At 38.3% G+C, this 123,659-nt stretch overlaps 4 protein-coding genes across 10 annotated transcripts; 3 read left to right on the top strand and 1 right to left on the bottom strand.

The window, feature by feature from the left end:
- Nucleotides 1-5,006: 5,006 nt before the first annotated feature.
- IFT74 (intraflagellar transport 74) lies at nt 5,007-46,772 on the bottom strand. Of its 2 annotated transcripts, none has more exons than XM_049794894.1 (20): nt 46,665-46,772; nt 45,756-45,896; nt 45,180-45,315; nt 44,611-44,659; nt 43,665-43,763; nt 43,439-43,499; nt 42,907-42,966; nt 41,773-41,834; nt 28,740-28,878; nt 27,642-27,704; nt 26,541-26,684; nt 25,846-25,886; nt 24,543-24,622; nt 20,801-20,854; nt 15,979-16,076; nt 14,864-14,990; nt 10,954-11,117; nt 10,159-10,284; nt 7,641-7,701; nt 5,007-5,847 (listed from the first exon to the last, which is right to left on the bottom strand). In XM_049794894.1, exons 2-20 carry the CDS (start codon nt 45,870-45,872, stop codon nt 5,732-5,734), a joined length of 1,797 nt encoding a protein of 598 aa, XP_049650851.1. In that variant the 5' UTR covers nt 45,873-45,896; nt 46,665-46,772; the 3' UTR covers nt 5,007-5,731. The 2 variants fall into 2 exon arrangements, with proteins under 2 accessions (XP_049650851.1, XP_049650850.1); XM_049794893.1 differs by lacking the exon at nt 46,665-46,772 and adding an exon at nt 46,071-46,647.
- On the top strand, nt 35,930-40,225 carry LRRC19 (leucine rich repeat containing 19). Its single transcript, XM_049794916.1, has 4 exons — nt 35,930-36,162; nt 37,619-38,129; nt 38,323-38,532; nt 39,900-40,225. The coding sequence occupies exons 1-4, from the start codon at nt 36,079-36,081 to the stop codon at nt 40,223-40,225; spliced, it is 1,131 nt and encodes a 376-aa protein (XP_049650873.1). The 5' UTR covers nt 35,930-36,078.
- A 192-nt stretch (nt 46,773-46,964) lies between the features above and the next one.
- On the top strand, nt 46,965-69,378 carry PLAA (phospholipase A2 activating protein). 4 transcript variants are annotated; one of them, XM_049794890.1, is made up of 14 exons: nt 46,965-47,180; nt 49,194-49,378; nt 51,713-51,813; nt 51,895-52,015; nt 52,345-52,512; nt 54,134-54,269; nt 54,750-54,919; nt 56,388-56,545; nt 57,508-57,727; nt 58,793-58,861; nt 60,436-60,507; nt 61,348-61,449; nt 66,931-67,095; nt 68,661-69,378. In XM_049794890.1, the coding sequence occupies exons 1-14, from the start codon at nt 47,032-47,034 to the stop codon at nt 69,224-69,226; spliced, it is 2,382 nt and encodes a 793-aa protein (XP_049650847.1). In that variant the 5' UTR covers nt 46,965-47,031; the 3' UTR covers nt 69,227-69,378. The 4 variants fall into 4 exon arrangements, with proteins under 4 accessions (XP_049650847.1, XP_049650846.1, XP_049650848.1 ...); XM_049794889.1 differs by having other exon boundaries at nt 49,185-49,378; XM_049794891.1 differs by lacking the exon at nt 66,931-67,095 and having other exon boundaries at nt 49,185-49,378.
- A 5,073-nt stretch (nt 69,379-74,451) lies between these two features.
- On the top strand, nt 74,452-107,676 carry CAAP1 (caspase activity and apoptosis inhibitor 1). 3 transcript variants are annotated; one of them, XR_007505061.1, is made up of 8 exons: nt 74,452-74,620; nt 75,551-75,751; nt 77,283-77,367; nt 78,963-79,038; nt 87,216-87,289; nt 93,289-96,086; nt 100,060-100,155; nt 107,567-107,676. XR_007505061.1 is itself a non-coding variant. In XM_049794918.1 (6 exons), exons 1-6 carry the CDS (start codon nt 74,489-74,491, stop codon nt 93,630-93,632), a joined length of 912 nt encoding a protein of 303 aa, XP_049650875.1. In that variant the 5' UTR covers nt 74,452-74,488; the 3' UTR covers nt 93,633-96,577. The 3 variants fall into 3 exon arrangements, 1 of the variants encoding a protein (XP_049650875.1); XR_007505062.1 differs by having other exon boundaries at nt 107,564-107,676; XM_049794918.1 differs by lacking the exons at nt 100,060-100,155; nt 107,567-107,676 and having other exon boundaries at nt 93,289-96,577.
- Nucleotides 107,677-123,659: the final 15,983 nt, after the last annotated feature.

Genomic DNA, 123,659 nt, shown 5'->3' with positions numbered 1-123,659 from the left:
ATGGTAACGACTGTATATCCAAATGTCTTTAAGATATTAACATTGAATCACGCCAAATGATGCACAGCAATAAAAATATGACTGCCTAAAGTAGCCCAGCATTAACAAGACAAATTTCATATCTGTGCAATTTGGGGAGTTAAAGACTAATTGCATAAGCCACTTAATGCACGTGAAATTTGCAGATCTGACTTTTGCTTCCAAGGACCAGGAAACAAGTCATGCCAATTAGATCGCAGGGTTAGTGTTTTCATCCATTAAAGTTACAAAAATTCCTTCTTAAAATCCTGTTTGCAGGACCCACTATCTTCCACTGAATTAATCTCACATTGTTAATATGATTCTAATGGTAATTTTTATTTGATGACTGCATCATTTAACTTTAATCAGCATTCAATAAGTTCAACTTAGTGATAAATTTGCTATCATCTACCTGGCTGTGCTTCCAAATTTATATCACACTGGGATTGGCTAAAATCTTATACTGATATAGGACAGCCACATGCACACTGTTGGTGAGCTGCAGTGTAAAACAGTTCCTTCTCTTGAACACCCCAGCTTTAACTTCAGTCTTCTCTCTGTGTGAAAGATTTCTAAATGGCATTTTTTTGTGTATGTGTTTGAACAATATAATTTCAGCAATTCTTGAAATATGGAAGTGTGAAAGACATGCACATCTCATCTTGAGGTGAGAAGTTAAAATGTAGATTTGCATACAGTTAAAGAACTTCAGTAACTTTCAGCTCAATAATCCTAAAAAATTATTAAATACAGCAAACTTGAACACAAAACCAAGCCATTAAACACCCTCTCTTCCTTTAATTCAGAAGATGAAGAAGGAAGAGGAAGGATACTGAAAATTTGAAGGCTTTATTTGGAATTTTTTTTCTTATGCGTAACTGTTGGAGTGACTGATACTACTGATAATTTCTGCTATAATAATTAACTTTTTTTTCTTTTTCTTTCTAATTTTCAGAGGTGCTGAGTACCTCTCACCCCACTTGAGATAGTATTTGTGGGTAAACACATGTTGTATGTTGGAGACAGAGGTCTTGCACCTTACTCATCCTTTGCTGCACAGCAGAAATCTTGAGCCTGATCCAAAGATACCAGTGGTCAGTGAATCAAGCTCAGTCACTTTAAATGAATGTAGCTTTCAAGGAATTAGCTCTACAAGAGGAAACAAGAGAAGATCATTTTACATTTCTGGCGCCTTTTTTTTTTTTTTTTTTTTTTTTTCCCAAATGTGGGAGGCTTCCTCCATTTCACACATTTGGCATATTGTCCAGTTAGTGCTCCTTCCTGAAGAGAGAACCTGCAAGTGTAGACTGCATGTCAGGGCAAGGAACATTTCTTTCTCTGCTCCAAACTTCTGCCAATTCCAATGAATGACTGATCAAAGATGGGGGTTGAATTCGGATAATCTCTGCAGTTAAGAAATGCTTAGAGGCTTCCTTCCTCTTTGTCAAAGAAGAAAAAGTTGACAACTATTTTTTTTGGGAGTAATTCAGTTCCCCCTCCCAGTGATGAACCCGGCAAGCATTGCTCTGGCTGGAGTTGTCACCTACAAAATATATATAGCGTTCAGCATTCAGCTAGTATTCACCGTTGTGCTTGTGTTCAAGTGAACTCCCACTTTATGATCTCTTTCAGAATCCAAGCGTTTTTTTCACTCCAGACAATTGCTACATCCAACCCACCCAGATGCCTTATGAGCCATGTTTCCGAGGAGTTCACTCAAAGCAGATACTTTGCAGAATAGTTATAAAGTAAGCTTTTTAATACCTTTCTCTTCAAAGATAAGATAATCCAACGGCTAGTGCCTCATCATAAGGTCTGCCTTATGCCTTGTAATTTTGTTTTACACTTGCAGCAGAAAAATAGAACTCTACTGAAAGACTTTACAACCACTTCACTTTGGAAAAGTATCCCTCTGATTCTGAAACAGCACATACCAGCATGAAGAAGCATTAACATTAACTACTGTCTTCATGCAGAAAGAACTGTAAAAGAATCTCAGTGATCTGCCTGTCTGGAATTGCTCACAGGAATGCTGCACATTGTCTTTTAAGCTCACTAATACAAGGATAAATATCAACTCATTTTGAAAGAAAAGTAAGGTTTTTTTGGTCACAATGAAAAGCAGTGAAGGTAAAGATGAGGCAGGAAGACCAACAAGAGGATTAAACTCTTGCCTGCAGCAAAAATAGTTTGGCTGGAGATATGATGATATCCCTGAATACAGGAACAAGGCTGGTGCAGTGTCATCCCATCAAGATCTGGGAATAGTGACAGTCATTCCTATGCTCATCTTCATGCAAAGGACAAACATAACATAGAATAACAGACCCTTTGATTGAAGAATTTGAACCGAAAGGCTTATTCTCATGCAGTGTGCTGTGTTATTTGGAGTTACAGACACTGCCAAACCTGGTATCCTAATGCCTCAGTGGCATTTTCCTGGAGGACGACCAGGTTAGGGGACTTTTAAACAAAGTGGACATACCCAAGTCCCTGGGGCTTGTTGGGATGCACCCACATGTGCAGACGGAGCTGGCTGATGGCATTGCAAGGCTATTCTCAATTATCTTTTGTTCATGGTGATAGGGAGAGGTTTCTTAAGACTGAAAGAAAGCAAGTATCTCTCCTATCTTTAGGAAGAACAAGAAGATCAAGCCAGGGAACTACAGGCCGGTCAGCTTCACCTCGATCCCTGAGAAACTGATGGAGCAACTTACACTGGAAACCATTTCCAGACACACGAAGGATGGGGAGTGATCATGAGCAGAGAGCATGGATTTATGAAGGGGAAATTATGCTTAACCAACCTGATAGCCTTCCACAATGAGGTAGCTAACTTGGTGAGCAAGGAGAAAGGCGTGGATGTTGTTTACCTCAACATTAGCAAGGCATTTGACATGGTTTCCCATAAAATCCTCATAGATAAGATGACAAAGTATGGGTCAGTTAAGCGGACAGAAAACTGGCTTGAGGGTCACTGTGTGATCAGTGGGCCAAAGTCCACCTGGAGGCCTGTCAGTAGCAGTGTACCCCAGGAGTGGCTACTTGTGCCAATAATGTTTAACCTTTTCACTAAAGACCTGGATGATGGGTCAGAGCGCACCGTCAACAAGTTTGCAATGATACAAAGCTGGGAGGGGAGTGGCTGATAACACCAGACCGGTGTGCTGCTGTTCAGAAGAATCTCAGGCTGAAGAATTGGGCAGACACAAATCCCATGAAGTTCCACAAAGACAAATGCAGGGTCCTGCCCCTGGGGAGAACAACCCAGGCATCCATACACCCTGAGGGCCAAGTGGTGGGAAAGCAGCTTTGCTGAGAAGGACCTTGGGGTCCTTCCTGGTGGACACCAAGCTGACCAAGAGCCAAGAGCAAACAATGCAGAGCAAAAAAGGCAGGCTGAGGGAGGTGATCCTTACCTCCACTCAGCCCTGGTGAGACAGGTGAACAGAAAAGGTTTTAAATTTCTCCACCCCGTAGATGCTGCCACTTAATGTCCTTTCAGTTTTAAGTCATAGCAGAAAATGGATAAAAGATTGCCTGGGTAGAAAGACCTGTGTTAATGAATTAGTGTCTTGATATGCACAGGAGCTTTGGTGAAAAAATGCTGTGTGGCTGGTACTTAAACTTGTTTTTTAAAAAAAAAATAAATAAGAAGATGTAAAGAGTTAAAGAAAAGGTTATCTTCACTGACACTTAGGAGCTAGGTATGGATACAATTTACTTAGCTCACTACTGGGAATGAGTTATTAATCTCCTGGAGGGAGATTAAACGCCTGCTGCATAGCTCAACATTTAGAATCCATAGTTCTTTTCAGCTACAGGTACTATGACCATGACAGGACCATAAGGATGAACTTATGGAACGATTGACAAGATTCTCAGACAGAAACAGGTAATCTGGAGATCCTTCAACAGAATAAGGAAAAGAACAGCATGCTGGAGAGAGGGCTTTTATGATAGGCATCTCCTGGGGAACACAACAAAAACCTGTAAACTTTACCATGCTGTCTTACAGAGTCACTGCCAAGGAATAAAACCATACCCTGCTCTGAGTGAAAGAGAATTTAAAGCAGTCTGTTTATTCAGTCTGCAGCTTTTTTCCACTGTTCATTAAAATCTGTTATTGTAGCACAAGTGAACTCAGGAGGCATTTCTCTGGCTGATGATTTGATTGGTGAGAATATTAGACTTCAACTTTATCTCCACAAATAATGGGCTCTCTCTGGAATAGCTGAAACTTTGACAGGAAGGAAGAGACATTAGTGGGAATTTCCCCTAGATAACAGTCCTTGGTTTATAGAAATCCTGTTCCATTATCTGTAAATATTATATGGACATAAATATACAGAGCAACAGCATTTACTGTGCTGAATTGGAAACACAGTGCTCTCTGCAAGAATCTTCAGTATTTTTCTTTTACATACCTCTTTATACTCCAAATGACAATCATAGACTTGGAGAAATTTAGTGACAAAAAATAAGAACATCTATTTTAACAGACTCAGCACATTTTCTAATTCTTTGTCTACTGCAGTTCTATGAAGTGGAGCATATAGTCTACTCTTTCAGAAAACTTTTCTAGGAGAGCAGAACAACTATAAATGCACGCCCAACCATTTTTTATTATTTTTTTGTAAAAGGCTAGATTACTGTCTGGCTAAGTTTCCTACCTATATTCAACTGTGCTTTTTTCTCTTTGGTCAGGACTAGCTTGCAACATACCAGGTGGAGGAAATTATCAATAGGTTGTTTATAATTACATTACCTGTAGAATGTGAGGGGAAAATATACACGGAACTTTTGTTTTATGTAAACGTTTTCTGAAATTTTTGTATCATAAAGCACATTGTTATTTCTGTACCAGTCCTGTTTTTGTTCTCTGTTGAATCTCTTTCTATATATTTTTGTTGAAGTAGAGGTTGCATATGACACTGCAGCTTGAAATCTGAGGAAAAAAATACATTGCAGAAAATACAAAAAAATTTCCCTGTTATTTCCTTTATTGGTGAATACTACACAAGTAAAATGCTCTGCACAAAGTCAGTATTAGCTATGTTTCACCAATTTTTTATCACAGTTCTTTCCTTGTAATTACATTAAAAATATAGAAAATAAGGAAGTTTATCAGTTCTCCACTGGGAAATGAAAATTTGCTGACAGATCCAAAGTACACTTGCTTTTATTATAAGACTTTATACTATGATGCAATTCGGATTTAAAAGGATACTTGTTATAAATTGCTATTTAAATAGGAATGGTATGCTGATACTACCATCTCTCTTATTATGCACTTCATTTAAGATAATGCCTGTCAGACAGTCCTTATTCAGGCAAAACTCCTGTTCTGTTTGGCAGGGATAGGACTACAAGTCAATTAAGAGATTCATTGTGTAAAGCAGACTGAAGTTTCACATTTGAGATGCAATGGGCCTCAGTAAAATGTTCTGATGATTTTACACTCATTGTGCAGTATTTCCTTTTTATTTCTACAAGTTTCTAAAATTCAGAAATTTATTTCTAAAATTTTTAAATGTTGCAAAAGGAGGCATACTATTAAAACCCATGACTTCTGAAGACCTGGAGAAATACTTTTAAGAATATCTCTTGCTGAAGTGGTGAGCGAATGAGCTCAGTAGTTCAGCTTTCCATGCTGCCTGTGCACATCTCTCATTGTTGGTCCATTGGGGCAGGAAGGAAGTGCCTGCGTTCAGTTCTTGGTGTTCTGTAAAGCTTCTATGAGAGCTTTGTTGTATTCTGTGACCAGCTTTCTCACGTTCTTCATTATTGGCTGGTAGTCACTCTCCTGACTTTTTGTTGCTATGACTGATTAAAAGAATTAAGGAAACAAACTGCCAGTATAAATATTAGCATAATTAGAGATCATAAGGGAACCATAATACAGTAAGTTTCCTTCTGTGAAAACTGTCAAGGCTTGCAAATAATGGAAAAAACTCAAATTGGTTCTAAGAGATTTACACCAATTTACTAGCTACCATCTCATGCCAAGCATGGTCAAAAAAAAGAGATTACATACCTGAGTCAGTTTTGTTTTCATATATACAGGCAATAGGTCCCTTGTGGAAGATGCTGCCCATTGTTACATCGCAAACAAAACCAATTCAAAGCACTCAGCTATTTACAGCCATACAGTTTGGCACTTTGGAACCCTGGCTACAAAAGTCCCAGCCCAAGACAGCAGGGCCTTTCTTTCCACTAGCCCAAGTAGACATAAAACTCTGAATAAGGGCCTGCACTTGGATAGGTAATACGTTGTAGCAAGTTAGGAGATGCTTTCAATATCCTGATCAACTTTTTCTCTTGGTTTGTTTTAGAGTTTTTCCTGTTAGAAAAAATAGAATCTAAGATTCTTGCCTTAATAAAATATTCCTGTAGAGCCTTCTTCATAGAGGAGGTGGCTCCAATTATATTACACTGACCAAGACTTTTTTTCAGATTTTTCCAAGAATTAGAGCACTTATCAGATACAAGAAACGGGATATTTGATATACGAAAAAGATAACGCTATATGCAGTTCCCTTTTTCTCCACCCCTCCTCCCCGCCCCCGATGGCTAGGCTATTACAGATTTGCCTGAAATACATTCTTGTCCCATCTTCTGAGACATGTAGCGATGTCCACTGTCCAACACACAGCACTGGATGATACAGTCTAGTTTTGCTGTTACTTTTACCAATTACATTAGTACTATAACTATATAATGGTGATTCTATGCATCTTTGATATTTCAGATGTTTTGTTTCCTAAATAATTTTAAAGAAGAGAATTTATTGCAGTGAAATCAATGTCCCTAGAATATAAAATAAAAGTGCAACTGTGCCCTACTCAGATCTCTACAGTAACTATGGAGAACAGTACAAGATAAGAAGAATCATCAATTCTAATTAAAAAAAACTTCAGTACTTTTGCTAATTTCAAAAACTATCTTATGAAAGTCACTTGAAGCAAAAAAGATTTTGCTGATGTTTTGGAAGGTCTTATATGATTAGTGGAATGTAACTCTTTAATTAGCATCACATATTGAGACAGCTACAATGCAGTTCCCCCATCCCCGCCCATTTTGCGGCTAAAGCATCTCATTGTCATATCTTACCATATTTATCTATTTTTTTTCCCTCTAATATGCAGTTCCTCTTTTATTTGATAAGACAGACATTCAATGCATACAATTTGTTGTTTACTTTTTCATCATTGATATTTATGGTGTTTTAAAACTGCAAAATACCATGCAAAGTCACCACGCTGTACAGATTTTCAAACAATGCTACACTTGCTGGATAATTTCAGATAAGACTGGAAAGATGTGAAGATGATCTTCCTATGAAACCTAATGGCAAAACTACCCAACAGGAAAAACTCCAGACTGCAAGACATATCTCATGCTTTAGGACCCTGTAAAATTGTTTCAGACAACACATGCAAGTTTTGCTATATATAATATCTATCAGCTAACCAGACATTTGCAAAGCATTGCCTTTCCCCTCCTCCCCTGTCTCCTGCTTCCCATTCTGTCCTGTCTTATTCTGCTGGAGGAAACAGACTTCTTCCTCAATTAATACAGTGCATGAATTTTACTGTATTTCTTAAAGAAAAGGATACATTCCTTCATCATAAAGTTATTTTGCTCATGGTGCTGCCACTTCCTCTCCAAATTTGTAAGCTGAAAACACAAAAAGAGCCAAAAGTGAAAACAATAATTATTACACACATACTTAATACAAAGAATCTCCCCAAACTGTTGTATCAGTATCTTGTACTTTATCACCTGGTAAGATCAAAGTTACTTCACAAAAACCCACAGAAATGAGAAACAATGGCAAAATGATTTTCGAAAGCTGCCAATGGTTAACCTATATATAATTAAGTGCTTCATACACCTGTTTATATAAAAGCACTGCATGCAGCTGCAATGATAGATGGAACAAATCAGATGAGAATTTGAGACTTGTCATATAGGGAAAGGTGTAAGCAAGTCAGAAGTAAAAAGGTGAACACTGCAGGGATATACTAATTCTCATTATACTTCATATCATTTTAAATGATCTCTTCTCAAAATCAGTAAGATCTAAAATCACCAAAGATACAATATTTCCTGACGCTGTCTTGGACTTTGAGCTATACAGAAGAAACTTCCTTACTTCCATAGTTAAGTTTCCTGTCTGATGCCAGAAGCTGTGATAAGAACAGAGCTGCAGCAAGAAGATTGTAGGAGTGTGGGTTAAGTGCTGGCACTTCTTCAATACTTTCAGCATCAACAGGAAACTAATGTGGACATTATATTGATGGCTGCTTCCTTACAATAGAATTTTATATTTGTTTTTCTGATGCTACTGTTCAAGGTTCTGCATTTCAAGATATGCAGATGTTATTTTTAAATGCAAAACCTGAAAATCATTCTGAGACTAAACTTTCAGTGAAAACGAAGGTAATAAATTTGGAAAATATCGCACCATTTTACTTAAAAGCTTATTCTTAAGCTAGGAGATATGAAAATAGTTGCCATATTACTCAAAATAAATCTTACAGTGAAGAATCAGTTACCCAGTGTACTGGTTCACAGCAAACATGGTAGTCATTTATTTCCAAGATACGATATTTTGACCAATTATAATTTTTATTGCCCCTTTGTAAATGTTGCTACATGCAATACAGCTGGTAAAGGAGCCTAGGTTTAAAACACTGTCTGATATATATCTAAGGAACTATTCGGTGTATTTTTATAGCAACTCCTTGAACTCATACTCCTGTGAACGCCACAACTCATACAGTTGACTGCTTGCAAAATCGCCAAACCTTCAAGATGTGTAAATGTTATTTGTACTTCAAAATGCTTTGATGTGTGTCAACTAATCAGTTTTTTTAAGATATACCTTTATTTACCCTCATGACATTTACACTCGTGACATAAAAAGCAAAGAAACAAATGCTTCTCACACACATTGAAGTAGAACTGCCACAGCTTAATGAACTGAAGAAATGCTGTACAACTACTATTTTATATAAACTTTTTAACATCATTATACAAGTATCTTAACACTGGCTGGGTATCAATTTCTGATTTACATAATCTCTAGGAATAAGAATCTGATCTTGGCATAAAAAATATACAATATCTGAAGTCTTGCAGACTCTGGCATGGAGCTTTGGGGATTTATATCATCACCCTAGAGTTAGTCCATAATAATCATATGCTATGAATGTATACGTATACCTTCTCATTTAGAGCTACACCCTCTCATCTGCTCCATACAGTTCACTCCAGAAGAAAGTTAACTCAAACTTGTACAAATATCACCTTCAGCTTTTAATTGAATTAGAAAAAAGTAACAGTTCTAAAGGACAAAGATCTCCACAACCTGGAACAATAAAAATCGGTGAAATAAAAAAAAAAAAAAAATTTCCATTTTTTGTCTTATTTTGAGGTTATCCTCTTTCCTTCTGTACATTCAAACCTATATGCCAGTTCTGTTGCCAAAATGACATCAATTTATGGGTGTTTATAATGGAAGAATCAAAGCTGTTCAAGAGCTTATAAACATCTTTCCTGATTCACTTTTGAAATGTAAATGTAAATATATTCATATACCAAAGTTCCTTGGGTTTAAAGAAGTCTGAACAAACCCTAAAACTTCAGTGGTCTGCAAGGAGCAGAAGGATTGGAAAAAGGAGATGAAATTAATAGTACAGGTTGCAAGAAAAAAAAATTACCACCATAACTTTAAAAGCAAAAGTCATCTTATCTAATTAGTAGTGACTTTTTCTTCCTGTTGTTTCTTTCTAAGTCAGTCCTCAAAACTCCTCAAGCAAAGGAAGGGCAAAAGGGGGAGAGTTCTGAGCAAGATTAATACAAACACTTAAACAAAGTATTCATACAATTTTTAAGCTCAGAAAGACCTCTGCCTAGTAACTCTGAAATACAAAGCTTACAAGAAATTTATTGGCACAATATTAACTTTGTTTGAAAACAGAAAATATGGCTATACAATTACAACACATAATTTTGAAAACTCCCTGAGAACGAAAAAACTGATTCCATTCATACAATGTTTCATGTGTATGAGAAAACCGAAACTGTGATAGAAACAACTGAAGAGATAATATATAGCTTGAGCTATACCTGAGAATGTGTCTCATTCTCTTGCAGCTCTCTCTTTAGTGTCTCATACTCTGTGTTCAAGTATTCCATTATTTTCTTGAAAGCATGGCTACGTTTTGTTAATTTTTCTTTGTCATCCTGGAGTCTCTAGGTGGAAAAAACCCAACACAAACCGTTTAATGGATGAGTTCATTTGCTGTGGGCTACAGACAAATTATTTTAATTCAGCTTTCAAGATGCTACTTTTTCTTCCTTTCAGAACAATATCATATACATAGAGAACTCATAAGGCTTTTCTCTAGCAATGCATGCTCTATCCCAAAGATAATAATCAACGCTTACAACCAAGTTGTAAGCTTAGACCATATTATATCAGCACAAGTGGGGATGCTGATGTTAAGAATTTGTAGGAAATTTATCACATGTGAAATGGGAAATGCTCTAGATGGAGTTTGTCTTAGAGCAAATACATGCAGGATAGTTTTTTCTTTTTTGTTTGGGTTCTGTGGTTAGTTTCCTAAGTGCAAACTTATGGGTAGTCATAAGTTACAGCAGAAAGGTTCAGATGAATCACTAAAATAAATGGGAAATTTTGTGGAAGGAAGATATCAAAAGGCATCCAGCTGACAGCCTGCTGTACCCAGTTATTTAGTCACATGTATAAGCAGAGAAGCATTTGGATTCATTTGCACTGGTGTGCAAGCCCAGTTTTCAGCTATCAGTCAGGATCCCCAGTCTTGGACCAGGATTCCCCTCCACTAGGTGCTCAAAACCACACAAATTCTGTATAATCCAAGGTTTCATTCCTTTCATTACCTTTTTCTTCTCTTCTCCTGATGCTTTCAGAGCTGGCAAATTATTGTAGACCTCCAGCTCCGTTTTTGTTTGTTCAATTTTGTCTTTAAGAGAAGCCAGTTCATCAACCATCTTGCCCTCCAAGAGTTCCATCTTCTGTAAGTCCATCTGCAGTTTTTGACTCTCTAGATCACCAGAAACACAATCTCTAATTGACAGTACTTTTTATTTCATAATACATTGCCCAGTATATCAACGTTTATGCTATACTTAAGCAATACAAACAGCTTCTGCGTATCTTTCTGATTCTGATATTCATGGGAATGTTAATGTGAATGAAAGAAAAAAATTGATTTTCACAATCACCCTGTAAGTCAGACTCCTATATTACTATTACTGTATTATACTCCGAAAGTGAAGAGTAATGAAAACATGGTGATTTTCTACCTCACAGTGTGGTATTTCTATAGTTAAAGTTGTTTATAGCATCAGTCAATTTCAGGTCTTAAAGCAGTGGTGATACCTTACAAAGAGCTGACTGCAATAATGCAGACAATTTTAAAAAATTATTTTTGTTAATTTTTTTAGCATTATGTTATTTTTATTTATGCTGCTTGTATATGATAAGACTTAGTTTTATGAGAGTAAATAGCCAAATTTGCTTTAAACATTCACTCTGTACAGGAAAACACTTCTGTTATCTCCACAGAATAAGAACTGTCATAGCTGACAAAATGAGCATGTGGTACAATATACAGCATTTCCTTGTAAAAATCCATTAAAAAGAAACAACAAAGATACAGGTAATTAAAGGAGTTAGAAGTATGGATGGATTCTTATATGAAGAGAGATGTAAAGACTGAAACTGTTCAAAAGATACACAAAATAAAAAATATACTTTGATCCAGTTTTGGGAATAAGTCATCCACCCTGAGTGTGGAAGCACTAGATGTAGCTAGCCTTGTTTTGGGTAGTTTTCTGACCTGCAGCCTTGTTATTGTATTTTCTTCATGTTCCTGAACATTTTAACACATGGCTAGATAATCTTATGTTTCAGAGCTTTGTCTAACTCAGAAGAATGATACAAATAATGCAGGTTTTTTTTCTACATTCTAAAATATCAGGCAAAGTGGGCTACTGGGCAGGATGAGACAGCACAAAGAAACTTCTCTCAGCATAGACCGTATATTTTGCTCACACACTCAGATTTGTGCTGAACACCTGGAAAACAGGTAGGAAATTTTCCCTCAATCTTAACCAAGGCAGTATAGATCTTTATGGCAGAAGGGAGTGGATGTGCACATGTGACAGAAGGAGAGTTCACCTTTCCAAAAACTGTGGGTATGGTTTCCTTAGTGGAATTATTTGGGGAAATCTCACCTGATCAAAACCCTGTCATAGCAAGACTTTGGTACTCATCTCTCCTCTTGTATATTTATGCCATATACTTATTTTTTAGAGTGAAATACTGGGTTTAATCAACGTTTCTGTCTTATTACAGAGTCCTTTGGTGATTTCTTTAGGAACCTCAAAATAAAAAAAAGACAAGATAAGATTTTTGTGTACAATATGCAGTTATCCTGAGGAACACACTGCTGTAAGTTAAGATTGAAAGGATCCTGTATGTGCAAAGAGCATTTATATAAATACAAAAGAATTTCCATATTGGCAAAAAGAAGGGTTTAAAAATAAAAGGTTTGGAACTGCATTGGATGTCTGTGATTCAATGTTATGCTGCCTTCTACCCTAAATGGCTTAAGAAGACACTTTCACTGTGCCCAGGATATTTCATAACTGCTCATAGTTTCACTTTGAAGTTCCTGGTGTTGGTCAATGTCAGATCCTAAAACACCACTGAATAGACCACAGCTGTACCTCTTGTGTTCCTACAGCACTGTGGCTTAAAGACAGACAAATGCTTAAGGACCTCAATAAATCAGGGCTTTAACACTAAAACCAGTAAAAAATTGAATTATAAAATAAAAATAATTCAAATTGGAGAGAAATAGCAGCAAACAACCTTAGATTTTCTTAAAGATTTGTTTAGGCCTAATCATGGCATCTTCACTTTTTATCTTGTTGTTCTAATATTTGTATTTTGTTATTTTAAAATGATACATAGTTGACTAATTGGGATTTATTTTACATGTAAAGAGTAATAACAACATAAATGCCATAAAGCCAGAAACGATTCTTAGGCTGTTCTATCTATATACTGATAAAAACTATGGTGAGAAAGCAATGGGCTAATCCTATCAATTAATACTTTCTGGAGAAAAGGGAAGAAACTGGAATGGGTGAATTTTATCCTTATCCAGCAACAGCCTCAATGAAAAAAACTCAAAACTGAAAAACCTCAAAACTTCTCTAGGTGAAGAGACAGGAAGAGGATGCAGCCCAGTTCCTTCTGATACGCCATGAAGTTGCAGCGTCTAGCAGGCAGTGTGTACACAGGAGCAAACTCTCAGACCAAACTACAGTGACCCAGGGAAATGTTTTTGGGAAACTATGCCATCAGCACTTTTGTTTACTCTTCATGGTTTCCTTTCCTTTTTTTCCTCTCCCCCCCCCCCCCCCTTTTTTTTTTAAAGGGTTTTGCTGGTGGACTTTTTATATCTTTGTTATAATCACAACAAAAAAATCCTGAAGATAAGAACTTCAACTGTGCAAACTGACCATTCACTGTATTTTTGAAAGAATCTTAAGTTTTTTATTACAGTATCTGTGACTCCTTGCTTTCAGAAGTTTACTTATGAATTATTTAAATGATCTGCTGTAAATTGTGTACTGTAACTTCCTTCTCTCCCATTGCAAAGAATGTAATACAACACTCAATAATGTCTCTGTAGTGCTATGTGCATCCAGAACATCCTTATATTGTAGAGTAGTAAGAATTGATGCTTACACGAAAGAACAAAAAGTTGTATTTGAACTTGTAATGTATGGCACAGCTTTTTAAACTTTGCTAGAACTGCAAAATGAGTATTTGCAGACAAGCAAAGACTAAATGTTCAAACACACAACAGAACAATCAATTTCTGTAATATTTTGTGCATAACAACTTCTTATTTGCACATAACTACTTTGAAGTTACAACACAAGCTCCTATTTTGAAAATTACTACCAAGTACAGCACGTAATAGCTTTCTAACAAAATGATTTATAGTTCTTAATTCCTGCTCCTTCCTTTCAGCCAAACAAACAGGGAAAGACTTGCTGAACCAATAATGATATTGGCAAAGGCTTAGAATTACGAGAACAATTCTACTATAAACAGTGCGAATAAAGAACTAAACAGATACTTGTTATGGAAATGAAAGAAAAATACTGTCTGCTTTTTGAAATTACAAGCAAGATCCTGCAGATTCTTACACTTAATTTTAAGTATTTGAGTATTTCCAAAATTAAGTCAAAATGAATATTCACTTTGCAGAATCAAAGCCTGAGAATTTGAGAGCTATTCACTGTTGTTGCCCATTATTGTCCCATGGTACGTACCCCTTTAAGAAAAGCACAAACCATAAGTAAGTGATACTAAGAACTACATTTACAAATAATACATAATATTTAGATAACTGTGGAAGTCTCTAATTCAATTTATTAAACACTATTTTAAGATTGCGAAAAACATTTATTTTGAGGTGAATATTAGTAAAGTCAAACTTCTACCTCAAACAACTTTGTATGCCTGTATTAAAATACATCTGTTTAACGTGTATCTGTGCAAGGAAGCAGATCATTTACTGATAGTAAGTGAAATACTCCTGAGGAATATAAATAACTTGTTACCCACAAGAGTTTCCATTATTCAACTTGCCACTGTGTTTCTATATTTGGAGATCACTGATCTTATACTTGTTATTAGTGTAACAACCCAGGTAATTTTAATTTTTATAAGGAATGAATTTGAAAAATTCATTGCTGATCTCACCTGTAATCAGATTCTTAGCAGTGCTCTGTGATTTCTGCATTTCATTTGATTTGAAAGTGAGGTCTTCCTGCATAATCTTCAGCTCTTGATTGGTAACAGATGAAATTTGTTTCATATGATTCACATTCTGTGTGTGACAGAATATATATAACAATAATGAGAACACGCTGTATCTTTGAAACAAAAAATGGTTAACTGGACAAGTAAAAAACTCTCCTGTCCTAGTACATTGTCTATTATTTGGCTTTTCTACTACAAAGACTGTAAATACTGGAAGTAGTCTGAAGTGTTTTAAATGTGAATGATTTTCATTCTGCCAACTTTTGATAAAAGATGTACTGACAGGCCAGTGAAGATGAAACAAAAATGCAACAAGTATAAACTGTGTTGCCATATCGATCTTTTCTAAAGTATGTGTCATTGCCTAAAAAATACCCTATGGTAGGTATACCATACTGAAAAAATTTGAAGACAATTAAAGTGATGATATAATCAAAGTATTATTCAGCTGAAAGATTTCTACAAGATAAAAAAATCCATAGGAACCAAATCTGTTAAAAGAAAAAATGTTTTTAAAGTGCCAAAAAAATGGTGGACTGCAAATGGGAACAATTTCTAAAGTGTTTACTTTAAATATTACACAGCAGGGTATTACAGACATAATTTTAGTAGATCAGAGAGACAACTGGAATATTGTCAGTTACTTAACAGTAGTGACAGAATACCTATGAACTGAGATTTGCAGACTTTAGGTAAACAAAATATTGCAGTAGTTTTATCTGCAGTATTCTGCAATGTTTATCATGAATGGAATAATGTTCATTATAGCAGTGATCATGAGTTACAGCAATTACGCAAACATTTCTTTTATTCTGGTCACAAGTATTATCTAATATTCAAAACTCTTTCCCAGAAATAAAGAGAAATCAAACAAATTTGCTTATTTTTTTTAAACTACAGCTGTACATGGCTTAATGTTTAACCCTCTTAAGAGATTGTTATGCAGATACTGACTGGATAATATATAAAAGCCAGCATCCTTCTTTATCCATTCATTCTCCTGTTCAGTGCTTCTAAATTCCTAGCTTGCCACAGGAGGAGGTAAATGCACTTACCCTGCTTGAGTGCTCCAGGAGTGCAACAATGTTGGCTTCTATTTGGGCCTTTCGTTCCAATTCTTGATTCTTCACCTCTTCAAAAGTCTCAAGAAAACCTAGAGATCAAAAAACATAATAAAGATGACTTCTATTTGCATGGGTACAGCACAAGCTCTTGTAATTTCCAGTCAAAACTTTGTATTAAATTGGTAAGCTGTACAATTTCAGATGGGTTCTTTATGATTAATAGTTTATTTAAGAGACAGGTGGTAGAGTCCTTGAAACTTGTCAATTTAAGGGTTGGAATGAAAAAAAGGACAATTCTTCCAGACATGTATTTGACTGATTAATGACATGAGGTCACCACCTTCTGGATACTGTTTAGATGAGGGTTGCCACCCAATCGGAAAGGAGTTTCATCACCATCATTTCTGACACCTTTCTGAATTCTTGTCCCAGCACCTGATGGTCTTCATTTTTCTGAAAGCTATCAAAATGGGCTACTAAATAAAGGAAACATGTGACTTTGCTATCTCTAGTGGCCTGGGCTAAATGCCAAACACTGCTAAGGACCTGAGACCACTATTCATCTGGTATCATCTCTTTCTTTCTGTATGATGTCCCTTTGCTACACCTCCAATTTATGTTCATTCCAATAAGTATTCAATTAAATCTGACAAGACATTTGTAATGGTGGTAGTAGTAGTAATAGGCTTACTACATTGTATTTCTGGTGACAGACATACTGAAAAAAAGGTGCTGGACGCATCACATGAAAGCCAGAAGTCCACCAAGAGCCACCCAGGGCTACAAGTTATGATTATTCCTCTCCTGCTGGGTCTCCTCCTGAAACATGGCTTACATACACAGGAGCACTCAGGAAACTGAGTTTGCAAACTTTCTAGCTGGATGAAAAAGCAGAGAAGTGCTTGTTTGAGCAAGAAGGATTATGTAATAGTAAATTCAAGATGGATTATTTGGGAAGCGAGAAAGAAGACGGGAGGAACTACTTAATGGAAATACTGACAAATCCTGAAGGGATGAAGAATGATTAGAGAATTGTGGATTCCAGAGCATTTTTTTTTTTTAATACCTAATTTTAAAATTATTTACTAATAAAATATTTATGGATAACAAAACTATTGCAATATCTGACATGATCTGCAATGCTGTCCATGAGAGTTAACAGAGATGCTTTACAGAGTACAGCTTCTAAAACTTTTAGAGTGGAAAATGTGCATTATTGGAGCCAGGGGACAATACTAAGATACTACAAAGACTACCTCTGAGACAGAGATATCAGGATGAAAGACGCTTGGAATTCTTAGAGGTCAGTGAATGGCATTAGACAACACATTTGTAATGTGCACAGCTAATTGCTAAAAATAATGACCAGTTCTGATGCAGATTCAGTTGGCTCAAAAAGTTGAAATAAAGTTTCCATCCACCCGATGCTGACTAGTAACTGTAGAGTACAGTATTTGGCAAGAATGTAAGACGGTTTACCTTTTGCCAACACTGCTGTGAACTAGTAACCAGAAACATAGTTAAAACCAAGCTTAAACAACCTGCACTCGAAAAAGCTAGTCAAGTCCTAAGTGCTGAATAAGACCATTACCAGGCCTGTTTTTCTCCAGTACCCAGGCTGCAGATTAAGCTATCCTTAGAAAGCGAAGTTTTATTTTCTCTCTGTGATGTTCTTTTCCTTCAGAATAAACTTGTCTTGTTTTATTTTAAAATATCACAATTATATTTTAATAGGAGGAGCAACAACAACAACTCCAGAAAGAGCTCTTTCCTCAAAGGGCACTCACTGGGTATTTCATACCATCTGTTGCTGTGAAATACAGACAGGAATTTTCTCCACTAAGAAAATATCTGAGCACAACAAAACTAACAGAAAGGCAGTAAGGAAAGTAATAGTATTGAAATTCTCACATAATGTTTTGTGTTTGAAACATCTGCGCTGTTGTTTTCTCTTGTGTTTAAAAAACTAGGTGGGTAATTTTTACAAAAAGAATCACTCAGATAACCTAACACAAAACTTTCAATCACATTAACTGTTTAGTGCTGTAGTGGTAAGCAAAAGCTTCATTAAAATCTGTCTCTTGTGAGCATCTGAGCCACTTCTTTTCAACATAACAGATGATGCCATGGACTTTGATGCATGTTAGCCAGAGGTCTTAAACAAGTTGATTGCAGTATCTTGATAAACCTATTTATTTGCTTCCAAGAAAGCTGTAGGCAATGAGGATATTGAATCTTCCAAAGCATGTATGTAGGGAAGGCAGAGAAGTGAAATGAAAGCACCTTCATGAAAGAAAAGCATTCTCACACGTTCATAATTGTATAAAACTGAGCCCAATACAGTGGAATTAGGACCCAAGAATTGTACCTATATGATTTTACTAGTATTCTTCCCCTTTGGCATTCCGTATGTTTTTAGGTGGTTTTTTTCCAAACCTTCTTTAAATTTATTTAGAAACATTAGGCAAGATCTGTATTTACATCTCATTTCATTGTCTTTCTGCAAGCAAATCCCCTTTTCATCACATCTGTCTGATTGACCTTGTTCCATGTGAGTGCTATGTGTTTCACGGATTCATAAAAAATTGAAAGGAAGAGACTGCAAGAGGTCATCTAATTAATTCACTTGATCCAGGACAAAAACAACTGTATGTCAGCAATTCAGATGTTTGCCTATACTCTTCTTACACACAGCTCATGACAGATACTCTACAATCCTCCTGCGCAATCTATTCCAATGCTCGGTGAGTATTAAAATTAGGATTTTTTTTCTAATGTCCAGCCTGAAATCTTTCTGCAACTATTGGTGTATTACACCTTTTCTATCCTCCATGTTCCTACAGAGATATAGATAATTCACTTACTATTTGAAACAGCCTTTCTACACACTTGGCAACTGTTATAAGTTCTCTAAAATAAAAGACTTGTGCTTTAATATTTCCTTGCGGGTCATGCTTTCCACATCCCTCACCAGTGTCTCCTCAGGACTGCCAACCTCTTTCTTTATGCACAGAACTAGAGACAATACTCCAACTGAAGCCTTCCTCAATGCTCAGGGAAGAAGATTACTTCATGTGTCTGGCAAATCACACTCCTATATATATACCTACTGCTGTGGTATTTTCTCTTTGACATTAGTGTGATACTACTGAGCTATATTCACTTTGTCTTTCACTGTAACTCTGATCCATACCACAGAGCTGTGCATAATGAACTGCTCCCTGTTCTGCATTTTTGCTGTTGATTGGTCTGCCCAAGTGTACAAACTTAGAATTAATCCCTTTTGAACTTTTTGCACTTCATTTATAATCTGCTGTACATATTTTAAATTCTGACCCTGTCCTCCAACATGATTTCAGCTTTTCCAACATAGCATTTTCTGTGAACTATGTATTTACTCTCTCTCCTGTCATCCAACTGATTCATAAAAATATTGGCTAACCTGAACATCCAGCACACTGCAAAACTCTACTCAATACATCCTTTCATCTTGGCAATGAATTTGTCATAATTAATAATTTTTTAATCAAATGCACAGTATAGGTTAATAATGGACAATATTTCCCTAGCTTGCTTCTAAGAACACCATGAGACAGCAGCAGCAGATGTACTGAAGTCAAAGTACACATCATCTGCTGCTCCTCCCTTATTCTGCAATATTTTTCTGTCAAAGAAGGTAATTATTTTTTGTTCTTGACAAATCAATACTAGTGTTATTCATATTCCTGTTTCTATAATGTTTACAATTTGTTTGCTTGCTTATTTTTCCTATAAACTTTCTGGAAATTGATACTAACCTGAGTGGTCTGTACTTTCCCAGCTTGTATTCTTCAAGACATGTACCATACTTCCTCTTTTCCCATTTTTAAGACACCTGAATGTTCCCCCAAATCTCTCAGTTAATCTCAAACAGCTCTGGAACTGCATCAATATCCTCTGATGAAGCACAGAAGCAAAACCCAAAAAGTCAGAAGGATCATGAGGCCCTTCTTTCACGGTCTGTATTCATACTGAACATCAAGATCAAGCAAGCTTTTGCCCTTCTGCTTCTCAGGAAATCAGGTAATTTCAAAACACAAAAATTCTCTAAGTACATTCTTAACCATCTTTCCTCATTGTCAGCTGAGACCTCTCTTTCAGTATCCTGCTAGCCATAAGTTATACTGAACATTTTTACAGAACACTGTTACAAAAAGGTATTATATACTTTGGCCTTCATGGCATATTTATTGATCATTTTCCCCTTTGGCTGAGTAACAGACCAACTTTTTTTGTAAGCTGCTTACTACAGTATATTAGCAATAGCGTACATTTTAAAAACAGTTCCATTTTCATCCTCTGTTAGTTGCTGTCGAGGTCTCTACAACATCGGAACCTTTTAATATGGAAGAAATCTTTAGTAGCATTCATCTTGAACAAACAGATATGAGAAGCTTTAATTTTAAAGAACTACGTGATGTCTATGGTTGTCCATTTTGAAGTTCTGCTTTTAATCAACCTGAACAGCTGGTTTTATATATCTTTTATTTAAATTAATTTTAAAATTAATTTCAGCCTTGCTTTGATAAAATAAAGTTGTGTTCCTAAGACCTTTAATGTTTGATGAAAAACCTTGAAAGATGCTCCAAATATTTGTGACTGTCCTATAAGTCCTAAGATATCAATTATCCTGTCCTGAGGTAGATCACAGAAACTTTATGCAAAGATCAGGACATCATTTATTTTCAGCTCTAAATTAACTGAGTGTTAACAATATAAGAAAAGCTGTATTTTAGTGGAATTAGGCCTAATTAAAGTTTATTAGACAACTTACTGTCCATGCTTTCTTCCCTCTTCTTCAGCTCCTTGTATTTCCAATTTTCCTCTCCTGCAAGAGATGTAATATTGATTTAACTTTATATTATTTCAGTGCTAGATTCCTTTAGGTAGGCAAAATGTCAGTTTTAAAAATAAAAACTCCAGGACCCATCCCATCTCATTTAATATAGTCACTTCAACTGACTATTTCATACACACTTTGATATTTAAAAAAAAAGATAATTAGCTTAATAAATCAGCCTCAATGCAATTTTTAGAACCTTTAAGAGGTTAGAATTTTTGATAAATAAGAGTGGGACAAATACTTCATTTGAACAAAGGAAGTCAGGTGAAGTCAGGTGAATTTCAGTAATAGAGAACAGATGCTTTTGTGTATTTGGGCACCACGTTAAAACTTTCAGCAGCTCTGTTTAACCATTACCATTTCAATGGTACTTGCATGTATAAGAATGGACTTTCATAAGGTTACAAAGCTTGTAAGCAACAATGTGACAATCTCAGGAAAATAAAAAGGGAAAGTGTACAATCGATGGTATTGGAAATTAAAATGCACAGAAAGCTTTTTACACTTAAGTTTAAAAGAACATTTCCATACACATTCTTTATAGTGGTATTAGGAGTAATGAATAACATACAATACATAATTTACTCCATCTTTAAACCAACTACTGACTATAAGTAGCTCAATTAAAATGTACTAGTAAAGTGGGAGACCTGATATATTTGTCACAAGAAGATGAGACAGTTCAGGTCCTAAGAATAATTTTAAGTTTCAGACATCTACATTTTTAGTTGCTTGAGTCTTCATCATTGATTAATTTTCAGCATAACCTTGTAACTTTAAAGAATACAAAGAAAAAGAATGAAATAGATATAGATATAACTAAGCAAGCAAATTTCTCCAGGTCTTTTTACTTGTACACCCCCATGCTTTCTTTTTTATCTAGTATATCCAAACAGTAAGAACACCTGTGGGCCCCTAAGGGACTGTGATTCTGCTTCAGCTTCCTTGCAGCTGTGGTTTTGTACCTTGCTGGATTCTCTCTTTCATTTTGCAAGGCAAGTCTTCAATCCTTAATAACTCAGTCTGTTCTACTCTTAAAAACTCTTAGTTACAGTGAGCCATGAAAGAGAGAGCTACATGATCTGCCAAGTGTTTAGAGAAAAAAAAAACTTGAAATAAAGACCACAACCTTTAAAATGTCTTTACAGATAATTTTTTTTTTAAATATGGCATTATTAAATCTGTATCTTAGACTTTCATGCAATTTATGAAGTGTCAAGTCTATTCCATTAAGAGTTAATGTTGATTTTGACTAATCTGTTAGTAATAACAGTAACTGCTAATATATGGAACATATAATAAGTGTGTGAATTTTTTACTGATTTAGATTTTCTTAAGTGAAAACTAAAACCAGTTATTTCTATTTATGGTCAGTTTATTTTGCTCAAAAAATATTCCTGAAATATTTATCCTGAAGCATTCAAAAAATCCTTAGTTGTCATTTTTCTTTTAGTGGCTGTTTTACCTTAAATGTAACTAAAAAAACTTTAGGAGCTGAAGTTTTGGGAATGCTTTGTAATAAACAGTTTAAATACTGAGCCAGAAGTAAGCTGACCAGGGAGGGAATGAGGACAGGAATCTCAAGGACACACCAAGATGCTGATTTAGAGCAGAAGTATGAATGCCCCTCAGGGATTTTCTCTCCATTCACTAAAGAGAGTGTTGGGAGTGTAGATTTCTGTGTCTTAAAGCTACTCCTTATGAATAGCTTCTTTATTCCCTCTATGTTATACCAACAGGTGTAACTCCCTATATATTATGCCACAAGGTGACTTTATTCTGAATATCCTGAGTGATCTTGATATGTTGACAGAGAGTATGTGCTTTCTTCTACACATGCTTTAAACCCTCTTCTTCAACAGAGGTCTTTTTCTAAAACAGTGAAAGATATACAGTCCAGCAATGAATGATTGTGTCTGTAAACCTAACTAAAAAATTGTCACTGGTTTCAGCTGGGATAGAATTAATTGTCTTCCTAGTAGCTGGTATAGTGTTATGTTTTGGATTCAGTATGGGAATAATGTTGATAACACACTGATGTTTTCAGTTGTTGCTAAGTAATGTTTATATGCAGTCAAGGATTTTTCAGCTCTCATGGCCAGCCAGCAAGAAGGCTGGAAGAACACAAGAATTTGGGAGGGGACACAGCCAGGGCAGCTGACCCAAACTGGCCAAAGGGGTATTCCCTCATCATCCCAGTATATAAACTAGGCAGAGTTGGCTGGGGGGGTATCGCTGCTCAGGAATTAACTGGGCATCAGTCAGCGAGTGGTGAGCAATTGCATTGTGCATCACTTGCTTTGTATATTCCAATCCTTTTATTACTATTATTGTAATTTTATTACTGTTATTATCATTATTAGTTTCATACTTTGTTTTCTATTAAACTGTTCTTATCTCAACCCATGAGCTTTATCTTTTTTTCCCAGACTTTCTCTCCCACTGGTTGGGGGGGAAGAGAGCAAGCAGCTGTGTGGTGCTTAGTTGCTGGCTGAGGTTAAACCACGACAAAGATTTGAAAAGCAACTCATTTCTTACCTTCTGCATTTCTCCAAAGATACAAAAAAAAGAGTTGCAAGCCAAACAAAAAGGAGAAATTAAAGCAGAATAGTAAAGTTGGCAATGATGTTATCTGGAAACAAGAAAGCTAAGAAAACAGTCTTAATAAATTATTTGCACAAAAATAATGAGATATCTGAGGACCTATGAAATATTTTGTAATGCAAAAGATGAGAAACAGCTGTATCAAAAATTTAATTAGGGCCAATTTTAGAAATACTTGTTCACCTTGAAGAAATTTACAGTTAAATTTTACACTGATCACCTGAGAAAAGGTATAAACTAAAAAGGACACAAACACATTACTTTATCAGTCCTACAGAATTTAAATAACTTGTTACAAAATTTTCCAGAATGTACGCACATATTTATGTAACTCCTATCTAAACAAGACTCCTTATAATCAGAAGAAGGTTTTCTGTGGGATGAATTTCCATTTTAAGGATGATCTTCCACAGCTGTTGAGGGCCTATGCTCAGACTAAGTTACTTCTTCTAGAACCATAATTTCCAGTGCTAGAACAAATCCTAACCTAACCTAGCCTACTGTACTACAGCAGGTGTTTGCTGGAGGTAAGCTTCTAAGCTAATGCCATTTCTAGGCAGCTCCTAAACTCTTCTTGCAAAGATCAACCCAAGAAGTTTCAAAGACAGATAAAAATGGTACTGAATTCTCTCTTTAGACATTATTATTAAACATTCTCAATTCCACAATCACTGACAGTGTATCAGATTGTGTAAAAGGTAAAATAAATAAAAGCTTTTCTGAAGCTGAATTGGTTCTGCTATGCTGCCAGTAAGAGAAATTTCTATTCCTCAAGTAGTCCTAAAAATAAAATTGGGACAGAAAACCAGACAACTGTACTATTATTTTATCTGGTAGTTTTACTACTCAGTATGAACTTGATGACCATGCCACTAAAGGTAGGTACTCCCCATTTCTCACATCTGAAAAGAGAAGCCTGTACCCCTAGACACAAAACCTTCTTCTGATGGTGAATAATGGACATTTGCATAAGCATAAAGGTTTCAAGCAACTAATGTCCATAACCATATGTGTTGTAATATGAACAGATACCGCTCTGCATAGTCTGCTACAACTCTAGTCATATTACCTTGATGATTCTCCAGATCCATATCAAGTCGTTGAATGATCTTTTTAAAATGGTTTGTTTTTTCTCTTACTTCTGTCAGCCTGACAAATAGATAATGAAATCCAAGGTTAAAAATGTATTGTAAAATACTTATTTTTTTTTACACAAAAACGGAGAGAAAAATCAAGAATAAAAATAGCAAACCCAAATTTATCAAAACCAAAAGAATATCAGGAGGATTGCTTTTATTATAAAAGTTATATGTAAAGCACGTGCCACTTTAGTCCCTATATATATGAAATATAAGTAGTGGTGCTCTTTTTTATTAAAAACATTTTTTGTTGAGTCATCAGTAGCTCTTAACTTACTCAACTGGTCCCTCTGCTGGTTGCTATACAGCTTGCAAAGGTGCAACATAATTGGTGAACTGCAACAAGAAACTGTATTCCTTAAAAACAACCTCTGTGTTTTCTAAAATCCATTAAGAAATTGCCAAGTAAAGCACTGTGTTACATAATCAATCGAAGTGGGGAAGGAAATTACCTTCAAAACATTTCTATATAAATTCTCAAATATAATTCTCCTTTATTGTTTCTTTCACAAAATTCTGTTAAGCAACTTATTATCCAATCAAAGGTGTCAATACATTAAAAATTAACCAATGATTACAGTTGGCAATACTGCTTAAAAGAATTTAAAATTGTTTCTAGGAGATCTCAGGAATTATCTCAATTTTTCTGTAAAGACAGAGAAGTCAAAGGGCTCAAAATCACAAAAATACTGTATTGTTTTATCTCCCCACCTCAGTACATTACTATTTATTAGAACATTTACCAGAATTTCTGGCAAATCTTCAGAAAGGTCCAGTACGCAAGAATGAAGAAGCAATACCCTGTTACTCTTTAGAATTGAGCTTTCTGTAAGCAACTTTGTAACTCTCAGATTTTAAGAACACCTAACAAATTCCTCAAATGTGACTGCAGTGTAAGGTAGGCTAAACTCCATACATGTCCCAGATAAGTAGCTCTTACAGATGTCTTCTTCAGTCTTAGAGAAGTTTACGTCAGTGCTATTAACAATTTATATTCTCAAACCATGTTAATAAGGATAGGAAGTATCTTATTACACAGACCTAAATGCCCTATCACTATAAAAATTGTTTAGCTGAAACAGAAGGATATATTCTGTTCTCTGTGGAAGGTAAACCCAAGCAGAGGCTCAAAAATGTGGTGATGTTCTAAAAGTCCATAGAAATGTGTGATGGAATTCACTGTCTTTAGGGTCTAAATGCAACATGTAGCAACAGTATAATGGGATTACTCACTGTCTTTCCATGCTTGCTATTTCTTGACTATCATCCTTAACCTATAAAAAAGTATAACAATTTTAACATATGAAATAAAATCTACAAATGAGAAAAGGAAAATCAAAAAAGATTTCTTAATTCGGTATACAGGGAACAGAAACTCAGCATATGAAATCACAAACTTGCTGTCACATTGTCAAACAACAGCTCTTCATTGAAAAGAAGTGGTATGACTTGCATTATGTCTTCCAAATATTCTCCTGCCTTCTTAATACACATTTAAAAATCAGACACACTTATCAGTGTTGTTCAGTCCAATAATCATAGAGTATATATGAATAAGTACATAACGCAGTCTACATAGAGCCTTGTAAACGAAATTGTCCCTGGATTAGTACATCTGCTGAGTACCCCACAAAGATACTGTCTGGAGTTAGGTTATAGAACTGTTCAATATGATCAGTTTTCCCATAACATGGCTGATGTACTAGAACAAGTCAACCAGCTGAAAAGTTGATTGTGCCAATTTTGTTTTGCCTGAATCTGAAACATCCCATTCAGCCAATGCAATAATTGTTCTTAATTTCAGACTATTTGTGCTGCTTAAAGAGCAAATGAAGGCAAGATTCAAACCCAAGTCTTCTCAAATATTATCTTCCCTTAAAATACTGACTGAGAGAGTCTTTCACATGATTAACATTTTACGTTCTTGCCTGCTTTAGTAATCTCTCTCTTTCCTCCTGTGGAGATTCCATGTTCTTATCCTCAGCAATCATTTGATTTCGACGTTCCTCCAGGTCATGGAGCTTTCCATACAGCTGCGCAGCCTCCTGTTTCACCTGGGAGTGTGCTATTTCCTGTTGGGAAAAGCAAACACCTACTAGCTATTTTCAGCTGGCAAGAGAGCATTGCAGAAATTATGCTTTAGTTAAGCAACACTTATCTATACATTGAAAGTGAAGCTTATTTGTTACAAACAGTGCAGAGACAGTATAAGCAATAAACTTTATAATCCATATTCTCAATATTGCATTTTCTGGAATGGAATTTCCCAGTCAGCTATTTCTTGATTTATGTGTTCATCCTCAGGCCAATTTTCTGAGTAGATTTACTCTTTCATCATTTCTAGGGGATCACAAACCATATACAGTATTCAAAAGGACTGGAAAAATGTCAGTAGTATTGAAAATTATACTTTCTCAATATATATATGACTGTACGTTTCAGCTCATAAATTCTTTTGTCCACGAAAGACCCAATACAAAAAAATTCTCCTCAATCTACCAACATGACAGTGTATTAGAAGTGTGTGTTTATGTATGTATGTGAGATAAAAAATATCTTAGCAGGTATCTCTTTGACCTTCAAATGCCAGTTGCTTCTGAAATGGAATAGGGAACCAGAAAATCATTCTCACACATCCTGAAAGTGGAAAGCATATTGAAAAATTAGGTCTCACAAATCCTTGAGAAGGATGTGAATGGTAATTTCACATTTATCTTCAGAGAGTAACTCCAAATCAAACAAATCTCACACAAAACATTTGAACCCACATGAATAACTGAAGCCAGAAAACCTTACTATTGCTATCAAAATTTTGTACTTGGCATCTAGCAGAAATAATTTTTACCCAAAACTTGTAAGAAATTATTGGTGGAAAACAGAGAGGCAGCTTTGCCTTCCCATTCTAGGGCATGATCCTACAGGTATCTGAAAATTTAAGGAGAAAGATTATAGGTATTTTTCTACTGTATTACTTTTTACACTAGAGCTCAATGAAGATCAGTACAGAGATCACTTATTGTCATACATACAGCTCTTAGAGCCTCTTCCTTTACATTTAGTGCATCCAATTCTTGCTGCTGAACAACCAATTCCTAAAGAGGAAAAAAATGCAAAATTCAGATAAAAATTACTACTTGGTGAGATTATTTTTTTTGTTCTGCAACTTAGTATTTATAAAATGCTATAAAACATCTCACTGCTGCTCTTAAAAATTTAAAAGACAAGACCGTGTCCAGCTTCTCCAAGTAACTCAGATGCAATACCTACTTACTTTCAGCATCCAACTTTTCCAATAAACTCTTATCATTGTTATTTGCAGTTGGGCTATAACAAAAATATGTTTCTTTTTTTCCACTATTTTCCTTAAAATCAGTACTGATGGTGAAATTTATCATTTCTACTTCAGAAGTTTAAAGTCAGATTTTAAAATCTGAACTAGCCACCACAGTTTCTTCATAGTCCAGAAAGAGACAGGTAGGCCCTGACTACTGATTCAGCTCATCCTAAAACAGCTGGGAAGCACTGGCCTCCAAAGAGGCCTGTATCTCTGGACATACTATACAGAAAAACTTTCTAAGACTGTATGCTGGAAGCTACATGATCCCAGAGAACCTAGAAATCTCACTGTTTTTCTTAACATTAGAATTAGTGAAGTCACAAAAATTTTACAAAGCTTGGTTAGTTTTTTCTGATACATTCAGACATACAACAAGAGCAACAAGAAACCCCAGTCAGATTTGCTTTTGTGCACAGGAAGAAAACTTTCTACTCAAGTGAACTACAAAAATTGCTGGTTTTTTTTTTCCCCGCTTTTGCTTGCTTTTCACACAAGATGAAACATCTAAGCACTACAGTAGCTTTTAAAATCTGCAAGCCAGTTCCCAAATTTAAAAGGAAAATTATGAACATCATTTGTCCTTAAAATAAGAAATACAAAAAGAGAGAGTATTTGGGTTTAGTCAATTGCTCTATTTATTTTTCAGGCACTTCCACAAGTGATTAAGATAACCAGAAAGCTTTTTGATTGTACTGCTCTGTTCTCAAGCTCTTTAATACTTAAACTGTATCTGGAACCAATGGAGCCAGACTGAGAAACATTTTAGGTAGGTACAATGAAACAAACCAACCTGGGAGAGTTTTTCATTTGCAGTCTTCATCTCCATATATTTAGCTTGATTTTCCTGTGACATGTCTTTTATTATGTCATCTGCTACAACCTTTTCATGTTCAATATCTTCTTCTACAGCTTGAATTAACTTTTCTGTGCTGTAAAAATAGAACATTTTTGTAGCTTCTACTAGTTGATTTTTATTTTAAGCACCCATTTCAAACTCTGGTATTCCTTCAGCCTCACTGAAATGATCCTTTAACACAAAAACTGCACAGACTCTAAAAAAAAGGAGTTACCTACTTGTATCTAAGCTTCTTGGAGTTGGATTAGCTACATAAACATTCACACCGTGGTATGCACATGAAAGATTCTTTGCCCTTCCAGTACCCACATCATACTGTCCAACACTCCAACCCTGTCTACCTGTATAGTCCCCAACACTGGTAAATGCAGAGTACTCCCTCTCAGTTGCTCTCAATCATTAAATTTGTGGAGTGAGAACAGGCGGTTTGAAATAAAGAAGCTGGTATGTGATTTGTAAATGCATAGGAAGAATACATATTATATGGATACCAGGACTTGATGGTACTGGATAATGATGATAAGATGACCTTCCTTTAGCAATGAATTGATTGATTCCTTAAGAATAGAGAGTGGCTTCAGAGTCTTGGGCAGTGTGGAGCTTCTTCACCATGCAAGAACTAAGAAATTAGCCATTCCTGATGTTCTTGATTCATTACTTTAATCTTGTTAGGAAATCAATGGGATGCAACCATAAAAACTTCTCTTCCACTGCAGCTACAGCGAGCTACAAGCAAATGTATTAGCAGATACAAGGAAGGCATAAAGAGTGGTTCTCACTGTTTCATGTAGTATCTAGTAATTTCTATGAAATTGCTGAATCCTAGAGAGTCAATTTGAAAACATAGCTAAAGGAAACCAACAAAAACTCCTGAGACCATGAGGAGTATACCTTCCTTCCCTTCACAGTTCATGAAAGATATTTTAAACTGTTTGCTTGTTTCCAGAGTGACTTCTGCTATTAAGAATGACAAAATCAGCTGGATACCTTCCTTCAGGATTTATTTTTCTTCTATTTTTCAATAACTCTTCCTGAGTTGCAAGATGCCAAAAATTTTAAATTGTGTAACTGACACCATCAGATCAATGATTGCAGCCAAGAATGCCCTCAGGCTTGAACGATGATGCAAAATACTGGAACTACCCAAGGATAATCTCAGGGTAAGGCAATAATGAAAATTTCGTAGAAACAGAGTAGATCTGAGAGTGGAATGGACTTTTGAAGGTCATCTAGTCCAGCTGCACTCTCAAAGCATGGTCACCTACAGCGGATTGTCAGCGCCTTGTTTAGGCAGGTTTTGAGTATCTTCAAGGATGGAGACCCCACAACCTGTCTGAGGAATGTTTTGACATTTGGCCACTCTTGCAGTAAAAAGAATTTTCTCTTACGTGTAATTGGAATTTCCTGTTCTCCATTTTGTGGCCACTGTCTCTTGTTCTGCCCTTGGGCATCACTGAGAAGAGAGCACCTCCATTTTCTTTACTCCTGCCCATCAGGTATTTACTTTGATAAGATACCCACTAAGCCTTCTCTCCTAGAGATGAGACAATTCCAGGTCCCTCAGCCTTTCCTCATAGTTTTCACCACTTCCAAAGAATTCTCAAAAGAAATTCAAAAGTGTAACCAGTCTTCCAACTGGCTTTGTCCTAGTTTCCACTGGGATAGGGTTAATTTTCTTTCTAGTAGCTGGTATAATGTTATGTCTTGGATTCAGTATGAGGACAGTGTTGATAACACAATGATGTTTTCAGTTGTTTCTAAGTAGCTTTTATACTAAGTCAAGGATTTTTCAGCTTCTGATGCCCAGACAGCAAGAAGGCTAGAGGGGCACAAGAATTTAGGAGGGGACACAGCCAGGGCAGCTGACCCAAACTGGCCAACGGGGTATTCCATACCATGTAATGTCACATCTAGTATATAAACTGAGCGGAGTTGGGCAGGGAGGGAGCGCTGCTCAGGGACTAACTGGGCATCGGCCAGCGAGTGGTAATCAATTGCATTGTGCATCACTTGTTTTGTATATTCCAATCCTTTTATTATTATTGTCATTTTATTCCTGGTATTATTATTATAATTATAAGTTTCTTCCTTTCTGTTCTATTAAACTGTTCATATCTCAACCCACGAGTTTTTGTGTTTTTTTTTTCTCTGAGTCTCTCCCCCATCCCACTGAGCAGCTGTGTGGTGCTTAATTGCTGGCTGGGGTTAAACCATAACAGGCTTCAAGAAAGATCTATAATCTCCAGGAATCTGAGGATGTTAAGAAGAAATTCTGTCAGGTTAGCAACCCATGCTGCAAAGATGCTTTGGAGCCTGATGATGAAGAAACAGATCAAAGTGATGATCTCCCATTTTCTGTGGCAAATTTGGAGTTGTAACGTGACATTAAATGGAACAACCTCTTGAGAGTAGAAATGGTTTGTTCGGACCCAGTCCAAAGAATGAGGCCCTCACTTTAAGTACACCAGTTTATGAATGGATAATTATGTTACACTTGGTAGTGGAAAGGACTAATTTTTTAAGTGAAGCATGTTCTTCTTAAGCTATGAGAGTAGTTTAATTCAAGACCCTCTGGAACGCATGGAACTGGGAGCTAGCAGGAAGCTTTCATGTTAGTTCTTTATTGGAGGCTCCTCAACTCTCAGTCTGGGCCTATGAAAGCTCAAATTAAGCCCAACTGAAGACATCACAGAATTAAAATGGAGAAATTGCAATGAAGAATTCAAGAAAACGTTAAGGTTGCTGATTTCCAGAATAAATCTCCACACTAGATGTAATTCACCTGGAGAGACTGTCAGTACTGATCATAGGGAGCTTGTCTTTAAGTACAAACAGGGTGCATTTTTCCGGAGACCACTGGGACATTTAGGGAGGGAGAGAAGAATACCCCTTGCTACACTTCTCCTGTGTTCCAAAACACAATGTGGAAGCAGCTGCCACTGTTGAGGGCAGTGGTGTCTCCAAGCTCTACTGAATTTTTCTCATCTATGCCTGAGACTGCAAGTATGCATGGCAGAGTAAGGACAGAAAGCCTATTTTTCCAGCCCCACCAATGTAAAGTGTGTGTGGATACTATAGAGTACCCTCTTTACCTGAGGCAAGACTCTTTTTCTTATGCGATATGGACTCCTGGCTAAATAAATATTTCAAGGTGATCCAGTTATGTCCTAGAGACTAAAAATGTCCAACTTTGCCATCATGTGTCTTCTGTGGTAGAAGCATTTTGACAGAAGGTTAAAACTCAGTGATTTTCTAAGAGACAATAAAAATATCAGCAATGGCTATCACAGAGGACAATTCATTATCACAAGTAATTTGAAGGCTATTGATGGAGCTGAATCAGGGATGAGGCTTGGAAAAGTTGCAGAACATTCTAAGATACTAAGCAAAAAGTCAAAGTGGCAATAACATCAAAGAGGATAGTGAAGTAAAATGGCTTCTACAGCTACATATTTGAGAGGACTGGAGAATGAAAGGAGTCTGAACTGTTTTGTAGTTTGATGCTGTGCATTGGATAGAATGAGCATCAATGCAAGAAAAAAAATTATTGGATGTAGTGTTTGTGTGTTAATATGATCCCTTTTTCAACACCCATACAGACATGCTCTCAAACCAGAGCAAGTATAATTTGTTTTTAGAATTTCTTCCTGAAATATAGCCCATATCACAGATGTGTTTAAATGCTTGTAATTCTTTGTAAATAATGAGTTTTATGTATCCCACTCCGCAGCTCCTCTGATAATGATGTTTCCAAAACACAATTAACACAGATTTAACTGAGATCTTTACTTCAGTACGCAAATACCTTGAAATTTTCTTCATTTGATGACTGATTACATAAAAAAAATTCAAGTCTTTTTCTGTCTCCAGCATTTCTTTAACTGATTATAACTCAACTTGCTTGTAATTCCCTGTGGCATTTTAACTCGGTGCTCCCTATATGATCTGGAACTTGACACTTGAGCATACTATTATTAGACTTCCCTATTGGCTGCAGATCCAATTAAATCCAAGATGATTATAAGAAGTTGCTCAACTTAGTCAATCTTTTGCTAAGGATTTTCTAGGTTTTGTTCTCTCTCTCTCTCTTTTTTTTTTTTTTTTAAACACTGGCTGCTTATTCATCAGGTACAAAGGTTGAAAAAAACCAAAGTGCTGTTGCACCATATTATTTCTTGTCAGTGCATTGAAAAATCTGCATGTGTACATATGCTGCCTCTAGGAAGCAACAGAAAGGTAAGACACTTGGCACATCTTTTTCAAAAAGTAGGGAAAGATTTATTAGTATAACTTTGTTGCTAGACTGGAAACAAATAGACCTTGAGATACATTAAAAGTTCAGGAATTACTATGAACCTTGGACATGCCAAGTTGTTAAGTAAATTGTAGTTCAGTAGAAAGACAGGAACAGTCTGTTTCTTTTCTCTGAAAACGACACTACCTGATAATATAAACTCCACTACCTCCCCAAATCTGCCTTTTTGTTTACAGATTTAAGAAAAACAATAGGAATTACATTACTATTAAATGATAAAATCTTTAGAAGTTTTCCAAGGGAAATGTTTTAAGAAAACGCTTCTAATTACAAGGAAATGTCAAAGTATTACCAATGTGTTCAGTTTTGGGCCCGTCTCTACAGGAAAGACATTGAGGTGCTGGAGAGTGTCCAGAGAAGGGCAACCAAGCTGGTGAGGGGCCTGGAGCACAAGTCTTATGAGGAGCGGCTGAGGGCATTGGGGTCGTTTAGCCTGGAGAAAAGGAGGCTGAGGGGAGACCTTATCGCTCTCTACAACTACCTGAAAGGGGGTTGTAGTGAGGTGGGTGCTGGTCTCTTCTGTCAGGTAACTAGTGACAGGATGAGAGGAAATGGCCTCAAGTTGTGGCAGGGGCAGTTTAGATTGGATATTAGGAAAAATTTCTTTACTGAAAAGGTTGTCAGACATTGGAACAGGCTGCCCAGGGAAGTGGCTGAGTCACCATCCCTGGAGGTATCCAAAAAGCACGTAGACGGAGTACTCCAGAACATGGTTTAGTAGGCATGGATGATGGTTGGACTCGATCTTGAAGGTCTTTTGCAACCTAAATGATTCTATGACTCTATGATTCTATGTTTTGCCAGGCTCAATTTCTTCCAAAGCAATTACTTTAAACACCAATTCTTAAAGTCTGGTTCTAGTAAAAAGCTAAACTGCAATTTAAATTAAAGATGCTTTCCTGTTCTTCTACTGATGATACAGGTGCCCCCACACACAATGGCAGGAATCAAATTTGTAAGAAACCCCCTAATTTTTCAGTAGAAACCAAAGTAAAAAATAGGAACTATGTTTTTGACTTAGACATATGTAGAATGAATTTTTAGACAGGAAAACAATTTTTCAAGTTAATGTCATCTCCTTCATTCAGACACCTTAACTTTTTGCTTGAAGTTCTGAAAAACTTTTAAATTAACTTTCATTTTCAAATTGATTGTTACTAACTTACAGACTAACTTAAAATAATATTTTAATACATTTTCCCCACTCTGTTAAAGACAGTATTTTTCTTGAAACTTGCAAACTTCAATAAAACTGTTAATCTGTATTTCTTGATTGCCTGGTTAAGGCCTGCTCTGTTTCTGAACATCCTGAAAGCACTATCTTCAAGGTCCAAGCATGCCACAAGATACAACTGTTAACATAGCCTATATTGGGAGTTCTCAAACTGCATCAAGTTTTCCACTAGCAATATACAAATTGGCTCCAAAAAGTATGCAGACCACCAGTACTATCACTGACAAGAATAATACCTAATACAGAACATAATACCACAGTGGCTGCTGCTGCTAGTACCCCTTGTCCCCACCACAGATAATGTCTAACAAAAAGGTTTATGAACTCTTTTTGTACTTAATGTAGATTTCCAACAGCAGTAGAAATATACAGTGGATCAGAGCTGTATAAGTGGCATTTATCATGATCTTCTTTTCAAGAAGTTAGTAAGTTTCCAGGACAATTCAGTTAGGTGAATGAGGTCAGTCCTTAGATACACAAATGTACAGAAGCAATCAATTAGACTTGACCAATTTGTTCTGTGACCTCATCTACTCCATACTAACCAGCAAAGGCATCCTGGCACTCTTTTAAATGATTGGTGGAATCTTTTAAAATCTGACTGGCTGCCTATATTTAGCATTGTTCATGCAATTGAGCTTCCTAATGTAACCTCCCTCACTCTCTGTTAAATTCAGTGAATATTCACTACAGCTCAAGATAAAATAGGCACTTTAAACAAGTATCTTACACCTTATCTTTTGGGTCTTTTTTAATCAGGAAGATAGCAATCTGGGAAAGAGATACTGAGATTCACTTAGCCCACTGTCTTTTCAGATGCTTAAGAAAAAGTGTAAAAATGAAGGGATAAGCTACCTTTTACATAACATTTTAATTCAAGTCTGGCATAAACAGGGACTGATTTAACATCTGACAGAGATGTTTTAACACTTCTGTTCAAAATTAGTAGATCTTGCAAATAATGCCTCATTCAAAGGGGATGGATGAGTGACACTTTCTCTGAGAAACATTAATGTCACAGTGAATAACATTTATCAGAACAGCTTTCCTGACTCAAGAAATAAGGTTCAAATCTTTACAAAAACTCCAGCACAAAAGACTGAACCACATTTACTTAGTTCCAAAGATCAGAGCAACAATTACACCTTCATAATACAGAGGTCCAGGTTTATGTCATATGATATATGTTATATTATGGATAAGAAAGAGATTAGAAGATCAATCTACTAATTAAAAATTCACAAAAAATGCTTAATAACTTACGGAAGAAACATACTAGTACAGTATTCTGCCACTGTCCGCGGCAAAAAGAGAAATTACTTGGGGAGAGCATGCAAGCCTGAATACTTTCTGCAGTTTACCCCTATTGTAGTCTTCCAGTACCCATAATTGCTTTAACAGGGATATTAATGAGTACATCCTTGCCTATTCATTTCATTCATTTATGAAACTTGTCTATTAACTTGTCTAATCAATCCCTTTTCTATTTACTGATACAGTCTGCTCACTGGATTTTAGGTTTAGCTCAATTAAGTGAATGCATTAATTCTGATAACCTATGTTTTTCCTCTTAATTTTACATTTTGTAGTATTTATGTAGAACAAAATTTATTAAATTATCATTGAAATAACTGTATCTATTCATTTGTTATACTACCACTACAGAAGACACTGGTATTCTGGTCTTGGTGTACAAAAGTGTTGTTTTTTACTAGGCTCTAAACATGAAACTCTCTTGGCTTGTGATCTGGGCTGGAACACTGTTTTTAAATCCAGTCACTGCTGACTGCAACATTACTTCCCAAACTGTAAGTTTTATATGTTTGTAAATTACCCTTATTTTTGAAAGATAGAGTAGAAGCTAAAGGCATTTTAAAAACTACCTTGTAAACATAAAATTCCTGAAGAAAAAAGCACATAGAAACAAAGAAGAAGACATGGTTTTCCGTGAAATGGACAATTAGCTGCTGGCAGTCATTGTAAGTGGGTGAATAACACTGAAAAATATTTGAGATGTTTTTTTATCTCAGTCAAATCTCTCTGCAGACAACAGGAGTGCCTCCTTTATCTTCACATCATTTTGGAATAGGCCTAAAAAGCAGCAGTTATTTGGACAAGGCTAACTACTGCTCAAGTTAGAGACTTTTATTGAGATAGCACTTGCCCAAGTCAGGTCCAAATATATGTGAGACACTTTAAAGTTTTTTTCAGAGATTAATTTAATGGATTTTCTATTTATTGGAGAATGGGATTAACAGTCAAGTGATAAAACTGGTATTGCACTGTTTGCTTTGACTCACTGCCTACAGGTCCAGTACTGTATCTACTGCTTGTTCATCTTTGGGACACACATAAAGAACAAAACCCCCACACACACAATGGGGTATATCCAGTGTAGAAAAGGCACTCCACCTACATTTATTTTTAAATAAACTATCTAGACTCAGTCTAGTCACAGGAGTAACAAGCTGAACATAGGCTACTTATTTAGGAAGAGGGATAACCCAACCAATCTGTTTCCAGTACTTAGAATCTCCTTTAAAGCCAGTTCATATACCTTGACACTAAACTGTAATCTGCAGTGATGCATACATATAAATAACTGTTTTCGGAAATCAAAAATGTCTCAAGGTATTGAGAGTAAACATTCCCAAACCTGAAAAGCCTGCAGCTATGCTAAACGTCAACCCAGAAAACCAAAATGAATTTAAGTGCTATATTTATAAAATATATACTCACTGTTTTGTTAAAAGTCTGCTCCAAAGATGTTCTAAAGAATAAACATTGCTGGTTTTGAAACAAAGGAATACATTTGAAAAGGCATATTTGAATTAATTTTCAGCCTTGAATCCACTTCCTCTATGACATCTTCTTTCCCAATTATGTGGGAAAGAAATCCTTTTTCTACCCAGCCAACCTTCACATAGAACTCTAACACAGCCCTGCTAATTCCAAAATAGCAGGCCAAACTGGTTATATTTTGGATGATTATCACATAAAAAGCCTTGCATCTCAGAGTTTAAGCACTAAGTGGTATGGAACTTCAGGTCTCTATACACTAGGAGGATTCATTCCCCTGTACCACCAGAACATGAGTATATTAAGAAATACATAAATAAAATTGCATGAAGAGCAGTAGCACTTTTCTTCTAAAGCGCTGGCATTAAAAAATACAAGAAAGATTTTTCATGCCCTTAATAGTCATCACTGAGACACCTTCATCACCTACAGTATTTAATTGTTGTCATTCTCTTTTTTCAACAGGTCACTTGTGAGGAGTCTGGAAAGAACCTCTCTAATATCCCCACTAACCTTTTCCGAAATGTTAATAAAATAACCTTCAAAAATAATAAAATCACTTTGAAAGATAGTGACAAAGAAATTCTTCAAAGTTTTGTTAACCTCACTGAACTTTATCTGAATGAAAACATGATTACTGTACTGTATAACAACAGCTTCTGCAATCTGACAAAACTCATAATTCTGGATATCAGCAACAATCACATTAGCACAGTTCATAAAGCAGCATTTGCAGAATTAAGTCAACTGTCAGTGTTGAATCTATCCTATAACACAATTACTCAACTAGATTCAGATGTATTTACTTCTCTAAAAAGTCTGACAGTTTTAAGTCTAGAGTGTAACTTTCTGAAAACTTTTCATATGAAATCATCTTTCAAATTGATTAAAATTGTTTTAGCTGGAAACCCATGGACCTGCTCCTGTGACCTCCTTGATTTACAGATATGGCTAACTGCCTCCAATGTGACAATGGGTAAGTTTTGCAAAGAGCAGCATTGCATACTTGTTTACATCAGACAGTCTTATCTTGTTTTTTCCTGATCTGTATAATATTTTCCATCAACTTATTGGTATTTTGCAGTAATACATTAGTTATCCATGAAAAATTTTTAGAGTGCCAATTAATTAACAATACCTCATAGTCTTTCCACTGCTCACATTCACAGAAAATGAAGACAACACTACATGTACATTCCCAAACAACAAGGAAAAATTCTCCATCAGGACAGCAGCTATCCAATCAGCTGACTGCAAAACTGAAAAAGCTTCTTTAGAAAACACTGTAACTTCCACTTCTGCCACTAAGCTTAAAAGTATTGCCTTACTAACAGCTCTGACTCCAAACAACATCACTGGAAACAATGGAACCCATGCAGGTAATATACTGATGTTTTGCTTTACTGCTTACAAGCTGTTTGATTTGCTGTTCCATGATTTCATACCATTTTGTATTCCTAGTACACTGTAATAAAAGCCAGGGCCATGGAACAAGTGTATTTCCAGGTTATGGTAGACTGTACACACATTATGGTGAATGTTAAGCTCTACTGAATAAGCGTTCAAAATGGATAAACCACACCTGAATTCTCAAATTATATAAACTGATGAAGAAATTTCAAAGGCTTGAAACTGAGGTAATTGCCCAGATCTCTGTCGAACAGAACTAGAGAAGCACCTTTAAAAAAATTCAGTTACTTCCTCCACACTAACTGCTTTCTAGACATAGCTGTCTTCTTAAAATGTAAAAGAGTGACCCTATTAATTTTACTCCTGCTCTCAACTGTGTTCAGTGTAAAGGACACAGATGTGCCCATCCCATGTTCTCTGAAAATTTTGTTGATAAGTCTCCTTAATTTTCTTCACCTTTTGATGTTAATTCGATCATCACTCTGTAATAGTCTAGCTTTTATTTTGGTAAAGTCAATTTTTCTTTTTCTTACATGCAAATTAACGTTCTTCTCCACTGTTCCATACTGAAATGCTTTACTTCTTGCTTCTGGCTAAAGCAGAAGAAATACCAGTCTCCAGATACATACACAAATTGTAAGCCACCACTGCCACACGCTGGGGTTTCTTTTTGTTTGTTTGGTTTTTGTGTGTTTTTTATTTTTGTTTGTTTGTTGTTTTTTTTTTTTTTGTTTTGTGTTTTTTGTTGTTGTTGTTTTTGTTTGTTTTTCCTGTAGTAGCTATCATCTATTTTAGGACTCTGGCCAGCATGAAAAAACAGCTTCTAAGTAAAAATTACTGGCAACTACAGTCTATCGAAATTTTCATTATAACAGAAACACAATTGAAAGGATATGCCAAAAAAATGATGTAATATTTTAGGGTGCAGACAACATCACTATACAGAAATTAAAGCCTGGGAAATAGAATTTGAAGTCAATTACTGATTTTTTTTCCAAATCCCAACCTTGGAATTTAAATTTTGAAAAAATGATTTTATCTTTTATATATCCCCAGAACTTTATCTGACTTTGAAACTATTATTTTTGATAAATATGCATACTTCATTTATATTGCTAGGAAATATAAAATGTACATACATTTTTGGTCTGAGTGATGTTACTGACTCCCTAATAACATAGCAATAACATTCTACTAAAGCTTTGGAGACACAGTAATTTATCTACCATTGTTTATTTTGTGAGTTCTCAGTTTAACTATGAAAAAATTTATACTAGACTTCTTGCTGGTATTCCTCATGAAGATGACTCTTCTTTTTTCCCTGTCTGTTTTAAAGAGTTACCACTTCTTGGCAAAAGTTGGACCTTCCTAGCGGGTGTTCTAGGGTTTGTCCTAAGCTCTACACTCCTGATTTTTACTGCTATAAAATGCCCGACATGGTATCGCTATTTGATCAGCTACAGTCACCGTCGTCTGGAAGAAAATGACTCAGAGATGTTTGAACAGGAGTTCTCAGCTGACATGAATTCTTCTCCTACAGTATCGGGTACAAACAATGAAGATCCCATAGTAATATTTGAGAAAATTCATGCCTTTGTGCCTGGGGAAGATGGATTTATTGAGGATAAATACATAGATTCTTATGTAACTGAGGGGAGTTAATGTCTTAAACAATGGATGATGAACTGACTTTTCAAAACTGTAGTACATTTGTACTTCCATATTATGCTACTTATGTACAATACAAAATGAAGCTAAGCAGTCCATCTCCTCTCATCTCATCAAATCCATAATGAGGTATTGCTGCATGAATCATGCAGCTAAAAAATATGGTGAAGTGCATGCATTAGTGTCACAACAAGTATTTCAAAACATGCAAAAAATACTCATAATCCACCTTTTATAAAAACCTACTTGGTTACTTATGGCGGGTGTAGGGAAGAGCTTACTGTACATTGCTTAACATGAACAAGTCTTTACAAAGTAGCTTGCGAAGCTGGCAGGATCACTAATGCTTTAATTGTGAAGAAGTCCTGAAAGGAAAAATAATTTCTCTAAAATGTCAAAGCAGACCACAGCCAGACTGGGGACTGAATCCGAATCAATGGTGTCACAGCTCAGTAGTCTATCAGGCAAAACTAACACAATCGGAGAACAGAGCATTTGGGGTTATTTTACCCAAATTAGCAGAGCAAGAAAGACAAACTGCTCCATTCTCTTAAATGTGTCTACATACAGTACAATGATAAATTATCATTACTGCAAATCTAATGCCTTTGTTTGCTGCTGAACCAAGCTTTTTCTTTTCTTGTTTTCTTAACACGTAAGAATGCATTCAGGGGTAGAATAGACACATTTGCGAGCTGTTGAAAACCACAGTATTATTGGAAAGTGATTTATTATTAAATGGTAAATTCTTTCTTAAAAGTGCTTATTTATACATAAAACCTCATTGTTGAGATTACTCTTACTGGCAACAAGCAGGATCGTATTTCTTTCTCCTGCATATCTCCTGTCCCTAAATTAAACACCTCAGAAACTCACCCTCTCAGCCTATCACTACACAAGCCATTCTCATGGCTTACAAATTCTTACTACATCTTGATGTCCTCATCTTCCCCTCCACACACCCTTACCCTACCAGACAGGAATCTCAGTTCTAGTTCCCACTTTCGCTTGCTCTCCTCACTCTGTTACCCCACAACATCACCTCCAAAATTCAGGACCTTGACAGCAGGTTGCCAAACGACAGGAGTCTCCACTGCCACCTAACTCCTTCTTGATGACATGGTAATTTATCTCCACAGCAGTTACTCAGAAGAGTTTAAAGCTAGGAACTCCAGCTGCAGCTTGGCACTGATGTATTGTATGATAGTATGATAGAATGGTTTTGGGTGGAAAGGACCTTAAAAATCATCTAGGTCTAACCTCCCTGCCATGGGCAGGGACATCTTTCACTGGACCAGGTTGCTCAAAGGCCCATCCAACCACGCCTTGAACACTTCCAGGGATGGGGCACCCACAACATTCACAACATCTCTGGGCAACCTGTTCCAGTACTTCACCACCCTCATCTTGAAATTGCTCAGGTATCACTTGTGCCACATATCACACTGTTAAGGAACTTCTGAATCAGATAACACCTCAATTTCGCCATGTTCAGTTATGATTTTAACAGCTTTGGAGAAGCATACACTTCATGTACTTACGCTTGTCTTTCTGTGAAAATTTTATCCACACTCTGAGCGTCTCGGTCATTCTGAACCTTTAACTTAAAAAAAAAAAAAAGATATTTTGATATAATACATAATAATAAAGATAGAGATTTTATACATAAGTCCAAAGTTTCATTTAAATGATCGAGAAGCTGCTCAGAGTGCAGTAGAGAAAGGAGCAGCAGAGGCCACATGCTCCAGAGGCTTTTCGCAGCTGATACTTAAGGAAGACCTTCTGAAATTGCAGTCTTCCACCGGAAACCAAAAGGAAGTAAGAAGGCATCTCTACATTTGAAAAAGAAAAACAATCAAGATTGTAACAAATCAACTCACTATTACTGTGGGATCTACTCCTGAAAGACTTAGTAAAATACTGTTTAAGCCTACAGACAGAATGAAAATGTAACGCTTGCAAAGCATTCTTCTCTTTATGACACAGATGTTGTGACTTTATTTTTGAATCAAATGCAGGGAAAAAAAATAATTGTTTTGACCAAGAAATACTCAGCTGGTTTTTCATGTTACCAAAACAACCTTTTCTAAAACTAGTTTCTTTTGCTTATGGACAAAGTAATCATAAGAAACGGAATATGCTTAATGCCACTCACACCTTAATACTTACAGGAACACTCTATCTGTGCTAGAAAATAAAGAAAGAAAGTAAAGGAAGACCAAAGCTCATTGATTTTGTGGTTGGCCATGTCAGAGTGCTATTTAATATATATTTCACTGGAGTCATTTAAAAGGTAGAAGACAAAAGAGAACTAAATTTCCAGATGACCAAGCAGCTTTACAAGGCAGTGCAGTCTGGTGAATTTGCCTTTCATAAGACGAGCGCTCTATGCTCCCAAGTCAAATAGAGAATATATTTAATGCTCATAATTTGGGTTGGGACAACAGCCGCCTCAAATCTAAACCACAGAAAACTATTGTGGACTGTTAATGCAACACTTCAGACAGATGTCTCACTACAAAAATGTTGCCAATATTATGGTAAATTTAACTGGAAAAAATGGGTAAGTTTTAAATTAGTGCTATGGTTTTTTAGATTTGTCATATGTTCAAAGCACCAAGAAAGTAACACACACCATGTCATTGTTCAAACATAGCAAATATCCCAATTCTTACCATATTGTAATCTCGAATCACTTCTGCTATATCTGTATTGGTGTTAAGTATATCCACAACCTGAAATGAGACAGAATTCCATCCTGTTATTTCTCTCCTTTTTTTTAATTACGCAAAAAAATCAGACAAATAGGTAGCAACTCACAAAGCGCTCAGGAAAACACAGCAATTTTCTATTATTGCAAATGGAAAACCCCAAGATTTCGGAATCTCAATAGACTACATGCAGTTTTCTGAAGTAATCATCATTATATGTGGCTGTACAAAACCCACAAATAATACACAGCAGTAATTTCTTAAATCCGTATGCAACCGCTTCTCCTAATGTATAGTATACTTGGTTATTTTTCTTTGATGTTTTCCTGAGTTTCCACCTTTTTCCTTTCCAATAACTGAATAAAAGGCAGTATTAACCACCAGCACATTTTTACAGACAAATGTCAATAACAAAGATGCTGAAGTAAAGCAAAAGCAGCATAAAGTAAATGAGAGAAGGGAGAACATTCAGTACCAAAAGTTGACAGCAGCATACCATGTTGTAGTCTGCTAGTTGACCTTGAAATTCTTTGATTTCACCAGCTAAAGCCTCTGCCCTAAACACAAAATGAAAAGTCAAACTTAAATGGGAAGATTTGTACATGCAAAAAGAAATTAATGAAAAAAAGAATTATTTAATGGTTCTTTGAATCCTGCACAATACCTGAGAATAGTCTTGTGACTGAGAAAGTTAGCACCACATTAGCTGCCATACACCTCACCTTTTTTCATATGACAAATAGACAGACTTCTCTTGCTTGTACATTTCTACTTCTTCCTGCAGCTTGTTAATTTCTGTTGTGAGTTCATTTGTTTTGCTTCTGCAAAAAAATAAACAAAAAAGAATCATTAACATTTGAACTTACAACTAAACAACAGATACAACAGAAACTACATTTTACTACAGTAGATGTGCAATCAGTATCTCTTTCTCAGGCTGCACCGTGTTTCAAATCAGTATTTCAAAGAAGAGCTGGATAAGTGGGGGAAAAAGCAGAGTGGTTCTATCAGACAAAATCATAAGTAGTTGTTAGAAAACCTGTATATGAAATAAAATGTTTTAATTAGCTTTCTGTCCCTGCTGGTGAAACAGATGTGAATTATTCTCAAACGGACAGGAAAAAAAAATCATAGCATCATTTCACAGAATGTGGATATCATCCATAGTTAAAATAACATCTTTTAGGGCTGATTACTCAATACTGCAGTATGATCAACTGACAAAGTAGCGTATGCAATACAGTTTCCACAAGGCCTTGCCTTTGTCATTGTTAGCTTAATGCGTAATCCAAGTAAACCACCTGAAATGTACACTATAAAGTGCTTAGTATGTGATGCTATTTCTTACAAATGGAACTATCAGACCTATCAAGCGTTACAGGTGGAAGCTCAGAATTGCTGACCCTCCTTTTACTAATGCTGTAGGAATGCATTTAACTTAGCAAGCCTAATAACAAAATGTCAAAGGAATCTACCTGTGCTTGGACATAAGCATAAAATTCCTTTCCTCCTACAAACTATATGCAAAATAACCTTAACTCTTAGAACAGATGTCATTGTAAATGAACATCACTTATCCCACACTATTGCTAAGCACAACAAACTTCATGTCAGAAAGGGAATAGAGCATTAAACCTTCTGCAGTTTGAATGTGTTGTTAAGACATACCTCAGCAGTCCAAGGTAGTATGTTTTATCCATTATCTGTCTCTGAGGACCTGGCAAAGGAGAGTGAGATAACATTTTGTTAGAAAACAAACAACTAATTTTGATGAACTGTAAATTATGAAAACAATCTGCAGAATTTGCAGGCAGAGAACTGCCATCTTCTCAGTGTTCTTAATTAGATTTTACCTCATTAAAAGAAATGAAGGCAGAAATTCATTTTAGGCTGTTGTGGAGATAAACATTACTTTTTCAGCTATATGAATAGTTACTATATAACATAGTATTTTAATTATTCTGCAGTGATGGAAGAAGACACAATTTATCTTGTTCTATTCTTTTGAATTGTTTTTAAAGACAGCTCAGGCACAGAAAAGCCTTTGTCTTCCCTGACTGCCAAGAGCAAAGAAAATAAGAGGGATGCTTTAATCTTCCTTTCTTTTCTTCTACTCCTACTAATGATAGCTATTCACTCTGCAATTTATACAGCAATGAAAAGTTTTCCTTCAAAATCCTAAAAATTCCTTTAAAATGTTTGCAGACACCTTGACAGCTAATTTCACTAAAAAGTACCTTTCATTGCAGTTTTCATTCCACTTAATCCCTGCTGAGTCACTGGACGGTCTGCAACTTTAATCTGAGATGACAGGACTCCTCCAGTAGTCGAAGAACCACCACGAGAACCAGGTCTTGATGTACTAGGAGGCATCTATTAAAAAAACCCCAAACACAAACCTCCCAACTCTGAATTATGAATTTATTATCCAAACGCAATTGCCAAAGCAATTAAAAAATTAAGTTAGCCTCTATACTGTTCCTATAAGAATCTCTTAGCATTTATATCTCTTCAGGGAAACAAAGCTTCGGTCAAATGCCTGCTGCATAAGGGTAAGAGATTACCTTTGAGCAGCTGCTCATTGTTCCCTCTGTCTGCAACATTAATGCTATTAAGGTCTCCCAGCTGAACTTGATGCAAGACCTCCTTGACCCCTTTCAGTCAAAATTAGAAAATAAAACTCTACAAAATCAAAATCTTAATATTCTTCCTAAGAAACTATCACTCCAGTCATGGTACTAAAAATATTACAAAAAAAACCCCGGATAAAACCCTAAATATATCAAAGTTAATGCTAATTTTTTTTAACATACCCCTGTTCCTATTCTGGTTGCTGATGGAGTCCTTGATGAAGAGGCAGGCCTTGCAGTCAGCCCTACTCCTGCTCTTGAAGAGGGACGAGCTATTGGAGGTCTGTGACTGCTGGCCATGTTTACTGCTTTTTGAACTTCTCTCTGGAAAGAAGGATAGAAATAGTCCTTTAATTTGCACAAGTTCTTTAAAACTACCAGAGATCAACTCTTTACAGCTTAATTCTTCCCCCTACTAAAAGTTTAGTTTTATTTAGAAATCTGCAAAGCACTTCCTTACTGGAAAAGGATGGTACGAGACAGAGACAGTGCTCACACAGGACCACAGAAGGTCCACGAGGAAGGCGAGACAGCAGTCCCTTTTCAGTGCTTAGTCAGCCCTCAGTTTATGTTGTTAAAACAGGTAACTCCTGCTAATTCTTGTGGCATTTGTTGTTTCAGCATCTGCCCACCGAATTCAAGCCTCTCATGAGACAAACTGGAAGCGAGCAGCTTCCAGTAACTATCCATTGTAAATACCCATGTGGCTTATACGGAGACAGGCGTTCAGGCATCGCCAGGCACCAACTCAAACCCAGGCCACGGCTACCCCTGATAACCCGCGGTAGCTTTCACCAGCCCCGTGAGGAGCTCCTCCCCAGCCGCAGCACACAGACAGCGCTTTTCCAGCGCTGAAGCCGCCAGGCAGTCGCCCGGAGGGCCCTGTCAGGCGGGGGTACGGCTGGCCGTCACCTAAACAGGCGGGAAGCACCCCTGCTGCCCCGGGGCGATAAAAAACCCGCCCCTAGAAGGGCTGAGAGCGCCCGGAGCCGGGGAGGCCGCAGCGCCAGCGGTTCTCTGCTACAGAGCCGGGCGGCCCCGCAGACAGGCGCGGACCCCGTTTGCCGGGCCCCCGCCGCCGCCTCCTCTCACCGGACTCCCGAGCAGCCATTAAGCCCCCGCAGGCGATGGAGCCGGTATCGCAGCAACCGCCCCGCCACACAGCGCCGGCGCCCGGCTATCGCGAGATTTAGAAATCTCGTCCCGGCCGCTCGGGTGGGGGGGGGGGGTGCAGCCGGCAGCTTCCCGCGGAGACTACAACTCCCAGAGCGCCTCGCGAAGGAAACGCGGCGGCTCTGCCCGGCTCTGGGGGCGCGGTGCCTGCCGGGACGCGGAGTCTCCCCGCCCCCCGCCGGCGTGCCCCGTGATACGCCTTCCGGCGGGGCGCTGGGCAGTTTCCGGTAGCGTCGGCGACGGCGGGGATAGTTGCTGTGTCAGGACAGCTCGGCGGCCTCCCGCCATGGTGGGCGAGGGCGGCGCCTACCGGCTCCGCTGCTCCCTCGTGGGGCACGGGCAGGACGTGCGGGGCCTGACCCGCGGCCTGTTCCCCCAGGGCAGTTTCGTGTCCGTCTCCCGGGACCGAACTGCGCGGCTCTGGGCTCCTGACGGGTGAGTGCCGGGCCGCGGCCCTCGTCGGCAGAGGCGCTGGCGCTGGGCAGGCCCCGGCGGCCGCTCCGGATTGCGCTTCTGCGGGGAGGAAGGGCGCGGAGGTGCGGGCGCTGGGGTCCCGCCCGTGTCCCGTCGGGCTGGTCCCCGCGGCCGCGTCCCCGTCCCCGTCTCTCGGGACTCCCGGCGGGGCCCGGGGAGGCGGCGGGCTTGAGCGTGGCGGCGGGAGTCTGTTCGCTGGGGGCTAAGGCACTGCCGCTTGCGTGCCTGCTTTTGGGGAAGGGGGTGTTTGCCTAGACAGTTAGCTGTGCGTCGGCATTTTTAGCGTGCTTTGCAGATGCTGATACTGTCTGTAAATCCGGGCGTCTTCTCTCCGGGTGGTGTTCACGTCGTTTCCTTCTCTTGGTATTCGGTACCAAAGTAATCCTGCTAAGTAACGATGCTGCATTTGTGACAGTAATGCGGTATGCTTTGAATATTTTTAAAAAACCTCTTTTCTCGCTCTGGCTGACTAGACTTCTTTGAACGTAAAATGGAACATGAACCAAAAACTACACACAAAAATTTAAATACACAGAGACAATGGAAAAGGCAAAAAAAGCCCCACATTATTTTCTCTGATATTCGTGTTGTACAGGGTTTTCTCCTACTGGATTTTTCGTGTTGAATTCCCTCAGTGAGTTTTTCAGCATACCATTATGACCAGAAGAGGTACTGCTAAGCAGTGTGAATAGGAGATGGTGGAGATGTGGGAAGCCACAGGACATATCTCCTCACTTGTCTATAGTTTCAAATTGTGAACTGCATTCTGAAGTTGTTAGGCATAGGTTTTCTTTCCACTGCCTTCCAGTGAAACAGAGATAATTGGCAAATTTGCCTGAATGCTCACATGTGTGTTTCAATTGATCTTTGTAGCTCTACAATTGAGGGGGAGGAAGACTAATCTCACTAAGTGTGTCATCTTAAATCTGTCATCACAAGGGGAAGAATTTGTTAAATTGCTGAGAAATTTGTTGTAGGAAAGGAAGTCATCTTCAAACCCACAATTTTTGAGGGCCCTGGGAGGAAGACACAAGTAACTTAAGCAGAGTCATAGCATCAGTAACGATTATCTCTGCTTTGAAGATTCTGGGATTACAGTAGGCAGGGTTCAGTGGGTAAGCAAACTACTGTATGTTAATTGTGTTATTTAAATTTGACAGAAAGATATGTTACCTTCATTTGTTCTCAGTACCTTCAGTAGAGAAGACATTTTAGAAGAGTATCATGACTTCCCTACATATTCCAAACTTCCCAAACATTAAAGTATGAAGGAGGACAGTGTGATATGATACATTATGGGTTGTTTGGTTGGCTTTTTGGGGGGGGGGGGGGGGGGCGGGGGAGGGATAAACACAGAAGGGGGGGGGGGGGAACCTAAACCAAACAAACACCACCACAACCCAGACATTTATTGTGTGGGGATAAGTAGCTTTTTCCAGTTAGTGCTGTTACTATTGAGGCTGGATTGTGATGAAGATATAAGGGTGCTGCTTGAATGTAATAATTAAACCTCTACAGTGCTCCTAATTAAGAGTCAGTGAATAGATTTGGTAGGCAGTAAACTTTCTTCATTTACATGCTGTGTTATTTTAGGGTGTAATGGGATACATATTTGAGTCTTGAGATAGCAAAAGACTTCATAAAGGTAAACCGTAACTACTTCTGATCAAATTGGGCATAGTGTTTACCAATGAGGAGGGAAAACCAAAACTAAGTCCTTCCAGGCCTACCATTACTGAAAAACAAGTGGAAAGCTTTAAATATTGCTTACTGGGTTGGAATGCTGGGATATAGTTTTTCTTTTAAGTTTTTCATTCTTTCTAGGTCATCCACAGTATTTACATAGCACAACGTAAGCATAGTTATTAATTCAAGAGTTGGAGTATAAAACATCTGTTGTAATTCAGTGCCTCAGATAAGTACTGTTTCTGTCATGACTTTGAACTGATTATCATGTATGTTTAGTCTTAACAGGGGTTTTACTGAAATGCACTGTATGAGTGGCCACTCAAATTTTGTATCTTGTGTGTGCATCATACCTCCAAGTGACCTCTATCCTCGTGGGCTGATTGCAACTGGTGGCAATGATCATAATATTTGCATTTTCACAGTTGACAACCCAGCTCCTCTTTATGTCCTTAAGGGTCATAAGAACACAGGTATGTAGTATATTTATTTTGGAGTTTGTTTCATAAAAGTTAATGTGATTTGTTAGAGGGGAAATTAAGTTGAAGTGACAAAACTTAATTTTGATTTCTTTGGCATTTAATGTAGAAAACTATTTAATTATGGCCTCTGCAAATAGGTTTTTATAATCTCAATTCATGCAGTGACAGTTCATTGCAAGAACTTCCAATTTACACTGATGAATGCTTGAGCTTTTACTGTATATGTGAACACATGGCAATTTACAGAATGATTATAATTTTGCCAAGAGTTGCATTTTTAAGAAGCAGTTAATTTAGTTCCCCATGTATTAAGCGTAGTTTTTATGTCAAAGCTGATAGAAGTAGAAAGAGTCAGCTTCCTAAATAAAAAAACCCTTCACTGCCCATTTTGTTACCTAGATGGGGATCTAATATTAATTGGTACTTTAAATACATAGTAAAGGCTAAAAGCTCATGGCAGAAAATTCATCTCTCTTTAGTCAGGTCACTGCAACGTGACATTAAACCAACTTTGTATACCTTTTCTTGAGCTATATGATGAATGGTTCAGCAATTTTCATATTAGCATACTAAGTTTTTCTTTTCATGAGCTGATATAGTATTTAGTAGACCTTTGAACAGTCTAATCATGTAATTTTAGGGTGTCAAAAATAAACATTTCAAGTCTTGGAGGTTTTGGGACTTTTTTAAACTGTATTAAAGAATGGTTGTGGAGATGTCATGTTTTAACCCCAGCCAGCAACTAAGCACCACACAGCCGCTCATTCACTCCACTCCACCCCACCCAGTGGGATGGGGGAGACAATTGGAAGGAAAGAGGTAAAACTCATGGGTTAAATTAGGAACAGTTTAATAGAACAGAAAGGAAGGAACTAATAATTATTATAATAGTAATAAAATGACAATAATAATAATAAAAAAAGGATTGGAATATACAAAGCAAGTGATGCACAATGCAATTGCTCGCTGCTTGCCAACTGATGCCCAGTTAGTTCCTGAGAAGCGATCCCCCCCAGGTTATATACTGGGCATGATGTCGCATGGTATGGAATACCCTTTTGGGCAGTTTGGGTCAGCTGCCCTGGCTGTGTCTCCTCCCAGCTTTTCGTGCCCCTGCAGCCTTCTTGCTGGCTGAGCATGAGAAGCTGAAAAAATCCTTGACTTAGTCTAAACACTACTTAGCAACAACTGAAAAGGTCAGTATGTTGCCAACATTCTTCTCATACTGAATCTAAGATGTAACACTATACCAGCTACTAGAAAGAAAATTAACTCTATCCCAGCTGAATCCAGGACAGGAGACCAGTTTGAAAATACCCTGGACTGCTAAACAGCACCTAAAATTTATTTTTATATTATAAACCTCTTGGCTTTCTCTGAGAAAGAAAATAATGTCACTGTGTAAGGAGGCATGGAATATTTATGTACTTAATCAGAAACCTGGGATGGATGAGTAGTTAAAATAACATGTGACATGCTCCCTCCAGAGGTGTAAAAAGGGATAAGGTATTCTAGACAAGTTATAGATTCTCCTACAAAGAAGTATTTGTAGCAATTTTTACAGTCATGTTTTACAGTTAAATGTTAAAAAATGTAAAATTACATTAACTGTAAAATCTGTTTTAAAGTGCAGAAAAAGTAGGGCTTGACAAGTGACAGGGTAGAATACTGTCCAGTTCTCACTGTGGAGCCACAGAAGCAAGAAATGTAAGGCCATACTTTCCTTTTATGAATGACTACATGGACAGGGTACTCTCTGTTTTTGACTTAGCTCTTTTTGTAAACTGATTAGTAAACCATATTAGCACCGTGTGTCTTCAGTTTTATGCCTGACTGTTACTGGAGCATTTGCAAATTATCTTTTTGCTAAATCTTTAAATGTCACCACGGTTTCTTGGTAGTAGTATTTTTTGTATGAAATCTTGCTTCTTGAGGACATAAATCAATACATGTTGATGAAATCTTGGCTTTCTCTGTAATCTTAAAACTAAACCTTTGCATTAATTCTGTGTCTTGACTAGTTATCTAACCTGCTTGTCAACATATTCTAGTCTGAGGAGAAGAGATCTGGTACTAAGGGAAACTTAAAAATATGAATGGCAAAAACATGTGAAATTTTGTAATCTAAAGTAAAGAGATTTTTAAGCAGCTCATTTCTAGGTTGCAGTGCAACTATAGTGCCACTTAATTCTTCCCCAACTCCTCAACACTAAATATGCTACTAATACCAAGGAAATCTCCTTAAATAAATCTCTTTAAATTGCTGGCATAAGATTCGTAGCAATGCAGGAAACTTGTCAGTGCTGATTTGAACGTTCATTGCAGTTTGCAGCCTTTCATCTGGGAAGTTTGGCACATTATTAAGTGGATCATGGGATACAACAGCCAAGGTCTGGTTGAATGACAGATGTATGATGACATTACAGGTATGAAGTACCTCTACGTGAATATAAAATAGGGAGTCTGAATTTGATTCTGACAAGTCTAACAATGTTGTTTTTTTGCAGGGTCACACAGCTGCAATATGGGCAGTGAAAATACTTCCTGAACAGGGATTAATGCTGACTGGTTCAGCTGACAAAACTATTAAACTGTGGAAGGCAGGCAGATGTGAAAGAACATTCACTGGTAAATGTTGCTGCAGTTGGTTATTCCATCAGGGTCATGTGCTCTTTTAAAAAGAAAAAAATTAAACCCCCACAAAACCGTAGATAAATTGAACCATATTCAGGCCATATTTTGAAAGTTTCTCAAGTTGAATGCCCAGAAGTCGCATCACTTTTAAAAGAATTAGATTTTTTTCACAGAATAATGAGCAATTCACTGCTTTTTATTTTTTTTAAACTGCTTCCATAATGAAGATTGGTTGCCAGGATTTAGATGTGAGCTAAGTAGAACTGCTATACTGCTGCTAGTGGAACGAAAAGCCACATTAAGTTTTCCTTTCTTTTGTAAAGGACATGAAGATTGTGTGAGAGGTTTAGCTATTCTCAGTGAAATGGAATTCCTTTCCTGTGCTAATGATGCTAGTGTTCGAAGATGGCAGATCTCTGGCGAGTGTCTGCAGGTGTATTATGGACATACAAATTATATATACAGCATCTCTGTCTTCCCTCATTGTAAAGGTAAGATTACTTTTGTGACTATTACCCAACGTTCTTCCAAAATGAAATTACAAGGTAGGCATTCTGTTTTTCTGTGGAGCTACCACAACTAAAGAACTCGGGTATCATTTAATTTACTACTTCCCTTTAGTGTAAATAGTTAAAAAAAATATTGTGATTGACTGTAAATCACACCTCCAGCAGAATTGCTCTGACTAGGTAAGATGAAGGTCCTGGGTTAGGCCTAATTATAAGGCTTAACTGTGAAACTTTGGTGAAGCGATAGGCAAAACTATCACCTAGGTTGCCAGCTGTATTTTAGCACAGTTGCAGAATACTGAAATGGTAATGCATGGCTTATCAGTTTGAGATAATGTAAATTTAGGTACTTCCACAGGAAATTTTCAAAGTACATTATAAATAGTTTAGGTTAAAAATCTTATGTGTGTGGCTTAATTGCATTTGTTTTCAGAGTTAGAGGTTTAAAGATTCAGAACTAGCTATTGCAGAGAGTTGCAGAAGAAATTCCAAGTCAGTGACCTTTGTGTGGTGTATGGGACACTTGCGTGTTTGTTCAACAGGTAAAGTGCATGTATATTAGTGTTGTGGTTTAACCCCAGTCAGCAACTAAGCACCACACAGCTGCTTGCTCACTACCTGCCCCCAGTGGGATGGGGGAGAGAATCGGAAGGGTAAAAGTGACAAAACTTGTGCTTTGAGATGAAGGCAGTTGAATAGTTAAAGCAAAAGCTGCACATGCAAGCAAAGTGAAACAAGGAATTTATTCACCACTTCCCATCATCAGGCAGGGATGGGCTCCATCACACGTAACAGTTACTTGGGAAGACAAATGCCCAGACAAACTCCAAACATCCCCCTCTTCCTTCTTCCCCCCAGCCTTTTATATGCTGAGTGTGACATAATACCGTGTGGAATATCCCTTTGGTCAGCTGTCCCGGCTGTGTCCCCTCCCAACTTCTTGTGCACCCCCAGCCTACTCGCTGGTGGGGTGGGGTGAGAAGCAGAAAAGGCCTTGACTCTGTGTAAGCACTGCTCAGCAGTAACAAAAACATCCCTGTGTTATCAAGACTGTTTTCAGCACAAATCCAAAACATAGCTCCATGCTAGCCACTATGAAGAAAATTAACTCTATCCCAGCCAAACCCAGCACAATTAGTGTATGTGTATGTCATAAATCTCTTATGCCTTAAAATTCTCATTGAGGAGTTCACAGGCTTTTGAGAGTGCTTAATGCATGTTTCCTGAAAAAGCAAGCCTACCTTGCAAAAATCTGAATTTAAAACAAATGTGAAACTGTGCAAGTACAGTGTAAGCTAAACCAGTGGTGGTTACAAAATTGTTCAAAGTTCTTTTTTTAAACTCTTGAAAGGAGGAAGGAATCTTTTGTTTGTCTTGAGCATAATTTCATTCCCTATCTGGCTGTTTAGTCTGCAATTTATGCACTTTATTTTTTTTTTGGAGAAGACAACTATGCGGTAGCTTTCTTTTAGCTCTCTTCTTGCAATTGAGAGACATATTAAATTGTAGAAAGGTTCTTTCACTGTTCTAATTTTTAGGTACCCAGTATTACAGTACACTAAAAATATACATTAGAAGTTTTAATTTTTTTTTGTCTTTTCAGATTTTGTAACTACTGGAGAGGATAGATCTCTCAGAATCTGGAAACAAGGGGAATGTGCTCAAACAATCAGACTCCCAGCTCAGTCTGTATGGTGCTGCTGTGTGTTAGACAATGGTGACATTGTAGTTGGTGCAAGGTATCCAGGTTTTACTCTTAGCATATTTTTGGATCTAAATCTGCAAACCTTTGATGAAATTGGAAGGGTATCTATAACTTTGGGTATCAGTTTCATCTATATTTAAAAATACAGCCATCAAAGTGTGTGTGTGATTAAATTTAAACGTCATTGTTATGTGAATCACAGAGGTAGAGCGAGTTCTTTGTGAATGTGGTAAACCATGAATAGACTGAGAATGGGCTTTTAACTACTGTATAAAGAACTCTTTTGATAGGCGTATCCTACCTTGATTTTAAAATTATACTACAGGTGGGGTTACCTGCTTAAGTCCTTCTCTGGGTGTTTTTAGCATGAGAGCTAATTCCTTTCATAAAAGTAATTGAGATGGGTTGTTAGAAATAAAGATGTTTTCTCATGACATAGAAGTCACCATTGGAATGTATGTAATCATTTTGACATTTAAAATAGTATTTGTTTGGATTTTTTCTCTCCATTCAGTGATGGAATTATAAGAGTGTTTACAGAGTCTTTAGAACGTACAGCAAGTGCTGAGGAGATTCAGGCTTTTGAAAATGAGCTTTCCCAAGCATCCATTGACCCTAAAACTGGTGACTTAGGAGATATTAATGCTGATGACCTTCCTGGAAGAGAACATCTTAAGGATCCAGGTAAGTTACTGTACTTTTGTCATGTTAGAGAAGCCTCCAAATCTTGATTCGGAGGTACTGAAACTTTCCATAGTTTCGAAAATTAAGGCTTTGATCATGTTCAGTAGAATTGCTGAAGAAAACAGCTTGATTTTGCTCTACTATCCTCTCATTGATTCTTTTGGAGGCAAGACTCAACAAGTTTAAAAAAAAAAATATATTTGTAGACTAAAATGGTAAAAAATATTTCTCTTACGAGATAATTTAGAAGGTGGAATTCAAGCTGTGTTCAAGATGTTTTGGATCTGTTACAGTAGCTGTGCCAATAGTATACAAGACAGTTACATAATCTGCAAAAGGGCTACTGAATGTGGAATTTTTTTCCTAGAAGAAAAGTAGATGCAAAATTTCTGCTTTAGCTTTCAGCTTGAAAAATAGTTTGTTTCGACGGACTCAGTTCACGCTTTCCAAGTACTTGGGAGATTACTGAGAATACAGCGGAAGCAGTGGTAGTTAAGATTACTCTTAAATAGACAAATAGTTTTTCCCAAGGCAAAGTAACCAGTGACCTCAGCACTTGGCTCTGATCAGCAAGTGGCATAAATCTTACAATCATATGAAGCTTTCCATCTTGTTAGACCGTGGGAGAATATCACCCTTCTTGGTTGTCATCTCCCTGGGAAAATGGTAAATTTTTGCAATACTTAAGGATGCATTTGCAACTTAGTCTGGTGGCAGATACTATTACCGTAACCATAAAATGCTATTGTCAAGATTTCTGCTATTCTTGTTGCAACATGTAGTAGCTAGTTACTTCCTGTGCTGTTGTCCTGGTTTCAGCTGGGTTAGAGTTAATTTTTTTCCTAGTAGCTGGTATAGAGTTATGTTTTGGATATAGTATAGAAAGAATGTTGATAACACACTGATGTATTCAGTTGTTGCTGAGTAGTGTTTATACTAAGTCAAGGAGTTCTCAGCTTCTCATGCCCAGCCAGCAAGAAGGCCGAAGGGGTATTCCCTTAGGCATGGGATGTCATGCCTAGTATATAAACTGGGGAGAGTTGGCTGGCAGGGATCACTGCTTGGGAACTAACTGGGCATCGGTTGGCAAGTGGTGAGCAATTACATTGTGCATCACTTGCTTTGTATGTTCCAATCTTTTTATTATTGTTGTATTTTTGTTGTTATTATTATCATTATAATAATTTTCTTCCTTTCTGTCCTATTAAACTGTTCTTATCCCAACCCATGAGCTTTACTTTTTTTCCCCAATTTTCTCCCTATCCCACTGGATGGCAGGCGGGGAGTGAGTGAGTGGCTGTGTAGTGCTTAGTTACCAGCTGGGGTTAAGCCGTGACAGCTGTGACTTTAAATGTTGGTGAACTATCTTTTCATCTTTAAATTTGAGGGCTATTTAAAGACTTTTTTCTCTTCTAAAGCAAATCGTATTCTTGAATTTGTTCAAACTCTTAAACACTTCCATCTACAGGAACAAGGGATGGACAGACACGGCTTATTAAAGATAAAGGGAAAATAGAAGCATATCAGTGGAGTGTTAGTGAAGGAAGATGGATCAAGATTGGTGATGTTGTTGGTTCTTCTGGAGCCACACAACAAACATCTGGAAAGGTTTTATTTGAAGGAAAGGTATATGCAAACTTTAACTGGTTTTATTCCTTCCTAAGTAAAATGCTTAATTTCCCATTAAAAATTTGTTCCAGTCTTTGCTTAGATAAAATATAATTTAGAAAGTAGGTATTTGTTGGTACTTTTTTGTCATCTTTGATCTATTAAAACTTGGGGTAGAAGTACAGATGAGTACTACTTGCTTTATTACTTTTGAAACACATTTTGTAAATTGAGCAAGCCAACGGAGACAAATTATTTTGGAGACAGGTAAACTATTAGTAGAGAAACAATCAAGTTCTGTAGTATTTATTGCTAATACCTTGAAAAGTTACTTTTAACTTCCTTTCCAAAGGAAGTGAACTGTACATTTTATAATGCAAGGCTTACCTAAAGTATTGGGTACCAGGCTTTCTGTACTCGTTTTCTGTAGTAACTTTTGAGCCTAAAGACAGATAAGGTGAAAAAACCACTTCCTTTACTGACATATACATAGAAAAGTCTCTGTCTAGTGCCACCACAGAATGCATGCCTTTGAGATACTGATTAACTCTCATGTGTTTAAAGAAACCCAGAAATTTGTTGTTTTCTAGTATTGGAGGTGTGCTTTTAAGACTGAAGTTTTTTTCAGGTATCTGACTGCCCTATAGCTTTGCAGGCAGCCAGAGCTGTCCATGAGTGTTACCTGATGCATTTGTGTATCTGCACATGTGCTATCATGGTATGTTGTTCTACCCTGCTCTTCTTGAGGCAGAGATTCTGGAAAACACAGGGTATGGTTTAAGTATGTTGGTGGGGGGGGTTTGTGGTTTTTTTTTTTTCTTGCAGCCTGTGTAGGAGAGTATTATTGATACAATCTGCCAGTAGCAGTTTCATATTTTTTAAGCTTAGCCCTGGGCCATTATTATTCTGCATTTGGTACATCCTTATGTAAAAAGTGCTGACAAACTTCCAATTTGTTTTTATTTTTATTCTGCTTAAAGGAGTATGACTATGTTTTCACTATTGATGTAAATGAAAGTGGGCCTTCCTACAAACTGCCATATAACATCACTGATGATCCTTGGCTGACTGCATACAACTTCCTGCAAAAGAATGACCTAAATCCTATGTTTCTGGATCAGGTGGCCAAGTTTATTATGGACAACACTAAGGGGCAAACACTTTTGAGTACAAGTGCTCAATTTTCAGATCCATTTACAGGTAAAAATTTTAAACTTAAATGATGACATCAGTCACTCCTCCCAGTTTTGTGTCATCAGCAAACTCGCTGAAGGTGCACTCTGACCCATCTTCCAGATCATGAAGATGTTGAACAGGACTGGACGCTGTACTGACCCCTGGGCTACACCACCAATGACTGGCCTCCAGCTAGATGTTGTGCCACTGATCACCACCCTCTGGGCCTGGCTGTTCAGTCAGTTTTCAGTCCACCTCACTCTCTGCTCAGGCAGATTTCAATGTTGTAGCTCCTGCACTTCTTGTACAGGGTTTTCGTGTCCTCAGGTGATTGAGGGCCAGGCACAGATAGATCTGACAAGAAAAACAAGAAAACTTGACAAATTTCTGAAGTATTTGTCAGAACAAATCTGCAACAAAATTTTAATCAAGACAGTTGTATTTTTCAGTCTAGTCTTTTTTTTCCAGTGGAAAAATATTACTCTAAGAGGTGGCCAGGTGCTGTTAAGGCACTTAATGAAATACAAAAATTTAGCTAGAGAATGAACTCCAACTGAGTGAAATACATAAAGAACCCTTTTTCAGGCAGGAAATGGAACTAGAACAAGTTAATTACTCATAAGCTGAACCATGTTAATCAATTACATCCTGCTTATCACATTTACAAAATAAACCAGTCTTACTTCAACTAGTTTCACAAACTTGAAGTTAGGAATAAAATGTCATTAAAACAATTGAGCTAAATCTTTTTCTTGCAATGAACTAGAAATGAGAATAGAGGCTAATCAGGTTCAGATGCAACTCATAGAGCTGCAGTAATGTGAATTGACGCACATACTTTTGATTTGGCTGTGTCTGCATATGTAATGTGTATGGCCCAGAAAACAAATTTCTGACCTCAGATAATTAGGAAGAATTTGTTCAGCATCAGGGGACTTTTGTGTGGATAGGATCAGATTTCTTACAACACCACAATAAGATGTATTTGTTGTTTGGCTTTATTTTTGAGCTGCTTCTGTCTGAAAAGTTGACATTTTAATAACATCAAGCTGTGTATAGTAGTCATTGCTTTTCTTACTGTTTCACTAGGTGCTGGACGTTATGTTCCAGGCTCTTCATCTGGATCAAGTATGATGCCTGCAGCAGATCCATTTACAGGTAATGTAAAATCCATAATCTGTCTGCTAGTATTTAAGATGCATTCAGTGTTCAGTTACATTCAGTGTTCGGCTCTAGACTACCGTTTCTTGCAGTTCTCTATGTGGGACAGACTGGTAAGGTGGACTCTGCTACTGTCAAAGCATGCCCAGGTCTGTTCAGTAGAGGGTACTATGCTGTCTGGTCTGCCTCATGTCACCCTGTCTTCTACAGCAGAGGGTTAAGGTCTTAAACCTTAAGTTCTGTCAAACTCTCATACACATGGCCAACACAGGAATGGGTATATTCATAAAGTAGTTTTCTTCCTTATTCCTTTTTTCTTATTATGTGCCCTTTATTGGTACCTTCCACCCTGAATTTTAGAGTCTAACAATCCCTGGCATAGCTAGTTTAAAATCCTTATCAGTAGTTTAGCAAGCGTGTTTGCAAAGATATTACAGCCCTGCTTTTGTCAGACTTATCCCATCCCTGAACAGTAGCTCTTGCTCCTCAAAGAGGGTGCTGTAGTCATTGATGCAAAAGTCCTGCCTGCAAAACCTTCCATGCAGCAAATTGCTGACCCTGTTGATGAGTCTGTTTCTACTGAAGTGTTTTTGCTTTGCTGACAACATCAAAGAAACTCCACCTGGGCCCTTCACCCTTGCCCCCAGAGCTCTCTAATCATTCTTGATATTGCCAAGGACGTCCTGGAGAGTATAATTGATGCCCATGTGCAATAGTAGTGGAGTATTAGTCTGAAGGCCAGGCAAGCCTTGGCAGTCTCTCTGCAGTATCCTGGTCCCCAGCAGACACCAACCTCCCAAGATACCGGGTCATGTTAGTAGATGGATGCCTCCGTACACTGCAGGAGGAAGCCTCCCACCACTGCTGCTCGCCTTTCCCCTTTTTGGAGAAGTGAGGTGCAGTCTCAGCTGGCTCTGATGCATCTCCTGTTGGATGTTTGTCCTTACCAGTGCCAGGGCACTGTGCCTGTTCTGCAGTTGCAGATCTACAGGTGGAGCAGAAGCCTTTGTGCTGCTGCCAAAAGCTGCAGCCTTCAGCCTTCCCCATCTTGGCATTCTTTCTCCATTCCTATTCTACTGTGGTCTCCAGCTGTCTCTCCTCCCTTGCTTCATATGGCTATGGCTGTGGTCTCTGCAAATGCAAAGATCCTGCAGTTCCTTCATGTGAGTTGTCATGCCACAAACAGAGTCCACTTCCCACAGGAGAGGCCACTGCTGGCCTCAGTCACAGAGAGAGGCCAGGCCTGGGCAGTGCTGTCCTCCCCGATGCTTGTCATGGATAAAGCATCTGCTGGCTGAGGGCCTTTGCACCAGTGGGTGCCAGAGACCATGCCAGAATGCCTCCCAGCTGTGGGTCACTTTGCTTGTGAGTGCCATCATTGCCACCAGTACTGCCCTCACACATAGGCATAGATGTAATCCTTAAATTTCAGGAAGTGTTGAAGACTTTTCAATTCCTTTAGTGCAAAATAACACCTTTAATAGTGGTGTTTGAAAACTAGTAACTAAATACAGATATATATTACTTCTTTACCAGTGGTGGTGTTTAAAAAGCCTGATATCTCTGTTCAGGTGCTGGTCGCTATGTTCCTGGTTCAGCATCAAATGCAGTAGCTCCAGTGGGTGGAGTTGATCCATATACAGGTAAGAGATGATGCCTGCCAATGAAAAGCGTCCCTGATTTTTTTTGCTTCATTTTTTCCTTTGAGATGGATTCTATATTGATGCAAATTTACACTTAATTAAAAATAATGAGCAGACTGAAGCTTCTTATACTCAAAACTATTCAGAAAATAGGGATAATGGAGACTTCTTTTACATGCAGGAATCATGCACAGAAGCTTTAAAATATATGATAGTAATCTGGTTTTGATCAACAACATAACTAGTAGGAAACCAAAAATCCTCTCAAATGGATATATGTAGTTAACAGAAATCACACAATATCAGCCACTAACTCACCTGTGATTCTAGGAAATCATTATAGGTTGTGATTAAAGCGTCTCATTACTCTTTCTGAAGAGATTTCAGGCTACTATTGCATGTGACATAACTTGGTCATATCTGCAAATCTTCCAATATATAAAAACTTTGCCTATTCATTATGAAAATAATCAAAAGATAAGATTTCAGGGGCAGGAGGGATCTTTGTCCTAAAATGACCCATGTCATTTTCATGTCTTAACTGCAATACCCATTCCTATGAATGACTGTATTTGGTTCATGTAATTCAGAAATCACTGTTAATAATGTACACTTGTAAATTTTTACATTGGGGAGAACAGTTTGTGAAGGTATTGCTTTAAGCTTTAACCCTTGATTGCAAAAATAATGTAAGGAATGACAGCTATTTGCATAAGCATTCAATTTTTTTTAAAGATCCTTTTCTAAGTAATGTACAGCAGGAGAGACTTACTGGTGGGATATTGTTCTATGTCAGACACTTTGGTACACTGTTGAACTTTTCGTATTTCCTTTATGTAGGAATGGGTGCCTACCAATCAGCTGCAGCTAAAGTTGAAAATATTTATTTTCCAAAGAAGGATGCTGTCACCTTTGACCAGGCCAATCCTATGCAGATACTGGGTCAGTGTTTTAATTTCAAGGATGGTTTTATTTTTCATCTGTTTGAAGTACCTTCGCTTTTGATCTTTTCAGAAAGCTAAGTGATTCCCATAGCTTTCCTACTGTTTCTTAGTTTTGACCTTTTAAAATTCCATTCATCTTTTTAATGGTGCATGTATTTGAAGGCTTAGGAGTATGAGTAAATTTCACAAGAACTTTAATACAGGATATCAATTCTTTTTTTTCCCCTCAGCTTCTGTCTGCTGTTGTTTGGCATCTTTTTTATCAAGCTGGTACATTTGAATACCGTACTTTTTTTTTTCAAGCAGCTGCTGGGTATGCCAGTCATGTGTAATCTGTTTTTGATTTTGCTCATGAAAGTTTTAGTTCACCAGATAGCCATACAATGTAATCTATGAAGTTTTAAGGTAAGGCATTGTGGTGGGTTGACCCTGGCTGGATGCCAGGTGCCCACCAAAGCTGCTCTATCACTCCCTTCCTCACCTGCACAGGGGAGAGACATAACAAAAGCCTTGTGCGTTGAGATAAAGACAGGGAGAGATCACTCAACCAGTTACTGTCATGGGCAAAACAGACTCTACTTAGGGAAAATTAACTTAATTTATTGCCAATCAAACTAGAGTATGGTAATAAGAAATAAAAACAAATCTTAAAAAACCTTCCCCCCACCCCTCCCTTCTTCCTGGGCATAGCTTCACTCCCAAATTCTCTACCTACGCCCCCTCTACCTGCCTCCCCCCCCCCCAGCAGCACAGGCAGATGGGGAATGGACGTTGTGGTCAGTTCATCACATGTTATTTCTGCTGTTCCTTCCTTCTCAGGGGCAGGACTCCTCACACTCTTCCCCTGCTCCAGTGTGGGGGCCTTCCCATGGGAGACAGTCCTCCACAAACTTCTCCAACATGGGTCATTCCCATGGGCTGCAGTCCTTCAGGCACAGACTGCTCCAGCGTGTGTCCTCCGTGGGGTCACAAATCCTGCCAGCAAACCTGCTCCAACATGGGCTCCTCTCTCCATGGGTCCACAGGTTCTGCCAGGAGCCTGCTCCAGTGCCTTTCTTCCACAGGGTCACAGCCTCCTTTGGCCATCCACCTGCTTTGGTGTGGGATCCTCCATGGCCTGCAGGGGGACAGCCTGCCTCACCATGGTCTTCACCAGGGGCGGCAGGGGAGTCCGCTCCAGCGCCTGGAGCACCTCCTCCCCCCCCATCCTTCTTCACTGACCTTGGTGTCTGCAGGATTGTTTCTCTTGCATGTTCTCACTCTTCTGCAGTTTCTGTGCACCAGCAACTTTTTTTTCCTTCTTAAATAGGTTATCCCACAGGTGCTAATCACCATTGCTGATGGGCTCAGCCTTGGCCAGTGGCTGGTCCATCTTGGAGCCAGCTGGCATTGGCTCCATTGGACACAGGGGAAGCTTCTAACAGCCTCTCACAGAAGCCACCCCTGTAGCCCCACCCACTACCAAAATCTGGCCACACAAACCCAATATATTCCACCGCTAATTGCATACTGCAGTTTCACAGGTTGCAATGGTCACTTCTATATTTAGAAAGAACATTCTGCATAATAGAAAAAGAAAAGTGTACAATATTTAGTAATTATACACATCTTTAGTAATGTTATTATTGGCTTGTTTTTCCTCTCTTTTCCTGTGCTTTATTCCTATTCTACTATCTCTTCCTCTGTATTTTCTGTTCCACAGAATCTCTACTCTATTTGTCACCAGTTTATTTCAGTGTGTTTCTGTAGAGTGCCTTAGTACATTTAAGGGTTTTGTAAAACTAGTTTATATTCACAATGTACCTGCCTTGAAGATCTCAAAATTAAAATTCTCTTGCTTCCTTCCCTCCCCTTTCTATACAGAGCCTGGAGATGTATTTGTCTAGATAGTCTGATAAGGAAACTTAAAACAAGAGATTCTGCCTTTTAGAAAAAGTCTACATTCACCTTTATCCTATTTCTTGAAGAAAGCAAGCTCTTGGCCTTAGTCATGGAATTGTTGTCCTTCAAACAGGGTTCATTTACCTGGTGTGCAAGCCAATAACACACAGAGTGGAGATATTTTCAAATTTAATTTCATTGATGCACATGAATGGGTGCCTGTTGCAAGACAGCACACCTTTGTCTCAAAAATTCCCACATTTATATACTTAAGTAATACATATTCATTATTATTTCCCTTAATGATTGTTTTTTTCTTCTTAACCTCTCATGTAAATTAGTGTGCAGACTCTGTCTTCTTCCTTTATTGTCATCTTTTGAGTAGCTGGTCTCATTTGAGTAGGTGGTCACTGAGTCGGTGGTCACAACGTCTCCCTGGTAAAAGGAATTACCTTTTACCTACTTCTTCCTTAATCTTGGCAGTTCCAAGTGGTTATTTGAGGTTTATTGACCAGACCACAATCCATTACCTTTTCTGACATAAACATAAAGCTCCATTTTCTAGTAGTTAGTTCCTAAATGCTAAATCATGTCTAGGTATTGTTTACCTATTTAAAATATTAACTGATGGGTGCTGTATACAGGACTTCAGCAGTTCCCTGGTTATTTCTGTCATATTTTACATATTAATTGATAATAGAATCATAGAATGGTCTAGGTTGGAAGGGACCTTCAAAGGTCACCTAGTCCAACGGACCTCCTTCACTAGGTGAGCTGCTGAAAGCCTTATCCAACCTGACCTCAAACACTTCAGGGAGGGGGCATCCACAGCTTCTCTGGGCAACCTGTTCCTGTGTCTCTTTTGGTTTAAAACCATTACTCCTTGTCCTGTCACTACAGGCCCTGGTAAAAAGTTACCCTCCCATCTTTCTTGTAAGCCCCCTTTATTATATTGAAAGGCTGCAATGTGGTCTCCCTGAAGCCTTCCCTTCTCTGGGCTGAATAACCCCAACTCACTCAGGCTTTCCTTATAGGAGGGTTGTTCCAGTTCTCTGATCAGTTCTGTGGCTCTCCTCTGGACCCACTCCAACAGGTCCATGTCTGTGTTGTGCTGGGGACCCCAGATGGAGGATGAGGTACTCCAGGTGGGGTCTCGCAAGAGCGGAGCATCACCTCCCTCAACCCGCTGGCCACACTTCTTTTTATGCAGCCCAGGATACAGTTGGCTTTCTGGGCTGCAAGTGCACATTGCTGGCTCATGTCCAATTTTTAGCCCACCAGTATCACATCCCAATTTCTGAGGGTGATAACTCAGGTTTGCTGATTCCCAGGTCAGGATTAAGGTGAAATGACACCAGGGATCCTTTAACTCACAAAACTCAACTTTTATTCACTCACAACAAGAATTGGCATGCTCACCACCAAAATTGGTATGCTCACAACAAAATTTGGCATGAAACCATGTGAGTAAACTGTGTAACATATGCTAACCGTACATCACCAAACATATACTACAGGCCTTGCTTATTTGGGGATCAGTTCAGGGAAGACAAGGAGATCCCTCCCATTGAGTCACAAGGTTCAGAGTGGATCCCCTTGCTTTCTAGGCTGCCTCTCAGAGAGGAGCCCAGGGGTGGCTGGATTTACTCTTAGTCCCAGACTTGGTCAAAGGTTTTATGTCTAAAGGGATAAGGTGTAGGGATTATGGAGACAAAGAGAAAGAGAAAGATTTCACCAGTCCTGGGTCCAGTGTTAGTTCAGTCAGCCAAGGGGTCCAGTCAGCTGAGGGGTCCGGTTCCAGTGGGTGCATGCATATGGAGCTTCAGTCTCTGCCCTTTTATCATCCTTGCCTCTCCTTCAGGCAGGCACTCGAACTCATTCGGCTAATTAGGTGTCATGTGCGATTTGTGCTTCCAGAACCTTCGGGAAATGGATCCGTGGGCTTGGGGGTTGTTTAGGGAGTAACTTCTTCCCTGCAGGATTGTGACCATTGTTTGATCTTTGGCCATGCATGGTGAGCTGCCCTGCTCAGCGTTATCAGAACAGAGAGCTAGCCTCTGGTCCACCCTCCCCATGCTGTGCTGATCTGTGCTGATGCTTTCTTTTCACCTGGGGTTCCTTGCTATGCAGCGTTCATTGTTACGCAGAGTTCGTAGTTGGGCATAACTTGCCCCACCACAATGTTTGAGACATTAACTCTTTCAGTCTCTCATAACCAGTATCCCCAAGTCCTTCTCTTCAGGGCTGCTCTCAATCCATTCATTGTCCAGTTGGTACTGATACTGGGTGTTGCCCAAACCCAGGTGCAGGACCCTTGCACGTGGCCTTGTTGAACTTCATGAGTTTCACACAAGTCTACTTCTCAAGCCTGTTAGGGTCTCTCTGGGGCCTTCTCTCTGCAGTATTGCACTTCTGTGTATTGCTTAGGTTTCATTTTTTGTTGAAAAACATCAATCTTCAGTTAGCCTCATCATGTTTCCCTGAATTTTCTTGTGCTCTGGTGTTTGTTCAGGAAGAAAATAAGGGATTCACAAACTAGAATTATGTTTTTTCAGGAGGTTGTCACTAGTAAATAGATTTAGCCTCCTCTTAGTTTTGCACAGATTTTACAGTAAAATTTTGTCCAGAACTTCCTAGGAGGGAGAATGGCAAGACTGGCTTTCTTTTTGCTATGTTATAGCAAAACAGAGACTTTTAGTCTTAAAAACATACTGCATCAGTTTGTAGTTGTCCAGTATTCTTGAAGGATGACCGTATTAACCGCAGGCTTAGTGGGTTGTTTGGTTTTTTGAAGCTTAGAATCTGAAAACTAGGTCTACTGAGCTTTCTGCAGTTTTGTAACAGTACATGGTTAAATACACTTGTAAATATTATGGCTGGACTGGGTTTTAATAGCTGTTTGGGGGTTTTTTTTTTGGTTTGTTTTTTTTTTCATAAGAGGCCCACAGTTGATTTTTGAGTGTACTATAAAACTCATAAGGGTGTACTAATGTAATTCTGCCTGCTTGTGTGTTAATTGCCATGGCCCTCATCAATTCTGGAAGAATCATGATTGGCAGGTGCTTAATGCTAGCTCCATTTTAAGCAAATTTGGTAAATTAAAATAATTTTTCCAATACTTTGATTTTTTAAATTACATTGATATTTGAATATAGGATGTGGTGCAATCATATTTTGCTTATGGCACTTAAATAAGTAAAAATACAAAACCTGTGATCACACTAAGAACATACAGTTTCTTCATTGTTTCTATTACCTGATAATAGAAAAGAGCAAAAAAGGAATCATATTTCAATTATGAAAACTAATGGTCTTGTGATTATTTTCTGCATTTTTGCCTGTATGTAGACTAACATGATGTGAATTCTGAATCTTTGTGTTGTAGTATTAGAGGGGGCTTAATAGCAGCAGTCATTGCGATGATTTAAATAATCAGAAAATGATGAATCTGGGAAAAGTAATGTTTAAAAATCTAACCCCCCCAACAATTACAGTAGTTGTAACTTGTGTGTAAAGTGCTTTTGTAGTATTACATTCAAGATACGGATTTGTGAAGCTCTAATGTGAGAAAGCCATGCCTCTTCCATTGGTTTTACAGGCAAATTAAAGGAACTTAATGGCAGTGCAACTGAAGAACATAAGCTTACAGAAGATGACTTGATAACCCTAGAAAAGTTATTGTCTGCAACATGTAACACCTCTGCAGAAACACCTACAGCACAGCAGCTTCAGACTTTATGGAGAGCAGTTAACTGGCCAGAAGGTAGATGCTTGCAATTATTTTTCATACTGTCATCATCAATACTTCACCATGCACCAAAAGTCTTGTTGTGCTGGCTGTTACACAGTGTCTGTCGCAAAGAGTTTATAACACAAGTAAGAAACCAGAAGATGATGAACAGATGCTAATAGCACCGATCAGTAGCAGGGGCAGTGGCATGAATTGCCAAACTGGTAATTGGTTGTCAGGTTTTGTTGTTGGCACAACAGTAAATGTAAAGGAGAAACCTGATATAAACATCAGTCATGGTTATTTCATTAGCAGAAGCATCCTCAAGAAAGAAGTGTGAGGCTTGTTTGGAAATAGAGCAGACTAATGTGAGGTTGGAGTCCTAAGCTGTTACTAAATCAGAGATGAAATTATGGAGATGAATTATTACAAAAATCTCAAAAGTAGCTCTTGTTTAATGTGGTAGAAGTTGTTACTGAAGCTAGGTTATGTGGTCAGAACTGCATCAGTGAAATGACATTCTGAATGAATGCAAGTGGAGGTGATACAATTTCATCTGATAATGTACCATTGTCAGCACTAATGGATTGGAAAGGCTATTTTGGTTGTTACTGCACATTCTGGAAAAAAATGGATACATTGCATATACAAATATCTAAACATGCAGTTAAACTGCTTTCTTGAAATTGCAGTTGAAGATTTATTAATGGGAAGAATATTTTAGTATTAAAAATTCATGTTCATTATATAACATCACTTGAACTATGTTTTGCACAGCTGGGAGCAGTTGATGGCTAATGTCTTCATACCTTTCAGGCTCTTTGTACTGGACAAAGCATTAATTCTCAAGATTCTGCATATGTACAGGAAAAACTTCTCAATAAATAGCTAAGCAGGTTCAGCTTTGATTTGGTTATAAGTATGGGATACTGACAGTACACCCAAGGAGCTAGATATATTTGAAATTTGGGAAAGTGGAGGGGAATTACTGAATGAACTCTCAGTTCAGTTTCCTTACAGTGATTTCCAGCTGATCAGTTGAGGACATCTTTTTTTTTTCTTTTTTTTTTTGCCAATTTGCAGATCATGTCTGAGAGTGGAAGGTAGTCTAAATTTTTTTTTTCTAATTTTTCTTTCTGTAAGCAATTTTGTAGCTATACTAAACTGTAAGATATGGAATTCGGACAAAGGGAGATGCTGCCTGTGTAGGGGAATTCAGCCACTGAGAAGCTTTCAGAGACCTTTTTGGATTAGTTACCATGGTTTGTGTTGCCTTCAGTGTTATCAGTTAGAGCTTTTAGGAAAGATTGTAAGAGGTTTTTTTAATATTTTTTTTTTGCAAAGCACTGTGTTTATCCTAAATTCAGGAGTATGGTTTTTGTGATTAACTGCAGTTTTACTAGAATGGGTTTGTCAATACTTGTCTTTAGGGATTTCAAACAACTTGTGCTTTACCTGAATCTCTTTCTGCAGGATACTGTTACTGTCTGTTCCCAAAGCTAGGGGTTCAAGAAGGTCTATATCTGAAAGAAACTCACCAGCACATTTGCACATAATGCAATATTAATACTAAAATATTGTTTTGTTTTGTTTCTTAGATATTGTCTTTCCAGCCCTAGACATTCTTAGACTGTCTATCAGGCATCCCACTGTGAATGAGAACTTCTGCAGTGAAAAGGATCATGTACAATTTATCATCCTTCTCCTTAAATTTCTGAACCCCAAAGGAAAGCAAGCAAACCAGCTGTTGGCACTTAGAGCTCTTTGCAATTGTTTTGTCAGCCCAGCAGGCCAGAAGCTTATGATGGAACAAAGGGATGAAATAATGACACAAGCAATAGAAATGAAATCGGGCAATAATAAGAACATCCACATTGCGCTTGCCACACTGACATTGAACTATGCTGTGTGTTTACTTAAAGTCAACAACATTGAGGGCAAAGCTCAATGTTTGTCAGTAATCAGCACGATTATGGAAGTTGTTCAAGATCTTGAAGCCATTTTTAGACTGCTTGTGGCTCTTGGGACGCTAATCAGTGACGATACAAATGCTGTGCAATTAGCTAAGTCTCTTGGAGTTGACTCTCAAATAAAGAAGTATGCCTCTGTATCAGAACCAGCTAAAGTAAAGGAATGCTGTAGGTTTGTTCTTAATCTGCTGTAATTGTTTTTTTAGCACTTGGGAGACAGTGTATGCAGAAAAAAAAATATGCCTTTATTCATATGTTATGACAGACTATAATTGAGAAAATACTGTGGATTAATTACACTTGATTTGTTGCAAGATACAGATCAAATAAAACTTTTTACATTGTTTGTCATTTGACTGCTTTTCTGAAGTCTGTAGTGCACAGGATCTTTGCAAGAAGTCCTTCTGACATAGCTCAGATCAAAATAGATCAGCAAGAAGTCAAACAATCTCAGTACTTAAAAGGTCATCTAGATGGAAATGTAGGAAGCACTTGATTCCGTGACTGTCAACTCTGACACCCACACCAGCCACATTTCTACGTTTCAGCAAAATGAGTCTTTATTGACTGTGCTTTTTGTCAGTAGAGAAGGGGCCCTGAGAACTGTTAAGTTCAATGGTGCTTTTCACGAGCTTGTTAGTTAACATAGCTTAATATTAACTCTTGTCAAATATCCTGGTAGGGAAACAGCATTTACTTAAATTTTTCCGTCAGCTTTTTTCCCACTTCCTTTTTGAAACCTAGCTGGTTTATGGCTCTTACTGTTTTTAACCTAGAACTTAGGTGACTTTCTGAGGGGTAGAATCTTTAACTGCCATATAGATGTCGTGCTTCACTGATAAGCGAGTATCTTGTAGCTTGTAAAATGGCTTGAACTTCTACAAAAGCTTTTACATGACTTTTAACTTTTAATGACAGGAAGAACACTCCACCAGTTGATAGAAAGTGTCTTACTCTGAAGTATGTTGTAAAATATTAGATGATTTTAAAAACAAGTCATTTTGAAGAGTGGGAGAGAAATTTACGTGCAGAGAACAGACTGAGCAGCTGAAACTGGAAGAGGCTTCCTAGGGAGATGATCCCCTTAATAATGTGCTTTAACTTTTGGTCAACCCTGAAGTGGTCAGGCAGTTGGACTAGATGATCCCTATAGGTCCCATACAACTGAGATATTCTATTTTAAACTGTCTAAATGTAAAGTCAAGTTTTATGAAGTAGCTTTAACATAACAACTGTGGTGACTGCAAAAAGGGAAAATAATATTTTACAGCTAATACAGTAGATCCAAGATGTTCAGCTCAAAAGGGGAATATTGTTTCCTATGACTCCTGCAATTGTTACACTTTGATTTAGACTTAAGATTAAGTCAAGATGATCAATGTTCAAGTTACATTTTTCATTAGACTAACAGAAAAGAAAATATGAAAAAAAATGGGCAAGCTTTTCTGGCATGCGAGTTCATCATCACATACCCATCTGCCTCATCTGTGTCAGATGTGAAGGATTTTGTGATCAAGACCCCTTAACTTTTTTTGCTCTAACTGAACTGTCTGAATTACTACATTACTTCCAGCAAACCCTGTTTCTCCGATCCTTAGTTGCACACTTGTGCTGTTACACTTCAGATGAACTTTGAGATGCATATCCTCACAGTCTTGATTATGGCCTTAGTCACAGGTTTTCTCATTTGATCCATTGCAGGTTCATGTATAAGGCAATCCAACAGGTTATTCAGGATTTACAGTGCTTAACAACAGATCAACCCCCTCCTGAGAAAACATCAAAGAAGCTACCTTTAGGAAACATGTCTGTGAAATAATGTGCCTGTCTGTTGAATTTTGGTTGCCTACTATACAATTGTTCTTGAAGCTTTAGCTTTTTAATGTTGTGCTCTTTAACTGTGTTTGTACATGTGCTATTTTAAGACATTTATACTCGCCTAACATTTTGGTTTTGTTATTGTGGGATTGCTTTGTTACAGATTACCTCTTTACGTGAAAATTGTCATGAATTTCCCAGACCAAAAATTAATGTTTAAATTAATAAACATACTCTGGTAACTCCAAGAAATGGTATATTAAGAGATTACAAAATGTACTTACATTTGCAGGGAAATGATGGCACACAGCAAAAAATGCTTCGTTTGGGGACTGCAGCACTACATGTTAGGCAAGATACACAAAGCAAGCCAGGAATATTTGGGTAGAAAGACAGCTGCTGCTACAGGGTACTGTGATATCTGACCATTTCATGATATAGTGTTGTCTGAGCGAACAGAGGGCATGGGGGACATTGGATTCCATCCCCACAGGAATTGTCCTTGGAAGGTGTCTCCCCATAGAGACATGCAGTGGCAGCACAGGCAATGGAGGTAATGTGTAAAGGAGGTAAAGAAAAAAAAGTACAACACATAGCAAGATCTTAAAACAAGTTTTTTGTTTTTTTTTTTAATTGACACAAGCATCTTGGCATTCTTAGGCCGTCATGCATTTGTGCAGTAGCTTTCAGTAAGGATTTTCTCAAGCTAGCAAAACTGTATGTTGCTATCACAGGTTGAGTGTGAAAAAGGGAGAAACATCTTTTACAATACAGTGGACGATTTTTTTCTGTCTTCTGACATAAACCAACTAAATATCCTCTTTTTGTCAGTATTATCTTGAAAATGAGTAATTGCTGTTGATCATTTTAAATGACACTGTTCTAAAACTCTGTTGTGGTACACGTTGAGCATGTGTGTACATAAACACACAGATATATTTGTGTACTATAAAATCTGCTGCTGGGATCACCAACAACTAGAAAACCTTAAGGATGTCACCAGGATGAAGTTTCTGTTTCAGTGAAAGGATGTTAAATCTATGCCTGGGAAACATGCCAGACGGGTCCATGGGGTACAATCTTTTGAGACCAGAGATGTAGAAAACAAGTATGTGCCTAGCACAGAACTCAGAGCTGACTTGCTATCTACAGCAATAAACCTCAACTACATTGGTCTGAGTGCTAAGTGCTCCCGATTCATCAGGGAAATAGTAAAAGCATGTTAGAGATTTCAAGACCCCTTGAAGAGAAATTGTGTCTTCTGCTAAGAATTCAAAGCTGCTCAGTAGATGATACAATTCTTTTGGCATCTTTTTCTAAGCTAGAATGGAAGCCCTTAGAAAGAATAGCAAACGGAAAGAACAGCATGTAGTAGCACTTCACATTAAACCTTTGTTAAGCCTGCCTTGGGTTTTATGAAGTGCAAGTACTTGGGATCTACTTACACCAGAACTCGGCATACAATATAAAATGCCCTACTAGGGAACTGAATGAGGGATCGCAACTGACTTAAGTCAGCACCAACTGCTGTACTTGCCAAGACAAATGGAGACTATAGCCACATAACCTGGGTCACATGAATCACAAGATTTCTGTAATGTTTATTATTATGATGTACCTTGGTCTCATCAGGCCCTGACCTTAAGCACACTTTAAAAACTACCGAGTCATGTTCAGGTTGCAGACAGAAAAAGACTAATTTCAGTCTGCAAACCTGTTTCATTAAAAGCACTGTACATTGAGCTATACATTAATGAATCGTTGGATGCAGTCACTTCTCTGTAACATACTATGCTAAAGTAATTACTATGGAAGAGTAGCCACATAGATCAGTACTAAAAAGGTAAGTGTTAATGCTTTAGGAAATGTTATAACCTTCTGGTTCCAAGTGCGTGAAGTTTTTTTGTTTAAAGAACAGATGGTACTTAGGTAGAAGGGATACTTCTAACCCTTTTGAAAACACAATGTCAGCCACCGTGTTACCTATCTGGCCACTGCGCTTTTGATCACCGCTAGCTTTCTACAACTTGCATTCGGTGGACCTCTACCTAAATGGGATAGTACCACCAATGTTGTTTGAAGACACAGCACAACGTGGAATTTATCAGACTGGAAGGCAACACGTTTGAATCTGGAAAAAAAAAAAAACAGACCCAGAAGAAAGATAAATGGACACTGTGGTGCATTAAATAAAGAAGAAAATTGTTGCATATCTCTGCACAGAAAATGAGGTTCTTCATACAGATTCTTTCTGTGTAATGATGGGCACTTGTTTACCCTGGTATTTTCGGCTAACTCTCCTCTTTAATTGGCATTTCCCTAATCTTGGAGTTGCTGGCTGAAGGCTGATCAGGGTCTTACTGAATTGTACAGTGCCTTTAATGGGCTCCTCTGCTGTGATTCCTACTTGTTTGCATCGCATCCCATGAAAAATAGTGAGTGTCACACTTATGCAATACTCATGAAATAACACAGGAAAGCTGTGATCTCCTGTTGACATTAGCAGTCACTGGGATATGGATGTTTGATTTTTTATTATGGATATTTTCATGCTTGCACCATTCCTAATGGAGCATGTCTCTAGAAGATAGCAATACATCCACCAAATCATTAAGGACGAATTTCTGGGGCAAAACGTTGCTCCAGAACCACGTTAAGGTGTTTACTGTGATGTGTAACCTGTTGCTTAAAGCTTCATTCATACCAGGGGCTAAGAACAGCAGCTGTAACGATTTTTAAGCATGTCTGAGAGGAGACTCTCCGGGACAAGAGAGAATTAAGCCGAATGTCTCTCTGCTGGGCCGACTATGTGGACTAGAGCAAAGACTAGAACGAGACTAGTCAAATCAGCATTAAAGATTCCCCGCACCTCACCCCCGCTCCGGCAGAGCATCTTACAGATCTATTCCGATGTTTTGCAGGTGCCGCTGAGCACAAAGGCAGTGTTACCTGGATGATGTAGTTTGCTGGGACTTCATGTCATCTACTTCGGACAGGCTCTCTGGTTCCGAAGAGCGGCCAAGGGCAGAGAATGGAGGCCCTCACGTTGTCGAAGCCGGCTGAGAGCCAGGGAAAGCCGGTCAGGATTAAGCAGTAATTGCGGAGGATCAAAGGCACTTGTATAAACGGGTGGATTGCCTACGTCTGGCAAGAGTCTCATTCCCACCTCGCTACCCGAGGAGAAACCCGCAGCAGAAGCACGGCAGCGTCCCGAGACCACTCCAAACGCAGCAGGCGGGACGCCCAGCTGCGGAGCGGCTGCCGCCGACAGCCGCAGCCGGAGCCCGAGGCGAGGGAGCCGGTCAGCCGGTCAGCGGCGCCTCGCAAGACTCCCGGGGGGCGAACCCGGAGGCTGGGGACCACCCGCTGCGGCCGGCGGGGGCGGTGGCGGGGCGCGCAGTCCCGCGGGGTGGGGCGGGGCGGGGCGGGGGCCGGGGGCGGGGCCGGGGCCGGGGCCGGGGCCGGGGCCGGGCCGGGCCGGGCCCGGCCCGCCTCACCGCCAAGGGACGGCCTGCGGCGGCTCCCCGCCGGAAGGGGCGGTGCCCCGTCGCCAGGCGGCCTATCAGGGCTCAGCCGGAAGCACGCCTCGCCCTGGGCGCGGGCCTGGCCGGCGGGCAGCGGCCGGCGCCGGCGGGGCGATGCCGGGCAGGAAGTCCTCGAAGGAGAAGAAGCGGCGCCGCTCACGTTCGTGCTGTCCGGAGGGAGCCTCGGGGCCGGGTGGCAGCGAGAGGAAGCGACGGAGCACGGAGTCCAGCCACGGTGCCCTGGAGGTAGCGTGGGAAGCAAGGAAGGAAGGAAGGAAGAGGGGCGGCCGGCCGGCTGGCCTCTGCTTCCCCCCGCCCCCGCCTCCCGTGGAGCTCCGGCGGGCGAGGCCTGGCCCTGGCCGCTGTCACGGCCGTGGGGCGGCTGCGGGGAGGGCCGGGGCCGGGGGCGGGGGGCAGGCGGCCGTGGCTGGCTCCGGTCCGGAGCTGCGGCGCGGAGGGAGGGAAGGAGGGAGGGAGGGCCGGTCACGCTGGGGCGAAGCTTGTCAGCGTGCGGCTGTGCGGGGGTGGGGGGGGGTGGGGCGAGGGGGTCGTGGCGCTCCTGCTTGCGGGCCTGTGGGTCTGTCCTAGAAGGTGCTGGGGCGCGAGTGCACAATTCCGCGTGACACGCGCTCCTGAGTGAACGGTGGGCCTGTCAAGGTGTGTTTCCAGCCGGCTGCCTTTTTTAACCCATCCGTGGAAGATGGGTCTTCTGATACGAAGCCCGCTTTTATTCTCGGAAGACTGTGCCGCGCAGGGAAGTGTATTGCCCATTTCCTTACTAGGGAGGGTAGCTGCAGACTGTGAGATTAGTGATTTAACTGCACAGCAAATCAGAGACACGGATTTCTTCAGCCTTAAAGCATGCTTTCATGTATAGGCAGCAGCTAGCTATTTGCAGATAATGTTTTCTGGCTAGTATTTAAAAGTACTTTTTGCCTCTTGAGGCTTTTAAAATTTCCCCTAGCATAAGAATGGCTTCAGTAACCAAAAATATAGCTTCTGTAATGCAGCTGCCTTTCAAACTAATACAATATTTAGAAGCCCAGAAGTCTGCCTTAAGATATACTGTGTGATTATGAAGGGAAAACTGTTGCAAGTGCAGATGAAGCTGTAAGTTTCCTTCTTCTCTAGTTCACTAGAAAATGTGAAAATTGTACTTGCCTGCCTTGATTTTAGGAAGCAAAATGCAATGTACTATCTGGAGAAAAAGTGGAAGAAGCTGAACAACCCAGTGATATAGAAGAAGGAGGATTAGATCTCAGTGTGTCACTCAAACCTGTCAGTTTCTACATCGCGGACAAAAAAGAAATGCTTCAACAGTGTTTCTGTGTCATAGGGGAGAAAAAACTACAGAAGATGCTGCCTGATATTTTAAAGGTACTGAAATACACTTACCATTTATATACTTTTTACGAGCTTGAATGCTTGTGTAACAAAGCACATTTATCTCTCAAGTGTAGTGGACTTCCAGCTTAAAACCTGCCTGTTATTTCTTAAGGAAAGATTATATCAAGTCTCTGAAAGTGAGACTTTTTTGAGATTTGATATAGTTATTCCAGTTTAGTCCTTTTTGCGCTCCTCAGCCATTGCTGAACTGCAGGCTGCTTATTTTTACACCGTCTGTCCGTACTGATTCGTTAAATGCAAAAGAAGTTTCATAACTGCATGGAGTAAATTCAGTGCTGTTGTTCGCCAATGACTATGCTGATTTGTTAATAAAAGTTTTGTTTCTGTTTGTGTCAGCTGAATTTCTTTGTATGGTATTAAGTTAATGTCTGAGATAAGGCAGTAAACCCCCTTCTTAATAAACAACTTCTGAAGCTGTAACTTCTGTGGACTTTAGTGGTAGTATAGCTGGAGCTTAACTGGCTTAGGACATATGCTTTTTGGGTCTTGTGAACTGCAGGACTTGGTAAAAATAAATTAGGCTAGCAGCCTGTACAGAAGAAGAAATGCTATTTGTGTGATGTTTGTTAATAGTTTAAAAACCTTTGTCTTTAATTTTTATCTTTGAGTTATACTATTAAAGTAAGTGAGGCAGGAATTCTTAATTTTATACATGTAGTGAATGGCGTACAGTCTCATCTGTTTCTCACCTCTGGGAGAAGAAAAGAGGTCTGGAGTAGCTGGAGGCAAAGGCATTACTGAGTTTGAAAGGAAGCTGCCTGGTCATGTAGAACCAAACCTACAGTACAGTCGTGAATGTTACAATAAGTTCAGCACTTCCTGATTTTGGTACTTCTATGGGGTATCATAGTTCATTTGAAAGTGTGAAATTATCACTTATTTCACCAAGAGGACACCAAGTAGTATGAAAGATGTGAAGGTAACTGGAATACCCATAAAATCTGTGGCAGTGTGTGGTATGTATCAAGCATAGAAATGGATCACAATTTACATATTTTTTGTTTTCTTTATTATGATATGCATCTGTTGGTGTGTTGTCAATAGCAGTGTTTGCTTCAGTTGGTGAACTTGGATTCAACAGTTGGCTCTAGTCTTTGCAGGCTTAATTATGTAATCCACCTGCTCCCAAGTGATGGAGAATTAGGAGTAATCAGGGCTACAGTTGTTTGCTGTTCCATGCTTCACATGTATGGCCAAGTATTTCTGCTGCTCAGTGTTGCAGCTGCAGTGAAAACTCCAAGCCATGGGTCACGTAACTGATAGTGTGTATTGCTTAATTTTTCAGAAAAAACCCACACACGCTGTTTCTGGTACTTGTCAAAACTGAAACACCTACTTGCTGTTCTTCAGCATGTGCATCACTGCAGGTTAAAATAGGGAAGGGACTTGCAATCTGAATTAACCCTTTATTCAGTACAGTTGGAGTGCTACTTACTGTTCATAATTACTCTGTCCTCACAAATTTTTAGTAGCTTGTGGTCTGTCTTATTTGTCTTCTTAGAACTGTTCCATGGATGAAATCAAAAGGCTTTGCTTGGAGCAGTTGGAGCTGTTATCTGAAAAAAAACTGTTGAAGATACTTGAAGGTATGAAAGAAACTTAAGCACCACTGTATTCCAGAGAATAGTCTGCCTCTAAACTGGATTTTCACTCCATTTCTAGCTACTAATACATATATTGTCGTGGTTTAACCCCAGCCAGCAACTAAGCACCACGCAGCTGCTCACTCACTGCCCCCCGCCCTGCCATCCAGTGGGATGGGGGAGAAAATCAGGAAGAAGTAAAACTCATGGGATGAGATAAGAACAGTTTAATATAACAGAAAAGAAGAAACTGATAATGATAAAACTAATAAAATGACAACAGTAGTAATAAAAGGGTTGGAATGTACAAATGATGCGCAGGGCAATTGCTCACCACCGGCTGACCAACACCTAGCTAGTCCCCAAGCGGCGATTTTCTGCCTCCACTCCTCAGTTCCTATACTAGATGTGGCATCCCATGGTATGGAATACACTGTTGACCAGTTTGAGTCAGCTGCCCTGGCTGTGTCCTGTGCCAACTTCTTGTGCCCCTCCAGCTTTCTTGCTGGCTGGGCATAAGAAGCTGAAAAATCCTTGACTATAGTCTAAATGCTGCTTAGCAACAACTGAAAACATCAGTGTTATCAACTTTCTTCTCACACTGAACTCAAAACACAGCACCATACCAGCTACTAGGAAGACAGTTAACTCTATCCCAGCTGAAACCAGGACATATATATACACACACTAGTAAGTATATGTTTAGTGTGTATATATGTTGGCATACATTTGTATTAGTATTACATATGTACACATGCTGACAGTATATATAGTGTGTGTATATACATATATATACACACACACACACATATGCTGGTTTTGATCTTTTAAGCTTGGATGAAAACATCTGTTGATTTAGAAGCTATTAAGGACACATTCAGAAAATGGTAGTATAAGCTCCTTTTCCTTAGTACCCAAACTAAGAACAAAGCTTTTGACTTGGTGGGAAAAACAAAGATAGGAGTGTAGAAGTATTGTTTGAATCTGTTACTTTAGGTAAACTGACGTTAAGTTGCCTCCTGGTTCTCTGCAGGGAAGGTCTGACATGCTGCAATACCAGTTTAATTGTATGAGCAATTGCACTGGAGTATTTGGTGTAGTTAAAGGATTCTTGGTGGATCCCTCTGCTCTGCTGAGGCACATAGTTCATGAACTTTGATTAAGGATACAACATTCTAGCTTTTCAGTATCTTACTGAACTTCCACTTGATATTTAAGGGCTGTAGAATTTATTTGTAAACTTATTGCTGTCTTCTCAATTAAGTGGAACTCTTCAGATCTTCAACACTGCAGAGTACCTTCTATTAATTCTGTCTCCTGTGCTTTATTTTAGTGCCCATAGTATTATACTAGCCATAGTTATTCTGTTTTTTTATAGTACAGTGGAACTGAAAAATGCCAACCACGTGGCTAGCAGGAAGCTCAAAAATGAAGGTTTTGGGTTTTGACTAAGTCTAATGTTTAGAACATCTGCTTTAACTGGGAAAAACCCCCTCTCCTGCTGATTGCAATAGAGTTAATCATTAAGAGTAAGCCTAACTGTGTAGTATTAATTATATAACCTGCCTAAATTTTCATGTTTGAAACTGTATATCTAGGCAAGGTTGGAGCTGATTCTGATACTGACGAGGAGGCAGATGAAGGAGACAAGACTGGAGGTGAATCTGTCAGTCAGTGAGTAAAAGACAAAACATTTAAAACTTAAGAATACTGAACAATACAGGGATTTTTCATGAGAAATTATCAAATGTAATGTTGACAGACCCAATTGCTATATCCTTAATTATGTGCTTACTTTAGTGGAATGACAATAAGCTGTGACTGCCAGCAAGTACTGAACTTACAAACGTGGCTTTGTCACTTTATAACATTAAATGTGTCTCGAGCACATAACTGGGTTTCATAATGGTGTTGCCACTCATCAGTTGAGTTGTGGTAATTGAACATGTGCACACTCCTAGCCTGCAGCAGAAGTGAAGTAATATGATTTAGGTTAACCCTCTTTGAGTGAGCTAAAGCAGATTGAGTAACCCATTCCCACTTGGGTCCGTGAATTGTGTAAGTGTATTTTCAATTCATCTGAGATGTGTCTCTTCTCGTCCTCTCTTCTTTCTGGTCCTTCATTCCTGCCTCGGTTGAGGCAGTACTGACACTCACCTGTTCCTATGTTTTCTGTTAGGGATGCTGTAGAATGTCTAGAGTTTCAAGAACAGAGACTTCTGGTTTCTTATTTTTAGGGTGGTGTCTGTCAGTTTTGTAAAGGCCAACACTTTTTAACCTTTTCTTAAAATACTTGTCTGTTTTTTAAAGAAAGTCTTATGTAGTATATTACTAAGTCACTTCTATATTGAATGGGTGAACTTTTTCTGACAGTTTCCCATGGAACTAATGAAGGGGAAAAGAAAGTTGCTAGTTATCACCCATAATGTATTGAATTTTATGAGTAACTTGCTTGTAGAAGACAAAATAAAAAGCTTTCCTATTTTCATTGCAAACCTGATACAGCTGGTCTACAGATTCCGTACACAAACTTAATAAACTTCTGATACAATACAGGACAATACACCAGTGTTGGGCAGATTAAAGTACCTCTTAGTCGCTGGTTTGGTTAGTTCATCTAGACCTGCTAAATGGGAACAAATGGATGGGAAAAGTAGTGATAGTATTCAAAATTGCACATTCTCATCGGTATTTTTGATTTCAGAGACCTGGTTTCTGATCCTGTCTTTGATTCAGAACAAGTTATGAAGTTACTGAATGAAGTAATTTTCTTTGATCACATCTCATCATACATCATACAAATATACTAGAAAATGGAGTGATACTAAGTTAAGTGATGTTTCAGTTGTTCTCATGTGATACAGTTTTAATATCCTCTGGCACTATTTCTTCTAGAGTTCCATGTAGAGCTGGTCTGTGACGGTATCCTCCCCTTTGCTATTTGTTGCCTACATGATCTGTGAATGGTGTCAGTGCACCCATTTATGTGGATTAATTTTCTTACTTTGGATATTGCCCTCTGGCTATTTAAAAAAGCAAAATAAAAAAATTAAAAAAACCTACAAAATACACTAAATATGAGGTCTTTTTACATAAAGGAGTCTGTTAAGTGATTGATGTTTTGCCAGGAAACTTCTAAATAGAATGAGAAGACAAAATTGTTGGCTAAGGAAACCATGAAAAATGCCCCAGGATTTTGATGTCTGGAGAAATTACGTGATTTTTTTAAAGACCTAATTCACAAGCTTTTTACTGTTGCAAAATACATGAAATGCTCCTCATCTAAAAGAGGTATGGCAGAATTAGTGCTGCTAGATTTCAGGAAGGTAGTTCTGTAGCTGCAAGGTGTTTCAGAGCTACTGTTGAGACATGTATTTATGACCGTCAGCTACAGTAGATTGAGTAAAGTTTTGCTTATATGGAAATAAAGTAATGAATTGAACTGGTAAAAACCTAAGCAGAGGAAATTGTTATTGTCAGTTAATGAATAAAACAACAAAATAAGGAAGGCAAGCAGGATTTACCATTTTTTAACTAGCGAGTATCTGAAGACACTTAACCCATTTGCCCATGGCAAGTAGGAAAGTTTCGGGAAAACAACATCTATAGGATCTAAATTGCAATTTCAAAATCTACTGTTTTTACACTGTACAGATAATATTCCAGGCATAAGCAGTGAGTAAACCAAAGTGAGTTGGTGTTGTGTACCCTTTCTTATAGCTGTGTTGAAGTACAGCAGAATTAAAACTGACCAAGTTCCTTAACCATTGCTGCAGTTACTAAAAGTTGACAAAGCTAGGTCACCTGATGAGAAAGACGTGAGCAGGAACTAAAAGCAAAATCAAGAAAAAATTGTGTTTTTAAAAAAAAGTAGAAGGAACTGAGAGATGTTGATCAGAGTTACAGAGCAGATTGCTGCCTTTGACGAACAAAATGGTTGAGGTGCCCCTGGTTCTTGTTATCTCTATCTCCATCCTGGTACTTTATTATTTCAGACTCCTCCAGACTGGCCAGGTAAGACATGTTGTTGTAGGAATCGTGGCTTTTATTCTCCTTTTAATGCAGTGGATTAAAAAATGGTATGCTACACACGAGGGTGCTACCTTAGAACCTTGGCTCGTAGGTTCAGCTGGGCGTTAGCTTTAACAAAAACCAAAAATCGAAAGCTGTTTGGATGATAGAGAAATAAAGGGTTAGGAAGAGGTGAAATGAGGAATATTAAGGGTTTATCTTTATCATTAAGCCCTTTGCTTAGTGAGTAGAGCAATATTATGCTTTTAAAACTGTAAAATGTCACAAGTCCTTTTTACCAAATAGGTCTAATCTTTGGGCATTTAGGTTAATGTTTTTGCAACCTGTTTGTAAATAAGTATAAAAGCAAGTTTGCAAAACTTCAGAAAACTTATGTTTCAGCCAGAACAGCAACAAGTCAGTGGGCAGGGAGGCTAAAGATGCAGCAGTGGAGAAATGGTGAAAGCTGCATTGCTCAGCTAAGCTTTGGTTGTTTATAATTTTTAATGTTTTTAATTATCTCAGTTTAAATGGATGAATTTGTTTGCCCTGAGAAAAGGTTTCTCAGAAAGAAAAAAGCAGTTTGTTTATATTCTCGCTGTTGGTTCTTCCTAGTTTGTCTTCATTACTTGTAGTTTTCTTATAGATGACTACTTTTTTCTGCGTTTTGTTAGTGATGCAACATTAAAGCTTCTTTGGTTTAGATCTGACTTGTCTTAGTTGTTTTCATGGACACATAAACATGGCAAGGGAAAATGTGAATAGCAAGTCTTACTGTAGTCAAAAATTTACTGATTGGAAGCATCATGTTTTTTCTTTCATCCTTGTTCGTTTAAAAAAAAATTGACAAACTTATACCTTCAGCAATGTCCATATATCAATAGAAAAGAAAGCTTAAATCAATACATCTGAAGAAATTACAAGTGTATCAAAATACACAGGCTTTCTTAGAAGGGTATAGTTTGTACTGTGTCCTTTTTTCCCCCCCAAATAGGCAAATACTTAGATGTCTCTAAAGACCTGTTTCCTGTCTGTACTGTTTAAAAGTATCAGGGATTTAGAGAAGTTTCTCCAGGTACAGGGAAGATTGCAAAGTTCAGATCTTTATCTGAAGCTTTTGGATGGTATTGTACCCTTAATTTTAAACTGAACCTTCGTTTTTCTGATATACATATCCTCATTCTGTCACCAGAACAGGAAGTCCTGAGGCTTTTCCTAAATTTCAGCTCTGTAAAAACTTCACATGCTTCCGTTAGCATGTCAAACACTTGCTCTTATTTTGCCACCAGCTGCTTCTGATTTAAACACTAGAAATCCTAGAATAAGCATGCAGAAGAACTGAAGAAGCAGGGCCTGTGTTTGCAAACAACTGGAAGTTGCTATTACAATAGATACACTTCATTACTTGTGAGCTCTGTGTAGATTTTTTGACTATGCAATTCTCAGATTTTTGTTACTGTTTCTATGTTACTGTCTGCAGTGGAATACCGTTAAACCAAGAGAATTGCTGTATGCCAAGCTTCCAACTAAATGACATACTTAATTGAAAGGAGTTAGCCAATTAATGTCCTGCAAAACCAAGCAGGCTTTCTTCCCATCTCACTCAAAAGATATTAGCATGTTCTTGAGCTATTTCTTTCCTGTTCCCTGAATTGGCTCTTTAAATACACTCCAACAGAAGAACTGAAAGTAAGTTATTTGCCATAGTAATAAAACATATTAAAAAACCAAGCATGCTAATATCATTATAGTGATCATATGTTCATGTGTATAATGTAAATAAATGATCTTTGCTTTGAAAATCAAATGTGCTTATTTTTCACTGTGTGAAAAGTTGTGGTTTAGTATTTGTCCTTTTAAGAGTTTTATAGGCTTTTTACAGCTTGGCAGTCATGAGTGCAGTTTTCGCTTGTTTTGTTTTAGGAAGGCTAGCAGTTTAAAGGCTTGCCTTGTTTCAACATGTTTTGCTCCTGGGTACTGGGCTGTTCACAAGCATGCAATTGCCATCTGATATTTACCCCTCTAGGACAATTTGGTTACCTTCACCATTTGGAATCACTGGAAGAACAGGCTATGTGAGTCACTGAACAGATACATTAGCATTTTGCATCTGTTCACTATCTTCTGTTCTTGTGGTGTCCTCAAACTTCATCTGTAATTGGACTGATGGACCTTTTGTAGCTCATTAAACTATTTGATTAGCATCTGTCACTTGGGATACCTTTCCTGAGGAGTGCTACTTCATAAGGACTTTTTTCCTTTTTTAAAAAAGAAAAAAAAAAATGCTTACTGTTAATTATTTTAGTTCTTATTTGTCATGGAAAACTACCCTTGGAACAAAAATTTTCTGGAAGCTTACAGGGACTTGGGACTTAGAGAAATATTTTTTTTAGGCTTGGAACTGCAAAGGCAAATTTTAATTTAGGAAGGTACATCATCTTTATGTCAAGAGTAGCAGATGTACTGATCTCAAGCCTCACTCCAGAGATTTAGGTAAATGTTTCTTAACAATTAAAAACCCTGTAAGGAAAGTATCAGCATGACTGTATCTCATGTTGTCAGACTGTCTTCTAGTCCAGTACATGAAGATATTTTTCTGTCACAAAACTTTTCCTCCTGGTCTCCAACCCCAGTTACTACTGAAGCTTGGAATCCGAGCCACCAGTAGTGCAGTGCTATTGTCTTAATCCTTAGCCATCCACTCTGACTGTAATCCTTTTCCTAACTTGTGCTGCTGTTTTACCTCACTCTTCATAATCTGCTGGAGTTGTGGTACCAAATCGCCCTCAAACCCAGATTTCTTTGACAGCTATGCAGATTCCTGAAAGTAATAGGTTCTATACAGAAGCCATGTGCATAAGCTGAGGTAAGCATTGTACTAATGTGGAGCATGCCAACATGAAAAGCTAGCATAGGGTAAATTGAAATTTACAGCATTTGTCACCAACAAAACGCAATGGTTAGCTTCTTTTTGCTGAAAAGAACATACTGTGCAAATGTTGTTCTATTAAAAAAAACCACAACTGACTTTATCTCTTGGAAGACTGACTTTGACCTTAACTGTCATCCTGAGGGAGAAGTGTCTTTAAAGACTGATAAAAAGAGGGAGCTTCAAATTACTGTGGCCATGTACTAGCATGGCCTGAAGGAAGAGGGTATTAAATTTGTATACTGTGCCCTAATTTTAGATTAGCATATCTCTGCTCCTGTTGTTTGGAGACATGATGATGTGCTACCCTTTCTTAAATCTATACTGCAGTATAGATAATTAGAAGAAAAAATATTTCTTATTAACAAAGAAATTAAAGAAGGTTGACAAGTTGAGAGGGAAACTGCACTGTGAACTGAAATGCTTCTGTTTGGCCACAAGATGGTGCGAAGTGCCCACCTACGAAACGAAGTAGTGCAGGTTCACCAGCAATACAGTCCAATCCAATCAATTCTGGAAGAGTAGAACGTGCTGTGTAAGTGCTTTTGCATTCTAAAAACTTTTTTGCTGACAGTAGGTAGTCTTTAAAGGAATGTGGTTTTGCTGTAGTCAGTGATAGTGTCAAGGCAACAGGAGGAAACTTTACAACAAGTTTTGATGTGTAATTTTTTTCAGTTGATAATTTTTATGTAGAATAATGTAGTGGACAGGACAATACAAAGGACACCTGAGTGTGATAAGCCTTGGCAAGTGGCAGGAGAGCAAAACCTGAAATTTCTGATGTTTGCTGTGACAGCATCGTGGACAGATTTAGCTGGTGGTCTGTGCTGGCATCTGGCCTAACCCCACTCAGTAATAGAGGTGGGTGGGGAAATGTTGCTACCCAGGAGTCTGGCATTGTCGCAAAGCAGAGGACCAGTTAGGCTTTGGTCCTGAGTGCCAGCCTGGAGCCTGGTGCTGAGAGGCTGTTTCCCCTGGGCTAGGCTGCACAGGTGCGCTGGAGTGGTAATTGGGGTGGGTTTCAGTTAACTCTGACCATATGGGTGTGTGTATGAGAGCAAAACTTTAACTCACAGCCTGTCCTCTGCTCAGTCCACTTAAATTGAATGTGGTAATGTCATGTTGTCTGGTGTTCCTTTTCTCCCATGACAGCAGGAAGTTTGAGACTCTGGTTAACATGTCTAAACCATCACATACAGCAGACCTAATGCTATTTGTTGAATTCCTGGGCTTATTTTACATCTAGCAGGTGAGGGCTGTAATCCATCTTTCAACAGCTCTGGCCAACACCAGCCACAAGACTGATGACTGGAATAGAAAATAAATGAGCAAACTCTCTTTGTTTGTGAAGGGGCACAGTTTAAATAATTTTCTGAAGGGATTAGCCATGTATACAGAACTTCCCACTTAGCATAGCTATTTGAACTTCTAGTTTGTATCCATTTCTTCTTTATCAGCCCTGCCTGGGAGTGGAAAGTCCAACAGGAATTAAAAGGTTGGGAGAATGCTTCTTGAGTTGACCAAGTAGGAAAGCAAACTGAAAGGATAAATACCACTGAGTTCTGAGAAAAATGCATCAGAGCAAATAGTCTATTCCTGTTTTATTATAATGGCATCGAACAGTACATTTCTCTTTCCTTACTTAAGGGGCACAACACTTAAATCTTTTTTCAGGTGCTGTGTGCATATGAAAACAGCTACACATTCTTAATTATTGCATGCTACCATACACATCTATGTTGCAATGGGTACAAAAAGTGGGAGTAACAGAAGATTCTATTATTTGTAACCTTTGCTACTACAGAAAAGGAAATAGCAGTCAAAATAACTGTCTCTCAGACCAAGGTGGCTAGAAGTATAACAGTATTCTTCTTCCTGCAATAACCATTGGACACCTGAAAAAACCCCGTATCTTTGAGAGCATGGGGAAAATAGATCTGTATTCAATTTTAGGAAAAGCCTTCAGGCCATTACTGAAAAACAAGTTGTTAAAGTCATTATAGTTACATCTGTGATACCAGAATACTTCTATCCTTTTTATAGTGCTGTTTAGCTCCCACAGGCAGGATAGTTACATTGATTCCATATTAATATGTATGAAACCAATGGCACACTGACATTCAGGCTAGGAAATTGGCAATTCTACTGTCAAAATGCTCACTAAACATGGCAATTGAACTCTTCCTGTGATTCTGGGTCCTGCTGCCTTCCTTTTTCCTGTATATTTCACAGTATTTTTACAGTTTGTATAACTAGTATATGCGAAATGTGTGAAGGACATGAACATTACACAAAAGTATCTCTTCCTCATCCCTTCTATAAAGCAGTTGAAACCTTACAGGTCAAGGGTAGAAATTTTTAAATGGAAGAAACAAAGAAATGCAGATACTGAATACAATTTAATGGTTGAGTTGCATTTCATTTTGAAAAATGTCTCCTTATGAAACTGAGATTGTGATGTAGGAGAGGTGGATGGTGGTGAGGTGATGGCAACTTCATGAAAATACCTGTTAATTTAAAAAGAAAACAGTAAATAGTATTTGAATGCAACTGAAACTGTATTTTTTTTCAAATTGTTTAACTGTGTGACAATTTATTCTGAATTTTAGAGGAAAACTCCCAATATTAGGGAGGAGCTACCAGTGAGGATTGTTATTTGGAAAGGTGTAGTGGAAATATTTTATCCTTGTGTATTGCTAGGCAAAGAAAAAAACCCTCATACTCAAGTGCTTAGATTAGCACTCTGTATGTTCCTGTATGTTCCTTTATGTTCCTTTTGCCTTTATTCATACTGTAGCTGGCCTATTGGCCTACCAGCACATAATTTCTGTAGTTAAAGTAAATGTTTCTTAGAAAAGCTCTCTTGAATTGTAAAAGATGTAGATTAATATGTCATCATCTTTGTTTCCAGACAGGACAACAGTATAGACTCTACTTCTTCTCTCAGAGAAGACAGCAAGCTGGAAGGTCAGGAATCAAAACAAGGTATGTAGTGGAGAAAGCTGAAATTTTGTTTTCTTGATGTTGGGCAGTGACTAATTCTAGATAACTGATAACTCTCTTTTGAATGGTAGCTGCAATCACAGAGAAGCATCCTCTTAGAAATCAGCTGTGTAGGGTTATAACCTCTCCCTTGAGCCCCATTCCAGAAAAGGAGAGGAGAGCATTGAAGAAGACAATGTGGGAACTTTGGCCTCTTAATTCTGTGAGATTGGAGAGTTTTTCTGTGGCTAGAAGAAAACTGCAGCTCTTCAGAGTTTGCTAGTTTAGGTTCTGGAACATGACTGAAGCTCTTGCAAGGCTCATTTGGCTCTCATGTAGTTTTTCAGCTGAAGAGGATCTTCAGTCATTTCAATTTCTTGGTATATATGTGATTGCTAATACTGCTATTACCATTTGCTGAATTATTTGAGAGCCAGTTTTACTTTCTGTTGAAATGATCATAAGAGGCTACAGTACTCTGTTATGACATTCATTGAAATCCATTGTGATGATTGTTTGCCAAAGGACTGTTTGTAATTTAAACATTTTGTTCAGTCTTGGTATATGATACCTTGCTTGCTTTGATTGTGCAGAGCTGAGGTCCAATGGAATGGCGCTTAACACCCACCACTCCTGATAACTACCATATTTTACTTGAAGTCAGTGCCAGTGGAAGTACACACTCAAATCTTTGAATTTCTGAGGATGAATGTTTTGTCTTGTATATTTTCTCTTTTTAAATGCAAAAATATAGTGGGTGAGACATTCAGGTACTACAGTGATTGGCAGAATAGAAAATGCAAAACTAGGTAAGTTAGTGATGCACATTTGAGTACCTGCTGCATAAGGAAACAGTTTTCTTAACCTGCAGCAGTATTTATTTTATTCCAATCATTAAATCAGCACCATATAACTACTGCCAGTATTTTTGTGTGTGAAGCACTAGAATTGTAGGTGTTTCTGTCTGTCTGTCGGACTATCCGTATGCAGTAAAATCAGAAATAGCTTTTCCAATCAAAGAACATTGCAAATTCTTAGAAGCTATATTTCTCTTCTGCAAAGATCTAACATTATCTGCTTCCTGTAACTCCTATTTCCCAATTGAGAATGTTGTCTAAAAGATGTCTCTTGGAATAACTTTTTGAAACATGTTTTTTTCTGAAGTTACTAGTGAGGGGAATTAGATGGAGGAGGAAAGACTCATAATAAAATCATCAAAACTTTTAGGAGCAGGTTGCTATGGCTTTGTGAGGAATGCTTTAAATGTTGCTTGTTGTACTATACGAAGTGACCTTAGAACAGACAAATTTCCTGCAGATCTCTTTCACTTTTGTGTTATCAAAGGGACTTGATGACTATTGCATGTGATTACTTCATTGTTGTTTTTTATGACTTAATCAACCAGAATATCATGTTAGCTTGGGCTCCACTTAAGATGTTAGCTTTAAAGAGCTTTTGAGAATATCAATATAAATTTAAAAATATAACTCTAATCAATCTGCTGAGCTGCAGTCTGTGATGCTATGGGAAGAAAAAAGAGAATGAGAGGATAAGCAGAAGTAGATAAAATAAAATTAAAAAAACATAATTGAGTATGCTAAAATGAATTTCACAACTGTAGCTGAAGGAAAAAGTAGAAGTTAACAAAATGAAAAAAATAATGAGAAATGCCAACCATGATCTTTACTACTGGGTAAAATCACAACTGCAAAAGGGGGAAGTAAAGCCATCAGCTAATTAAACATCTGTAGGCCAATGAGCTTATATGAACCCTGCATTACACAGTTTTAGAGGCTCCAAATTCTGAATGGGAACCCAAGGCAGCTTTGCCCCGCTTCCTGGTCCATACTAGTTCTGGGACAGACATGAATGACTTCTAACATTTTGTTTCTGCTTAATATGTGACCAATACTAAAAGGAATCCTGTGGTGGGTTGACACCAGCCAGCAATAGCACCCACCAGCCACTCAGTTACTCCTCCTGCAGTGGGGTGGTGGAGAAGATCAGAAGAGCAAAAGTGAGAAAAACTTACGGGTCAAGATAAAGACAGTTTGAACTATGATCCATTGATGCACCTATTTTTTTGATCCATGGAATGCTGCTTGGTTGACCAGAATGTTAAGTAAATACTGACTGATGCCATGCAGCAAGACAGAAGAATTTCCACTTCTTAATCCTGTTGATTCCCATTTCTTTTGATCTTTCACATACTTTGTGTCTTGTAAGGTAAAGTTGAAAAGACAGTGTTCAAAGTTAATTTGATAGTATGAGAAGCAGGTAAAATTGCATCTGAAACTGAAACACTAATCTTGAAGTTACTGTCACAGTAGGAACAGGGCAAAACTACTTAGGATTGAAGAAGGCCCTGGTATGTTCTTCTCTTATGAATACTTTTTATACACACTGCTGTGAGGATGATTTTTTTATAGCTTCAGAATCATTTATGTTTTAGACTTTCAGTTTTTATTGCTTGCAAATTGTGATTTATCTTACAAAAAACAAGGATCAAAAGTTCTCTCTAAACTTCATCTATATGGCTTATCATACACTTAGGAGAGTTGAATTTGCTTTCTTGTCAGCTTTGATTAGAATGTTGGAGGTGCCACATACATTAGCTATATATGTTCCCATGTATTTACCAGTAGGAAGGCCTGTGTTTACAGTACAGTAAACCAGTGTTGTTAGGTACTTCATCGATACCTGTGTAAGATCCTAAATCAGGAGTGCATGTCAGGGTAACATGCAATATTCCTAAATTGGGACTTAAATGCTGTGACAAATCATAGCCTGTGATCAGGAGTGAATATCTGAATATCTTTTTTTTTAAGTGTATATAGCAAGAAAATCTTTAATCCTGAATCAATAAAACCCCTGGAGTTAGTTTTAAAATGTTACTGTTGTTTATAAAACCTATTTGAGATTTTTTTTTTACCAGAAAATAAAGAATTTCCCCCCTGTTCCCCACCTTGTTTCCCCCTTTCTCCCCCCCCCCTTTTATTTTTTTTTTAAGCACAGAAAGCATATTTATAGCTTTCTTAGTAGTCAGTATTGATTTCCCCCCACACACACACACACTGTCAGGATAGCGGGAATGTCATAACCCCCACGAAAAATAGATCTTTCCTAAGGTTCTTCTGCACTGCTCATGAATTAAAACCAAACACATGCATGTACCAACAGGTGTTTAAAAATGTTTTAAAAAAGAATAATATTTTTCTAAAACCTTATTTGTTTTTCCTGTAAAAGTGGTCTCTTTAATCAACAAACCTTAAAACTGATTTTGAACAAGGAACAATTTAATTTTTCTAATCCATACTCTACTGCTAAGCTTTGTACAGAACTTCCAACTAGCATGAGGGGGTTGCACGAAAACTCAAGAAGAAAATAAATCACTATGTGGATGGGGAGTTTTTTACACTTCACACTTGTGTTTTCAAGAAAAGTCTTACATTCTTTTGTTGCATTTTTAAATCTTTCCTGTATAATAAGAGACACTGAAACATTAATACTGTAAAACAAAGACTTCTAAAAATGTCGTTTCAAAGATGCTTTATTCTTTTTTGAAAGGGGAGAAAATTGTTTGTATTGGATCTGAAACCTATGTCAAAGGAACATTCTGATTGAGAAGAATTATTAAAAAAATATTTTCAGAAGTTTTCCAACAGTAAAGCATTAAATGTGAGCATCTTGATCAAAAAAGCCAGTGATAGGAAGATGTTGTGGTTTAACCACAGCTGGCAAATAGGCACCACGCAGCTGCTCACTCACTCTGCTCCTGCTCCAGTGGGATTGGGGGAGAGAATTGGGGGGGGCGGGGAATAGCACTCATGGATTGAGATAAGAACAGTTTAATGGAACAGAAAGGAAGAAACTAATAATTATAATGATAATAAAAGAACAATAATAATAAAAGTCTCGGAATATACAAAACAAGCGATAACAATGCAATTTGCTCACAACTTGCCAATGGACACCCAGTTAGTTCCCAAGCAGTGATCCACACCTCCAGGCTAGCTCCCCCAGTTTATATACTGGGCATGAGGTCACATGGTATGGAATACCCTTTTGGTGCGTTTTGGTCAGCTGCCCTGGCTGTGTCCCCTCCCAACTTCTTGTGCCCCTCCAGCCTTCTTGCTGGCTGGGCATGAGAAGCTGAAAACTCCTTAACTTAGTCTAAATGCTACTTAGCAACAACTGAAAACATCAGTGAATCCAAAACACAACACCATACCAGCAACTAGAAAGAAAATTAACTCTATTGTGACTGAAACTAGGACAGAAGATAATTACTTCAGGGTATTAAAATCATAGGTCCCTGCTGTGTTAGACTGCATTATCAATGTGGAGAGTTTTTTTTGTAGTTTGAATGTCAGTAAGATGTTGATTACCTAATATTAAAAAAGAGCAGTTCACAGAGGAAGTACTTGCTTGGGTTTCCAGTATATTGGTTGTTTTGTTGTTGATGAGCAATCCTTGCAAATCAGTACTTTTAGCCCTGTGGATTTGAGGTTCAGGAACCAAAAGTATGGATGCATGAAACTAGCGATTAAAAAAATAAAATTAACAGTTTGGTGAAAGGGAGCCTTTTAAAGCCAGATGTCAGCATACTAAATTTAAGAGTCACAGAGTCACAGAATTGTTTAGGTTAGAAGTACTGTTTTGAGATCATCAAACACAATGCCCCTGCTCAAGCAGGTCAGTCAGAGCAGGTTGCTCAGGGCCACATGCTGTTGAGTTTTGACTATGTGTGAGGATGGAGACTCCACAGCCTTTCTGGGAAACCTCCTCCGGTGTTTGACCACCCTCACAGTACAGAAGTTTTTACATGTGTTCAGGTGGAATTTCCTGTGTTTTAATTTTTGCCCATTGCCACTTGTCCTGTCAGTGTACAGTACTGAGAAGAGTTTGGCTCCCTTGTCTTCATGCTCTCCCATATTTTTAAAGGAGAATTAACGTTAAAAAAACCCAGGTTTGCAATACTGTCTGAATATGTATTAAATAAAGAATATTTTTGGTATATAGAAGATCATTATAGACTAAAGTAGCTTACATATGAATGTAAACTTTCTTTGAATCTTCATGGTAAGAAATTACATGTATTTCAAACCCACAGATCTTGAACACAGCCCTACCTTTGGATAGTGATACTACCAAAAGGAATTATAAAGGCTTTAGAATCAGTAACTTTACCATCATCTGACTATAAATTGTTCATTTTAGGCAGGAACCAATCCTGCTGTAAGTTTCCACAGATACAGAGGTTGGAGAAGGACTAATAATTTCTGAGGCCAATGTGTCAAAAGCAATAGTCTCTCTGTAGACAAATTGTAAGAACAGTTACTCGGGTTCTGTTAGAGTTTTATTTTGTTGCACTGCCTTTTCCAATTTTTATTTTTTTTAAATAAACTCCAACTTTCAGCCAGCATTAAAAGCCACTGCCATAACTTTCTCCATGTTTTTAATGAGTTAAATATGTCTGAAATACTTGTGATAGATTCTAAATAGTTGCACTAGTAAGTGGAGTTTCTATTAATTTTTAGTACTGTGCCTGGCTATAGTGTCCCACTCCTTTTAAAATACATAAAATAGTTTTAAAGGGTCATTTTAAAAACTGTATTTTGAAAACAAAGTTTACTTTGAAGATAATAAACAATAATTAATTTTGCACTGCAGAGGCTTCCTTGTGATATAAAACCTCATGATATTTTAATTAGGAAAATAGATCATGTAACTTCATAGGATGGAATAAATTTTCCTGGTAGTGCTGCTTTGCTATACTGCATGTTCTTCTAAATTGGCATAATAATGCATTAACACTTGTCTAAATTAGATCAGCCTTAAAAGTTGGAGGAGAGAAGGAACAGGAATTAGTTGTCTTAAATTCACAGATCTTTTTGTCACTCTTAATCTATAGAGAAACAATTTAAGAAGAAGCAATTTTGTAAGTTGAAAGAAAAATGGTTCTGATAGGCAACTATATGATTGTTACATTTGTGTTACAGGCAAGGGAGAAGATAGTGATGTCCTCAGCATAAATGCAGATGCATATGATAGTGACATAGAAGGCCCATGCAATGAAGAAGATGGCCCAGATGGGCAAGAAAACACTGTCAGAAGTGGAGCCAGTCAGATAGATGACCTCGAGAAGGATATTGAGAAAAGCGTGAATGAGATTCTGGGGTTGGCAGAGTCCAGCCCAAAGGAGCCCAAAGCAGCAACCTTAGCCGTTCCTCCGTCAGAAGATGTTCAGCCATCAGCACAGCAGCTGGAGCTTCTGGAGCTTGAGATGAGGGCCAGAGCTATTAAGGCTCTGATGAAAGCTGGTGATATAAAAAAACAGATCTGAGATTGTTTAGATTTAATTTTCAGTATTTGTTTTGAAGGATGTGATGTCTGTTCTCTTCAGTGCTAAAGTATGTTTGGGTTGGGTATGACGTTCCTCATTCAAACCCTATTGTGTATCCTGACCCGTGGCTTAAGCCATTGATAGTTGATTTCATTGCCTTTAGTGTGCTGCTTCCATGACGTGCACAAACAGTGGTTTGATGCTTCACTGAGATCAAGTCTCTCTGTGCCGAGTTATCTTCTCAAGGCGTCACACAACATATAGAGCTATGCCAGGAACCTGGTGCCTTCCAGAAGGGTTAGAAGAATCAAGTTGTTTATAAACCCATGGTTAGAAATTACCAGCTGTTTTATTTATTAGGAACTTATTAAACTACTTGAGAAACTTGATTTATATGTACTTCATTAAAAATACCATTTTGAAGAGGTCTTCCGTCGTGTGACTGCCTTCAGCAGTCTGTGATGGGATTTGAGATTGCTTATTTCTCCTTGGGGCTCTCATAATGTAGCTATTCTAGTTAAAATGAATGATGATTCACTTAAAAGCATACTTAATTTTTAGAAAGTTGAATTCCTGAAGGGAAGGTTTTTTTCCTTTCAAATAAACAGTCAAACCATGTTATTTTCAGGGTTATGAAAGTGCCTGAAAGTGACAAATACCAGAGTTTTTATACTGTTGGTCACGTGTTTTTGTCACTCTTCTCCACTGATAATCTTCTGTGTCATAACTGAAATAAAGAAAACAGAATTTTTTCCTGACTGTAAAGCTTTTTCGTTGAATGTTTGGCATAATATTTAGGGCAATGCAGTAAATCAGACTATTTAGAAGACCTTGAGTTTTTAACATTTAACAGATGTAGTCATTTCATGTTCCTTATAAATGGGAAAATCCACCTAATTTCAGTAGAAATGTTTTTTCATAAAAGGCTTTTAATTTATTTATTATATAAGATTTTAAAATAATAATTATACTTTAATCCATTTGAAGTGTATTTCTTTGTAAGTAAATTGTATTATAGGATTAGTTTTCCTGCTATGATTTCTTACAACAATTAAAATAATTCTGATTTTGTTTAGAATTAGTGCTGGGTTTATAGATGGCTCCTAATCAAATGCATATTTAAATATTTCTGTGTATATTTACATACACACACACACACAATTTTTTTTTTTTAAGGCATGAAGTTTATGAATATGTTCCTTGTTAAGTAAAATGATGTATTATATGTGGTTACTCCTGATTTTCCCTTGATTGTTACTTAGAAAGCAAATCAGATACTTTGCAACAGTTGCATAGAAAATTTCCATATATTATTTTGCAATATTACTGCAGACATTTTTCTATTCAAATACTATGTCATGAATTTTCTTGCAAGGTTTATAACTTTCTTTTTCTCCTTCCTTTTTTTTTTTTCCTCTCCTTTTTCCCCCCTTTCCTTTTAACCCGTTTTCTACCCTTTTACCTTTCTTTATTGTTAGTCAAGTGCATTGTCTTTAGTAGAAAGCTTTTTATGTATTTCTTAAAGTATGATTGATTTCCTCTAGAATCAACAGTATTATGAGTAAAATGGTAGCAAAATAGTTCGGTATCAATTTGATTATAAACTAAAACCTTCATTAAATACAGCTGAGAAAATTGCAGTGTGAGTTCACTAAATGGTGGCAGTGATCTGAGTAAATTTTACCTGACTGTAATCAGTTATCCATGGCAACAACATTTTTCTATTATTTTTAAGCAAATGGAGGATGTAAGTTAGAATATATATATATCCAATTCAAAAGGTAACTTAACTGTCTCAGAATATGTGTGTTGTTTCAGTTAATTTCATTTGGCTGTTTGGTGAACTTGTGATTTATTTGAGTGCAGAAAAATGAGAGCAGGTAATGAAAGACAGACAGTTGGCAAAACCTAGATGTCTTGTTATTTGTAAAGTCATAGGCTAGTAGAACTATGTTAGACTGTAAAAATAAGTTTTACTGCTGCTATACTTAGATCCTTAAGGCACTGAATATCTACTTTGCCTGCTGTGGAAATGAAAAAGCTGCCCAGCAAGGACATTTGCTTCCTAGTCCTACTGTGCAGCCCTGTAAATCTCAGCCAACAGGAAAACTTGTTCCTTATTGTTTGCCTCTCTCCTTTCATGTTGAGGTTCATTTGCCAGTTCTACAATCTCCTGTAGCATTGATAAGACTTGCAAGATCCCAAGCGATAGGAATAAACAAAAATCAGTCCTTAATATTGAAGAAGGATGTACAATACAGTAATAGCTGATTGATAGGAGAACAGTTTATAGACCTGTATCTTTCCTTTTTTTTTTACTGGTACTCCCAACACCTGTGGTTTTATCACCCATGGAGATGATTCCTGGCGGACCTCGTACTCCTGTGTGGCTCCCATGTATTTCTGTCAACCACTGAACAGCAGAAGGTTACTTCATGCAGAAGCCATGCCTTGGTAAGGCATAAGTTAGCATGTCTTAGGAAAGCTGAATGTAAATCAGATTTAATTAGAGATACGTTTCCTATGCCACCGGAAGAACTGATACAGTCAAATGCATGAAGTCCATTCAATGATGTTGCATAATGATACATTTGCAGTTGTTTGGCAACAAGGAAATACTGCTAGAAGTAGTGATAAACTAGATCATAGTTCTATTCTGCTGCCTACTTGCTAGAGGTATATAGCATTTATTTCTGAACTGACCTTCATTTTCCTATTGGTTTTCCAGGTCACCTTTAAAAGTTCATTTTGTAGTGTGTTGAACTGTCAAAGGTCATTATTTCAAGGTCTATATCAAGAATTTGCATATGCTAACTTTAATATGTAGTGTGATGAAGATGAAAGAAGTTTACTATGCATATGACAGAGAAGATTTGTAATTATAGCCTAATTAAATTTGAAATTAAAAGAGGAGAAGGATTCCAAGAAAATTAATCTGTTTACAAAAATAAAGTAATATATATATCATAAAAGAGACTTTATGTGATTGATTACACAAGTGCTAATTAATTTTTAGGATACTGTATTATTGCTGCTTAGGTTAAAAACAGATCAGCTAAGTTATATGGGTTCCTTCATTGATTCGTATCAAAAAATCCAGTGTATTTAAACTATTTATTATATAACCATTTTGTTGTTCACTTTTAAATATATCTTTGACTTTTTCCTTGAAAAACAGATTTAATATTTCACTTGGAGGAAGAGGCAATTTGTATGTAAAATGCAGTCATGAATTATTTATGAAACCTTAAAATAATTTTAGTGGGTTTTGATCAACCACTTTGTTGAGAAAAAATATTCACTGGGAGTTGGTCAGCATGAGGAAAAAGATCCTGATCAAATTCTGAACTGCAACAGGAATATTTTCTGATGAATTTTGACTGTCCTTATAGATGAAGAACAGTGCTCTTTGGAGGAGGAGGGTTGATTGTGTTTGTATTAGGGAAATAAAAAGGTGTGACTTGCCAGAGAGCCAAAAGTATCTATTATTTCTCTTTAGAGCGTTTAATGTTATTTTTACAGTGATTTCATAGAGAGTAATAATTAGACTTCAAGATGCCACTTTTGAAAGACAAATCACAGGCATTTCCTCAAAGAAGAATTAGTTCTGTTTGTAACACTCTTTTCACTGCAGTATTTGTTCTCAAAAATATTTTGGCTAAGAGACTTAGTGCCTTCCATAACTTTTTTTTAAGCTATGTTATAAAATGTGTTCTTTCTGTTTAAAATTACTGTAATTATTAATCGCAGTGGATGAAAGTTTTGATCATTGACTTCAGGTTGCTGTAGCACCTAGAGGATCAAATCATCTGTGTAGATGATTTAAGATGCTGCTGTTGTAACTGGATACTGCTGAAGTGCCACATTAAACATGAGCAGTGTGGCACAGCGTTGTGAATCTCACCAGGCGAGGCAGCTGGGTAGCCCTTTCCTGCAGTGTTGTCTGCATTTGAGGGAGCATGGTTTGACGAACAGCAGCCACTGTGGGGGAACCCTGTAATGGGACAAAACGTCTCTTCACCAGCTGCTTCCTTACATGGTCAGAGCTTTAAGGATCATAAATGGTTCCTCGGTGATTACTATTATTTTTTAAATATTAGTCTACAAAAGCAGTTGTCTTAACAAATGTTACTTCCTTTTCATCTGTGGATAAAGCATGTCAAGGGTTTTCTGAAAAACAGCAGCTGAAAAGTGGTTCTGTGCACATGAATGCATAGTAGGTTGTTACATGGCATTTTACATATCCATCTTAAAATTATAAGCACTAATTTAGCTTTATGAGATCACTGACACTGGTAAATGTGCCCTTTTCACAGAAGATAATTGAAGATTAATTGTGAAATAGGCCCTTTAGTCAGGAAGGGAGATGAGGGGGTTAATTGATGCAGAAACATAAAGAAGAAAGGCATAACTTTAGGAGCATAGACACCAAATTAAAAACTGATTATGAAGTCCTGCAATTTAGTCCCAGTAATATAAACCTTCATGTTTATTGCTAAGTCAATCTGCAATATATGGAGAGAAAAAAATGTTTGTTTACCTTACTTATGGCTAAATTTAAATGTTAAAATACTGGGGGGGGTGTGTGTGTGTGTGTCAAGTCTCATGTTTCATGGGCCTTTCTTGACATTAATATTAAAATATGTAAACAGAATGCATAAAAGGTGAATAAAAATCTGAAGCTTGTAAAAAGGTTTAGCCGCATACCAGTTAGTCAAACTGATTCTGTAGTCAGACAGGAAAAGACCCCAAAATCATAAATGTAAATATTGCATGGTTAGTAAATTGTAGAGCACAAGTAATCATCTCTGTTACAAAAAAAAAAAAAAAAAAAAAGCATGTTTATTCAGTGTATCGTCACTTTCTTAAGCATATGTGAAAATGTCATCTTTTTTCATGGGATCTGTCTTGGTTGTTGTCAGACTCAAAACTGAATTTTCATCTTTTGTATCTAATGTTTCTGCAAAGTTATTCTAGATGAGTATCTTACACCACGAATTCTCAAATCTGTGATCTTGCATCCCATCTTCCATTTTCAGACTCCAGTCAATCTTACTTTACTTACAAAATCTCAGCTTTACTTCCCTGGAATACTGTGTGCAGTTTGGCATGTCTGTATCAAAGATGATCAGTTGAGAGTGGAACAAATGCAGACAAAGACTCCTAAGGTCACCAGAGGAACAGAAGACATGAAACTGACTAGAAAAGCTTGTTTGGTCTAAACATGTTTAAACTTGCATGTAAAGACAGGCAGAAATAGAGTACTGGGAAAGACTTTTAAGCTGAATATGAATACTGGTGAGGAACTATGAATTTATTTTGGTGAGGTTTCCAGGCTGTTCCCAGCCTGTCTCCTTGTCTCCTCCTTCCCGTACCACTGTTGTGCAGCTAGTGTTTATGTGAGTATGTAGAGAACCACATCAGGAAGCTCATTTGAGCACGGAATCCTGTCCACTTACTCCTCCCAACCTGGATCAGCATCCTGATTGAATTTGCTGTGTTGGCACAACAAATTTAGTAGTGAAAATCCAACTGCTGAAAAAGGTGCTGGATGGTCTTACACAAGTGATACCCTGGGTTCTTCCAGTCCTTGAGATATGAGGCACCAGAATTAAGGTCCGTGATTTAATTCCATCTTGAAGTGATGCAGGTCTTCACTCAGAAATGGTAGCTGTGCTGCTCCAAATGTAAACTTTTTTAGCTATTAAATTTGCCAATCTACATGCTTATGATTATTGGTATTTTTTTTTAAGCAAAGTCACTAATTTTTACCATGTGTAGTGTGGTTAAAGTTAGTGTCTCATAAATGTATGGAAATTAAACTTTTGAATTGCATCCACACTAGGGGGCTGTGTTGCTTTAACAATGTCTGTTTCAGAGAGCTGTATACTAAGAGCAGAACACAGTCTGTATAAACAAGATGTAAGCACTACTTTTCCCTGCATAAAAAACGGGATGGGAGCAGAATTGTAAAGGGGAATGACTTGCAATTTAGAAAAATATAAGGTAGGAGCAAGGAAATTTTGTTATATATATCCTTAGATGAAATGTTGAAGGATGAAGTGATGCTCTCATCGTCTTGAGATGGGTGGAAAGGCTGAGACCAGTACCCTGGTTACTTCAGTCCTAACGTGGCACTTCAGACCTAGGATGCATAACATAGTTTGCTGGAATTGGGCACTAGTAGGTTGCTCTTCATTAAGATTTAGCAACCATATAATTTTCTTCTCCATAAAGGGGAATTTCTATACACTGCATATGCCAGTGCTTTTGCTTTAGTGTCCTATTTCTTTGGCTGCACCAGTTTCTGTAACACTACAGGTTGTAGGAGTGCTTTGTTAAAAAATCGCTTTTTAGGAAGCTGTCTGCTCTATATCCCAAGCAAAATTAAGATTAATTGTTTGATATCTTCTCACTTGGTTTCCAGGCCTCATCAAGACATTGACATAGAGGTACACTGAAACTCGAGTGGATGCAGTATTGGAAAATTAACTGAAGAGACCTCCTGCTGTTGTGAAGGCAGGTAATGTCTTTTCTATCTTCAATTTCTACTAATCCTTTTAAATACTCAGTGGATCTAAGCAACTCTATTAATGGATTGCCTTCTTGTTGAACTGTGTAAAAAAGAGTATTTTAAAGAAATGGGTTACTTGTGGAATTTATCTTTGTACTAAAATGCCATAGAGCTATTAATATTGTTCCCAGGAAGTTAAAATAGGTAGCATCTACTACAGTAGGGCCCTATTTAGACAATCTTAAATTCCCTTTAAATTCCTGAGCTTATTCTTTCATATTGTGCGGGCACCTCTGAAGAGCTAGTACCCACTAATAGAAAGAGTTAGGTATCAGGATTTAGGCAGAACTTAGGCCATTCAAATATGTCCCTTCTTGCCAAATATTGGTGTCATGTCGCATAATACTAGAGCTTCATCAGTTGTTTCACTAACTAATCTGTATGTTCTTTTCAAAAATACAATAGTTATATCTGCTTTGCAGGAGACCCCATTGTGACAGTTTCTGTGCTTTCATTATTTTAAGAGTATGCCTCTATACGGTCTTGGCATGATGGTGTTTATCATCAGTAAATTACTCATTTGGTGAAATAAACTGATGCAGGAATTGGTAGATCATGATTTTACTAAATCTCCAGTTGGTAAATCTTGGACCTGCATTTTCAAGAATAATGAGGCTCTGCAAGCATCTATGTCTGTTTGCAGGCTAGGGTCATTCCAGTCTGGTGAATCCTGTTCCTTGTACTTTTGCTACATTGGGAAGCTTTATTAAAAACATTGGCTGCCTGAGAACTGAGAAATGAAGTTTACTAAGATTTTTATTGTCTCATGAAAAGTATGACATGTCAAAGATGTAAATGACTGAAATGCTTTTTAGTGGACCAGTTTTTGAAAATACATTACATCATTGCCGCAGCCCTAAATTAACACTGCAATTTGTAGTGGGAAGCCAAGCCATGAACAACAGAGGGGGAAAACAGGAAGCTACTGAGCCCCTATACCTCCACTTGCAGAAAAAGGTAATGTTGCCTGTATTGTTCACTAAATATCAACAGGCCAAAGGAAATGAACTTAACTGAAGTGAGAGCTGTAGTCAGTGAAGAATGACAGCTCCTAAAGCTGTTGGGGTATAATACATGCTTATCATTGAAAACTGGAATCAGGGTCAGGAGTCAGCAGGCAGTGTTTGACACAGCTGGCATGTAAACCTGGTTAGAATTGCAATTCAGACTATCCCTTTAATGCTGGAAAAGGGTCTTGGGTAGAGCAACTTTAATTTATTGTTACTTTAGCAATTATATGTATTAAGCAAGTCTCCAAATGCCAAATTTTCTGTGGACCCGTAGATTTTATATTTATATTATTTATTTTATGATTTATAGTTATAGTTATTTACATTTATATGGAAGGCTTTCCACGTTAATTGTCCTGTTAAGCATAGAACAGTGGCTTCTATTATGACAAGCAAAAATTCTGTTATCTACCCCCATCATGTTTTAAGCAAAGAACATGGACGCAGGAGGAAAGGCAGTACTGAAATGTATGTAAGTTTTTTTGTACATCTGTGATTATATTGTGAGATGGCATGTACATTTACTACTAAACCTATAAATGACATACATGCCTGTATATAAAAATCAGGAGTTTTCATTCCTTATTCCTTTGTATGCAAAAGGCAGACAATGTTTGCTGTTTGCAGCTCCCTGTATTTTCATTGATAAAATGTTGTAATCAACACTTTGTCTCACTACATTTCATTTTTTTATGTGTATCTCAGTGGGGAACTCTAAACTGTACTTTTATAATGTCCTCTCTCTCTGCTAACTTTTATCTTTAGCTGCTGAAGAAGATTAATAATCCCCATACCTTGGCCGCAGAAGTTTAATAAACAAAGCTTAATTAAAACAAGAGAGGCACAATAAACCCAAAGGGTTCTGCTTTAGCACTGAAGATTCATGTAATTTTTCTTGTTTGTTGTGTGTTTTTAAAAATTGGGGTGGGGGAGGGCTGGAAGAGAACTTCAGGTTTTTATATTTAATTGAACTAGCAGCATGTGCTGATAAGTAATAAATAACAGCGACACAGACTGACTAAATAAATTGGTTTCCTCAAGCAATGATTCATTTGCTGTCTTTCATTGCCATCAGGTTAAGAGACAGCTCCTTTTGTCAGCCTACAGGAGAAATATTTGATAGTGTAACAACCTCCTTTCCATTCCAGCCACAGCAGCCTTTTAAATGCATTGAATTAATATAAGTAAAAATGCAGCAATTAAACAAAACTTGGGCTGCTCATTGACTTACAAAAAAAATCCCTGCAAAATCAGTTATCAAGAAAGCATCTTGCAGTGATTCAATGCGCTTTGCAGGAAGGAAACATTGCTGATGGGCAAGGTTCTTGTACTTTTGCAGCAGAATTGTTGGTATTGAACCATGGATAAAGTCCCTGATCTTAGTAGGCTTCTGCTAAGCACTCATCATTCAAGGATAGGATAAATACAGACCAAGTTCTTGCAGAAATTCTTTGCTGTCAGACCTATACCCACTTATGAAACAGATTGGTCAGTTCTCTTAAGTGTGCACCGTATGGAATATTTTTAGTAGCTTAATGTATTATGTGGTTTTATTAACCTTACGTGGGGTCATTGCTACAGAGACTGGAAAACAAGAAACGAAACAGAAAAACTGAATATCAGCTTTTCTGACCTTCCCATTGCATAGTCCAACAGCAGGATGATAGAGTAGCCTTGGAGGGATTCTGCCAGAGTGAAATTTTTGGGGCTACTGTAACTTGCACATATAATTCAGACTGAAGAAGTCACTGCATTTGTTGTGCTGATACTCTGCTCATTTCTTTAACTGGATTCCTTTCAGGATTTGGGGTCTCAAGAGCCTAGCTTGTCAAAAGACCATTTTTCATCACAGATAATTGGGGCAGCTGGGAGAATATGCTTATGGAGGAGATGGTGGCAGTTCAAGAGTTGCTCATACAGCAGGCTTCTTGTTGCTTGGCTTTGTTAGGAACCTTACCATGACCATCTGCACTGATACTGCATGGCATCTGCAACAGCTCAGCCTCTGGCCTGCTAGGTATCCATGCAGCAGTTAGGAAACAGGAAACATTGATGAAGAGGAGGGAGTTAAAATGTACTAGGCTTTTTATATATAATGAATCTTGCCACTTGGCTGCTTAAGTGTTATGAAAGGCATTTTCAATGTCTGGAAGGCATCCTCAAACATTTTCACACTAGAATCCATGCCTACTAGGAATTAATTTTTTTGGATCAGCTCTACAGTTTCCTTTGTCAGAGCTCTTTTCTCCACTCACCATACTAACACACCCTAATGTAACTAAAGCAATGTCCAACATAGGCTATAATGCAAAGAGAAGCATTTGCTAGTTACTTTCTATGTCTTTTAAAAGAGTGAATCTGATTTGATCAGGAAGTACACTCCTGATCACACCGAAAACTCACTGTTTATAATATATTCTTAATGCCACTATGGTATTAGGACCGGTGTTGACTGTAGCTTCTGCTTCTAGCTCAGCACTAGACCTGCATGCAGTGTTGAAATTCCTCATTAGTTACGCCATTTCTCCCAAATGCCTGTGCTTTATACCTACATATATTGTTACTGCATTTACAGCTATTTATTGCTCTCTTCTGTGGTGTTTGTACTACTTAGAAATAAATATTAACCATGTACAGGCTGTTATCTGTCTCTGTCATTTATCTAACCTTCTGATTCACCTTTCCATCCACTTGTCATGGAACTGTAAAGTGCGGTTCTGCCTTGCACAGCATTGGTTTAAGTCCAGGACACAATAAAGGACTGCTCTGCTTATGCATCTGGAGTTGGGTGTGCTGCTGTTACACCTTGACAAAAAACGTAAATTGTACTCCTGTAATGCTACTGACCAGTGGCAATACAAGTGGCATAACACCTTCTCAACGCAGAAAGATGGCTCCTGCCCCATATGAATTTCCTTCTTGTTATGCACTGCAAAGTTATAGACCCAAGGCCCGATTTGCTGATGATTTGTGTTTTTATTAACCCTGCAGAGCTATCACAAGAAAGCCATAATGAATGAATTAGTACAAGTCTCTCTTTTTTTCAGTATCTTCCATATGTCAGCTTATAGTTGTCACCTGTGCAACTCCATACTTTTGTTTCCTTTGGGCTTAGGTTTCTTTCCCTCCATAGGCTTTCATCCTACACTTTAGTTTTGCATCTTCTCAGTCAACAGCTAATATGCATGTTTCATTTTTTTTGGTCAGAAAAACCTCTTATCCTGTGTTGATCCTTTTTGAAAAAGAGATGTTATTCAGTGCTCAAATTCTCAGAATAAAAGGCCCAAATGGCAACTATAATTAAGCCTACCTACATTCTGTTGAGACTAGTGGATTTCCACAAATTAAAGAATTACATTTATTTTAAAAAATGTCTGTGTTTCTTCATTCTGAGAATTTCTTTGGCTCAGTCACTGGACCCTGTTATGCCTTCTGCTGGCAGACTGAAGAGCCCTCTGTTACCAGGTTTGTGCTTCTGAAGTGGTACTTAAGGACAGTGATCAACACTTCCACTAACCTGCTTCTAATGAGGTAAAGAGATTGAGATCCTTAAAATATTCCTCTGCACTGCACCTTTTCCAGTTACTTAATTCATCCTTAATTAGGTCTTCCAGGAATCCTCTCCAGCATTCTGATGTCCTCCTTGGATCATTCTAAGAGATACTTCAGGACATCAGGGAGTGTAGTGTAGTGTCCACTTCAACCCCCTGCCCAGAGCAGGCTCAGCCACGGGGTCAGACCAGGCTGCTCAGGGCTCCATCCCGTAGGAAAACCCTCCAAGGGGGGAGACGGCACCACCTCCCTGGGGCCGGCCCCACTCCCCAGCTGTCCTCGTGGGGGAAGAGCTTCCCCTTGTCTCCAGCCTCTCGGGCTCTGCCTAGCTGGCTGCCCACCGGGACCCAGGACCTTCTCCCCAGAGCTGCCCCAGGCCCCACCGGCATGGCTGCCAGGCCTCGGCCTGCCCGGGGCAGGGCTGCGCAGTGCTCCCGCCCCGAGCGCGGGGGGGGGTCCTGTCGGCCCCTTCCTCCTGCTGATCCCAGTCTTTCTGGGAGGGACATCAGGACTAGAAAGATGATTTTATTGTCGTTAGCACTCATGTCGGCTAAAGGGTACATCTCCTTTCTCCGCTCCTTGGTAATTTCTTGGTTTTACTACTCGGACATCTCCTCCTGGAGCAGTGACCAACATTCTGAATTACAGCTGTGCTGGATGTGGGATCCCCAGTATTTTTTAATCAGCTTTTTGGTCTTACTTTTGGGTGCCCATGGTGCTCACTCTACATAATTTGAGCCTCTTCATTTAGAATGAATGAGAATCTTAATGAACTGCCCTGTAGAGCAGGGCAATCCTATGATCTCCTTTACTGAGGTGGGCAACTGAGGCATAGCGATTTGAAGTTGAGTCCACAAAGCTATGCAGGCATTGTCATGCTATTAGAGTGACTACCTTTTTTAGCTGCTGCTCTGAGTTAGTCTTAAGGTTCCCATCTTACTCTATTTTCCCAACAAAATGGGCATCAGGCATCCCTTTCACTGTTCCTTGTGTGATCTCTTGCTCTGGTCTCAGTCTAGTTTATGGTAGTAAAGGTACCTCTTTCATATCTATGGGAGGAAACTGGCATTCTCTTATGGGCAAACTCTGATAATTTATAAAACTTCTTAGTTGAGCCTGTTAATTTTGGTCCTGCAGACTTACCTCCAAGGCTAGAGCTGTTGTGCTGTTACAGTAAATACTAATGAGGTTTTTAGAAAGACAGAACTTGTGCACCTTCACAGGGTGGTTGTCTCTACACTCATGTTCAAATTAGTTTTTACTTTTCCTGCACCTGGTTATCATGCCTCCTTGCTTCTCTCTCTCTGGTTTTAGGTTGTGGCTTAGTCTCCCTGTGAAGGTTTCTGTTTGCAGTGTTTTGCTCTCTTGCACCACCCTATATCCCTTCCCAGATAACTAGAAACTTCTCTTTTGTCTTTAAAAATACAGCCAGTTCTTGGGGTAATCCTGAGGCTTATATGGAGGAAAACAACTACAAATAGCATCCTTACCTGCCAGATGCTTTTCCTGACCCTGTCCCTTTCACATCCTTTCTCTCTTCCTTCTCTGCTTGTGAAGCACAGCCTAGTTTTAATGAGCCCAATCTTTCCTTCAGTTAATGAGAACAGAAAGGATTTGTGTTGTTCACAGCCAACAAGTGTTTTATTGGCAGCAACTAGAGGTTGTTAACATACTTTTTGGTCTGTAGGGAAAAAAGTATTGAACAAGTGCCTTATATATATTATGAAAAGAAAGAGGGAGGATATATTATTTTATACAGAGAATTGGTTGGTTTTGTGACCTAGGTTATTACATCCAATGAAGTTGGTAATCTGATTTCTTGGTGTTTTAATATCATATTGTCCTTAAAAAAACCTGGCAAAATCCAATATGCATCTACCTTTTGAAAAATATACTTTCACAAGTTCTTAGGGCAATAGAGCTTTTCTCAAAATTGAGTATAGAAAGTTTTTCTGCAGTGGGTATCTGACTTGACAGTGTTCAGAACATGTTTCAGTACCCAGATGATGCAAAGATCCTATCTAAGAGAAAAGCTGATCAGGAAGTGCATAAGTAATGAATAACATTAAAAATCTCTTCGTTATTGAAGGGTCTACATTACTATTAGTAAAGAATGGAAAAGTGAGGGAGAATGTTTACAGCAGCTCGGCACACTTCTTTTTGAAGAACTGCATGCTCCACATTAGAGTCTTTGCATTATGTCACCTCACTGCAGCATGTCCTCTTATTCCATGTGAGACCAAATATTTCCAAATGACTAGCCTATCATTCTCCATCCTGTATGTATAACATGCCTTTAAAGATTATTAAATAAAAATAAAAGAATTGCCTGAACAGTGTTGTGCCTGTTTATACCATATGATACTCTAATTCAATATTTTCTTTTAATTTGTTTTATTTTTGTTAATGAAAATATGTATTTTGCTAACACTGTTAATGAATGCACTGCTGACAGATACAATTTGCAGGGGCCATCTGCAAAGAATGAGGAACAGCTCTCTAAATAGTTTATTAGACTGCCTAAATTTGTATGCTAGTCATACTGCAAGATTTAATTGAGGAGTGATTTCTTTTGTCAAGTTTTAGGCCTGCTGTTATTGCAGGACTGCAAATTTTTCTGACTCAGAAATGCAGCAAAAGTGTTGGCTTGTGAATGTTTTACCATGTATAATAGGCAGTTTCCATGTTAATAACGAGAAGTAAAAGCAACCCTGCTATTACTTCTGTGTGTGCATATATGCACAGCATGTATGTACGTACATAAATAAGAAGCCTCTCTTTCTTTTTTTTGCCAGCAGCTGGAGGCAACAAAGGCCATCCTTGGGAAAGGAATAACTGGAAAACAATGTGGGATACTGGATGGATGAGGTTTCTGTGCAGAAATTATTGGAAGAAAAATCAGAGATAAATCATGGCAAGTATTGATTAAATCAGTGGCTGTCAATGTTTTCCTCAACTAAATGTTTGCATTCCATGAAAAACCACTGCCAGTGTACATGAAGGATTCATTCAGCAAGTGTGCCTGAACTAAAGGCTTCTTGGGAAACAGGGTTCTTTTCTGAATCCCTGCCTTTTGGTCAGGGAGTCGGTGGGCGTTGTAGATTCTATGCCAAATTCTGTTTTTTCCTAGCTGCTTAATATGAGTCTCTCTATAGCTGTAGTATTGGGGTGAGAGGGCAGTATAGACAAGGCATTACAAGGGACTTGGTGGACATTTTAGTTTCTCCATTTGTAAGTGGAAAAATTCTAAGTAAGGGAAGGAATGAAGTTTGCTTATGTATTTTTGATGGGAGGACATAGGCAAAGCAGGATTTATTTATTTAGTAATAAAGTAATTTTATGCCACACAAATGCATGCCTAACTTTTTAAGAGCTAATGAAAGATTAAAATAGTGATGAAGCCTTTCTGACAAGATGATTTTTTCCCCTGAAGTAGAGACCTAGGTTAGCATAACCCTGCAGGAGAGCTCCAGGTAGCCTCTCCTTGGGCACAGTAGTGGCTGAGGCCCTTCTGTGCTCTGAAGCATCCCCCCACCTGAAAAGCCAGGCTCAGCAAATTACAGCAGGCATGTTAAACTGGTCAGTGAACTAAGGGGGTTTTGAGGTATACAAGATTTTCCCTTTTGGCAGGGTTGCTTTTAACCCAGGCACTGCTCACTGTATAGCCTTACTGAACAGTTGTGTCAGTGTAACTGAGGAGCAGCACAGGTGAAGAATAAGACACAACATCTGGGGCAGGAACTCCTTACACTGATATTTCCTCTGAGACAAAAGCCCATGACACTGTCTTCTAATATCTGCAAAGCTCTGTTAATACCTGTGTACTTCATGGAACATGTACATGCATCTGTCTTACCCGATACCAGCTTTTAATGGAGGAATTGTTAGTCCTTTTCTTGCACGTATCATTTCTGTAACATACCAAGCTGCTAAATTATGGGTACAGTTCCTTGCTCGGGTGACCTGAGTGATAAAAGTGATAAAGTCACTTTTGTGAAATCTCTAAAGTCATTGAGGTCTTTAGAAAATGGTACTCCTGGCCATGCATTAACCAGGTCAAGTCTTGATAAAATTTGCATAGCAGTCTGTTGGTATCTGGTCTGGAACTGACTGAGCTTTCTCATTAACCACAAAATGGCAGCAGTAGAAATGGAAGGAAAAACAGAAAAAGAAAAATAGGGAGAAGAGCAGGCAAGTGGCCAAGACCCACAGATGTTGAACTGCATACAGAGGTGTTATAGCCATGCTGGCAAACAATTATGAATTAACACAAATAAGAATCAACAAACTATTCTGTGCCCGTCACTGTCATTTGAGAAATGTCCAGCTTCCTCTTCCCATCTCCTTATACACCAAGAGAAATAATTGTTGAGGGTGGGGTCTGAAACCCACAGAAGTCAAATGTCTTCTTCCCACCAATAAGTCTGATGTCAGTCCACCCATGACTAGATTGACTGAGGTGGCCTCTCAGGTCTTTGCAGTGGTACATTTGCAGCACAGGAAAGCCTGCGACCCTGGGTGCACTGCTCCATGGAAATACTGCATATAAGGAGCTTTGTACTAAATGGGTCTCTTGGGAAAATGGCTTCGTTCTGCTATATCTATTGATCTGTCTTTCTAATTTCTTGAAGAGACTTGACTTTATTCTGCTTTAACTGGTGTTTGCAGCTCCTCTACATTTAGTGTGATTTGCAGCTTTCACAAACATAATATTTATCCCCTCTCAAAAACTATACAAGGGAGGCTTTAATTAAAACCAAGACTGACACAGTTCCTTTTCCCTGAATATCTGTGTGCCTCTGAAAATTTACACCACTATCTTTCAATTTTGACTCTGCCATTCAGTCTCTGCAAAAGTTCTTTTTTCCAAACAAATTTGAGTGAGTTTGAGGAAAGTTTTCATAAAAATGCTGAAAGCTGTACCAGCATCCAAATACAGCTCATCTAGTCCCATGTTCCCTTTATTCCCTAATCTTAGAAGTTGAATAACAGGAAAAAACAGTTCAGTTTGATCACATTTGATGTTTAAATCCTCTGTCTGGTGCTAAAATCAAGGAGATATGGATATGAATCTGTGCCAGTGCAACCAGTTGCTTTCTGAAAGCAAAGCAAAACCAGTGTCTCTTCTCTGAAGAACTGCTAATACAAGGAAATAAAAAGTGCTAGAAATCCCCTAGTTCAGCGCTACTGATGAGTATTTTGCACACAGAAGCCTCTATACTGTGAACTGAGACCTTGCTTTTTAACCATCAGTTCCTGAAGTTTTGGAACTGTCTGCATAATTTTTTTTCTCCATTTTTTTCCGTTGATCAGATTTATACATATGAGATGGTGATTGGCAAGACAGCTTTTTATCCTGGAGAAACAGTATGGCACTTGTTAGCTTGTCTGTCCAGGAGATTTGAAAAAGGAATGAAACTGAGCTCACCCATGATAAATCAAGATTTCCAAAATCTTGAAAGTGACATTCCTTAAAATGGTTAGAAGTATGTTTTTTAAACATGAAGTTCTTTTTATTTGCTTTCTGCTCTTTTAACCTTGGGCTGATGTCTTCAATCTTTTCTCCACAGATGGGAAGATGAAAAGCTTACTTTTGAAATATGAACACAAACCAAGAATTTCCCTCTGTCACCTGGCTCTGGGAGGAGAGTCTTTATGAACAACATATATTCATTATAAAATCACACATATTCCAGCAAGCTTAGTGTCCAGACTTGCGTATCAATGTCATTAGGCTGTTACCCTGTGGTGAAAATCATCTGGCCAGCTAAAATCAGTGAAGATTCAAGAAAGAGGTATTGAAGGCAGCGGTTTGCCCATCTGGCTCTTACCACTACTTTGAGGGCTATGTCTATCTGTTTTTTTCCTTCTCACAGTTTTCTTTGTTTCTGCTTGCTGAAGGTGCATGCTACAGAGGAGAGCATTTCTGCTGATTTTACCTCTGGATTAGTTGGGCTGCCTGTGCATTTCTACGAAATACACACTTGAGAGCTTGACACTGTACACTGTGGTCCCAGGACAATAATGTAACCTTTCCCCAGTTCAGATTTCAAGCCACCTTTACTCTTAATTCTGACACTTCACACTAATCCTTGCTTTTGTTTTGTTGCCATTACGCTTTTCCCTGCAAGCTTAAACTAACCTTCAATAGTTACAGCTCTGTCCTGGTTTCAGCTGGGATAGAGTTAACTGTCTTCCTAGTAGCTGGTACAGTGCTATGTTTTGAGTTCAGTATGCAAAGAATGTTGATAACACACTGATGTTTTCAGTTGTTGCTAAATAGTGTTTAGACTAAGTCAAGGATTTTTCAGCTTCTCATGCCCAGCTAGCAAGAAGGCTGGAGGGGCACGAGAAGTTGGGAGGGGACACAGCCAGGGCAGCTGACCCAAACTGGCCAAAGGGGTATTCCGTACCACGGAATGCCACATCTAGTATAGGAACTGCAGGGAGTGGGGGTAGGGGGATCGCTGCTCTGGGACTAACTGGGTGTCAATCAGTGGGTGGTGAGCAATTGCACTGTGCATCATTTTTATATTCCAATACTTTTATCATTACTGCTGTCACTTTATTAGTGTTGTCATTATTAGTTTCTTCTTTTTATATTCTATTAAACCGTTCTTATCTCAACCTATGAGTTTTACTTCTTTTCATGATTTTCTCCCCCATCCCACTGGGTGGGGGGGAGTGAGTGAGCGGCTGTGTGGTGCTTGCTTGCTGGCTGGGGTTAAACCACAACAAGCTCTTTCCCTCATGTTTGTTTTTTTTGTTTACTTGTTTTTCTTCTTGAACTTTCTTTTCTCTGAGCAGTTCATCCATGGCTTGGCTCTTGTGTTGACTGCCCCTTCCCATCCTTTTTTTGTTTTTTTTCCTTTGCATTCTTCTTTTGCAGAGAAGTTGGTGTCTGCTGTGTTATAATTATAGAGGTTTTCCCCATCTGCATTCTGCACACCCAGCTACCCTCCACCTCCTATGAGTGTCTATGTAATGTTACCTTGCTTTACTTAGAGTATTGTCTACTTGACCAACACCATCTCCCTCTGTATGCGTAGTCATGCTCTCTGAAATAATTTCTGTAAAGAGAGGTGTGGCAAGGTTGGTTTGTGCTGTAACCTGTTTGGGGGACTTGACATCCCTGGTGTCCTTCTGATTGTTTCAAGCAGAACTGATGGGGGCAGGGATGGTGAGGCATTAGCTATTTTATGCTCTTACTTGTTTGTTGAGCATTTACCTGCATCTGTCAAGTCAGGGCTGTTGGAGGTTGAGCAGGATCACAAGAGGTTACACTAAAACCACCAAAGGAGAGGAATAGCATCTAGAGGTGACCACATCTGGAGTGCTGTGCCCAGTCCTGGGCTCCCCAGTAAAAGAGAGGCATGGACATACTGGACCAAGTCCAGAGCAGAGCCACAAAGATGCTGAAGGGACTGGAGCATCTCTCCTATGAGGAAAGGCTGAGAGAGCTGGGACCGTTCAGCCTGGAGAAGAGAAGGCTCAGGGGGGTGACCTTATCAATGTATATAAATACCTCATGGGTAAAATAAAGAAGATGGAGCTGGACTGTCCTCAGCAGTGCCCAGTGACAGGACAGTTATGCAGTGAGCACAAGCTGAAAGACAGGAAAGTCCATTTAAACATAAGAAAACAGTGTTTTACTGTATGGGGTTTTGAGCACAGGAAAAGGTTTTCCAGGGAGGTTGTAGAATTTCCATCTCTGGAGATACCCAAAACCCAGCTGCACACTGTCCTGAGCAACCTGCTCTAAGCTCAGTAATGGAGTTGGTCTAGGTGATCTTCAGAGGTGCCTCCCGTCTCACTCTTACTGTGGTTTAGTAACATTTTTAAGCATCCTTATAGTGGGATTTGTCATGCTCTCAATTTATCACAGTGAAATCATCAAGGAATTTTGCTTGCAAGCAAAAGGGGGTTCCCAGCTTAACTTTGTTGCATCTGCATGTTGATCTCAGACAAAGTCCCTTTGTCCTGCTACCCTGATCTGCTGTTCACGTATGCTGTAAGTGATTCCTGCACATTTCTCCAGGGAATTCTGAAGTCCTGTACTCACATTAAGCCTTGTGGTGAGGAGAAGAAGAGTCCACAGAGCTTTTGCAGAAATGTGAGGGTCCCTTCTGCATCCTTTTGAAAGCAGCTAAAAAGCTTGGTTGGTTGGTGATCTTGTTTTTTATTCAGTCCCACTATTGATAATGTTCCATGTGGCAATAACTTCACCAAGAGATACTTAATGAACTTAAAAAAAGTTTTGAATATAAAGGTTATATTATCAACAAATGGTGGTTTGAAAGAACTAAATAGGATTATGAAGATTATCCTTCTTTAACAATGCCTTAAATTTTTATCTCCTTATCCCTTCCTCATTGCTTTCTCTCTCAAGACATTATGGTTTATTGTGTCTCCACTAGGTACCTTGCATATGATTTACACACTGAATGACTCTGCTTTCAGAGCAAGGTAATGATATAATATCCCCATTTATATTCAGAGCAGTCAACACTTTCTAGCTCTCTGAATAATAAAACCACCTGCATTTAATATACATGGAAAAATGGGAAGGCAAATAGCAGATATGGCACAATCAGATAAGTGTAATCAGATAAAATATCACAATATTATAGCAGATCAGCATCTGTTAATGACTTGAATTTTAAAAGACTGACAAACAGCATGGCCTAAAGCAATCAGGCATACCTCATTCAGAGCTACTTATCCCAGATTTGATTGCTCTTCTCATATGTTTCTCACAGATTAAACATTCAGGCTTTCTTATTTTAACTGTTCCTGTGCTGTGTCTCTTTAAGTGGAAAAACACTAGCTTCTTACCTTTTTCTCCCACAGGGAGAAAGCAACAACAAATCACACAGTGGAGGAAAGATCCAACTCCCCTCCAGGGCTGCAGTAAGCTGAGCCAAGCAGCCCTTCTGCAGTGTGCGTGCAGTTGCACATCAGTCTATGTCCTCTGTCTCTGCAGCTGCTGCCAGGGCTTTGGGATCTGTCCTGCCTAGTGGAGAATTAGTGGAAACTGAAAGGGTTTTTTCGTATCTGGCAACCCCTGGATGAGTGGCCTGTGGAAGACTTTATTCTTGCATCCCACTGCACTCAGTGGGACCTTCGACCCTTTGGGGCATCCTGCAGTTGCTGTAATGCAAACAATAAAAACAAAGCAACGTCACGGTAGACCTGGTGGTCTATAGAGGTGGGGCATCGCCTATCCTCTTGTTATTTCTATGTCTCTGTCAATAGCAAGTCTTAGTTGTTAATGCAGATGCTAGAGTAGCACCCAAAAATGATGTTAGGAGTATGTTCCTCTCTCCTCCCCTCTCCCTTGCCTCCTCCCTGACCTTTTTATGGTGTATTCTCCTCTCATTTGGACAAAAAATCCTTAGGACTTATGATTATCTGCAATAAAATATAGCTGCAAAGTCTTGTACAGCTTGGTTTAATGCAAGCATTGGTGGTGAGGAGCTGTTCTAATTTCTTCTTTCTGATTTGGTGTCCCAGGTGATGCTACTCCTGGAAAGCATATCCCTTGCCTCATATCTTGGGTATGGGGGGTTCATTTGCTCCTGATTACTGAGCCTGTGATTGGGCTTTGCCTGCTGCAAATGGAAACATTGCATCTCCAGAGTATATTGGGAGCTACAGGCTTGCACTTGAACTAAATGTTTTGCAAGTCAGGGTTTTTTTGTTTTTGTTTTTTTTTTCTTTTACATCACAGGACTCTGTGCTTACTGTAGCACCAGAAAACTTTTTACTATATCTAAAAACATGCAACAATAGAGCATCTGAGGTAAAAAGGGAACATCCTACAGCCATTTTTTCCCCCATTTGATCACACCTGAGATTAAATAATATCTCAGATATTTTGCATGTAACTGTGAGAGAGATTCTATGGTCAGAGGATATCAGCATGCTTTACAAATGTAAAATCTGAAAGCTAAATGGTGCCATTGGGCCCCATGTACATGGTTAATAGTAAGCTGCACCAGCCCTGGAAGAAATCATGTCCAAAGAGGGTTGTGGACCTTGGAGAGGGACCTATGGAAGATATTATCTCAGTAAAGACAAGGCACTTTTAATATCAGCACAGTTAAGTGCTTATTTTAACTCGCTAGTCCTCAATAAATAGTAACAAGTGTTACACTGAGCCATCTTTTCATGAGGAACTGTCTGGGCATCATTTTGGCTCCCATGAACAGAATCATGTGAAGTAAGAACACAGGATCCTCACCAGTAACTCTGGAACTAGAAAATTATGTTTTCCTGCCTTTGTTTCCTCTCCTCCTTTCTGGGTGTTAGGGCTGGAAAAACCAGATTTTAGAACGGCACATACAGCTTAGACCCAACGTACCTCTTCCTGTAAAATCCTGCCCCATGGTTCCCTCACCTCTTTGAGAGGCTGTCTTGTGTTCTCCGCTGCCTCCCAGAGAGTGAACAAAGGGTAAGTGAGGATGAGGCACTACCCTCTCCCTCTACTGCTGGTGTACACATACAGTATCAGCTAGAGAGGGAGGAATAAAAAACCTAAACACGTGGTCCAGACAGTTCAAGAAATTGGTACTCACAGAGCTTGGTGTATCCTATGCAAGCTCACCTCATCTATGGATAAAAAAATGCATGGAAGGCATAACCAAAATGTCACTGCAAATAAGGAGCAGAGCAAGGAAAAAACATTAAAATGTAAGTGTTGCTTCCTATCATATTTTTAAACTTTGTGAACCACAAATATAGTTATTTTTTTCTTTCTTTGTCAAATAACACAGGTTTCTTCAATCTGGAGGAGACTCAAAGTGTTCCTGCCATTATATTCACTTATATAATATATACATATTTATGAGTGTATATTCTTGTACTGCTTCATTACTGCAGGGGATCAGTGACCAAATATATTAGGCATCCACTGTGTATAAGGAAAATAGATGAGGGATAATTTGTCATGAGTTCTTTCTTCGTATTAATAACATGTGTGGCACAGAGATGAGATATGATCTGTGTTTTCTTTTGTCATCTATCCTTTAATGCTTCTGATTCCCGTTTCATTGTCCTCACATCTTTATTGGGCTCTTTTGGTTTGCAGTGTTCTGTTATAATGATTTTGTCTTTCACAGGTCAGTGCTGTTGATTGCATTACAGCTGGCCTGGACTGCAGCTGAATCAGTTTTGTGGGACCCAATATAAAGCTACTGCTCTTACTGGCCACAGCTTGTTCTTTGGTAGTATATGTTACTGCTGCTTAAAAATTGACTAAAGGATATACCAACCAGAACACTATATGTGCTTGCCAGAGGCTACCAAAATTAAGAGTGTGAAGCCCTGGTCCCAATGCAATAAGAGACAAATCTTTCACTTTTTCACTGAACACAAGACTTTATGCAAAATGTGTGTCTGTCAGTGTAATGTGGCTTGAGAAAGGTGGTCCAATGAATGTCCCAGGGATCTCATCCCCAGGGGATGAGGGGAATAACATTTTGATCTCTAACAAGTGAGAAGTTATGATTTTCACTCTATTATTTTTGTCTAAAGCATGGAAAGTGAGTCAAACTCAGTCAAACTCCAGCAGCATTTTTTCTATTTCTAAGGCATACAGGGGGAATTTCTCCTCTTTCACAAGAGTTTGTCTTTTGCCTGTCCTTTATCAGTTGAGAAAGTGAAGTATGTGTTTAGTTTTATACACAGCTTGGGGCTAGCTTTAGGTCTTGAATTAGGGTTGATTCAGAGGTCCAGCAGGACCACCCATGGAGGGAAGTCCCCCAACAGGGCAGGAATATGGGCAAAGGCTTACCAAAGGCATGGGACATGAGAGACCTTCTTGCAGCATCTGATTCAAGCTTTATTCTTCACCCAGTGTTGGATGCTTGCTGTCACTGCACAGTCAGGCAGAAATCCTGATTGAACTCCACGTGCAGTATGAATGGTTCAGCCCTTTTCAGCAGGAACCAACAAGCAATTTAAACTCAATTTCAGATCAACTTTATAAGAACCTCTAAGATATTTTCTTGCCCAAGCTAAGGCATAACAACTAGTAATCAACAGAAGGACGCTACAGCTTTTCAGATATAAATCACCAGCACTGTCTGGTTGGGCTTGGGAATACCCTTGACCACACTGCTGTCCAGCAGCTGTAAATTCATTAAATCTAACTGTCATGGCCTCAGATTGAACTATCTCAGTCTGCTGGGATTGCTGCTAGTCTAAGACCACAGGTAAAATTGCCGATTCCCTCTTTTTCTCCCGCTTTTTAGGAATTTCTTCTTCATTCACAGCAGTACCATATAGTGCTATGAATATGCATACTTCTACATGGACTGTAGTATTTATACATGTGGATTTTCTGCCTCTGTTTTCTGCTAAAAATAATGTTGAACTCTAGACTTATTTTCACAGACATGCAGACCATCCCTTGTCTGTCATAATATGGAGAGTTGTTGAGAACCTATTGGCGATCTTGTATGCAACTTGGTAGGATTTGAATGCCAGATCTCCCAAAGGTTTCTTTGAAAATCTAAGCCTAAATGCTTAAGTCACAGAGAATTTCTAGGCTATGGATGCTGATTTCCTTTGAGAAAAACTTGCCGGAACAAAATTCCCCCCTCTTGAAATTCTGAACCCATATCGTCCTCTTTCATCTCTTCCTCAGATGATTTTTTATCTTCTTTTTCTTTGTCTTGTGATCTGGAGTATTATGTACATGAATATGTGCAAAATGAGTGTGGTTTGGTGTGCTAAGAAGTGAGATTTATCTGCACCTCTTGGATAAATCATTTCCTCCAGTGTCAGAGAAGGGTGAGGTACAGAAACTTGGCAAGGAGTAGAGACAAAGGAGTTACAGCCCATAAGATGGTTGTCACTCATTTTAAAGAGAGTACAAGTGGCAAAAAAGATCAGCTTTTGCACCTGTAGGCATCCCCCACCACCACCCTCACTCCCATCTCCTTTGCCCCTCTCTTGCTCACATTCACTATCAGGGAGACATTTCCTGATTTATTACTTGAAAGGTTGCCATCTCTCTTCACCACTTGAAAGGGAACCTTTTTTTAAAATGTGTGTAGATAAGATCTCAGGCAGTCCAAAAGGTATTGCAGCCCATGAATGAAATACCAGAATGGGGAACTTGACATCTAAATGTCAAAAGAGCTACTACTTCATACACATCCAAAAAAACCCCACTCAGTCAGTGTCCTCGCAAAAGCTAAAATGGAGTAGGACCCTACAGTATTTCAGGTTTCCATAGAGAAACTGGAAAATGATGCATTAAATCACAGTTAATATTCATTATGTTTCCTTATACATACTGATATGCTGTAAGACTGTCAATCTGCAGTCTGAGGGGGATATAGTCATTATTGTACAGGCATGCCTATATCAGCATTAGTAAGAATCACTCAGGATTGCTGGGGAGAAAAATATACTCCCTTGCTTACTTCCCGTATTACAACTACAGGAGATATTTTGCAACAGAAGTGTGTCTGAACTGTTTGCAGCTGTTCTGAACCCAGGTTGAGAACTGCTAGTACTGAAAGATAGTTAGCACTTCTGCTGAGTTCAGATAGCTAATTTTCATTAGTAATTGATGTTGAAAAGCAGTCGATAGTGTGTACCAAATGTACATTAACTTCTATCTCTGATTAGTGATTTCTCTACAAAAATCCTCATGAAACCTGTTTTTCAATTACTAGGAAAACTCTGGCATTTCAAAGGAACTCAGATACAGTTTTCAAAATGTTAAAATATCTCTCATGACTTATATTTAGGAAAGTAGTATTGGAAAGTAGCTAAGTAGGCTGAATAATGAGAAAGACAATTAACATATTTTCAAATGCATCAGTATTATGACTTGGCATGTCCTTGTTCCTGTTTAAAATTAGCAATGACAGATACTGAGACCCTATTAATTTCTTAATAGGCTGATAGGCACAGCTGAGCATGCAACAAAGAATAATATAAATTAGTACTTGGGTTTATAAACCTGCAAACCCTATTGGGGATGATGTAGCATAGAGCAAGATGCAGAAAGAGAGAAGACATAGGTTGAAGTCAAAGCCCTGTATCTCAACTTTCTGTTCTTTTTCTTCCAAACCCTAGGGACACTGGAATAAAATTCCAGAATAATTCCCTAGTTTTTCCCTAAAAAATAATGTTAAGGCAAATCCAAACCCCATGTTGCAGGACTATAAACCTAAGTTGCTTTAATTTTCTGTTGTGAATTGAGCCTAAGGAGATGTTCGAAATCTAGAAGTTCCTGAGTATTTTTGTATTCCTATTTCAAGATATGTATTGTGATGTCACAGTAGGAAAGCATGTGCTTATGGGAAAAAAACATTCACCTACTTTATAGAAATTGTGAACATACTTATTTTGGCTTTCATACTGCCTGTGTGTATCTGCCTCCTCCAAGCTGTTCCTCTCAACATTTAGCAAGAATGTTTAGAGAAGTGAAGGTATTTTAGTTGTTAATCTTGTCGACCTGCAGTAACAGGTGAAGAAAATTAAGTCTAAAGTCTTGTTCATGGAGACAGTGAAGGGGCTAATTGCATTAGCCTACATTCATAAAACCCCCTTTATTTCATAATAATTCTTCCTTTTAGAACTCCTAACTTTTTTTTTGCTTTCAATATATTTTTCAAAGTACAATGGGGAGGGGAGAAAACAGTTTTAACAAAGAGGAGTAGAGGAATAAAATTGTGAACAATGCATCAAATATTCCTGGGTCCTGGTGGGGTCATGTAACCATATGCCCTTGTGACAAAGGTGGCCAATAACATCCAGGCTGCACTGGGAGGACTGATGCCAGCAGGTCAAGGAAGATGATCCTTCCCCTCTGCTCTGGAGTGCTGGGTCCAGTTCTGGGCTCCACAGTCGAGAGACACCAGGCATAGTGGAGTAACTCCAGAGGAGGGCCACAAAGACAATGAAGGGACAGGAGCACCTCTAAAATGAGGAAAGACTGAGAGAGCTGGGACTGTTCAGAAGCAAAGGCTAAGGGGGATCTTTTCCTTTGTATAAATATCTGATGGAGGAACAAAGAAGATGGAGCCAGACTCTTTCCATTGATGCCCAAAGACAGGACAAGAGGCAACAGGCAGAGACTGAAATACAGGAAAGTCCATCTAAATGCAAGACAAAACTTTTTTACTATGAGTGTGATCAAAGGCTGGAGCAGGTTTCTCAGGGAAGGGGTGGAGTCTCTGTCCCTGGAGCTATTAAAAACCTGACCGCACAGAATCCTGGATGGTCTGCTCTAGCTGACCCTGCTCTGAGCTGGGAGAGTTGGAGCAGATGATCTCCAGAAGTGTCTCCAACCTCAGCCATTCTGTGATTCTTCACAGTATCATCCCTTACTTGCCTATAAAAAGAATTACATGATTGAACCATAACATTTTTTTTTGAATTAAAAGAAATCATGTACAGCAAAGTTCCCCAAATCCTAGTAGTCTAAAAAACCTCCAAAAATCCTAATAGTAAATTTTCTTTTGGAACTGAGGGTAGTTTCTTAACAGAAAGAAAAGTTCTAAAAAGGGATTTATATATATATATTTATTCCTGAAATGTCCACAATAAAGATCAAGCACATATGCAAATAAGTAGCTTTAATGAACAGGTTCAAACCAGCATCTATTTCTAACTGGATGCAAGAGGCTTCTATTTATTTTAACTGGAGATTTCAGGGAGAGTCTGAAGGTAAAACTCATTTTACCTTTCACTCTGAGTAGCGTAAGCCAACATTAATGACACGATGTAGCTGTAATTTCATTCAGTTATTTAAGAAGAAATCTTTAGAGTTCACCTTTTAGCTTTTATGTTCTGTTTTTTTTTGTTGTAGGACTGGTGGATATGTTTTGTTCTTTTGAAAGCCTGTTCAAGCCTGAGGTCTGTTTTCAACACATTTTTGTTGCAGGGACACAATGAGTACCTCTATAATTTTCTTACATTTTGACTTCAGTTATTCCAATTTCCTGTAGTACTGGACTTAAAATCAGATCAGCTAGACAGAAAATGTATTTGAAAAGTGATCTGGGGTTTTATCTTCTTACTTCTGAATCTGTCAGAAGATGCTTCTAGCAGGCACAGGACATCCCCCATACTTCATTCACAGGGGTATTGCCTCTTTTCAAACAACCAGTGTAACACCTTTTTCTCTGCAGCAAGATCTTCCTTTTTTTTTCTTTTTTTAATTTTTTTCAGCACAAAGTAGCCAGGTGCATTATGCAGAATGTGAAATACAGCCACTGAACAAGCAATAAATTAACCTTACCATCAATGTGAATTAGCTGGAATACAAGGTAATTCTGCTCATTTTTGATTTGGGTACCTCTCCAAAAGCCTACTCCTTCTTTCAGTGCTTCCTTTCATGCCTTTAATGCTACCACATGGGAAAAGCATCTGATCCTGGATGAATATCATACGTTACACTGTTTTACTACATATTTATCTTGACTTTTCATTCACTCGATACTGACCTTTGTTCTTTTTTTTCTTGGCAGTGTAAGAGCCAAATAAGCTGGAGGCCACATTCCTACTCCTCATATTGACAAGTGACTAACTCGAAGGAGAAGATCACCACTGGTCCAAAGTGCCAAAGAAAAAGGTGTGGCCCAAGAATAATCTCCATAACAGACTTGTGATACAGCCTTAGGTAGTGACATGATATTCTTTGAGCTTCTACTCCTTTTCTGACCCCTGTAAGAGATTTGGATTCATAATAATTCATCGATTTCTCTCAAGAGCTATGCCCTGTAATTCAGCAAGGTGTAGACCCCTTGTTTCATGAAGCTTTTCTGAGTTAAAGATATTAGTAATTAAGGAGGATCAGCAGTCACATGTGAGTCAGTGCTTTATTTCAGCTGTGGTGAAACATAAGGGTATTTCTGATGCCTGCCATAAAGCTTCTTAGGATTTAGTCATTAAATGCAGTCACTCTGATCCTGTTTTGTCCATTATTTGTATCCTCTCATTCCAGGTGACAGAATAATTTTTTTAAAAGCACATGCCATGTGAGCTGGTTGAGTGGAGAACTGTGAAAGACTTTAATAAATTATAGCTGGATTTATTAATTCTGCTCAGGGCCATGCTAACAGGGCTGAATTGAAGGGAAATTGAACTTGTCCTTTTAGATGGGAGAGCACCACTGGTTTAAAAAAAAAAAGAAAGAACATGAAAGTCAGGTCCATTTCGGCTGCATCCCAATTTCAAGGTTAGAAAACCTCATTTTCTCAGCTAGTGAACAACTATAGTTACCCTCCCCCTCAGTAGTGTCAGTCTTTCAACAAACTAAAACAGCAGAGAAAGGAAAGATGTAATGGGCCTGACTGAAAGCTAATAGGAAATGATGTCTTGAATATTGTAAAGTATCATGCAGTTTCTTAAAACACTTTCTTCTGAAACCCTCTAAGGTAATGGTGTTCTTCTCAAAAAATAGTCAGAGGACACTGGTTGTGAGGGACCAAAATGAAAAGCTCATATCCCCTCACCAAAGTGCCTGTCAGATTTGAACAGTGATGTTGCACTTTGGTTGGAGTAGTGAATTAGATGAGATGTATAATCTGAGGTGCTTTTCCTACTGGGTATAATAAGCAATTTATTTTCATTTACATTAATTTCTCTACATGAGTAACTACAAGATGCATTAAACTGTTAAATACAGACAATTCCCAGCTGATTTGTTGCAGAATGGAAATGCTGAGTGAATATATATGTATTTATCTACCTATCTATCAATCTATCTTTATACCTACCTATCTACCTGCCTTACTACCTATGTGCATATATATAAAATAATCCACTTAACATAGATGATATTGGTTTGTCAAACAGTGGAATTATGTTAATGGGCCCTGCTATTAGATTTTTTTTGCAGCAATCAGCAAATGTTTGAAGGTTTTTTTTTTTCAACTGATGATGTGTTAGTGACACAATGACTGAAATATTAGGAAACAAAAACCTACACCAAGGTAATCCCATTGCAGGACTGGGAAGACAGTCAGAAAAGTCCCTTTCATTTGGTTCTGAAACATATTTTATGAAAGCCAGCAAAAGGTAATGCTCCATTTAATTTATGCATCTCATTGCAGTATTAATTACATCTGTTTATACTTAAACTGAATATTACTGGAGAAGACAGCTAGGGAGCAGTGTGCTGTTGTAAAATTAAGTAAGTAGGTGGTGAGCAGATTAAGTAATGAACCTGTCATCCATGGGAAAATGACTGTTACAAAGTCTGTGTTTAAAATGACAGACAAGGTTAAGCCACAAAGATCAAACCAAAATTACAAAACTTCTCAAGGATTCAGGGTGCAGAATTTGTATTGTGGAGGTAGGCTTTCCTCTATTAAGATACATAGCTTATTAATTGGGTTAGAAGGTACAGTCAATGAGATTTCTGATCTGGTTTTATATTTGTACTTACTCTTGCTTAAAGAGTAGCATTAAAACTCTTTGAGCCACACATTAATTCCATGGATGCTGCTATAAATTTTAAAAATGCCTTTGGTTTCATTGCATTACTCTGAATGGACATCAAGAGTGGAATCTGACATACCAATTCTACCAAATTCATTTCTTTCCTACAGAGAAACTAACTGAACATGAAATTGGCTTTGAATTTGTCTGTGAGTACTATTTATCTATAGACTAATAAAGATATTTAAGTCAGGATCTCTGTGGGACAAAATGTGTGCTGATATAGTTTAAAATGAGTCTGAAAACATGTTTATGTTACTAATGTTATTGAAGGAAACTAGGGGCAAAATTAAAAAAACCTGTCTCTCATACAATTGAAAGTCTAAATTCTTGTGCAAATCTGCAAATTGGTCCCTGCTTTTAAAAAAAATAGTCTAGGGGAAGTCTTTTCCAACATCACGAATTGAAAATTAGTTATGTTTT

The sequence above is a fragment of the Accipiter gentilis genome, chromosome Z (assembly GCF_929443795.1).
Source record: "Accipiter gentilis chromosome Z, bAccGen1.1, whole genome shotgun sequence".
Classification (NCBI taxonomy): Eukaryota; Metazoa; Chordata; class Aves; order Accipitriformes; family Accipitridae; genus Astur; species Astur gentilis.
The sequence above is the reverse complement of the archived record's forward strand: the minus strand, read 5'-3'. Positions and strand labels throughout refer to the sequence as shown.

What these genes read in the sequence shown, in the direction of transcription:
- PLAA (XM_049794889.1), top strand. Translation starts at nt 47,032, where the DNA reads ATGGTGGGCGAGGGCGGCGCCTACCGGCTCCGCTGCTCCCTCGTGGGG. An exon ending in AGAACATCTTAAGGATCCAG is followed by an intron (nt 54,920 to 56,387) that starts GTAAGTTACTGT and finishes TTCCATCTACAG; the next exon opens with GAACAAGGGATGGACAGACA. An exon ending in ATTTTCAGATCCATTTACAG is followed by an intron (nt 57,728 to 58,792) that starts GTAAAAATTTTA and finishes CTGTTTCACTAG; the next exon opens with GTGCTGGACGTTATGTTCCA.
- IFT74 (XM_049794894.1), bottom strand. Translation starts at nt 45,872, where the DNA reads ATGGCCAGCAGTCACAGACCTCCAATAGCTCGTCCCTCTTCAAGAGCA. An exon ending in AGGAAGAGGCTCTAAGAGCT is followed by an intron (nt 26,685 to 27,641) that starts GTATGTATGACA and finishes TTTTCCCAACAG; the next exon opens with GAAATAGCACACTCCCAGGT. An exon ending in CAGGAGAAGAGAAGAAAAAG is followed by an intron (nt 10,285 to 10,953) that starts GTAATGAAAGGA and finishes TTTTCCACCTAG; the next exon opens with AGACTCCAGGATGACAAAGA.
- CAAP1 (XM_049794918.1), top strand. Translation starts at nt 74,489, where the DNA reads ATGCCGGGCAGGAAGTCCTCGAAGGAGAAGAAGCGGCGCCGCTCACGT. An exon ending in TGCTGCCTGATATTTTAAAG is followed by an intron (nt 75,752 to 77,282) that starts GTACTGAAATAC and finishes TTGTCTTCTTAG; the next exon opens with AACTGTTCCATGGATGAAAT. An exon ending in ACTGTTGAAGATACTTGAAG is followed by an intron (nt 77,368 to 78,962) that starts GTATGAAAGAAA and finishes CTGTATATCTAG; the next exon opens with GCAAGGTTGGAGCTGATTCT.
- LRRC19 (XM_049794916.1), top strand. Translation starts at nt 36,079, where the DNA reads ATGAAACTCTCTTGGCTTGTGATCTGGGCTGGAACACTGTTTTTAAAT. An exon ending in TGCCTCCAATGTGACAATGG is followed by an intron (nt 38,130 to 38,322) that starts GTAAGTTTTGCA and finishes TCACATTCACAG; the next exon opens with AAAATGAAGACAACACTACA. An exon ending in AAACAATGGAACCCATGCAG is followed by an intron (nt 38,533 to 39,899) that starts GTAATATACTGA and finishes TCTGTTTTAAAG; the next exon opens with AGTTACCACTTCTTGGCAAA.